At 44.8% G+C, this 144,179-nt stretch overlaps 1 pseudogene; it reads right to left on the reverse strand.

The window, feature by feature from the left end:
- Window positions 1–11,009: 11,009 nt before the first annotated feature.
- Window positions 11,010–104,154, reverse strand: LOC119946746 (annotated as a pseudogene).
- Window positions 104,155–144,179: the final 40,025 nt, after the last annotated feature.

A 144,179-nucleotide genomic window follows, 5' to 3' on the forward strand; every position in this document is an offset into this window, starting at 1 on the left:
TAGAGTACATTCAGTTAGCTTGGCTGAATCTTACCTTACCTCACTGATCTCCTACTGCATCACGGCCGACACACTTAGCTCCTCTATCACCAGTGTGCTTACTGCCCTGATCTTGTCTATCTATCCACCCGTGTCCTCCCTTTGGCTGGGACTCTCCCCACGACAAATGCTCCAGACCACTACTCTCCCCACTTTCAAAGCCTTTTTAAGATCACATTTCCTCCAAGAGGTCTGCCCTAATTAAGCCTCCTTTATCCAACTCCATTTCCCTTTCACATTTGGAGCCAAATCTTTTGGACATTTGATATTCACTCCACCCTCAGCCCTGCAACATTTAGGAATACATGCATAAATTATGTATTTATATTAATGTTTGTCTCCTCCTCTTCTAGACTATAAACCTTTTGAGAGAAAGGTGTATGCCTACCAACTCTATTGTATTGTACTCTTCTAAATACTTACAACAGTGTTTTGCAAACTATAAGCTCTCAATAAATACCATGATTGATTAATGGACTCTGGAAGCGTAGGTAGAGGATAATAATAATGATGGTATTTGTTAAGCACTTACTATGTGCCAAGCACTGTTCTAAATGCTGAGGTAGATACAAATTTATCAGGTTGTCCCACATGGGGCTCACGGTCTTACTACCCATTTTACAGATGAGGTAACCGAGGTACAGAGAAGCTAAGTGGCTTGCCCAAAGCCACACAGCTAATAAGTGGCAGAGCCGGGATTAGAACCCACGACCTCTTACTCCCAAGCCTCTGCTCTTTCCACTAAGCCATGCTGCTCCTCAGGATCAGGTGGAGGGTATAGATTGTGATACGTGACAGCAGACCTTCTCTTTAAATACGGTAAGGAATGATAGGAAAATCCAAGAAAGGGAAGGAGGAGAGAGCACCTGGAGATGAACAGGACAGGTTTTATAGAGATCAAGGTTTCAATTTTATCTGTAAATAACATGGCATGTCACTGGGGCAAGAGATAGGGAAAGGAGGGGATGGAGGACTTTGAGGAAGGAGTTAAATTTCTGAAACAGCTGGTGTGGGCAATGGGTAAGGGAGTCATTCATTCATTCAATTGTATTTATTGAGTGCTTACTGGGTGCAGGGTGCTGTACTAAATGCTTGGGAGAGTCACTAAAGATGGGCAAGAATTGTTGTCTGGAAGAGGAGAGAGCAGAATTAAAGCAGGGGAGGATAATTTTGAGATGACTGAGGTCAGACCTCATTCTGCCAACAACTCCCTGCAGCTTGTGCACAGGAGCAGAGGAAGTGTACTGATGTGATCCAGGGATGCAGGTTAAGAGATAATGGAGGGACAGGGATCGAGAGAGATGAATTCAGTGGAGAGGATGGTATTAAGGATTTATATGTGTTCCTTCTTGACGTTGTTGAAACCTGGTTCTCCCCCACAGTGCCCTCCCTTCTCTCCCAATATAGGGGACTCATACACTACCCTCCCTTCTCTCCCACTATAGGGGACTCATTCCCACTCCCCAGTGTTCCCTGAGTAAAGAGGAGGAGTTGACTTTTTCTTGTCACCCAATGCTGCTTTTGCACAGAAACATATCATTTGGGCAAATCCAGCCCGACATGGAGAAGGCCTCAGTGCTGGATTATGAAGGGTGTCCTTTTACTTCAGGGGCAAGGTACTGCAGTTTGTGGTCATTGCTGTCTCCATGGGCTGCTATATTTGGGCAGTCTTCTGGCTTCATACCACTCCAAATCAGAAACAGGGACTGCTTGAATCCTTCCCTTAATATTGCTGGATTGTGATTGTGATAGTAACACAATGAATAGTGTGTTTTGGCGTGTAGTTGGTCTAGACTGTAGAATCCTTATATCTGCTGGTACTGTGTATTCACAGAGGCAACACAAATGGCCCAGGCTCACCTTTTGTGGTTCATTCAAATTTTTTCAGGAAAGAGTCTCTTGATCATTAACCAATCTAGTCAAAATAAATGGAAGTAAGGATCTGAAGATGGCAAGTAAGGAGATTTTTCTATGCTTTATATTCAGTACAGTGTCAGTCTTTCCTAAAACCTCTTTTAAATAGTTTTTGCATGACTTTAGCATGTTTTATTTTTTACAATGTTTTTCACTGTTTTCCCTTTAGCTGGCCAATTGATGGTTTAGGGATTATGCCTTGAAGCAGGTTTGTTGCAATTTAATAAAAAAATTGGGGAGAGCCTATAGTTTTTCATTTAAAAAGAGCAAACTCAATTGACCAAAAAAAATCATACTTTTTGTCAGGACAGTCAGTGTTCCAATAACACAGAGTTTATTTTATTTGATTTTTTAAAGGTATTTGTTAAGCCCTTAGGAAGTGCCAGGCACTGACTGATCTACGTGCCGGGGTACATATAAACTTATCAGAAGATTAAACACAACATTAATCCCCATTTTACAAATGAGGTAAGTGCGGCACAGGGAAGTTAAGTGACTTGGCCAAGATCCCACAGCAGACAAGTGGCAGAGTCAGAATTAGAACCCAGGTCTTTCTGAATCCCAGGCCCAACCTCTTTCCACTTGGCCGTGCTGCTTCTATTCATTCATTCAATCATATTTATTGAGCGCTTACTGTGTGCAGAGCACTGTACTAAGCGCTTGGGAAGTACAAGTTGGCAACATATAGAGACGGTCCCTACCCAACAACAGGCTCATAGTCTAGAAGGGGGAGACAGACAACAAATCAAAACATGTGGACAGATGTCAAGTCATCAGAATAAACAGAAGTAAAGCTAGATGCACATCATTAACAAAATAAATGGAATAGTAAATATATACAAGTAAAATAAATAGAGTAATAAATCTGTACAAATATATATATATATATATATATATATATATATATATATACAGGTGCCCTGGGGAGGGGAAGGAGGTAGGGTGGGGTGGGATGGGATGGGGAGGAGGAGAGGAAAAAGGGGGCTCAGTTTAGGAAGGCATCCTGAAAGAGGTGAGCTCTCCGTAGGGCTTTGAAGGGAGGAAGAGAGCTGGCTTGGCCGATGTGTGGAGGGAGGGCATTCCAGGTCAGGGAGAGGACATGGGCCAGGGGTCGACGGCAGGACAGGTGAGAACGAGGTACAGTGAGGAGGTTAGTGGCAGGAGAGCAGACGGTGTGGGCTGGGCTGTAGAAAGGGAGAAGGGAGGTGAGGTAGTAGGGATCGAGGTGATGGAAAGCCTTGAAGCCGAGAGTGAGGAGTTTTTGCTTGATGCGTAGGTTGACTGGTAGCCACTGGAGATTTTTGAGGAGGGGACTAACATGCCCAGAGCGTTTCTGCACAAAGATGATCTGGGTGTCAGTGTGAAGTACAGACTGAAGTGGGGAGAGACAGGAGGATGGGATATCAGAGAGGAGGCTAGTGTAGTAATCCAGTCGGGATAGGATGAGAGAAGCGTGGCTCAGTGGAAAGAGCATGGGCTTAAGAGTCAGAGATCATGGGTTTGAATTCCGGCTCCACCACATGTCTGCTGTGTGACCTTGGGCAAGTCACTTCACATCTCTGAGCCTCAGTTACCTCATCTGGAAGATGGGGATTAAGACTGTGGAATCGTGGTTAGAACCCACAACCTCTGAATCCCAAGCCCGGGGTCTTTCCACTGAGCCACATTGCTTCTCTGCTTCTCTTAATTATGCTTTGAAGGTGAGGAGAACGATGGTCTGCAGGGGGAGAGAGTTCCAGGCTAGGAGAGCTTGTGGAAAAGGAGTCAGCAACTAGACAGATTCATTCATTCAATCCTATTTATTGAGCACTTACTGTGTGCAGAGCACTGTAACAATAATAACAATGTTGGTATTTGTTAAGTGCTTACTATGTGCAAAGCACTGTTCTAAGCGCTGGGGTAGATACGAGGTAATCAGGTTGTCCCACGAGGGGCTCACAGTCTTCATCCCCATTTTAAAGATGAGGGAACTGAGACCCAGAGAAGTGAAGTGACTTTCCCAACATCACACAGCTGACAAGTGGCAGAGCCGGGATTTGAACCCACGACCTCTGACTCCAAAGCCCGTGCTCTTTCCACTGAGCCACGCTGCTTCCCAGAAAGCACTTGGAATGTACAAATCGGCAACATATAGAGAGGGTCCCTACCCACCAACAGGCTCACGGTCTAGAAGCGGGAGACAGAAAACAAAACAAAACAAGTAGACAGGTGTCAATACCATCAGAATAGATAAATAGAATTCTAGTTATATACACATGAGTTGAGATGTATACAGCGATATCCACATGACAGATCCACTGGAGTGGGTGGATTAGGCTGTAGTAGATCAGTGAGGAAAGGTAGGAGGGGGTGAGCTGATTGAAGGATTTAAAGCCAATGGTAAGGAGTTTCTGTTTGATCCAGAGGTGGGTGGACAACCACTGGATATTCTTGAGGATTGGAGAGACATAGACTGAAACATTTTTTTTTAAAAATCATCTGGACAGCAGAATGAAGTATGGACTGGAGTGAGGAGAAAAAGGAAGCAGGGAGGTCAGCAAGGAGGCCGATAGACTAGACAAGTTGGGATAGAATAATTGGCTTGGATCAGCAAAGTAGCAGGTTGGATTGAGAGGAAAAGTTGGATTTTAGCAATGTTATGAAGGTAGAACATGGCAGATTGAGTATGTGGGTTGAATGAGAGAGCTAAATCGAGGAAAATGTCAAGGTCACTGGTTTGTGAGATATGGAGGACAGTAGTATTGTAGTATTGTCCACAGCGATGGGAAAGAGAATAAGCAGTTGCTTTGAAAACGCTAAATATACACAATATATACAAAAATTGTTAAGTGTTGGTCGAACATCCAGATAGAGATGTCCTGAAGGTTGGTAGATATGTGAGATTGCAGGGAAGAAGAGAAATTAGGGCTGGAGATGTAGATTAGGGAATCATTTGCATAGAGATGGAAATCGAAGCCTTGGGAGTGAATGAGTTCTCCAACGGAGTGGGTGTAGATGGAGAACAGAAGGGGACCCAGAGTTGGCTCAACCTTCACATCTCTAAAATCAGTCTTTCCCTCTCCCTCTGAACTGACCACATTGATCCAAGCACTTTACCCTATCCCACCGTGTTGACATCCTTGCTTCAGCCTCCAGTCTCCTTGCTGAACTCCCACAACTAGCTGTCAGTTTATAGGGGATTGCCTACTACAATCCAGCCTACACAATTCGCTCCTCTCATGCCTCAATGTACCTCAATCTCTACTATCGCTACTAGTATTGCTACTAGAGAAGCAGCGTGGCTTAATGGAAAGAGCATGGGCTTGAGAGTAAGAGGACTTGGGTTCTAATCCTGGTTCTGCCACTTGCCTGCTATGGGACCTTGGGCAACTTAACTTCTCTGAGCTTCAGTTCCCTCATCTGTAAAATGGGTATTAAAAGTGTGAGTCCCACGAGGAACAACCTGATTACCCTGTATCCATTCCAGCACTTAGGACGGTGCTTGACACACAGTAAGTGCTTAACGAATACCACAGTTATTAGTATTATCTCACCAACAACAACTTTCTCATGTTCTGCCTCTGATTCCACATGGTCACCCTCTTCATAGCCAACAGATTATCATTCTCCCCTCAAAGTCTTATTAAAATTACATCTACTCCAAGGGACCTACCCCGACTAAACCCTTATTTCCCTACTCTCTCTCTCATCTGAGTTACCCTTAGGTTTACCCATCCTCAGCTCCACATCACTTTCTTTTAAGGGTATTTGTCTAGTGCTTACCATATCCCAGGCAATGCACTAAGTTCTGGGGTAGATACAAGATAATCTGGTTTGGAAAAAGTCCATGTCCCTCATGGAGCTCCACCGTCCTAGATGAGGTTTCTGAATCACAGAGAAGTTAAGGGGCTTGCCGAGATCACCGAGCAGACATGTGGTAGAGCTGGGATTAGAACTCAGGTCCTCTGACTCCCAGGTCTATGCTCTTTCCAATAGGCCATCCTTCTTTTTGTGTGTACATGTACATTTTTTCTTTTTTTCTTCATAGTTTTTATTAATCCCTTACTTTGTGCGTCACTATACTCAGTACTTGGATGGATAAAAGTTAATCAGGTTGGAAATGGTCCCTGTCCCAGACAGAGCGCACAGTCTTAATCCCCATTTTACAGATGAGGTAACTGAGGTACGGGGAAGTTAAGTGATTTGCCCCAGGTCACACAGCAGACATCTGGCAGAACCTGGATTAGAACCCAGGTTCCTTCTGACTCCCAGGCTCCTATCCACCAGGCCATGCTGCTTCTGCCTTGTACAAGCCCATAATTTATTTTAAAGCCATTGTATATAGTTGTACAGATTTATTACTCTATTTATTTTACTTGTACATATTTATTATTCTATTTGTTTTGTTAATGGTGTTCATATAGCTATGACTCCATTTGTTCTGACGATTTTGACACCAGTCTACAGGTTTGGTTTTGTTGTCTGTCTCTCTTTCTAGACTGTGAGCCCATTGTTGGGTAAGGACCATCTTTATATGTTGCCGACTTGTACTTCCCAAGCACTTAGTACAGTGCTCTGCACACAGTAAATGCTGAATAAATACAATTGAATGAATGAATGAAATTCTCTAAATTGAAAATGTGTTGTTGTCTGGGAACCTGTCAGCCAGTTGTTATGCTGTTTTGTCCCAAGAGCTCATTAAAGTGTTCTGTACACAGTAAACACTCAATAAACAAGATTGACAACATGACAATACTTACAACTTTATTCATTCATTCATTCATTCAGTTATGTTTATTGAGTGATTACTATGTGCAGAATACTGTACAAAGTGCTTAGGAGAGTACAGTACAGAAGGAAACAGAAACATTCCTGCCCATAATGAGCTCACAGTCTGGTTTGGGGGAGGCAGACATTAATATAAATTAAAAAATTACAGATGTACATAAGTGCTGTGGGGCTGAGAGGGGGGATGAACAAAGGGAGCAAGACAGGGCATCATAGAAGGGAGCAGGAGAAGAGGAAAGTGGGGTTTACTCAAATGGAAGCCCTCCTGGAGGAGATGTCCTTTCAGTAAGGCTTAGAAGGCAGGGAGAGTAATTGTTGGATTGGAGACCAGAAGCAGGACATGGATGAGGGGTTGGCAGTCAGAAAGATGAGACTGAGGCACAGTGAAAAGGTTAGCATTAGAGGAGCAAATTGTGCAGGCTCAATTGCATTAGGAGAGTAGTGAGGTGAGGTAGGAAGGGGCAAGGAGATTGAGTACTTTAAAATATTGATGAGGAGTTTTTGTTTGATGAGGAGGTGGTTGGGCAACCATGCTTGAGAAGTGAGGAAACATGTCCTGAATATTTATGTAGAAAACTGATGTAGGCAGCAGAGTGAAGTTTGGAATGGAGGGACCGTCTCTATATGTTGCTGACTTGTACTTTCCAAGCACTTAGTACAGTGCTCTGAACACAGTAAGTGCTCAATTAATACTATTGAATGAACGAACGAACGAATGAATGAATGAATGAATGAATGAATGAATGAATGAATGAATGAATGAATGAATGAATGAGTGATGAGAGACAGGAGATTGGGAGGTCAGCAAGGGAAACGATGCAGAAATCCATGTGGGATAGGATGAGTGATTGTATTAACGTGGTAGTAGCTTGGATGGAGAGGAAAGGGGGGACTTTTAGCAATGTAGTGAAGGTGGAACTGAGGATTATGTGATGGAATGAATATGCGAGTTGAATGAGAGAGACGAGTCAAGAATAATGCCACGGGCAAAGCCAAGGATAATGTCAAGGATATCTGAGCTCCTTATCTTCCCTCCCAATCCCTGTCCTCTCCCTGACTTTCCATCATTGCAGACAGCACTACCATCCTTCCTGTCTCACAAGCCCGCAATCTTGGTGTCATCCTCGACTCCTCTCTCTCATTCACCCCACACATCCAGTGCATCACCAAAACCTGCCGGTCTCACCTCCACAATATTACCAAGATCCACCCTTTCCTCTCCATCCAAACCACTACCTTGCTGGTTCAATCTCTCATCCTATCCCGACTGGATTACTGCATCAGCCTTCTTTCTGATCTCCCTTCCTCCTGTCTCTTCCCACTGCAGTCTGTACATCACTCTGCTGCCCAGATTACCTTTCTAAAGAAACTCTCTGGATATATCACTCCCCTCCTCAAAAATCTCCAGTGATTGCCTATTAACCTTAGAATCAAGCAAAAACTTCTCACTCTCGACTTCAAAGCTCTCCATCACCTCGTCCCCTCCTACCTCACCTCTCTCTTTCTCCAGCCCAGCCCACACACTCCACTCCTCTGCTGCTAACCTCCTCACTGTGCCTCATTCTCGCCTGTCCCGCTCTCGACCCCTGGCCCACATCCTACCCCTGGCCTGGAATGCCCGCCCTCTTCACATCAGCAAAACTAGCTCTCTTCCCCTTTTTAAAGACCTACTGAGAGCTCACCTCCCCCAGGAGGCCTTCCAAGACTGAGCCCCCCACCTTGTCCTATGCTCTTTCTCCCCTCGTCTTTTCCCCTACTCCCTCCCTCTGCTCTACCCCCTTCCACTCCCCACAACATTTTGTACATATTTATTACTCTATTTTATTAATGGTGTGTACATAGCTATACTTCTATTGATTCTGATGGTATTGACACCAGTCTACTTGTTTCGTTTCGTTTTGTTGTCTGTCTCCCCCTTCTAGACTCTGTGCCCATTGTTGGGTAGGGACTGTCTCTATATGTTGCCGATTTGTACTTCCCAAGTGCTTAGCAAAGTGTTCTCCATACAGTAAGTGCTCAATAAATATGATTGAATGAATGACTGAACACCAAGCTTACAGGTTAGTGAGAATTTACCATTGTATAATGATGAAATTAACACTGTGATGATATAGAAATTGACAAATGACAATGACAGATTTCATTTTCCATTACAAGCGACTCAGAATGATAAAGGGCTTTAAAAGAGTTCAAGCAGCCAAGGTTTCCTGCTCTTTGCCTATTTGTGGATTGAAAGCTGAAAACTGAAGAACAGAAATCAAATGAATATTTTTTTTCAAGGTGAGTCTGATCTGATCTTTTCAGTCACATAGTTTGCAAGCAATTGCTTATTTGGCAAAAGCTTGTATTTCAGTTTAAATTCTAATAAAATGGGGAAAAGTTCAATCCATGGAACAATTAGCCTTAAGATGCTTAGAAAGAGGAGGTAGAAGAATTTCATTTTGGATTCCAAATGTAATCAGTATGCAATTCTCAGGAAGCAATAATTTTTTTTTAATATTCTATAGATTTTTTTTATGTAGGGTATGTTTTTGTACTTCTCTGGACTCGACTGTAAGTTTCTTGTGCATAGAGAACGTCTGTTACATTGTTATATGATACCCTCCCAATAATAATAATAATAATAATAATGGCATTTATTAAGTGCTTACTATGTGCAAAGCACTGTTCTAAGTGCTGGGGAGGTTACAAGGTGATCAGGTTGTCCCACGGGGGGCTCACAGTCTTCATCCCCATTTTACAGAATAGGTAACTGAGGCACAGAGAAGTTAAGTGACGTGCCCTAGGTCACACAGCTGACAATTGGTGGAGCCAGGATTTGAACCCACCACCTCTGACTCCAAAGCCTGTGCTCTTTCCACTGAGCCACGCTGCTTCCCAAGTGCTTAGTATAATGCTGAGCACACAGAATGTGCTCAATAAATACATTTGATTGATTGATCTTTGTGTACACCCACCAAACACTAAATGTGTGGAGTCATTTTAGCCAGTTCCCCTCCAGTCTTAGGCAGAATAAATTTGTTCTGAGAATACCATCACTACCCAAACCACAAAATTCACAACCACATATGCCAGTTTCACTAATGCAATAGCCTACTTGCCAGCCTACCTCTATCCCTCCAGTTTTCTCCCCTCTCTAATCCATAATTCACTTTGCTACCTGGAATAATAATAATGATAATAATAATAATAATAATAATAATAATAATAATAATAATAATAATAATAGCATTTATTAAGTGCATACTATGTGCAAAGCACTGTCCTAAGCACTGGGGAGGTTACAAGGTGATCAGGTTGTCCCGTGGGGGGCTCACAGTCTTAAACCCCATTTTACAGCTGAGGGAACTGAGGCCCAGAGAAGTTAAGTGACTTCCCCAAAGTCACACAGCTGACAAGTGGTGGAGCTGGGATTTGAACCCATGACTTCTGGCTCCAAAGCCCATGCTCTTTCCACTGAGCCATGCTGCTTCTCTGGATATCTTTCTAACATTAGAAAAACATTAACAAACTTCATGCATTTCCCTTCTCCTCAAAAACTTTCACTGGTTACCCATCCCTGCCTGTATCAAGCAGAAACGCTTGTCCACTGGATACAATGAATTAAATCAGCTCTCTCCCTTCTACCTATCTACTTTACCCATTTTTTCTTTAGATACAAGTAAATTGGGTTGGACACAGTCTCTGCCCCACCTGGGGCTCACAGTTTTAATTCCCATTTTACAGATAAGGAAACTGAAGCAAAGAGATGTGAAGTGACTTGCCCAAGATGGCCCAGCAGACAAGTGGTGGAGTCTGTGCTGTACTCCGAACTGATTGAAAGCTTCTTGAGCGATGAGATCTCCTACTAACTGTTGTACTTCTCAAGTGCTCGTTACACATTTATCCCACAGTAGATAAGACCCCTTGAGCTATATATTCCAGAGCAACCAACCTAAGATCTTGATGGACCTCAGCCAGAAGGTTGACAAAATCAAATTTCTTGCAAAAATAATTCTCTGGATGACAGTAAAGCTGGCTTCCAGGGACACACTATTATCAGGATTGGTTAACAGATTTCTTCCAAATTCTACATTTTCTGGAATAAGCTTCTTATCTGAAAATGCAATTTTTACAATTAATTAGTTCTAAAAGTAGGACCAAATATTTAATTTTGTGCAATAGGGAGTACATTTTCATTTTGCTCAGTATCTATGACCAAATTCCCTTGACTAATTAGTAGGAACTACAGGCTCAACATATTGGAACTTGTGTCTGTTTACAATATTTACAAGTATTGAGCTGCCTTCTATGGCAGTGCAGTGTTCCAGGAAAAGCAAACTTGAAAGGAACTTTTTGGAATTTGGTTCAGTATTTTGGGAAATTTTATTTTTAATTTTAGAGACAACCCACTTTTACATTGAGGTGTCATATTGCTACTGTATCCAGATAGCTCTGCAACTTTCGGATGGTCATCTCATCCAGAGAAAAAAGATCAAAGTAGAAAGTTGAGTTGGTCACATTAAAATGGCCAGTTTCTTCAATTAGATTAACAATCTGAAAAGACAAAGGAGGAGACATAAATAAAAGGATGCAAATCCATTAAGACAGCAAGTTTATGAGGAAATAGCTTTTGGTTGGAATTTCCATAAAACTGGGAGCTTTAAGATATGTGAGAGGTTGTTTGTTGGCTAGGGCTGTCTCTCCTTATTTGAAGGACACTGAGGGAATGAGGCTGAAGCATGCCAAAGACTGTTTTTGTAAGTGGGGAGAATTTGGAAATTGATCCTTTGAAGAGCTCCCTTGTCAAATTAATTTAAATTTAAATTTTAATTACTGAATTTCTAAATTTCATTTTGTTTCTGGAAATTTATTCCTATTTCCTATATCCCTGTCCTACTTCATTTACATGGTGAACACTTGGTGGGACAGGAATGCATCTTTATTATTAAATTTCTGTCTATCCTGTGCTTAGAACAGTGCTAGCACAGGGTAAATGCTTAATAAGTACAACAAAAGTAATGTACCCAAACAGCCCTGAATTCACACAAATGAAGTACTGTAACAGAACAAATGAAAAAAAAATGACATAAAGAATTGTCAAGTTTAATACTAATTCTGCAACAGTCAGAATGTGAACAGTGTTGGAAGTAAACTGGAATTGAGCTGGAACTCAGCTGCAGTAAAAGAAAAAGTCCTGGAATGGCCATTGGGTTGTGAAAATTGCTGCAGTCAAACATAATCTTTTAGCCTGCAGAACATCAATCTCAACACCAATCTTTTTTTCTAATGGTATTAATGAAGTGCTTACTATGTGCCAGGCATTGTACTAAGTGCAAGGGTAGATACAAGATAATAAAGTCGGACACAGTCTATTAGAATAGCAGCATGGCTTAGTGGTTAGAGCATGGGCCTGGGAATCAGAAAGCCTTGGGTTCTAATACTGGCTCAGCCACGTATCTGCTGTGTGACGTTGATCAAGTCCCAACTTCTCTGGGTTTCAGTCACCTCATCTGTAAAATGGGGGTTAAGACTACAAGCCCCAGGTGGGACAGGGACACTGTCCAACCCAATTTTCTTCTATCCACCCAGTTCTTAGAATAGTGCCTGGCACAGAGTAAGCGCTTAACAAATGCCGCAGTTATTACTACTGTTACTACACGGGACTCAAGGCTTTATAGTGAAAAGTAGAATTTTCTCCTTTAAAGGGAAATAACAAAATTTACAACGAATCACACTCATCTCTAATCCTCCATTTAACAAGCACCTTAAATAAATTAATGAATTTAAAAAGATCATTCACCTGCTGAAGTATGTTGTGTTCCCGAAGTGCCATCAATCTCTTCTGAAGTTCCACCAATCAATCAATCAATCAATCAATCGTATTTATTGAGCGCTTACTATGTGCAGAGCACTGTACTAAGCGCTTGGGAAGTACAAATTGGCAACACATAGAGACAGTCCCTACCCAACAGTGGGCTCACAGTCTAAAAGGGGGAGACAGAGAACAGAACCAAACATATCAACAAAATGAAATAAATGGGATAGAAATGTACAAGTAAGATAAATAAATAAATAAATAAATAAATAGAGTAATAAATATGTACAACCATATATACATATATACAGGTGCTGTGGGGAAGGGAAGGAGGTAAGATGGGGGGATGGAGAGGGGGACGAGGGGGAGAGGAAGGAAGGGGTTCAGTCTGGGAAGGCCTCCTGGAGGAGGTGAGCTTTCAGCAGGGCCTTGAAGGGAGGAAGACAGCTAGCTTGGCGGAGGGGCAGAGGGAGGGCATTCCAGGCCCGGCGGATGACGTGGGCCGGGGGTCGACGGCGGGAGAGGCGACAACGAGGTACAGTGAGGAGATTAGCGGCGGAGGAGCGGAGGTTGCGGGCTGGGCAGTAGAAGGAGAGAAGGGAGGTGAGGTAGGAGGGGGCAAGGTGATGGAGAGCCTTGAAGCCCAGGGTGAGGAGTTTCTGCCTGATGCGCAGATTGATTGGTAGCCACTGGAGATTTTTGAGGAGGGGAGTAATATGCCCAGAGCGTTTCTGGACAAAGATAATCCGGGCAGCAGCATGAAGTATGGATGTTCATACTTCATACACCAGTTCATTAGTGTAAGCCTGAGTAACTGATTAATGATTGTAAGATATGAAAAAAGATCTAATACAGTTTGCTTAATCCAAGCACTGTTTTTAAATGTGGTTAAATACATTTAGGAATAATTTTCATACTGTTGCCACATTTGTGGAGAGGGAAATTCTCTTGGTAATCTTTGTAGTCTTGGTAGATTGGTAGTCTTCCAATCATATTCATTTGCTTCTACAGAAATGCTCCCTTTCTACGGAAATGCTCTCTTTGTACTGAAACGCTCTTCTTTCTAGAGAAATGCTCTTTTTTCTACGGAAACACTCTGGGCATGTCACTCCCCTCCTCAAAAATCTCCAGTGGTTGCCTATCAAACTTCGAATCAAGCAAAAACTCCTCACTCTTGGCTTCAAGGCTCTGCATCACCTTGCCCCCTCCTACCTTATCTCCCTTCTCTCCTTCTACAGCCCAGCCCACGCACTCCGCTCCTCTGCCACTAAACTCCTCACTGGGCCTCGTTCTTGCCTGTCCCACCGTCGACCCCTGGCCCACGTCTTACCTCTGGCCTGGAATGCCCTTCCTCCGCCCATCAGCCAAATTGGCTGTCTTCCTCCCTTCAAAGCCCTAGCAAAGAGCTCATCTCCTCCAGGAGGCCTTCCCAGTCTGAGCCCACCCTTTCCCTCTGCTCCTCCTCCCATCACCCCATCACCCCAACTTCCTCCCCTGCCCTACCCTTTCCCCTCCCCACAGCACTTGTGTATATTTGTACATATTTATTACTCTATTTTATTAATGCTGTGTATATAGCTATAATTCTATTTATTCTGATGGTATTATCACCTGTCTACTTGTTTTTCTTTTATTGTCTGTCTCCCCCCTTCTAGACCGTTAGCCCAATGTTGGTTAGGGATTGTCTCTATAGGTTGCCGATTTGTACTTACCAAGCACTTAGTACAGTGCTCTGCACACAGTAAACACTCAATAAATATGACTGAATGAATGAGTTTGCTTCCTTTAACTGCCTGAGGTGCTTACTATTTTGGGAACCATTTAGCCCCATCCCATTATTTCCCAAAGTGAGATTTCCCAAAGAGACAGACTGAGGATTTACATTCTAAATGGTAGGAATAATGAGAAATATTCAGTTGGATAGAGCTGAAATAATCATTCAACCAAGGGTTTTTATTGAGTGCTGACTGTGTGCAAAGCACTGTACTAACAAGGTACTTGGGAGAGCTCAATACAAGAGACTCGGTGGCATAAATCCTACCCAGAAGGAGTTTACAATGTAGTCGGAGAGACAGACATTAAAATATATAATAATAATTATTGTTAAGCATTTACCATGTGCCAAGCATTGTTCTAAGTGCGGGGGGTCATACAAAGATAATCAGTTTGGACCCAGTCCCTCTCCCACACTCTTAATCACCATTTTACAGGCGAGGTAACTGTTAATCCCCATTTTACAGACAAGGTAACTGAGACCCAGAGAAGTTAAGTGACTTGCCCAAGGTCAAAAAGCAGAACCGGGATTAGAACTCCAGTCTTTCTGACTGCCAAGCCCATGCTCTATCCACTGAGCAAGGCTGCTTCTCACTAAGCCATGAATTTCAGACAGGGGAAGTGAACTGAGTATAGCATATGGACATAACTGCTGTGAGGCTGGAGATGCATCTTAAGGGTACAGACCCAAGATGCAGAGGGGAGGATGAATAGGGTGGGGAAATGAGGGGTCCATCAGAGAAGTCCTTTGGGAGATGTAATTTTATTCTGTCAGATAATAAAGGATAGAGGTCCAGGCCAGGGAAAGAAAATGGGGAAGAGATCAGAGGCAGGATAGAGAAGACTGACAGTCAAGGGTATCATACAATATATAAAGGACAACATAATCAGCAATAGTATAAAAATGTACTGATAGAATTCTTTTAGAATCAAATTCCAAACTTAAACAGAAACTATCTCCAGAGGACTGTCTGGACACAGTCAAAATGGTCAAGTTAAGGAAAGTTAAGAGACGACTAGAGTGAGGAGAGACAGGAGGTGGGGAGGCCAGAAAGGAAGATTATGCAGTTAATCAAACTGGGACATTACAAGTGCTTGGATTAGGGCAGTGAGTTCTGTTACAAGGTGAACTTAGAAACGTTGTGAAGGAACAACAGGCAGGATTACACCCTCCTTCTCCCTGGAACACCTCCCTTCACATTTTATTTTTTAGTTTTTGGTATTTTAATAGTTCTTGCTAAGCGCTTACTATGTGCCAGACACTGTACTAAGTGTTGGGGGTGGACACAGGATAATAAGAATGGCTCCTATCCCTGTCCTATATTGGACTCTCAGTTGAAGGAAAAACAGGAATGTTCAACTCCCATTTTAGATTTTAAGGGCTGGAGGAGTAGATTTGGGAATCATCAATGTAGCTGTACTTGTATGGTAGTTGAAGCCATGGCAGTGAATGAGTTCACCAAGGGAGTGGGAAGGGGACCAGAACTGAGACTTAAGGAATCCCCACAGTTAGATGGTGGGTGGTAGGAGAGGAGCCTGAGAAAGAGACTAAGAAGGAACTGACAGAGAGACAAGAGAAGAACCAGAAGAGAAGAGTGTCCTAGAAGACAAGATTGGATAATGTTTCCAGAAGTAGGGGGTGGTTAACAGCGGTTGAAGGCAGTTGAGAGGTTGAGAAGGATTATGACGTTGGGCAAAAAGGAAATCATTTATAACCACTGAGAGAGTGGTTTCAGTGGAATGAAGGGGGCACAAGCCAGACTGAAGGAGGTCAAGGAGAGAATTGGAGGAGTGGAAGAGGAGGCAGTGGATATAGACAACTTGCTCAAGATGTTTGGAAAGGATGGTAGGAAGGAAAGCAGTGGGAAAGAAGCCACTGAATAGTGAACAGGTGAAGATTACTTACTATCACTATTATGGTATTTGTTAAGCACTTGCTAGGTGCCAAGCACTGTTCTAAGCACTGGGTAGATAGAGGGTAATCAGGTTGCCCCATATGGGGGCTCACAGTTTTAATCCCCATTTTACAAATGAGGTAACTGAGGCACAGAGAAGTTAAATGACTTGCCCAAGGTCATACAGCAGACCTTGAGAGCCGAGATTAGAACCCATGTCCTCTGACTCCCAAACCCGTGCACTTTCCACTAAACAATGCTGCTTATGAAGATGGCAGTCAGGGAGGGAAGAAGGGAGGAGAAAGCACTTTGGTAAGGTGCAAAGGGATGGAGTTGGTGGCAAGGGAAATGGGATGGATTTTGAGAGAAGGCAGGCTTCAGAGCTCTCCATCACCTTGCCCCCTCCTGCTTCACCTCCCTTATCTCCTTCTACAGCCCAGCCCGCAACCTCTGCTTCTCTGCCGCTAACCTCCTCACTGTGCCTCATTCTCGCCTGTCCACCATCGACCCCTGGCCCATATCCTACCTCTGGCCTGGAATGCCCTCCCTCCTCACATCTGCCAAACTGGCTCTCTTCCCCTCTTCAAAGCCCTACTGAGAGTTCACCTCCTCCGGGAGGCCTTCCCAGAGTGGGCCCCCCTTTTTCTCTGCTCCTCCTCCCCTCCCCCATCACCCCTACTCCCTCCCTCTGCTCTACCCCTTTTCCCCGCTACAGCACTTGTGTATATTTGTACATATTTATTACTCTATTTTATTAATATGCATATTAATATAGATAGATAGATAGATAGATAGATAGACAGACAGACAGACAGACAGACAGACAGACAGACAGACAGACAGACAGACAGATAGACAGATAGATAGATAGATAAGATAGATAGATAGATAGATAGATAGATAGATAGATAGATAGATAGATAGATAGATAGATAGATAGATAGATAGATAGATAGATAGATAGATAGATAGATAGATAGATAGATAGATAGATAGATAGATAGATAGATAGATAGATAGATAGATAGATAGATAGATAGATAGATAGATAGATAGATAGATAGATAGATAGATAGATAGATAGATAGATAGATAGATAGATAGATAGATAGATATAGATAGATGGTACTGATGCCTGTCTACTTGTTTTCTTTTGATGTCTGTGTCCCCCTCCTAGACTGTGAGCCCGTTGTTGGGTAGGGATTGTCTCTATCTGTTGCCAAATTGTACTTTCCAAGCACTTAGTACAGTGCTCTGCACACAGTAAACACTCAATAAATATGATTGAATGAATTGAATGAATGAATGAATGAAATCTCCTCTTGAGATACTGCTGTTAAAAATGGGAGTGTTAAAGAATGAGTGTTTTGGAAGGCAAGGGAGGAACTGGAGATTAGCAAGGAAGCGAAGCAGCATGGCCTAGGAGATAGAGCATGGGACCGGGAGACCAAAGGACATGGGTTCTAGTCCCGGCTCTGCCACTTGTCCCCTGGGTGAACTTGGGCAAGTCACTTAATATCTCTGTGCCCCAATCCCCTCATCAGTAAAACGGGGATTAAGTTTGTGAGCCTCAGGTGGGACATGGACTGTGTCTAATGTGATTCAGTTGTATCTGTCCCAGTGTATAGAACAGTGCCTGGCATATAGTAAGAACTTAACAAATACCACCACCTCCCATGACACCCCACACCTCCCCCCCTCAAAACACACACACACTTCCCCCCCCCCCCCCCACTACTTAAAAGACTTTAGGAAGATCACATCTGGTCTTCTGGTGGGTTCAATTTCTCGATAAAATATGTGGCCAGGTTATTAAGTACAAGAGATGGGTGAGACAGGAGGGCAGGGGGTTTGAAGAGGAAGTTAAATATCTGAAACACCTGGTGAGGGGAATGGGCATGGTAGTCAATAAAGATGGAGCAATAATGTTGGGATAAGGAGAGGACAGAGTTACAACAGGTAAGGGGGTTTATCTGGATTTCCACCAAAAGCGCTCTATAGCTCATGCACAGGAGTGAAGGAGGCAGAGATAGGGGTGATCCAGGTCTATGGATTGGTGGTATGAGAACTGCAAAGGGATAGGGGAGCTAGTGAATTGAGTTCGGTAGAGAGGGTAGTGATGAGGGAATAAATTTGATTGTAGAGGGAAGTTTACACGATTCTCACAAGCAGTCTCTTTTATGGGTTCCTCCTCTGCCTCCCAGCCCCTTACTGTCGGAGTCCCTCAAGACTCAGTTCTGGCCCCCCTTTTCTTCTCCAGCTACACCCACTCCCTTGAAGAACTCATGCACTTCCATGACATCAACTACCATTTCTATATAAATCTACACCTCCAGCCTTATTCTCTCTCTCTCTCTCTCTCTCTCTTTCTCTCTCTCTCTCTCTCTTTACCTCCCTCCCTCCCTTCCCCTCCCTCCCTCCCCCATTCATTCATTCATTCATTCATTCATTCATTCATTCATTCACTCATTCATTCATTCATTCACTCATTCATTCATTCATTCATTCATTCATTCAATCACTTTTACTGACTGCTCACTATGTGCAGAGCACTGTACTAAGTGCTTGGAAAGTTCAATACAGCAGTAAAAAGAGACAATCCCTGCCCACATTTCGTTTACAGTCTAGACGGAGGGAGACAGACATCAAAACAAGTACCCAGGCATCAATATAAGTAAATAGAATTATAGATATATAACTATATAAATAAGTGCTATGGGGCGGAGGGGAAAGCAAAGGGAGCGGGTTGCAGGAAATCTGAGGAGGCCTTTTGGAGGAGGTGCACCTTCAGTAGGGCTCTAAAGAGGGGAAGAGTGATTGTTTGGTGGATTTGAGGAGAGAGGGCATTCCAGGCCAGAGATAGGACATGCGTCAGAGGTCGGCAGCAAGACAGGTGAGATTGAGGCACAGTGAAAAAGTTAGCACCAGAGGAGTGAAGTGTGCAAACTCGGATGTAGAAGGAGAGAAGGGAGGTGAGGTAAGAAGGGGCAAGCTGATGGAGAGCTCTATCTCTCTCCTTCTCCTCTCTGCAGTCTCTCATTTCCTACTGCCTTCAAGATATCTCTACTTGTATGTCCTCCAGTCACCTCAGATTTAACATGTCAAAAACAGAAATCCTATCTTCCCACACAAACTCTGTCTTGAGTTTCCCATCACTGTAGATGGTAATGCCATCCTTCCTTTCACAAGCCTGAAACCTTGGTTTTATCCTTGACTTCTGTTTCTCATTCAACTCGCTTAATCAGTCTGCCACTAGATCTTGTTGGTTCAACATTCAAAACATTCACAACTGCCCCTCCTCGGTCCTTCACCATTCTGGCCCCCTCTTCAACTTTACTATCCTTCCCAGCAGTATTTCCAGAGGAGATCTGCTGCCTCCTCTCAATGCCATGCCCTTCACACGCAGCTCTCTTCCTCCCTCCAAAGCCCTACTGAGAGCTCTCCTCTTCCAGGAGGCCTTCCTAGACTGAGTTCCCCCTTATTCCTCTGCTCCTCCTCCCCTTCCCATTGCCCCCCACTCCCTCCCTCTGCCCTATATTTGTACATATTTATTATTCTATTTTATTAATGATGTATATATATATAGCTATAATTCTGTTTATCTATTTTTATGATATTGACACCTGTCTACTTGTCCTGCTTTGTTATCTGTCTGTCTCCCCTTTCTAGACTGTGAGCCCATTGGTGGGTAGGGACTGTCTCTATCTGTTGCTGACTTGTACTTTCCAAACCCTTAGTACAGTGCTCTGCTCACAGTAAGTGCTCAATAAATATGATTGAATGAATGAATGAATGAATGAATGTCAGGCTCCATTCCTTCGCACCTTATACTCTCGCCCCCTCTCTCCTTCCCTTCCTCCCTAACAACCATCTTCAACCGTTCACTCTCCAATGGCTTCTTCCCCTCTGCCTTCAAACAAGCACACATCTCCCCTATTCTAAAACTCCTTCCCTTGACCCCAGTTATTACCCCCTCTCCCTCCTACCATACCTCTCCAAACTCCTTGAGTGAGTCGTCTACACTTGCTGTCTCAAATTCCTCTCCTCCAATTCTCTCCTGGACCTCATCCAATCTGGCTGTGTTCCCTGCATTCCATAGAAACTGCCCTTTCAAAGGTTACCAATGATCTCCTTCTTGCCAAATCCAACAGATTCTACTCCATCCTAATCCTCTTCAACCTCTCGGCTGCCTTCTGCACTGTGACCACCCCCTTCTCCTGGAAAGCCAATGCTTTCAACCTTGGCTACACTGACTGTCCTCTCCTGGTTGTCCTATCTCTCTGACTGTTCATTCTCAGTCTCCTTCATGGGCTTCTTCTCTGCCTCCCACCCTCTAATTGTGGGGGTCCCTCGAGGTTCAGTTCTCTGCCTCTTTCTATTCTCCATCTACACTCTTTCCCTTGGAGAATTCAATTGCTCTCATGGCTTCAACTACCGTCACTATGCAGGTGTTACTCAAACCTACATCTTCCCACTGATCTCTCTCACTCTCTCCAGGCTCGCATCTCCTCCTTCCTTCAAGACATCTTTACTTGGATGTCCTCCTGTCACCTCAAACTTAACATGTTCAAAATACAGAGCCTTATCTTCCCACCCAAACCCTGTCCTCTCCTTGACTTTCCTATCGCTTTAGATAGTACCACTATCCATCCTGTCTCACAAGCCCGTAACCCTGGCATTACCTTTGACTACTCTCTCTCATTCTACCCTCATATTCAATCCGTCACAAAATCCTCTCGGTCCCACCTGCACAATATCGCTAAAATCTGCCCTTTCCTCTCCATCCGAACTGCAACCATGTTACTATAATCACTCAAGCTATTTCCCCTGGATTACTGCATCAGCCTCCTTGCTGACCTTGCTGATTGATTGAATGAATGAATGAATGAATGGATGGATGGATGAATGAATGAATGAATGAATGATCTCCCAACTTCCTGCCTCTCCCCACTCCAGTCCATACTTCATTCTGCTGCCTGGATCATCTTTCTACAGAAATGTTCAGGACATGTCACCCCACTCTTCAGAAATCTGCAGTGGTTGCCTTTCCACTTCCGTATAAAACAAAAACTCCTCATCGTTGGCTTGAAAGAACTCCATCTCCTTGCCCCCTCCTACCTCTACTCACTTCTACAACCCAGCCTGCATATTTCACTCCTCTGGGTGCTAACCTTCTCACTGTGCCTCAATCTTATCTGTCTCACTGCTGACCCCTGGCCCACCTCCTGCCTGGAATGCCCACTCTCCTCAATCCAATAGACAATTACTCTACCCGACTTCAAAGCCTTACTGAAGGCATATCTCCTCCAAGAGGCCTTCCCTCACTAAGTCCCACTTCTTCTCATCTCCCACTCCCATCTATATCCCAATGATTCATTTTCTTAGCTCTTCTCCCCCACTTCCCAGCCCCATAGCACTTGAGTATATATCTGAAATTTTATTCATTTGTATCGATGTCTGTTTATTTGTACTGACATCTGTCTCCCACACTCTAGAATGTGAGCTAGTCATGTGTCAGGGACTGTCACTGTTTATTGTTGTATTGTACCTTCCCAAGCCCTTAATAAATACAAATGAGTGAATGAACGAATGAATTAATAAACATGCCTAAAATCTGCCCTTTCCTTTCCAACCATACAACTACACATTAATTCAAGCACTTTTCCCTCAATTATTGTTTCAGTCTCCTTGCTGACCTCGCTTCCTACCCTTTCCCCAGACTTCAGTCCATTCTTCACTCTGCTGCCTGATTCATTATTCCACAAAAATGTTCAATCCAGGTCCCCACTCCTCAAGAGTCTCCAGTGGATGCCAATCCGCCTCTGCCTTGAACAGACACTCCTTATCATTGCCTTTAAAATACTCAATTACCTTGCCGTCTTCTACCTCACCTTGCTGCTCTCCTAATACTACAACCCAGTAGTAGTAGTACTACTCCTCCTCACACTCACACTTCACTCCTCTAATGGTAACTTAGTCCCTGTACCTCAATCTCATCTAACTCACTGATAATCTCTTGCCCATGTTCTCCCTCTGGCCTGGAACACCTTCCCTCCTCAAATCCAACAAACTAATGACTCTCTCTTTAAAGCCTTATTGAAGGCACATCTCCTCCAAGAAGCTTTCGCTAGCTAAGCCCTTATTTCCTCTTCTCCTGCTCCCTTCTGCATCACCCTGATTTATTCCCTTTATTCACTGCCGCTGACTAGCCCCAGAGCATTTATCTATTTATCTGTAATTTTCTGTTTTATATTAACATCTGTCTACTCTAGACTGCAAGCTCGTTATGAGCATTTCCTTCCTTCATTCATTCAATCATATTTATTGAGCACTTACTGTGTGTAGAGCACTCTTCTAAGCACTCGGGAAGTGCAGGTCGGCAACATACAGAGACAGTCCCTGCCCAGCAGTGGGCTCACAGTCTAGAAGGGGGAGACAGACAACAAGAAAAAACATGTAGACAGGTGTCAAATCCGTCAGAATAAATAGAATTACAGCTATGTGCACATCATTAATAAAATAGAGTAGTAAATATGTGCATGTAAAATAAATAGAGTAATAAATGTGTACAAGTGCAGTGGGGAGGCGAAGGAGGTAGGGTAGGGGGGCGATGGAGAGGAGGAGAGGAAAAAGGGGGCTCAGTCTGGGAAGGCCCCCTGGAGGAAGCGAGCTCTCAGTAGGGCTTTGAAGGGAGGAAGAAAACTAGTTTGGTGGATGTGAGGAGGGAAGGCATTTCAGTTCAGGGGAAGGACGTGGGCCAGGGGTTGACGGCGGGACAGGCGAGAACAAGGCCATGTGAGGAGGTTAGCAGCAGAACAGTGGAGTGTGTGGGCTGGGCTGGAGAAGGAGAGAAGGGAGGTGAGGTAGGAGGGCACGAGGTGATGGAGAGCCTTGAAGCCAAGAGTGAGGAGTTTTTGCTCAAGATCACTTGAGCATGCAATGTATCTACCAACTCTGCCATTCATTCATTCATTCAACTGTATTTATTGAGCGCTTACTATGTGCAGAGTACTGTACTAAGCGCTTGGGAAGTACAAGTTGGTGACATATAGAGACGGTCCCTACCCAACCATGGGCTCACAATCTAGAAGGGGGAGACAGACAACAAAACAAAGCATGAGAACAGATGTCAAATCGTCAGAATAAATAGAATTAAAGCTCAATGCACATCATTAACAAAATATATAGAATAGTAAATCTGTACAAGTAAAATACATAGAGTAAATAGAGTAATAAATCTGTACATACATATAAACAGGTGCTGTGGGGAGGGGAAGGAGGTAGGGCGGAGGGATGGGGAGGAGGAGAGGAAAAAGGGGGCTCAGTCTGGGATTTAATACTCTCATTCATTCATTCATTCAATCATATTTATTGATTGCTTACTGTGTGCAGACCACTGTACTAAGCGCTTGGGAAGTACAAGCTGGCAACATACAGAGATGGTCCCTACCCAACAGCGGGCTCAGTACTCTCCCAAGCGCTTAGTACAGTGTTCTGCATAGAGTAAGCAGTGAATAAATATGGTTAACTGATTGATGGTACTAAACATTCTTTGTGTTAAGGTTAGAAGAAAGGGCTACAAGGACGAGATGGTAAAGGGTGTACGGGGTGGAGGTGGAATGTTTGAAAGCAGTGCTGTAGCTTGAGTAGGTAAGCTCTTTCCCCTTTGCTGATGACATGGTGAGGGGGAAGGTTGGAGAAGGTGAGAGAATGGTAGGGGCGACTGTAATCTGGGGTCAGCCAGTCTCATAAATTCCCAATGATGTAGTAGCTTTCTCTTCAACAGCACAAACCTAAAGCCAACCCTCCTCACCTTGTCATATGTTCCATTCTTTCAGATTTTTTCAGGTATACTGCATGGTTCTGGACTCTTCCTCTTAAATCCCTGGAAGAATTACAGAACACTTTGTTTATGACAAGAATAAAACCGATATAGAGGCGAGAAGCAGCGTGGCTCGGTGGAAAAAGCCCAGGCTTTGGAATCAGAGGTCATGGGTTCAAATCCTTGCTCTGCCAACTGTCAGCTGTGTGACTTTGGGCAAGTCACTTAACTTCTAAGTGCTTTGCACACAGTAAGCACTTAACAAATGCCATCGTTATTATTCTGGGTGCCTCAGTTACCTCATCTGTAAAATGGGGATTTAAACTGTGAACCCCCCTGTGGGACAACCTGATCACCTTGTAACCTCCCCAGTGCTTAGAACAGTGCTTTGCACATAGTAAGCCCTTAACAAATACCATTATTATTATTATTATTATGGTGGGGTGGGGGAACATGCCTCAAATTTCTGTTACTGGGAAGCAGCATAGCTTAGAGGAAAGAGCATGGGCCTAGGAATCAGAGGACCTGAATTCCAATCCCAGTTCTGTCACTTGCCTGTTGTGTGATCTTTGGCACTTCTCTGTGTCCTAGTTTCCTCATCTGTAAAACAGGGATTAACTGCCTATTAATCTTCTCCTTAAATTGTGAGCCAAAGAAATTCAATTGTTGTGTCATATGGGTGACACTGGAACTATGTTTGACCTGATTATCTTGTATCTACAGTCAGTCAGTCAATTGTATCTACTGAGTGTTTATTGTATGCAGAGCACTGGGCTAAGCACTTGGGAGAGTACAATATAACAAACATATTCCCTACTCACAATGAGCTTACAGTCTAGATGGGAATCCAGACATTAATATAAGTGAATAAAATTACACATATGTACAGATGTGCTGTGGGGCTGGGATGGGGGGATGAATAAAGGGAGCAAGTCAAGGCAATGTGGAACAGAGCAGGAAAAAACAAAAGTTGGGCTTAGTGAGGGAAAACCTTCTGGAGGAGATTTGCCTTCAATAAGCTTCAGAAGAACGGGAGAATAACTGTCTACAAGAAAACTCAGTATAGGGCTTGACACCTAGGAAGTGCTTAACAAATACCGCAAAGACCACAAGTGATTAGTACAGTGCTTTGCACACAGTAAATGCTCAATAAATACCACTGAATGAATGAATGAATGAACCACAATTATAATTCTTATTGTTAATATACTCCTGCACTCTTTTGCTACCTTAAACTACAAAACCATTTATGAAGGTTTTTCTATGCAAAGAAGAAGTGATTTTATTGGTAACACAGTCAGCAAATACTTTGCTAGCAGGAAGCAGTTTAGCAGTGGGAATGTCTTCTTGATCTGGCAGACAAACACCTAAACTATTTTCACTGTCACTGAAACTTAACCTGAAAGGCAAAGATACAGCATTAGTGCCCGATAACTAGAGTCATGACCTTTTCTGGTATGGGGTGCTTTTTTTCATGTCAAATTTGAGGTATCCAGTTGTGGGTAACCACTGAGAAAATGTTTCACAAACTTGCACCCTTTTTTGTGGAAATACAGAATTGCAGATTTTCTGCTTCTTGCTATTTTAATTCATTCATTCATTCACTCAATCGTATTTATTGAGTGCTTACTGTGTGCAGAGCACTGTACTAAGCGCTTGGGAAACACAAGTCGGCAACAGATAGAGACGGTCCCTACCCAGCAATAGGCTCACAGGCTAGAAGGGGGAGACAGACAACAAAACAAAACGTAGACATCTGACTGCAGAATCGAGAATAGGGAATGCAAGAGTGTGAATGGCTCAGTGAAAAGCCCCTTCACTACTACATAATCAATCAATCAATTAATGAAATTTAATGAGCACAAATTGTGTGTACAGTCCCACACTAACTACTTAGGAGAATACAATATCACTAATCTCAAGGAGTTTATAATCTACAGGGGTGAATATATTTAAATAAATTACAGATAGGGCAGCAAAGTAGACTGGGCTGTGGGGAGGGGTGGATACTGAAGTACCTAGAAGGTACAGACCCAAGTGCAGAGGTAATGCCAAAGGGAGGGCAAATAGGGTGAGGAAATAAGTATCATACTCTCCCAAGTACTTTGTACTGTGCTCTGCATACAGTAGCTCTCAATAAATACCATTGATGATAATGATGATGATGATGATGATGATGATGATGATGATGATGATGATGTTGATGATGAAGACCTCTTGGAAGAGAAACAATTTTAGCAGGATTTGAAGAAGGGGAGAGTGGTGGACTGTCTGATGTGAAGGGGGTGGGAGCTTCAGGTCCAAGGAGGGATATGGGCAAGGGGCTGGGGGCAGCATAAACAAAATCAAAGTACAAAGAGCAAGCTGGTTTTAGAGGAGTAAAGGGTGTGGGCTGGGTTGTCGTGGAACATACATAAGGTAAAATAGGGGGGCAAGCTGACTGACTGTCTTAAAGCCAATGGTAAGTTTCTACCATTAGAGAAGTAGTGTGTCTCAGTGGAAAGAGCACGGGCTTGGGAGTCAGAGGTCATGGGTTCTAATCCGGGCTCCGCCGCTTGTCAGCTGTGGGCAACTCACTTAACTTCTCTGAGCCTCAGTTACCTCCTCTGTAAAATGGGAATTTAGACTGTGAGCCCCACGTGCAACAACCTGATCACCGTGTTACCACCTCCCAGTGCATAGAACAGTACTTCGCAAATAGTAAGTGCTTAACAAATGCCATTATTATTATTATTATTATTATTAGTAGTAGTAGTAGTAGTAGTTGTAGTGGTGGTAGTAGTAGTAGTATTACCACCTGATGCAGAAATAGGTCAGCAACCACTGGAGGTTTTTAGGGAGTGATGCTATAAGTATTACCACAGTGGTCCCAGCATTTGTCATATTCTGCCTCAATCATTCTATCTCCTTCTTCACTGACTTCCCTACCTCTAGCCTTTTTCCTCTCTAGTCCATAATTTACTCAACTGGTACAATATATTTTTTCCAAAATACTGTTCTACAAACATCTCCCCATTCCTCAAAAATCTCCAAAAGTTGCTCAACTACAGTTGCATCAACAGAAATTCATTACCATTGGTTCTGTGGCCTTCAATCAGCTCTGTTCTTCACAGTAAACCTCTCTTCTGTCCCACTACAGCCCATACTTCACTCTAACACCAACCTACTCTACTCTGCCTTGCTCTTGGCTCTCTTGTCATTGATACCTTGCCCTGGCCTTTGGAACTCCCTCTGTTTTCATATTCACCAAACCACCTCATTACTCATTTTCAAGGCCCTACTGTAAATGCATTTATCCCAGAAAGCCTTCCCTGACTAATCTCTCACTTGCCTACTCTACTCTCCTTCCCTTCTGCATCACTTATGTATTTGGGTCCATGTCAATTAAGCACTTAGATTTTCTCTCCTTGACTCAGCCACAATGCCCTTGAGTACATACCCTTACGCTCTGCTGTTTCTCCTATCTGGGATTTATTTTAAAGGCTGATTCTCAAATAACTGGTAACCTCTTTGAAAGCAGGGGTCATGTCTAGCAACTCTCTTGCATTGTACTCTCACAAGTGCTTGGTACAATGCTACACACCTTATAAGCATTAATAAATAGCATTGATTGACTGACAATACATTCAGATATATATGAGTATATCCTCAAGGTTCATCAATCATCATCAGTGGTAATTACTGAATACTTAAAATGTGAAGAGTACTGAACTTAGTGCTTAGGAGGGTACAGTACAACAGAATTGGTAAACAACCTAGGAAGAGTGTTTGAGAGTCAGAGAAAAATGGACTAAACTGTTTGTAAAAAAAGATCTGTGGAGCAGGACTGTAGTATGAGAGCAGTGATGTGAGGTCGGAGGGGGCAAGGTAATTGAGTGCTTTAAAGCCAATGGTAAGAAGTTTCTGTTTGATTTGGAGGTGAATGGACAACCACTGGAGGTCCCTGAGGAGTGGGGAAAAGTGGACTACACATTTTTGTAGAAAAATGATTCGGGTATCAGATTGAAGTATGGACTGGAATGCAGAGAGACAGGAGGCACAGAAGTCAGCAAGAAGGATGATTCAGTAATCAAATAATTGCTTGGAATTAAGTGGTAGCAGTTTGGATGGGGAAGAAAGTGTGGATTTTAACAGTAGTGTGAAAGTAGACCAGATCGGATTTTTGATAGATTGAATATATGGGTTGAGTTAGAGAGATGAGTTGAGAACAATGCCATGGTTATATTTTGTTGGGGAAGATAGTGGTACTGACCTGGGAGTCCGAAGAATTTAGGTGCTAATCCTGGCTCCACCACGTGTCTGCTGTGTGATCCTGGGCAAATCACTTCACTTCTCTGGGACTCAGTTACCTCATCTGTAAAATGGGGGGATTAAGAAGGTGTGCTCCATATAGGACAGGGACTGCATCCAACCTGATGAACTTGTATCTACCCAGTGCTTTGAAGAGTGCTTGGCACATAGTGAGTGCTTAACAAGCACATTAATTAATTAATTAATTACAGTGAAGGGAAAGACAAAGGGAGGACAGGGTTTGGGTGGGAAAATAAGGAGTTCTGTTTTGGACATGCTAAATTTGAGTATCAGCAGGACACTCAAGTAGATCCTGAAGGAAGAATGATATGTGAGATTGCAGGGAAGGAAAGAGGTCAGGACTAGAAATTATTTGGGAATCATCAACATGGAGATGGTAGTTGAAACCATAGGAATCAGCCATAGGAAGTTGTAGGAAGTTGAGAGCTGATTTGAGTGCCTTAATAATAATAGGAATGATGGTAATTGTTAAGCGCTTACTATGTACTGAGCACTGTTCTAAGCACTGAGGTAGGTACAAGGTATTCAGGTTGTCCCACGTGGGGCTCACAGTCCTAATCCCCATTTTACAGATGAGGTAAGTGAGGCAAAAAGAAGTGAAGTGACTTGCCCAAGGACATCCAGCTGACATTCAAACCCACGACCTCTGACTCCCAAGCCTGTGCTCTTTCCACTAAGCCACGCTGCTCTTCAAGTCCCTTAAGACCAATGGTGAGGTGTTTCTGTTTGATACTCTCATATCTCCTCTGGTTTCCTTAATAAACCTCCATGCCTACCCAGGGGAAGAAGGGTCCCTGCCTTGAAAACTTTCCTTTCTACTACACTGAATTCCCTTGCCAAGTCTCCCTCTGACATTGTTTCACTACCAAATTCCAGCAGTGATTCACTCATAGAATACTTTGTAAAGTCCTGCACTCAAGTGGTTGAATACTGTTGGCAAAAATCCAGACACAGTGCTGTCCTCTGTCACTTCAATCAATTACTCAAGGATGTTTACTGATTGCTTCAATAGGTATTTATTATTATTCTTACATTATTATTAGGTATTATTATTATTACTTCCATCACCAAAACCTGCCGGTCTCACCTCCACAACATTGCCAAGATTCGCCCTTTCCTCTCCATCCAAACCGCTACCTTGGTGGTTCAATCCCTCATCCTATCCCGACTGCATTACTTCATCAGCCTCTTCTCTCATCTCCCATCCTCCTGTCTCTCCCCAGTTCAGTCTATATTTCACTCTGCTGCCTGGATGATCTTTGTACAGAAACACTTTGGGCATGTCACCCACTCCTCAAAAATCTCTAGTGGTTGCCTGTCAACCTACAAGCTCTCCTACGTCCTCTCAAGTGCTACTCCAGCCACCTGTGCTTCTGACCCCATTCCCTCTCATCTCATAAAATCTCTCGCTCCGTCCCTTCTCCCCTTCTTATCTTCCTCAACCGCTCACTCTCCACTGGTTCTTTCCCCTCTGCCTTCAAACATGCCCATGTCTCTGCCATCCTAAAAATACTCTCTCTTGACCCCACCTCACCTTCTAGTTATCGTCCCATCTCCCTCCTACCATTCCTTTCCAAACTCCTTGAACGAGGCATCTACACATGCTGCCTCGAATTTCTCAACACCAACTCTCTCCTCGACCCCCTCCAGTCTGGCTTCCGTCCCCTACATTCCACGGAAACTGCCCTCTCAAAGGTCACCAATGACCTCCTGCTTGCCAAATCCAACGGCTCATACTCTATTCTAATCCTCCTCGACCTCTCAGCTGCCTTCCACACAGTGGACCATCCCCTTCTCCTCAACACGCTATCCAACCTTGGCTTCACAGACTCCATCCTCTCCTGGTTCTCCTCATCGATCTGGTCATTCATTCTCAGCCTCTCTTGTGGGCTCCTCCTCCCCCTCCCATCCCCTTACTGTGGGGGCCCCTCAAGGTTCAGTTCTTGGTCCCCTTCTGTTCTCGATCTACACTCACTCCCTCGGTGACCTCATTTGCTCCCACGGCTTCAGCTATCATCTCTACACTGAAGACACCCAAATCTACATCTCTGCCACTGCTCTCTTCCCCTCCCTCCAGGTTTGCATCTCCTCTTGCCTTCAGGACATCTCTGTCTGGATGTCTGCCCGCCACCTAAAACTCAACATATCCAAGATTGAATTCTTTGTCTTCCCTCCCAAACCCTGCCCTCTCCCTGACTTTCCCATCTCTGTTGATGGCACTACCATCCTTCCCGTCTCACAAGTCCACAACCTTGGTGTCATCCTCGACTCCTCTCTCTTGTTCACCCCTCACATCCAAGCCATCACCAAAACCTGCCGGTCTCAGCTCCGCAACATTGCCAATATCCGCCCTTTTCCTCTCCATCCAAACCGCTACCCTGCTCATCATCATCATCATCAATCGTATTTATTGAGCGCTTACTATGTGCAGAGCACTGTACTAAGCGCTTGGGAAGTACAAATTGGCAACATATAGAGACAGTCCCTACCCAACAGTGGGCTCACAGTCTAAAAGGGGGAGACAGAGAACAAAACCAAACATACTAACAAAATAAAATAAATAGGATAGATATGTACAAGTAAAATAAATAAATAAATAAATAGAGTAATAACTATGTACAACCATATATACATATACACATATACATATACATACATACATGTTCGTTCAAGCCCTCATCCTGTCCCGTCTGGACTACTGCATCAGCCTCCTCTCCGATCTCCCATCCTCTTGTCTCTCCCCATTTCAATCCATACTTCACGCCGCTGCCTGGATTGTCTTTGTCCAGAAATGCTCTGGGCATGTTACTCCCCTCCTCAAAAATCTCCAGTGGCTACCGATCAACCTACATATCAGGCAGAAACTCCTCACCCTCGGCTTCAAGGCTCTCCATCACCTCGCCCCCTCCTACCTCACCTCCCTTCTCTCCTTCTACAGCCCAGCTGGCACCCGCCACTCCTCTGCTGCTAACCTCCTCACTGTGCCTCGTTCTCGCCTGTCCCACCATCGAACCCCGACCCACGTCATACCACTGGCCTGGAATGCCCTCCCTCACCACATCTGCCAGGCTAGCTCTCTTTCTCCCTTCAAGGCCCTACTGAGAGCTCACCTCCTCCAGGAGGCCTTCTGAGACTGAGCCTCCTCCTTCCTCTCCCCCTCCTCTCCCTCTCCATCTCCCACGCCTTACCTCCTTCCCTTCCCCACAGCACCTGTATATATGAATATTTGTTTGTACATATTTATTACTCTATTTATTTATTGAACTTGTACATATCTATTCTATTTATTTTATTTTGTTAATATGTTTGGTTTTGTTCTCTGTCTCCCCCTTCTAGACTGTGAACCCACTGTTGGATAGGGACCATCTCTGTATGTTGCCAACTTGTACTTCCCAAGCGCTTAGTACAGTGCTCTGCACACAGTAAGTGCTCAATGCATACGATTGATTGATTGATTGATTGAATCAAGCAAAAACTCCTTACTCTCAGCTTCAAGGCTCTCCATCACCTTGCCCCTTCCTACCTCACCTCTCTTCTCTCCTTCTACATCCCAGCCATGGCCCACAACCTTCCACTGGCCTGGAATGCCCTCCGTCCACACATCTGCCAAACTAGCTCTCTTCCTCCCTTCAAAGCCCTACTGAGAGCTCACCTCCTCCAGGAGGCCTTCCCAGACTGAGTCCCTTTTTTCCTCTCCTCATCCTCTACCCATCGCCCCCTGCCCTACCTCTTTCCCCTCCCCACAGCACTTGTATATATTTATTACTCTATTTATTTTACTTGTACATATTTACTACTCTATTTATTCTATTAATGATGTGCATATAGCTATAATTCTATTTATCCTGATGGTTTTGACACCTGTGTACTTGTTTTGTTTTGTTGTCTGTCTCCCCCATCTAGATTGTGATCCCGTTGTTGGGTAGGGACCGTCTCTACATGTTGCTGACTTGTACTTCCCAGTGTGCTCTGCACACAGTAAGCGCTCAATAAATACGATTGAATGAATGAATGAATTTAATGTACTGCATTAAATGCATTTAATGTTCTAATGTAATGCAGAACGGTGAACTAAGGAATTCAAATTTACCACCTCTTGCTAAAGTTTTGTTTTTTGAAAACCTCAATGATAGTACAGCTCTTAACTGACTCCCTTAATTTTTGATCCTAATGACTATTTCAGGTAAGAGACTTTGTCTTGAAAGCCATCTCAGAAAGAGGAGAATAGGGGAGTAGGAATAGGTAGATATTGAGCAGGCAAGGGGGATCCTTTTAGGGAGTCCCTATCTATAGGAGTGGACATTCCCTGGCAGAACTCATTTGTTCCCATGGGTTCAATTGCCACCTCTATGCAGAAGATTCCCAAATCTACATCATCAGCTCTGATCTCTCTCCATCTCTGCACTCTCACATTTCCTCCTGCTTTCATGACATCTCTACTTGAATGTACTGCCGACATGTCAAAAACAGAACTCCTTATCTTCCCATTCAAAACCTGTCCTCCCTTGATTGTCCCATCACTGAAGACAGCACCTTCATCCTTTCCATCTCACAAACCCATAACTTTGGGGTTATCCTTGACTCATCTCTTTCATTCAAACCACATATTCAATCTATTAGTAAAGCCTGTTGGTTCAATCTTCTTATCATGGCTCGAATCTACCCTATCCTCTCCATACAAACTAACACCACATTAATCCAAGCACTTATCCTATCCTGCCTGGATTACTCCATTACCTTTCTTGTTAACCTCCCTCCCTCCTGTCTCTTCCCACTCCAGTCCACACTTCACCCTGCTGTCCGGATCGCTTTTCTCCAAAAAATGCAGACCATGTTTCTTTACTCCTCAAAAACCTCTGAATCAAACAGAACCTCTTCCCCATTGGCTTTAAAGCAGTCAATCACTTTTCCCCCTCCTACCTCACCTTGTTACTCTTCTACTACGACCCAGCCCACATTCTTCACTTCTCGAACACTTTCTTCCCGTACCTTGATAAATTCTATCTCACCGTTGACTTCTTGCCTACATCCTGCCTCTGGCCTGGAATGCTCTCCCTCCTCATAGCCGGCAGATGATGACTCTCCCCACTCCTTCAGAGCCTCATTGAAGGCACACCTCCTCCATAAAGGTCTTCTCTGACTAAGCTCACTTTTCCTCTTCTTCAACTCCCTTCTGCATTGCCCTGACTTGCTCCCTTTATTTAACCCCCATGCCAGCCCCACAACACTTATTTACATATCTGTAATTTACTATTTATATTAATGCCTGTCTCCCCCTCTAGACTGTAAGCTCATTGTGGGCAGGGAATGTTTGTGTTATATTGTTATACTGTACTCTCCCAAGCTTTTAGCACAGTGGTCTGCACATAGTAAGAGCTCAATAAATACAACTGATTGTCTGGCTGACAGATTGACTCTCCCCACCTTCAAAGCCTTAGTGAAGGTATATATCCTCCAAGAGACCTGCCCTGCCTAAGCCCTCATTTCTTCTTCTTCCACTCTATTGTGAGATGTCCTGATTTGCTCCCTTTATTCACTCCTCCCTCAGCCTCACAGTATTTATTCATTCTTTCAATCATATTCATTGAGCACTTAGTTTGTGCAAGCACTGTACTAAGTGCTTTGGAAGTACAAATCGGCAACATATAGAGACGGTCCCTACCCAACAACGGGCTCACGGTTTAGAAGGGGGAGACAGACAACAAAACAAAACAAAATCTATGTAACCATAATTTATTTCTTCATATTAATGATGATGATTGTATCTGTTAAGAACTTACTATGTGTCAAGCACTGTTCTAAGCCCTGTGGTAGATACAAGGTAATCAAGTTGACCCATGTGGGGCTCACAATCTTAGGCCCAATTTTACAGATGAGGTAACTGAGGCACAGAGAAGTTAAGAAACTTGCCCAAAGTCACACAGCTGACAAGCAGCAGAGTCGGACTTTGAACCCACAATCTCTGACTCCCAAGCCCGTGCTGTTTCCATTAAGCCATGTTATGGGAGTATATTAATGTCTGTATCCCTCTCTAGACTAAAAGCTCATTGAATGCAAGGAATGTGACTACCAATTCTATTGTATTGTACTCTCTCAAGTGCTTAGTACAGTGATCTGCACACAGAAAATCCTCACTAAACAGCAATGATTGATTTTCCTGTGTGGTGGGCTCCTTTCTTTATCATAAAATATTTGTTATATGTCTGCTATTATGCAGTGCTAAGCGCATGCTAATTAGGTATAGCGCAGTCTGTGGCTCACATGGGACTCACAGTAAAGTAGGAAGAGTACATGTATTGACGCCCCCCCCGCCCCCCATTTTGCAATTGAGGAAACTGAAGCACAGATAAATTAAATGACTTGCCCAAGGTCACACAGAAGTGGAGTGGCAGAGTGAGGATTACAACCCAGGCACTCTGGCTTCCAGGCTCCTAGGCCACTTTTCTTCCTACAACTACTTCTACTCGCTACTTCTAAAAAATTCTTATTGCCACATTTCTCTCTTACCTTACTGATATCTTCAACTTCTTTTTTTATGGTATCTGCTAAGCAGTTATTAAGTGTCAACCACTCTTCTAAGCACTAGGGGATATATAAGTTAATCATGCCAGATACAAGACCCTGTCCCACATGGGGTTCACAGTCTAAGTAGAAGGGAGAAGAGGTACTGAATCCCCATTTTGCAGTTGAGAAAACTGAGGCACAAAGAATTGAGTTGACTTGCCCAAAGGCATTCAGCAGGAAAATGGTAGAGCTGGGATTAGAACCCATGTCCTCTGGCTCCCAGACCTGGGCTTTATTCACTATGCAACTGTGTCTCTATCCGTCTCTTATCATCTTCATAGATATACAGCCTAATTGAACCTAGCATCTATTAGATGAAGGTAGCCCCAAAGTTAGGGAAGGGTACTGTGACTGCAAACACAAACAAAGCAGTCCACACACTGCCCAGCAAGGTATTTTGAAGTCCCTAACTGTACATTTTAATGTTCAACAGTTTCTATCTAAATTTATCACCTGGAATCCTTCACAAGATTGGTTTTGACAACAGCATCTTCCCCATAAGAAGAGTCATCATCTGATCCCTCTGACTGCTGATCTTCAATCATGGAACGCAATGGTCCTAACTTTAGACAGAATGGGGAAAGAGAAGAAAGAAAACATGTATTATTTAAACTCCTGATGAGAGCCCACTTTGTTCTAGTTCTTCTCCCCAATTTCCATCCATTTTCAAACCTCATAGAGTATGGGAATCACTCAATCTTTCAATCCTATAATAATAATAACAACAACAATAACGACTATTATGATGAAGATGACAGTGGTATTTGTGAAGTACGTACTTTGTGTCAACTGTTCTAAACCCCGGGGTAGTTACAAAATTATCAAGTTGGACACAGTCCCTTGTCCCACTTGGAGATCATAATCTAAACAGGATGGAGAACTGATGTTGAATCCCCATTTTGCACATGGTGGAACTGAGGCACAGAGAAGGTATGTGACTTGCTTAAAGTTTCACAGTAGACAAGTAATAATAATAATAATTGTTGTATTTGTTGAGCAATTACTATGTGCCAGGCACTGAACTAAGCTCTGGGATGGGCATGAGTATATCAGGTTGGGTACAGTCCCTATTCCACACAGGACTCACTGTTTCAATTCCCATTTTACAGAGGAGGTAACTGAGGCCCAGAGAAGTGAAGTGGCAGACAAGAGGCGGAGCCAGGATTAGAACATATGGCCTTCTGACTCCAAGGCCAGTGCTTTATCCACTACGCTGCGCTGCTCTTCAAATGGCAAGGATGGTTTAGAACACAGGTTCCTGACTCTCAGGGCCTGGCTCCCTTCCACTATGTCAGTACATCACACTGCTTCTCATGAAGACATATTACTTCTCAGAATGTGCTTATGTCTCCACTAAACCAGGATATGAATGCCTATCTTCTTCTTATTATAAAGCTGTATATTCCATCGATTATGTGACATTTCCCCATTCATTCATTCATTCAATCACATTTATTGAGCACTTCACTGTGTGCAGAGCACTGTACTAAGCACTTGGGAAGTCAAATCAGCAACATACAGAGATGATAGCATTTCCCCAAAATTATTATCTGACCCCTGTGAACTCCTTGAAAGAAACAACTATTAAATCTGAATTAAAATAAAAAATAACTGCCTCAATTTTGGGAACAATTTTTGTAAAACCAGAACATGGATGGGGCAATTATATGAGACATAAGAAAATGAAGTCTAGTAATTATGGAATTCAAAAATATGTTCTGATTTTGGTATTCCAGGTCTGTATAAGCTTGCATTATGATAACACTTCATTTATTCAAAACCTGAAAATGTCTCTCTGTATTTTGCTTCACCACGTTTCTGAAACCATGTAACCATGTTTCTTAAATGCAGACACAATACAGATTCTTAATATCATATAGCTATATAAAATCCAGACCAAAGAAATGTACTATTTCCAGCTTCTGAACTGCTACCTTCTGTTAATGAGGAATTATTCCTTCCTTTAGAACACAGATCATTCATTGAATCATATTTATTGAGAGCTCACCATGAACAGAGCACTGTACTAAGTGCTTGGGAGAGTATAGTACAATAATAATGTGGGGCTGTGGGGGTTTCAGCTGCAGCAGCTGCAGCACACCCCAGTCTCTCTCTTCACCAAGCAACAGAGGGAATCCAACAGGAACCATACAACTTTCCCATCAGAGGCTCCGGGGCCCTCATTCATTCATTCATTCATTCATTCAATCATATTTATTGAGCACTTACTGTGTGCAGAGCACTGTACTAAGTGCTTGGGAAGCACAAGTTGGCTCTCAGCGTTCCCTTTGGCTGGATTACCTTGCTGCCTCCCTGGGGACCTCCACCAACTCTTCTACTTATCACTGAGGAACCTCCAACCCAACCTGCCTTGCACCACCAAGGCAGGAAAGAGGAAGACAGATGCAGTAGGCAACTTCCACAAAACAGTGTGGCCTAATGAGAAGAGTCCAGGCACTGGAGTCAGAAGGAGAGAAGCAGCATGGCTCAGTGGAAAGAGCATGGGTTTTGGAGTCAGAGGTCATGGGTTCAAATCCCAGCTCCGCCACTTGTCAGCTGTGTGACTTTTGGCTAGTCACTTCACTTCCCTGGGCTTCAGTTACCTCATCTTTAAAATGGGGATTAAGACTGTGAGCACCCTGTGGGACAACCTGATCGCCTTGTAACCTCCCCAGCACAGTGCTTTGCACAGAGTAAGCGCTTAAAAAATAAATGCCATCATTATTAGTATTAATCCTGGCTCTTCTGCCTGCCTGCTGCATGACCCTTGGCAAATCACTCCACCTCTTTGTGTCTCAGTTCCCTCACTGTCTCTATCATACAAGTTGTCAAACACAAAGTAGTCTTCCCTGCAGTTAAGTGCACTAGATATACTAGTTGCCATACAGCTCTTGACAAGACTGTCGGGAATCTGGTTCCAAGCCTGATCAACTCAGACACACAGTTCCAGAGAAGGGTTTCTTCATCTTCCCTTTTAGGGTCAATTCATGAGTTTGAATCTAATTTTCATAAAAACAGCAAATGTTACTCAAATGGCTTACTGTTGCAGACATCTAATGCTTGAAGGACTGAATTAAAACACCACGGATAATGATGGCATCTATTTTAGAGCCACCATCTCTTGGTTACCCTTCAACAAGCCGTCCTCAAAAACAGTTGATGCTACAAGTGATCTTCTCTATAAATAGCCTTCAAGTTATCTTCCTCAACTTGGTGCTTAGCCAATTTAGTTAATACTGAATTAAATCCCTTAATCCTGCACCTTTTCTCTTGCACCCTCAAATGAATTCCATGCGGAAATTCACTTAGAGGAAGTATCTTCTGTCTGAATACCAGGTATTTGGGTAAAGTTTACTCTATTTGTAATTATAAGCATGGTTGTATACTGCAGTTTTTCTGCTCCTGTTCTTTTAATTAAGTATGCTAAATGAAACTTGTCTTTGGACTGTAGTATTCTGTGGCAGATTGAAAAATAGAGGATCATGTTCTGATTTGTAGCAGTAGGAATTGATATTCTTGTCAGCTTCTTCTGGCCAATTGATGTTCTCTTCTGAAGGCTAAGATTATTCACTACAAAAATGGATTTATCCTGACTCTATTGACTTAAAAATCTACTTCAGTGATGTTCCTTTTCTGGCAATGCATTTTGAATATTTTAGCCGATATCCACTGTTTCTAAATTAAATTATATACTCAAAAACAATTGTCAATTGCAGGATAGTTTTTATTTTTTGGAACATGAAAACTTGTCCTGTTGTTTTTATATCATTAAGAATGAGTATACAGTGCAAGAGAGTTGATAGAAACTTTCCCTGTCCATGACTAGCTAGCTTACAATCTAGAGAGAGACAGCGCTTAGAACAGTGCTTTGCACAGAGTAAGCACTCAACAAATGCCATTATTATTATTATTATATTAATATAAAGTATGAATATGGACATGGGGTAAATATCAACCAATCAACAGTATGGTGAATACCAATCAGTAAACAGTATTCACTGACTGATTAATTAGCCATATAGGCCACACTGCCACTCTCCCCACCTTCAAAGCCTTGATGAGGTTCCATCTCCTCCAAAACCTTCCCTTATTTTCCCTTTCTTTTCCCCAATTCCCCTTCCTTCTGGGTAGCACTGTCTATGCATTTAGACAGGAAACCCGTGGGCACTTGATATTCACTCACCTCAGCCCCACAGTACTTATGTACTTACCTGTAAATTATTTATTTATATTAATTCATTCAATCGTACTTATAGAAGCGCTTACTGTGTGCAGAGCACTGTACTAAGCGCTTGGGAAGTACAAGTCGGCAACATATAGAGACGGTCCCTACCCAACAACGGGCTCACGGTCTAGAAGGGGGAGACAGACAACAAAACAAAACATGTAGACAGGTGTCATATCCATCAGAATAAAAGTAGCTGTCAAGGTGTTGCAGGACATGGGTATGGTCACAGATGTGCAAGGCAAAGAGTCAAGCATAGGTGAAGACTCATCTGAGAAAGCAGAGCATAAATCTGTTGTAATTCTTCCTTCATCTGAGAAAACCATGGTCATTTCCTCTCCTAACTTCCCCTTGGACAATCAGGCCTTTGAGGTGAGGTGCCAGCTTGAGCTCTCAAAAAAAAAAAAAAAAAAAAAAGATTTATGCCTGTGTGGTATTATATTTAAAAAGTGAATTGGTAAAAGTGGACTGGCACTTAATTTCAGACTTCTCAAGGACAGAATAGCACTTCGTGTAAGTGGGTGCTAAGTACAATTGTTGTAAAATTCACACAATTTAGTCTTAGTTCTAAATTCTACGCAGAAGCCACCCAGTGCCCTAACTGAATAGATGTTCAGTATCCATTTGGTGCCCCCGTTCAGTTTGTGTCTAGTTTAGTACTGTTCATAAAGTGGGCACTAAAAGCACACAGTGTATCAGTTTGCCCAGTGTCCCTTCCATTCAGCATTTTGTAAATACTGTGTTCTCATTTTGGTAATTCTACACACCGAGGGGTTCAAAGCTGCAAACAAAGTAGAGTGTTCACTACAGAGTTGATGCCTAGCATAATCCTTTGCTTTCAGAAGAAACTCTTTATATGGTTCTAAAGCAGCCAGAATATACTGAAAATAGGAAAGTCTACACCCTGTAGGCACTCAGTATGGTGCTATGGTGTATGTAGATAAAATTCATTCTGTTTGGTGTTCTGCAAATACCCTGAGAAGCAGCATGGCCTATTGGATAGAGCATGAGCCTGGGAGACAGAAGGACCTAGGTTCTAATCCTGGCTCTGCCACTTGTCTGCGGGTGACCTTGGGCAAGTCACTTAACTTCTATGTATCTCAGTAACCTCATCTGTAAATTGGGGATTAATATTATGAGCCCCATGTGGAACTTGGACGGGTGTCCAATCTGATTATCTTTTATCTACCCCAGCACTTGGTACAAACCCTGGCACATAATAAGCTCTTAAGAAATACCATAACAAAAGCAAAGTACAAACATGTCTCCTAAAAACTGTTGGCTTGAAAACAGTTTTGCAACCATCTTTTCCATAAACCACCCCAAGTTAAGTCAATTAGAGAAGCAGCCTGGCTCAGTGGAAAGAGCATGGGCTTTGGAGTCAGAGGTCATGGGTTCAAATCCCAGCTCTGCCAAATGTCAGCTGTGTGACTTCGGGCAAGTCACTTCACTTCTCCGGGCCTCAGTTACCTCATCTGTAAAATGGGGATTAAGACTGTGAGCCCCCTGTGGGACAACCTGATCACCTTGTAACCTCCCCAGTGGTTAGAACAGTGCTTTGCACATAGTAAGCGCTTAATAAATGCCATTATCATTATTATTATTATTGTTATTATCTCCAGAGCTGGCCAGTTACCTACTGACTTTGCTCTTGAATACTGGTCAAAAGAATGCCCAAGGAAAGGATTCTTTTGCCCCTGGAGTTGCCCATTCTCTCTCATCTCTCTCATTCTGTCTTGAAGCCTGGTTCCCATGAATCATTCAAGTTTGTTTGTCTTTCTTGTCCCTGGAACAGGCTAATATCCCCCAGTTTTGTTCTCCTTTTGTTGCCGACTTGTACTTCCCAAGCGCTTAGTACAGTGCTCTGCACACAGTAAGCGCTCAATAAATACGATTGATTGATTGATTGATTGATTGATTGAGTAGGGATTGTCTCTATTTGCTGCTGAATTGTACTTTCTAAGTGCTTAGTACAGTGCTTTGCACACAGTAAGCGCTCAATAAATATTATTGAATGAATTATGGCTATATGCACATCATTAATAAAATAGAGTAGTAAATATGCAAGTAAAATAGAGTATTAAATATGTACAAATATATAAAAGTTCTGTGGGGAGGGGAAGGAGGTAGGGCCAGGGGGGCGATGGGGAGGGAAGGAGGAGAGGAAAAAGGGGGCTCAGTCAGGGAAGGCCTCCTGGAGGAGGTGAGCTCTCAGTAGGGCTTTGAAGGGAGGAAGAGAGCTAGTTTGGCAGATGTGTGGAGAGAGGGCATTCCAGGCCAGGAGAAGGACGTGGACCAGGGGTTGACGGTGGGACAGGTGAGAACAAGTCACAGTGAGGAGGTTAGTGGCAGAGGAGCGGAGGGTGCGGGCTGGGCTGTAGAAGGAGAGAAGGGAGGTGAGGTAGGAGGGGGCAAGGTGATGGAGAGCCTTGAAGCCAAGAGGGAGGAGTTTTTGCTTGATTTGAAGGTTGACAGGCAATCACTGGAGATTTTTGAGGAGGGGAGTGACATGCCCACAGTGTTTCTGCACACAGATAATCCAGGCAGCAGAGTGAAGTATAGACTGAAGCAGGGAGAGACAGGAAGATGGGAGATCAAAGAGGAGGCTGTTGCAGTAATCCAGTCAGGATAGGATGAGAGATTGAACGGCAAGGTAGTGGTTTGGATGGAGAGGAAAGGGCAGATCTTGGTGATGTTGTGGAGGTGAGACCGGCAGGTTTTGGTGATGGATTGGATGTGTGAGGTGAATGAGAGAGTGGAGTCAAGGATGACACTAAGGTTGCAGGCTTGTGAGAAAGGAAGGATGGTAGTGCCATCTACAGTGATGGGAAAGTCAGGGAGAGGACAGGGTTTGGGAGGGAAGATAAGGAACTCAGTCTTGGACACGTTGAGTTTTAGATTGAACGGCAAGGTAGTGGAAAACTCCTCGACCTCTCAGCTGCCTTTGACACTGTGGACCATCCCCTTCTCAACACGTTATCCAACTTTGCCTTCACGGACTCCATTCTCTCCTGGTTCTCCTCTTATCTCTCTGGTCATACATTTTCAGTCTCCTTCGCAGGCTCCTCTTCCCCCTCCCATCCCCTCCCATCCCCTAACCATAGGGGTCACTTAAGATTCAGTTCTTGGTCCCCTTCTATCCTCCACCTTGGTGAACTCATTTGCTCCCACGGCTTCAACTACTATCTGTGTGGGGATGATACTTTCATTCATTCTTTCAATCGTATTTACTGAGCACTTACTGTGTGCAGAGCACTGTACGAAGCACTTGGGAAGTACAAGTTGGCACCATATAGAGATGGCCCTTACCCAACAACAGGCTCACAGTCTAGAAGGGGGAGACAGACAACAAAACAAAACACGCGGACAAGTGTCAAGTCAACAGATTAAATAGAAGTAAAGCTAGATGCACATCATAAACAAAATAAATAGATGTTGCCAAATTGTACTTCCCAAGCGCTTTGTACAGTACTCTGCATACAGTTAGCGCTCAATAAATACGATTGAGTGAATGAATGAATGAATGAGTGGGGGCGATGGGTGTACTTCAGATCCCACTCATTCACAACTTATGAGACTATAAGTTATAGTTGGCAACTATTGAATGAATTATAGCTATATGCACGTCATTAATAAAATAGAATAGGAAATAGGTACAAGTTAAATAGATAGAGTAATAAATCTGTACAAACATATATACAGGTGCTGTGGGGAGGGGAAGGAGGTAGCGTGGGGGGGATGGGGAGGTGGAGAGGAAGGAGGGGACTCAGTCTGGGAAGGCCTCCTGGAGGAGGTGAGCTCTCAGTAGGGTTTCGAAGGGAGGAAGAGAGCTAGCTTGGCAGATGTGTGGAGGGAGGACATTCCAGGCCAGGGGGAGGACGTGGGCCAGACAGCGACGGTGGGACAGACAAGAACGAGGCACGGTGAGGAGGTTAGTGGCAGAGGAGCGGAGGGTATGGGCTGGGCTGTAGAAGGAAAGAAGGGAGGTGAGGTAGGAGGGTGCGAGGTGATGGAAAGCCTTGAAGCTGAGAGTGAGGAGTTTTTGCCTGATGTGTAGGTTGATGGGTAGCCACTGGAGATTTTTGAGGAGGGGAGTTACATGCCCAAAGCGTGTCTGTACAAAGATGATCCGGGCAGCAGTGTGAAGTATAGACTGAAGTGGGGAGAAACAGGAGGATGGGAGATCAGAGAGGAGGCTGATGCAGTAATCCAGTCGGGATAGGATGAGAGATTGAACCATCAGGGTTGCGGTTTGGATGGAGAGGAAAGGGCGGATCTTGGCGATGTTGCGGAGGTGAGACCAGCAGGTTATGGTGACGGATTGGATGTGAGGGGTGAACGAGAGAGCGGAGTCCAGGATGACACCAAGGTTGTGGGCTTGTGAGATGGGAAGGATGGTAGTGCCATCTACAGTGATGGGAAATTCAGGGAGAGAGCAGGGCTTGGGAGGGAAGATAAGGAATTCAGTCTTGGACATATCGAGTTTTAGATGGCAGGCAGACATCCAGATGGAGTTGTCCTGAAGACAGGAGGACACATGAGCCTGAAGGGAGGGAGAGAGAGCAGGGGCAGAGATGTAGATTTGGGTGTCATCAGCGTAGAGATGATAGTTGAAGCTGTGGGAGCGAACGAGTTCACCAAGGGAGTGAGTGTAGATAGAGAACGGAAGGGGACCAAGAACTGACCCTTGAGGAAACCCTATATTAAGGGGATGGGAGGGGGAGGAGGAGCCCGCAAAGGAGATTGAGAATGAATGGCCGGAGAGATAAGAGGAGAACCAGGAGAGGACGGAGTCTGTGAAGCCAAGGTTGGATAGCATGTTGAGGAGAAGGGGGTGGTCCACAGTGTGGCAGGCAGGTGAGAGGGCGAGGAGGATTAGGATAGAGTAGGAGCCGTTGGATTTGGCAGGCAGGAAGTCACTCGTGACCTTTGAGAGGGCGTTTTGGTGGAATATAGGGGATGGAAGCCAGATTGGAGGGCGTCGAGGAGAGAGTTGGCATTGAGGAATTCGAGGCAGCGGGTGTAGCCGACTCGTTCAAGCAGTTTGGAAAGGAATGGTAGGAGGGAGATAAGGCAATAACTAGAAGCGTAGGTGGCATCAAGAGAGGGTTTTTTTTAGGATGGGGAGACGTGGGCATGTTTGAAGGCAGAGGGGAAGGAACCAGTAGAGAGTGAGCAGTTGAAGATGGAAGTTAAGGAGGGGAGGAGGGAAGAGGTGAGAGATTTCATAAGATGAGAGGGAATGGGGTCAGAAGCACAGGTGGCTGGAGTAGCACTTGAGAGGAGGGAGGAGATCTCATCTGAGGATACTGCTGGGAAGGATGGGAGAGTAGCAGAGAGGGTTGAGAGCAGGGGGCTTGGAGAAGGGGGAGGAGTGACTTCGAGGAGCTCAGACCTGATGGAGTTAATTTTACTGATGAAGTAGGAGGCCAGATCGTTGGGGGTGAAGGAAGGAGGAGGGGGAGGAACAGGGGGCCTGAGAAGGGAGTTAAATGTTAAAAATCTTGTTAGTTTAAATTAATTAACTTCAAATTAATTAACTTAAGTTGATTTAAATTTAATTTAGACACCCAAATCTACATCTCCTCCCCTGTTCTCTCTCCCTCCCTCCAGGTTCACATCTCCTCCAGCCTTCAAGACACCTCTTCTTGGATGTTCTCCCACCTCTTCAAACTCTACATGTCCAAGACACCCAAATCTACATCTTTGCCCCTGCTCTCTCTCCCTCCCTCCAGGCTCATGTCTCCTCCTGCCTTCAGGACATCTCCACCTGGATGTCTGCCTGCCATCTAAAACTCATTATTCCAAGACTGAACTCCTTATCTTCCTTCCCAAACCCTGTCCTCTCCCTGACTTTCCCATCACTACACGGCACTACCATCCTTCCCGTCTCACAAGCCCACGACCGTGGTGTCATCCTCGACTCCGCTCTCTTGTTCACCCCTCACATCCAATCTGTCACCAAAATCTGCCGGTCTCAACTCCACAACATCGCCAAGAACCGCCCTTTCCCTTCCATCCAAACTGCTACCTTGCTGGTCCAATCTCTCATCTTATCCCGACTGGATTACTGCATCAGCCTCCTCTCTGATCGCCCATCCTCCTGTTTCTCCCCACTTCATTCTACACTTCACGCTGCTGCCTGGATCATCTTGGTGCAGAAACGCTCTGGGCATGTTACTGCCCTCCTCAAAAATCTCCAGTGGCTGCCTGTCAACCTAGGAATCAAGCAAAAACTCCTCATTCTCGGCTTCAAGGCTCTCCATCACCTCGCCCCCTCCTACCTCACCTCCCTTCTCTCCTTCTACAGCCCAGCCTGCACCCTCTGCTCCTCTGCCGCTAACCCCCTCACTGTACCTCATTCTTACCTGTTCCACCGTCGACCCGTGGCCCACGTCCTCCTCCTGGCCTGGAATGTCCTCCGTCCACACATCCACCAAGCTAGCTCTCTTTCTTCCTTCAGAGCCCTATTGAGAGCTCACCTCCTCCAAGAGGCCTTCCCAGACTGAGCCCCCATTTTCCTCTCCTCTTCCCTGTTCCCTCTGCCCTACCTCCTTCCCCTCCCCGCAACACCTGTATATATGTTTGTGCCGATTTATTACTCTATTTTACTTGTACATATTTACTCCTATTTATTTTGTTAATGACATGCATTTAGCTTAAATTCTATTTGTTCTGATGACTTGACACCTGTCCACATGTTTTGTTTTGTTGTCTGTCTCCCCCTTCTAGACTGTGAGCCCGCTGTTGGGTAGGGACCGTCTCTATATGTTGACAACTTGTACTTCCCAAGCGCTTAGTACAGTGCTCTGCACACAGTAAGCGCTCAATAAATACGATTGAATGAATGAATGAATGAATGAAAGACAGAGCTCCTTATCTTCTCTCCCAAGGCTGCTCTTCTCCCGAACTTTCCTGTCACTGTATACTGCATAACCATCGTTCCTGTTTTACAAGCCCGCAAACTTGGTGTCTTCTTTGACTACTCTCTCATTCAACCTAAATACACAATCCATCACCAAGTCCTGGCAATCTCACCTTCACAACATCACCAAGATCCGCCCTTTACTTTCCATCTAATCTGCTACCACTTTAGTACATTCACTCAACCTATCTCGTCTGGATTACTGCATCAGCCTCCTTTCTTAATCCCAACCTCCTGCTTTTCCCCACTTCAGTCCATACTTCACTCCACTGCCTGATTACCTTTTTACAGAAACCTGCAGGGCACGTCAACTCCCTCCTCAAAAATCTCCAGTGGTTGTTTATCAAGCTAGGTATTCAACAAAAACTCTTCAACATTGGCTTTAAAGCTCTCTTTCACCTTGCCCTCTCCTACCTCACCTCCCTTATCTCCTTCTACATCCCAGCCCTCACACTATGCTCCTCTAGTGCTAACCTTGTTACTATGCCTCGATCTTGCCAGTCTCGCGGCTGATCCCTGGCCCATGACCTACCTCTGACCTGGAATGCCCTCCCTCCTCAAATCTGCCAGACAATCACTCTTCCCCGCTTCAAAGCCCTGATGAAGGTGGGCCTCCTGCAAGAGACCTTCCCGGACTAACCCCCACTTTTCCTCAGCTCCCACTCCCTTCCCTCCCTCGACTCGCTCCCTTTGCTCTTCCGCCATCTCTCCACCCCACAGCACTTACGTACATATGTATATATCTATAATTCTATTTATTTATATTTGTACCTGTTTACTTCTATTGATATTTTTCTCCACCCCCTCTAGACTGTGAGCCCATTGTGGGCAGGGATTGTCTCTCTTTATTGCTGAATTGTACATTCCAAGCACTTAGTACAGTGCTGTGCACACAGTAAGCTCTCAATAAATATGAATGAATGAATGAATGAATGAATGAATGAATGAATGAACAAGCCCATAACTTTGGCATTATCCTTGACTTCTCTGTCTTGTTCCGCATACATATTCATTTTATCACTAAATCCTGTCAGTTCTACTTTCACAACATCATCAAAATCTGCCCCTTCCTCTCCATCCAAACTGCTACCAAACATAACTCTCACCCCGTCCCTCCCTAATAACCACCTTCAGCCATTCAGTCTCCAATGGCTTTGTCCTCACTGCCTTCAGACATGCCCATGTCTCCCCTAAATAACCCTCCCTTGACCCCACGCTCCCCCCAGTTATTGCCCCATCTCCTTCCTACCCTTCCTCTTCAAACTTCTTGAGCAAGTCGTCTACACTTACTGTCTCAAATTACTCTCCTCCAATTCTCTCCTGAATCCCTTCCAACCTGGCTTCTGTCCCCCTCACTCCACAGAAACCTCCCTCTCAAAGGTACCAATGCTCTCTTTCTTGCCAAATCTAATAGCTTTCATTCATTCATTCAGTTGTATTTACTGATTGCACACTGTGTGCAGAGCACTTTACTAAGCACTTGGAAAGTACAATTCAGCAACAAAGAGAGACAATCCCTGCCCACAAACATGCTCACAGTCTAGAAGGGGGGAGACAGGCATCAAAACAAGTAAACAGGCATCAACAACATCAATATAAATAAATAGAATTATAGATATATATAGATATGTATATATGTGTATATATATATACATCAAACTAGTAAACAGGCATTAATATAAATAAGTGAAGTGTGGACTGAAGTGGGAAAGACAGGAGGTTTTGGAGATCAAAAAGGATGCTGATGCAGGAATCCAGTCGGGATACGATAAGTGATTGTCCTAATGTGGTAGCAGTTTGGATGGAGAAGAAAGGGCAGATCTTGGCGATGTTGTGAAGGTGAGACCGGCAGGTATGGGTGACAGATTGGATATATGGGGTGAATGAGAGAGTGGAATCATGGATGACACCGAGGTTACATTTCGTTAGATGGGAAGAATGGTTCCCACCTTCACAACATCGCTAAAATCCATGCCTTTATCTCCATCTGCTGCCACATTAATACAATCACTTATTCTATCACTCCTGGATTACTGCATCAGCCTGCTTGTTGACCTCCCAACTTCCTGACTTTTCCATTCCAAGCCATACTTCACTCAGCTTCCTGGATCATCTTTCTACAGAAATGATCAAGACAGGTCACCCCCTCCTCAAAATTCTTCATTGTTTACCTCTACACCTCCATATCAAACAAAAACTCCTCACCATTGACTTTAAAGCTCTCCATCACCTTGCCCACTCCAACCTCACCTCGCTTCTCTACTAGTACAACCCAAGCCACATAATTCACTCTTCTGGTGCTAACCTTCTCACTGTGCCTTGATGTCACTTATCTTGCCACTTACCCCTGGCCCACATTCTGCCCTGAACTGGAACACCCTCCTTCTTCAAATCCTACAAACAATTACTCTCCTCCACCTCAAAGCCTACTTTGAAGGCACATCTCCTCCAAGTGGCCCTCCCAGACAAAGCCCCACTTTTCCTCATCTCCCATTCCCATCTGCGTAACCCTAACTTGCTCCCTTTACTCTCCCTCCCCACCTCAGCCCCACAGCAATTACACACACACACACACACACACACACACACACATATATATAGCTGTACTTTTATTTATTTTTTTTGATATCTGTCTCCCCGCCTCTACACTTCAATCTTGTTGTGGACAGGGATTGTTACTGCTTGTTGTTGTATTGTATTGTTCTTTTCCATATGCTTAGTACAGTGTTCTGCAAACAGTAATTGCTTAATAAATATGATTTCATGAATTAATTAATGCAAGCACTTATCTTAGCTCACCTTGATTACTGTATCAGTTTCCTTGCTTACTTCTATGTCTTCTGTCTCTCCCTACACCAATCCATATTCCATTTTGCTACCTTAATCACTTTCCTTCAAAAACATTCAGACCATGTTTCCCCACTCCTCAAGAAACTCTAGTGGTTGCTCATCCATCTTTGCAGCAAACAAAAACTCCTCACCATTGGTTTTAAAACACCAAATCACCTTGCTCCCTCCTACCTCATCTTGCTACTCGACTAATACAACCAAGCTCATGTATTACGTGCTAATGCTAACCTTCTCACTCTCATATATCTAACCGCCAACCTCTCGCCCACATCCGACCTCTGTTCTGGAATGCCGTCCCCCCTCATTCATTCATTCATTCACTCATTCATTTAGTCGTATTTATTGAGCATCTACTGTGTGCAGATCACAGTACTAAGTGGTTGGGAAGTACAAGTTGGCAACATATAGAGATGGTCCCTACCCAACAGCGGGCTCACAGTCTAGAAGGGGGAGACAGACAACAGAACAAAACATATTAACAAAATAAAATAAATAGAATAAATATGTATAAGTAAAATAAATAAATAGAGTAATAAATATGGACAAACATATATACGTATATACAGGTGCTGTGGGGAGGGGAAGGCGGTAGGGTGGGGGAGGGGGAGAAGGGGGAGAGGAAGGAGGGGGCTCAGTCTGGGAAGGCCTTCCAGACAGATAATGGCTCTTCCCCACTTCAAAACATTATTGAAGGCACACCTCCTCCATGAAGCCTTCCCTGACTAAGATATCCTCACCTCTTCTCCCACTTCCTTCTGTGCCACTCTTATTTGCTCCTTCATTCATCCTCCCTCTCATCCCCACAGCACATATATATTTATCTGTAATCTATCTATCTATCTATCTATCTATCTATCTATCTATCTATCTATCTATCTATCTATCTATCTATCTATCTATCTATCTATCTATCTATCTATCTATCTATCTATCTATCTATCTATCTATCTATCTATCTATCTATCTATCTATCTATCTATCTATCTATCTATCTATCTATCTATCTATCATCTATCTATCTATCTATCTATCTATCTATCTATCTATCTATCTATATCTATCTATCTATCTATCTATCTATCTATCTATCTATCTATCTATCTATCTATCTATCATCTATCTATCATCAATCAATCAATCAATCAATCTATCTATCTATCTATCTATCTATCTATCTATCTATCATCTATCTATCTATCTATCTATCTATCATCTATCTATCTATCTATCTATCATCTATCTATCTATCTATCTATCTATCTATCTATCTATCTATCTATCTATCTATCTATCTATCTATCTATCTGTCTATCTAATTTATCTATCTAATCTCCCACTCTAGACTGTGAGCTCTTTGTGGGCGGGAATGTGTCTGTTTGTTGTAATATTGTACTCTTCCAAGCACTTGGTACAGTGCTTTGCACACAGCAAGCACTCCATAAATATGACTGAATGAATGAATGAAGTGCACTGGGTGAGCTGTAGTAGGAAGTGGGTTGGAAAACTTCTGATATCCTTAAGGAGTGGGGAGCCATGAAACGAAATGATTTTTCAGAAAAATGATCTGGACAGAGTTAAGTCATGCCTGAAATGGGGAGAGATAGGAGGGTGGAAGGTCATAGAGAAAGCTCCTTGCTGACCTCCCAGCCTCCTTTCTCTCCTCACTCTAGTCAGTACTATGCTCTGCTGCCTGGATAATTTTCTACAAAAACATTCAGGATGTGTCACCCCACTCCTAAAACAACTCCAGTGGTTGCCCATCCACCGCTGCATCAAACAAAAACTCCTCACCATTGGCTTTAAATTGACTGATTTAAAGGACTCCAACACCTTGCCCCCTCATTCATTCATTCATTCAATCATATTTACTGAGCACTTACTGTGTGCAGAGCACTGTACTAAGCGCTTGGAAAGTACAAGTTGGCAACATATAGAGACGGTCCCTACCCAACAGCAGGCTCACAGTCTAGAAGGGGGAGACAGACAACAAAACAAAACCTATTAACAAAATAAAATCAAGAGAATAGTAAATATGTACAAGTAAAATAAATAGAGTAATAAATATGTACAACCATATATACAAGTACTGTGGGGAGGGGAAGGAGGTAGGGTGGAAGGGATGGGGAGAGGAGCAGGAGAGCAAGGAGGGGGCTCAGTCTGAGAAGGCCTCCTGGAGGAGGTGAGCTCTCAGTAGGGCTTTGAAGGGAGGAAGAGAGCTAGCTTGGCAGATGTGCAGAGGGAGGGCATTCCAGGCCAGAGGGAGGACGTGGGCCAGGGGTCGACGGTGGGACAGGAGAGAACGAGGCACAGTGAGGAGGTTAGCAGCAGAGGAGCGGGGGTGCGGGCTGGGCTGTAGAAGGAAAGAAGGGAGGTGAGGTAGGAGTGGGCGAGGTGATGGAGAGCCTTGAGGCCGAGAATGAGGAGTTTTTGCCTGATGCATAAGTTGATTGGTAGCCACTGGAGATTTTTGAGGAGGGGAGTAACATGCCCAGACCGTTTCTGCACAAAGATGATCTGGGCAGCAGCGTAAAGTATAGATTGAAGTGAGGAGAGACAGCAGAATGGGATATAAGAGAGGAGGTTGATGCAATAATCCAGTCGGGATAGGATGACAGATTGAACCAGCAAGGTAGTGGTTTGGATGGAGAGGAAAGGGCAGATCTTGGCGATGTTGCGGAGGTGAGACCGGCAGGTTCTGGTGACGGATTGGATGTGAGGGGTGCACGAGAGAGCGGAGTCGAGGATGACACCAAGGTTGCGGGCTTGTGAGAAGGGAAGGATGGTAGTGCTGTCTACAGTGATGGGAAAGTCAGAGGGAGGGCAGGGCTTGGAAGGGAAGATAAGGAGTTCAGTCTTGGATATATTGAGTTTTAGATGGCAGGCAGACATCCAGATGGAGATGTCTTGAAGGCAGGAGGAGATGCGGGCCTGAAGGGAGGGAGAGAGAGCAGGGGCAGAGATGTAGATTTGGGTGTCATCAGCATATAGATGATAGTTGAAGCCATGGGAGCGAATGTGTTCACCAAGGGAGTGAGCGTAGATAGAGAACAGAAGGGGACCAAGAACTGACCTTTGAGGAACCCCTACAGTAAGGGGATGGGAGGGGGAGGAGGAGCCCTCAAAAGAGACTGAGAATGAATGGCCAGAGAGATAAGAGGAGAACCAAGAGAGGACAGAGTCTGTGAAGCCAAGATTGGATAGCATGTTGAGGAGAAGGGAGTGGTCCACAGTGTGGAAGGTAGCTGAGTGGTCGAGGAGTATTAGGATAGAGTAGGAGTCGTTCGTTGGATTTGGCAAGGAGGAGGTCATTGGTGACCTTTGAGAGGGCAGTTTCAGTGGAATGTACGGGACGGAAGCCAGACAGGAGGGGGTCGAGGAGAAAGTTGGCATTGAGGAATTCGAGGCAGTGGGTATAGACGACTTGTTCAAGGAGTTTGGAAAGGAATGGTAGGAGGAAGATAGGGCGATAACTAGAAGGGGAGGTGGGGTCAAGAGAGGTTTTTTTTAGGATGGGGGAGACGTGGGCATGTTTGAAGGCAGAGGGGAAGGAACCAGTGGAGAGTGAGCAGTTGAAGATGGAAGTTAAGGAAGGGAGGAGGGATGGGGCGAGAGATTTCATAAAATGAGAGGGAATGGGGTCAGAAACACATGTGGCCAGAGTAGCACTTGAGAGGAGAGAGGAGATCTCATCTGAAGATACTGCTGGGAAGGATGGGAGAGCAGCAGAGAGGGCTGAGAGCCGGGGGGTTGCAGAAGGGGGAGGAGTGACTTTGAGGAGCTCAGACCTGATGAAGTTAATTTTACTAATGAAGTATTAGGCCAGATCACTGGGGGTGAGGGAAACAGGATGGGGAGGAACAGGGGGCCTGAGAAGGGAGTTAAATGTATGGCAGAGCTGACGGGAATGAGGGGCATGGGTGTCAATAAGGGAGGAGAATTAGTTTTGTCTGGCAAAGGAGAGGGAGGAGTTAAGGCAGGAAAAGATAAACTTGAAGTGAACGAGGTTGGCTTGGTGTTTAGACTTTCGCCAGCAGTGTGTAGCAGCTTGAGCATAAGAGCAGAGGAGACAGACAGTGGCAGTGATCCAGGGCTGTGGGTTAGTAGTACAAGAGCAGCGAAGGGAAAGGGGAGTGAGTGAGTCAAGCTGAGTAGACAGGGTAGAGTTGAGAGCAGTAATCTGATCGTCAAGATTGGGTAGAGAGGAAAGGGCGGCGAGGTGGCGTGTGAGGCACTCAGAAAGATGGACGGGATTGAGAGAGTGGAGGTCTCTTTGAGGTAGTAGTATAGATTTACAGGGGAGAGGAGTGTGAGTGAGGAGGCAGTTGAGAAGGCTATGATCAGAGAGAGGGATTTCAGAGTTGGTGAGGGTGGAGATAGTGCAGCAGTAGGAGATGATGAGGTCGAGGGTGTGGCCAAGTTGGTGAGTGGGCGAGATGGGGTGGAGCAGGAGGTTGGCAGCGTCAAGGAGAGATAGAAGGCGGGTGGCAGAGGAGTCACCAGGGATATCCATATGGATGTTGAAGTCTCCGAGGATCAGAGTGGGCATGGAAAAGGAGAGAATGAAGGTGAGGAAGGGGTCAAAATCATTAAAGAAGTTGGAGGTGGGGCGGGGGGGGCGGTAGATGATGGCTACAAGAATCTGGAGGGGGTGGTAGAGGTGAATAATGTGGGCTTCAAAGGAAGGGAAGGAAAGGGAAGGGGGAGGAGGGATGGTGAGAAAGCGACATTGGGGGGGCGAGAAGGAAACCGACACCTCCTCCTTTTGCGGTGAGTCTGGGGGAGTGGGAGAAGAAGAGGCCTCCACTGGAGAGAGCAGCAGAAGAGACTGTGTCGTCCGGAGACAGCCATGTTTCAGTTAGGGCGAGGAGGAGTAGAGAGCTGGAAAGGAATAGGTCCAGGTTGAAAGGGAGTTTACCTATAATGGAGCGGGGTTCTAGAGGCCACACCTGGCAGCAGCTGTGGAGTCAGGGGAGGGAGGGGGAAGAGTGCAAGGGCTGGGGAGGGTTTGGATTGGGGTGAGTTGTTGGGGGCCTGGGTGGGGAGAGTGGGAAGAAGGGCGGCAATGAGAAAGGAGAACTGGGATGGGGTGGGGATGGGGAGGAGGGGAGGGAGAGGGCTGGGAGGGAGGAGTTTAGGGTTGGCGCTGGTACAGAGGGATCCTGAGTAGGGGGTGAGGGGGAGAGGTGACGGGGGAGGGGGGAAGGGAGGGAAAAAGTTGGGTGGGAGAGGGGAAGGGGAAGGTGAGGAATGGGAATGGCAGTTGGGAGCAGGGGAATTGATAGTTCATGGTGAGGTCAGCAAGGTAAAGGACAGCACAGCGGGAGGTTAACAATTGAAATGCAGAAGCAATAACACAGTAGCAGTGATATAAGTAGGTGATGGCATCACAGAGGGTAGTTAACAATTAACATGCTATGGCAATAATAAAATAGGCAGATGATGATGCCCTTCTACCTCACCTTGCTTCTCTCCTACAACCCAACTCACACACTTTGCTCCTTATGTGCTAACCTTCTCCCTGTGATTTGATCTCACCTATCTCACCACTGAACCCTCGCCCAAGTGCTGCCTCTGGCGTGGAATGCCCTCCTTCCTCAAACCCAACAAACAATTATTCTCCCCTGGTTCAAAGCTTTAGTGAAGTCCCATCTCCTCCAAGAGGCCTTCCTAGACTAAGCCCCACTTTTCCTCATCTTCCACTCCCTTCTGTATCACCGTGAATTGTTCCCCTTGTTCTTCCCCACTCTCAGCGCTACAGCACTGTGTACATATCTGTAATTTTATTTATTTGTATTCTTGTTTTGTCTCCCAACTTCCAGACTGTAAGATCGTTGTGGTCAGGGGAGTATGTCTGCTTATTATTGTACTATGCTATTGTACAATAGTTTAGTTCAGTGTTCTGAACACAGCAACTATTCAGTAAATACCACTGAATGTATAAATGAATAAATGAATGGGATAAGTGCTTGGATTAGTGTAGTAGCAGTTTAGATGGAGACGAAAGGGAAGATTTTAGAAATATTGAAACATAGAAATGACAAGATCTGGTGGCACATTGACTATGTCTAGATTATAGTCCTTGTGGGTAGAGAATGGGTTGACCAACTCTGCTATACTGTACTTGCCCAAGCACTTAGAAAAGTGCTCTGCACACAGTAAGCACCGTATTAATCATATGTAGCTGGGGAACGTGACTGTTTAATATTGCACTGGACTCTCCCATGTGCTTTGTACAGTGCTTTGCACACAGTAAGCACTTAATAAATGTGACTGACTGAATGAATAGTAAGCACTTGATAAATACCACAATTATTATTATAATTATTACTCTGCACATTGTAAGTGCTCAGTAAATATGATTGATTGATAAATTCATTCATTCACATTTATTGAGCACTTACTGTGTGCACAGCACCATACTAAGCATTTGGAAAATACAATTCGGCAACAGATGGAGACAGATGGAGATGGAGACAGTCCCTACTCAATCCCTACTATGTGACAGGCACTGTGCTAAGGTCTGGGGTAGATATAAGATAATCAGATTGGACACAGTCCTGGCCCCACTTAGCGGGTCTCAGTCTTAATCCCCATTTGAAAGATGAGGGAATTGAGGCCCAGAGAATTTAAGTTGCTTGTCCAAGGTCACATAGTAGATGTGGCAGATCTGGGATTAAAACCCAGGTCCTTCTGACTCCAGGCCCTTGGTCTACCCACTAGGTACTAAGCACTTGGGATAATACAATGTAATAGAGTTAGTAGATAAATTCCCTGCCTAAAATGAGTTTACAATCTAGAATCTACTGAGATGTGGGTTGAACTTGAGAGATGAGATAATGCTTAGGTTAGGGACTTTTGAGATAGCAAGGATGAAGATGCTGTTGTCTATAGTGATGGAAAACATAGGGGAAGGGTGGGAAGTTGTGGAGTTCTGCTTCTGATCTATTAAATTTAAGGTGTCAACAGGAGATCGAGGTAGAGATGTCCTGAAGGCAGGAGGAAAAATGTGAGACTGCAGAGAAGGATTGCTCTAATTCTAGCAATGCAGGTGGGTGTGGTCTCAAGTAGGCTAATTCAAGAAAGAAATCCAGAACAGAATCCTATAAGAAGCAGCACTGGCCCTTGAAAAATGTCCTGGACTTATTGCCACTGGTAAATGAGTACCATGCTTTCACTACTTCAAATCACCTAAGTAATTAGCCTTGCTGTCAGATTTTTATATCTTTTTGAACTTGGAAAAATTAATAAAATTTCTGGGAAAGTACAATGCAACTTGGAATCATCCATGATTTAAAGCATCATGGCTACTACACTGATCCCAGCTCCGCCAACTGTCAGCTGTGTGACTTTGGGCAAGTCACTTCACTTCTCTGGGCCTCAGTTACCTCATCTGTAAAATGGGGATTAAGACTGTGAGCCTCCCGTGGGACAACCTGATCACTTTATAACCTCCCCAGCGCTTAGAACAGTGCTTTGCACATAGTAAGCACTTAATAAATGCCATTATTATTATTATATCCACGCCTTATCCTAGTCTGGCTTGATTAACCTCCTTGCTAGACTTCTGCTCCTCTTCTGCTTCCTACTGTCCTGAACTCTCTCCTTCTCTGTAGTCTCACATTTCCTTCTGCCTTTAGGACTTGGGTCTCCTTCAGTCACCTCGAACTGATCGTCTAAAACAGAACTTCTTATCTTCCCCCTCAAACCCTGTCCTCCCCAGTGACTTGCCCATCTCTGTAGATCCTACCTGTCTCACAGTCCGTTTACCTTGGTGTTCTCCATGACTACTCTCGGTCCACATATTCAATCCATCACTAAATCCTGTCAGTTCCACCTTCACATCATCATAAAAATCCACTCTTTCCACTCCATCCAAACTCCTATCATGTTAATCCAGTCAGTAATCCTATTTCTAGACTGCGAGCCCGTTGTTGGGTAGGGACCATCTCTATATGTTGCTGACTTGTACTTCCCAAACACTTAGTACAGCGTTCTGCACGGGGTAAGTGCTCAATAAATATGATTGAATGAATGAATGAATGAATGAATGAATGAATTCCACCTGATGTATCAGCCTTCTTGCTGACCTCCCTGCCTTCTGTTTGTCCCCACTACACTCCATAGTTTACTCTGCTGCACAATCAATAGTCTACAAAAATGTTTGGGCCATATTTCTCCTCCCCTCAAGACTCTCCAGTGGCTGCCCTTCAAACTCCACATCAAACAGAAAGTTCTCACCATTGACTTTAAAGCACTCACCTTACGCCCTCCTACTTCACCTCACTACTCTCCTAATTCAACCCAGCCCACACACTTCATTCCTCTAATGCTAGCCTTCTCACTATATCTTGATCTTTTCTATCTCACTGTCAACCTCTTGCCCATGTCCTGTCTCTGGCCTGGGACGCCTTCCCTCCTTATATCCAACAGGCAATTACTCTCTTCTGCCTCAAAAGCTTTACTGAAGGCACATCTCCTTTAACAGGCCTTCCTCAACTAACCCCTATTTTCCTCCTCGCCCTCACTCGCCCTCACTCTCCTGCATCATCCTGACTTACTTCCTTTATTCATTCCCCTTCTCTGCCCCACAGCACATATGTATATATCTGTAATTTATTTGTTTATATTTATGTCTGCCTCCCCCTCTAGACTGAAAGCTCAGTGTGGGCAGCGAATATGTCTGTTGTACTGTTACACTGTACTCTCTCCAGTGCTGAACATAGTACCCTGCACACAGTAAGCCCTCAAATCAATACAATTGATCGACTTGCTGACTGACTAGCTGATCGCCCTGATGCCTGTCTCTCCCCAATGCAGATTTTACTTCACTCTGCTGCCTGGGTAATTTTTCTAAAAAAAATAAGTGTTCAATCCATGTTTTGTCACTCTTCAAGAACTTGCAGTGGAAGAAATTCCTTACCATCGGCTTTAACGCAATGAGTCAGCTCGCCACCTCCTATCTCACCTCACTGATCTATTACAGCTCAGCCTGTGCACTTTGCTCCTATAATTCCATTTCACTCACTGTTCCTCAATCTCATCCTTCTTTCTGCTGACCCATTGTCCATATCCTCCCCTCTGACCTGGAACTCCTTCCGCCTCCATATATGTCAGACCTCCACCTTACCCATCTTCAAAGTAAGGTTAATTTCATTTCTCCTTCACTAGGTCTTCCCAGACTATCCTCTCACTCTACCATATTGTCTATGCATTTGCCAATGTAACTCGTAGGCATTTTATTACTTACCTCAGCTCCTTAGCACAGATCCTGACGCTCCATGTTTCCAATACCTGTAATTTAGTTTAATGTCTTTCTCCTAATAGGCTGTAAACGCCATATGGACATGGATCATGTTTACCCACTTAGTTGTATTATACTCTCCCAAGTTGTACTGTACTCTCCCAAGTTGTATTGTACTCTCCCAAGGTTCAGTCTGGTTTCCCTTCTATTTTTCATATACACTCACTCCCTTGGAGAACTCATTCACTCCCATGGCTTCAACTACCACCTCTCTGCAGATGATACCCAAATCTACATCTCCCCTAGTCTTTCTCCCTCTTTCCAGCCTTGCATCACCTCCTGCCTTCAAGACATCTCTGCTTGGTTGTCCTCCCATCACCTCAAGCTTCACATGTCCAAAATTTAACTCCTTAATCTTCCCAACCATACCCTCTTCTCTTCCCGACTTTCCTATCACTGTAAATGGCAGCACTATCCTTCCAGTCCCAAAAACCCGTAACCTTGGAGTTATCCTTGACTCCTTTCTCTTATTCAAGCCACATATTCAATCGGTCATTAAATCCTATCACTCCAACCTTTACTATGTTGCTAAAATCCGCCCTTTCCTCTCCATCCAAACAGCTACCACATTAATACAATCACTTATCCTACCCTGCCTAGGTTACTGTATCAGCCTCCTTGCTGACCTCCCAGCCTCCTGCCTCTCCGGTCTATACTTCACTACGCAGCCCAGATCATTTTTCTATAAGAGAAGGCAGAGTCTTAAGTCCCATTTTAACCCTGGGGGCGGGGCCAGGCAGGGCCGGGCATCCCCTCACCTCAGCGCCCTTCGCCCTCCTCATTCATTCATTCACTCAATCGTATTTATTGAGCACTTATGGTGTGCAGAGCACTGTACTAAGCGCTTGGGAAGTACAAGTTGGCAACATATAAAGACGGTACCTACCCAATAGCGGGCTCACAGTCCAGAAGACTAGACTAGATTCCTCACCCACCCCTCTGTGGGAAGCAGCCCAGGCTTTGGAGTCAGAGGTCGTGGGTTCGAATCCCGACTCCATCCCTTCTCAGCTGGGTGACTTTGGGCAAACCACTTCACTTCTCTGGGCCTCAGTTCCCTCAGCTGTCAAATGGAGATGAAGATTGTGAGCCCCACATGGCGCAACCTGATCACCCTCTATCCCCCCCCTCCACAGTGCTTAGAACAGTGCTTGGCATATAGTAAGCGCTTAACAAATACCATCATCATTATTATTATTATTATTTGGGCAAGCCACTTCACTTCTCTGGGCCTCAGTTCCTTCAGCTGTCAAATGGGGATTAAAATTGTGAGCCCCACATGGGGCAACCTGATCACCTTGTATCCCCCCAGTGCTTAGAACAGTGCTTTGCACATAGTAAGCACTTAACAAACACAATCATTATTATTTTTATTATTATTATTCTTATTCGACCCCCAAACTTCAACCTGGATTCAATCCCAGCTCCGCCACTCATCTAGGCAAGCAGCATGGCTTAGTAGAGAGAACCCAGGCCTGGGAGTCAGAGGTCATGGGTTCAAATCCCTGCTCCGCCAATTGTCAGCTGTGTGACTTGGGCCAAGCCACTTCACTTCTCTGGGCCTCCGTTCCCTCAGCTGTCAAATGGGGATGAAGATTGTGAGCCCCACATGGGGCAACCTGATCATCTTGTATCTCCTCAGGGCTTAGAACAGTGCTTGGCACATAGTAAGCCCTTAACAAATACTATCATTATTATTATTATTATTTGGGCAAGCCATTTCACTTCTCTGGGCCTCAGTTCCCTCAGCTGTCAAATGGGGATTAGGACTGTAAGCCCCACATGGGGCAACCTGATCACATTGTATCCCCCCCAGCGCTTAGAACAGTGCTTTCCACATAGTTAGTGCTTAACAAATACCATCATTATTATCTTTATTATTATTATTATTCGACCCCCAAACTTCAACCTGGATTCAATCCCAGCTCCGCCACTCATCTAAGGGAGCAGTGTGGCTTAGTGGAAATAGCCCGGGCTTGGGAGTCAGACGTCATGGGTTCCAATCCCTGCTCCACCAATAGTCAGCTGTGTGACTTTGGGCAAGCCACTTCACTTCTCTGGGCCTCAATTCCCTCAGCTGTCAAATGGGGATGAAGATTGTGAGCCCCACATGGGGCAACCTGATCACCTTGTATCCCCCCCAGTGCTTAGAACAGTGTTTGGCACGTAGTAAGTGCTTAATAAATACCATTATTATTATTATTATTATTATTATTATTATTATTATTATTATTATTTGGACAAGACACTTCACTTCTCTGGGCCTCAGTTCCCTCAGCTGTCAAATGGGGATGAAGACTGTGAGCCCCATGTGGGACACCCTGATGACCTTGTACTACAACAGCAGAGTGTCTCAATGGAAAGAGCCCGGGCTTGAGAGTCAGAGGTTGTGGGTTCAAATCCTTACTCCGCCACTTGTCAGCTGGGTGACTTTGGGCAAGTCACTTCACTTCTCTGGGCCTCAGTTCCCTCAGCTGTCAAATGGGGATAAAGACTGTGAGCTCCATGTGGGACACCCTGATGACCTTGTGCTACCACAGCAGAGTGGCTCAGTGGAAAGACCCCGAGCTTGGGAGTCAGAGGTCGTGGGTTTGAACCCTTACTCCACCACCTGTCAGCTGGGTGACTTTGGGCAAGCCACTTCACTTCTCTGGGCCTCAGATATCTCATCTGGAAAATGGGGATGAAGACTGTGAGCCCCACGTGGGACAACCTGATCACCTTGCATCCCCCCAGCGCTTAAAACACTGCTTGGCACATAGTAAGCATTTAACAAATGCCATCATTACTATTTTCATTACTATTATTATTCAACCCCCAAACTTCAACCTGGATTCATTCAATCCCAGCTCCGCCACTCATCTAGGGAAGCAGTGTGGCTTAGTGGAAAGAGCCCAGGCTTGGGAGTCAGAGGTCATGGGTTCAAATGCCCTCCCTCCCCACATCCGTCAAGCTAGCTCTCTTCCTCCCTTCAAGGCCCTACTGAGAGCTCACCTCCTCCAGGAGGCCTTTCCAGACTGAGCCCCCTCCTTCCTCTCCCCCTCCTCCCCCTCTCTATCCCCACCGTCTTACCTCCTTCCCTTCCCCACAGCGCCTGTATATATGTATATATGTTTGTACATATTTGTTACTCTATTTATTTATTTATTTATTTTACTTGTACATATCTATTCTATTTATTTTATTTTGTTAATATGTTTGGTTTTGTTCTCTGTCTCCCCCTTCTAGCCTGTGAGCCCACTGTTGGGTAGGGACTGTTTCTATACGTTGCCAACTTGTACTTCCCAAGTGTTTAGTATAGTGCTGTGCACACAGTAAGCGCTCCATAAATACGATTGATTGATTGATTGATTGATTGATTGATTGATTGATTGATTCAAATACCGGCTCTGCCAATTGTCAGCTGTGTGACTTCGGGCAAGTCACTTCACTTCTCTGGGCATCAGTTCCCTCAGCTGTTAAATGGGCATGAAGACTGTGAGCTCCATGTGGGACACCCTGATGACCTGTGCTATCACAGCAGAGTGGCTCAGTGGAAAGAGCCCAGGCTTGGGAGTCAGAGGTCATGGGTTCAAATCCCTGCTCCGCCCCTTGTCAGCTGTGTGACTTTGGGCAAGTAACTTCACTTCTCTGGGCCTCAGTTCCCCCAGCTGTCAAATGGGGATGAAGACTGTGAGCCCCACGTGGGGCAACCTGCTCGCCTTGTATCCCCCCCAGCACTTAGAACAGTGCTTTACACATAGTAAGCACTTAACAAATGCCATTATTATTATTATTATTATTATTATTATTATTATTATTATTATTATATAAGGTAACTCAGGCATATGCTTCTTCTCTTCTTTTTGTTACATTTTTTCATGCTGCTTCTCTCCACATCAAACAGAAACTCATAACAGGGTTCAATCACTTTGTCTCCTCCTTCCTTACCACCCTGATTTCCTCGCTGATATATTCCGGCCCATATGCTTCACTACTCTAATGACAATCTATTCACTGCATCTAGATCTAGTCTATCTTGTCAATGTACTCTCATCCATGTCCCACTCTGGCTTAGGAAGCCCTCCCTCTTCATTTCTGACTGATGATCACTCTCCCCCACTTCCAAAGTCATATTGAAAGCAATCTCCTCCAAAAGGCCTTCCCTGACTGAACGCTCAGTTCTTCTTCTCCCACCCCTTCTGCATCATTCTTGCTCTTGGATTTTGGGGTTTTTTTTTCAGCCCTCCCTCAGTCCCACAATACATGTGTTCATATCCGTAATTCATTTATTTATATTAACATCTGTCTACCCCTCTAGATTCTATGTTAATAATGGGCACAGAACAAATTTACCAACTCTGTTTTGCTGTACTCTCCCAAATGCTAAATACAGTTCTCTGCACATAGTAAAGGGCTAATAAATATGGGATTGATTGGTTGACTGATTGATTTTCTTCATAATATTCCACTTAGGTGTTGGCATTGGTAGCTACATTTGTTATATTCTTTAGAAATACTTGTTTGCAGAGAAATGTTTTTTAATACAACAATGTATCAGAAACAGCCAAACATCTTTGCTTTCCACGTTCTACATGAACAAATGGATTTACAAATTTTTCTATAAACTATAGCATTTCAAAAAACTTAGGGAGTATTTATATTTAATGCTTTAATTTTGTTCATTATCCTATTTTAGGCAAAACAAATGAAGACACTAAACTATGTTACAATAACCTTCCTCATCAGAACTTAATGGAATACTCACTAAGAGAAGTAGGGTGACCTCATGGATAGAGCATGGGCCTGGGAATCAGATTCTAAGGACAGCTCTGCTGTAGGGAGGGGAAGGATGTAGGGTGGGGGGATGAGGAGGGGGAGAGGAGGGATGGGGCTCAGTCTGGGAGGGCCTCTTGGAGGAGCTGAGCTCTCAGTAGGGCTTTGAAGGGAGCCCAAGCGCTTAGTTCAATGCTCTGCACACAGTAAGTGCTCAATAAATGCGATTGAATGAATGAATGAATTTCCGGACCAGGGATGGGACCGGCTCGGGGGCTGGGCCAGTGGCTCTGCCTAGCACGAGCCACCCTGTCCTCCCGGCTCCCCCGTCCGGACGGGTCTGGGTGGGCTCACGTGGTCGGCCAGCTGCTTCACCATGCCGTTCCACGCCCCCTGGTCGTTCTGGGCCCCGTATTTCCCGTCGGACACCAGCTTGACCTCGTAAGTGAAGCCCAGGATATTGGCCAGCTCCTTCAACAGGTCCAGGCAGTAGCCCTCAAAACGGTCGTTCCCATACAGGGGCTTGTCCGACTTCTTGTACATGACATAGGGGTCTTCCTGTAGGCGACAGGGTCTTCCTGCAGGGGACAGGTACATCAATGCCCCCGCCCTGCATGAGCCACGCAACCCCCTTCCCCAGCATGGCACACACAAATCCTTCTCCCCCACTGCACCCACTCCTGAGCTGGACATGGAGCCCCTGCTGGGGCTCTTCTTCTAGACTGCGAGCCCACTGTTGGGTAGGGACCGTCTCTATGTGTTGCCAATTTGGACTTCCCAAGCACTTAGTACAGTGCTCTGCACACAGTAAGTGCTCAATAAATACGATTGATTGATTGGGGCCAGAAATTGAGACCCGCTCCTCTGAGCACCAAACCTTGGCCCATGGGACAGAGTGCCAGCATTACTGGGAGTCAGGAGACCCGGCCTCTAGTGCCAGCTCCGTCACTGGTCCGCCGGGTGACCTCAGGCAAGTCACTTACCCTCTCCGGGCTTCCGTTTCCTCAACGGTAAAACGGGGGGCATCGCCCCGTTCTCCGTCACCACACCGGGAAGTGGGAAATGGCAGCAGCTTCGAGGGGCATCCGTTGCTATGTTCCCCAAATCTCTCGGGCCCCGGCGGACGGGGTCCCCAGTGGGAGGAGGGCCATACCAGGACGGTGGTGATGATGAGAGTGCGGTTGGCCAGGAAGTCGGTGATGTTGGTGGTCTGGTCCTTGTTGTTGGCCGTCATGTTCAGGCCCCGGCAGGAGTTCCAGATCCCAATCTGCACAGGCCAGAGCCAGTCAGTGGGGAGTTGGGGGGAAAGTCCTTCCCAGACTGAGCCCCCTTTTTCCTCTCCTCCTCCCCATCTTCTAGACTGTGAGCCCGCTGTTGGGTAGGGACCATCTCTATATGTTGCCAACTTGTACTTCCCAAGTGCTTAGTACAGTGCTCTGCACACGGTAAGTGTTCAATAAATACGATTGAATGAGTGAATGAATGAATGTCACTTGTTTGCTGTGTGAAGTTGGGTAAGTCACTTACCTCTCTATGCATCAGGTACGTTATTTGTAAAATGGGCATTAAGACTGTAAGCCACATGTGAGACCTAGATTGGGTCCAACCTAAATACCTTAAATCTACCCCAGAGCTTGGTACAGCAGTTGGCCCATAATAAGCGCTTAAAAATACCATTTAAAAAAAGAAATGAAATGTACTGGACAAAATAGGGAATAGGGTACCCATGTTTGTAATTTTACAGTTCCACTAAAAGAAAATGAAAAATGTGTTCATCAGGGTAACAGAGTAATAATCAATTTTGGGTTTCACACACACTTCAGGGCTAATTGCTTTCTGAAGGGAACAGCAAAGGTTAGAGGAGTGGTGAGGTTCTGAAATCCAATAATTTTTTCATTAAATTCTATCAGAACACAAACAGGAAAGAAGATTCACCAATCCCTAGATGTCTGCAGATGAACAATTATAGCTCTATGATCAATATGAAAGATTTCATATAACAGTTTCATAATAACAGGTATCAATAATGATATTGATCAACAAATATTAAAAACTTTAAAATTATAACCATACTATTAGAATTAAGTAATTGCATTTTGGCTTTCTTATAACAGCAGAATGACAGAAGGGGAACAGAGCAGAAAATTAATTCTTCAATTCTACCCAGTAAGGATAAGGCCAAAATGAAGGCCTCTTCCAAAAATTCACAGGAATTTTTAGAAACAATACTTCTTCCAACACACCTTCACTGTACTTCTGTGATGGCTGAAAGTCCAAATCTGAACTGTAGTCCCAAGGTGTAGCTGGGGTTGAAAGGACTGGATTTGAGAGACTTTTCTCCACATGAAAGGGAAAGATAAAAGGGAAAATAAAACCTTAATATTTCAACTGAAGGAAGAATGAAAAAATATAAAATATTGTTCAGTAGCTCCCAAAAATAGAATCTCTTTACCATCGGCCTTAAAGTACTCAATCAGCTCATGCCTTCCAACTCACTTTACTGAACTCCCACTACAGCTAAGCCTGAATATTCCACTCTGCTCGCACCAGTTTACTCACTGGGCTCTGGTCTATTTCTCTCCCATCCCCTTTCCCAAGTCCTCCCTGTAGCCTTGAAACTCCCTTCCCTTCCAGACAGGCTAGACTACCACACTCCTCACCTTCAAAGCATTATTATGGTTCCATCTATGGGAAACAGCATGGCCTAGTGGATAAAGCCCAGCTCTTAAGGTCTGGAATTCTAATCCCGCTCTGCCACTTGTCTGCTGTGTGACCGTGGGCAAGTCACTTAAGTTCTCTGAGCCTCAGTTACCTCATATGTAAAACGGGGATTAGGACTGTGGGCCCTAGATGGGATTACCTTGTGTCTACCTCAGTGCTTAGTACAGAGCCAAGTAAGAATTTAACAAATACCTTTGAAAAAAAACCTAAAACAACATAAAATCTCTCCAAGAGGCCTTCACCAACTAACCCTCCTTTTTGCCATCTCCCTCTGTCTTCTGTGTCATCTATGCACTTGGAATTGGTGACCTTAATATTTTTAAGTGTCAAGCAAAACTTCACCTTGTGCCAACAATTCAAAAGACCTTACAGCATTTGCCTCTGTTAACGTGGATGACATAAAATAGAGGTTTTGAAAGAAGACAAGAGTAGAATGAGTGAAAACTATTGAAATGCTTAGCACATCAATTCCTGTATTTAATAGCACATTAATGTTTAGCATGGTGCATCTGACACCAAATGGTATCTTACTCTTTAGCCTTTCATCCCTTTAGAGAATTCTTATTGTACTGATGACTGGGTCAAGTTGCTTATGCATTTCAGCATGAGGGATTTAAAATAGACCTGAAGAACTTCTTGTTAGGCCACTGAAATGTGAGAATAAGTTACCAGAGGAGATTACTAAAGATCACAAAAATGGTGACAGTGGAGACTCCCCTTTTGAATTATGTGAACTTTAGTCTTAAGACTTGGATTGAGAACCTGTGAGAAAGAATTGATATAGTGTTAGTGATTTGCACAGTACTACTTGCAGTCTCTCACCCCTGCCAGTTGCATCATTGCCATCATTATTATTAGTTGGCTTGGGCACAGAGTACAACAAATCCCCATGTTTTGTTTTGTTGTCTGTCTCCCCCTTCTAGACTGTGAGCCCGTTGTTGGGTAGGGACCATCTCTATATGTTGCCAACTTGTACTTCCCAAGCGCTTAGTACAGTGCTCTGCACACAGTAAGCACTCAATAGATATGATTGAATGAATGAATTTGTAAAGGAAGCAGTGTAGCTTAGTAGAAAGAGCGTGGGGCTGGGAGTCAGAGGACTTAGGTTTTAATCCTGGTTCTGCCACTTGTCTGCCATGTGACCTTGGGCAAATCACTTAACTTCTCTGTGGCTCAGCTCCTCATCCATATAATAAGGATGTCCTATGTTGAACAGGAACTGTGTCCAACCTGATTAGCTTGTAACTGCTCCAGGACTTAGTACAGTGTCTGGCACAATAAACACCAGCAATAAACATCATAAAAAACTAAAACAAAATAAAATTTTGGGAAGGAGTTTGGGAGATTTGAAAAGAAGAAGACTGTAAATGAGGATTGCCTCCCAACATCTAGCTGGAGAGGTCAGTCAATCAATCAATCAATCAATCAATCAATCAATCAATCAATCAATCAATCGTATTTATTGAGCACTTACTGTGTGCAGAGCACTGTACTAAGCACTTGGGAAGTACAAGTTGGCAACATATAGAGACGGTCCCTACCCAACAGTGGGCTCACAGTCTAGAAGGGAGAGACAGAGAACAAAACAAAACATATTAACAAAATAAAATAAATAGAATAGATAAGAACAAGTAAAATAAATAAATAAATAAATAAATAAATAAATAAATAAATAAATAAATAGAGTAATAAATACGTACAAACATATATACATACATACAGGTGCTGTGGGGAAGGGAAGGTGGTAAGGAGGGGGGATAGAGAGGGGGAGGAGGGGGAGAGGAAGGTGGGGGCTCAGTCTGGGAAGGCCTCCTGGAAGGGTCCCTCAGGGTTCAGTTCCAGGTCTCCCTCAAGAACTCATTTATCCCTATGGCTTCAAATAAACTTCTATGAAAACGATTCCCAAATCTACATATCAATCTCAGAGCTCTCTCCCTCTTAGCAGACTCGCCTTTTCTCTTGCCTTTTGGACATTTTTACTTGGATAACATGTCCAAAACAGAACTCCTTATCTCCCCACACAAACTGTCCTCCCACTGTCTTTCCAGCAGAGGCAGCAGAGATGTCCTGAAGGCAGGAAGAAATCCTAGGCTGGAGAGGTGAAAGATCAGGGCCGGCAATGAAAATTGGGTATCTTCTGCAAAGAGATGATAATAGAAGCTATATGGGAGTGAATGAGTTCTCCGAGGAGAAGGGTATGAATGGAGAATAGAAGGAACACAAAACTGAATTTTGAGGGTCCCCACTGACTGAGGGTTTCCACTGAGGGCTAAACAGATTGAGAAGGTGCAGTCAGAGAGGCAGAAGGAAAACTAGGACAGGACCAGTGTCACTAAAGCCTTACAACTGGCTTTAAAGCATTCAATCAGCTTGCTCCCGACCATGAGGATTTGGTCTCTCATTCACCCCACACATCCAATCCGTCACCAAAACCTGCTGGTCCCACCTCCACAACATCACCAAGATCCACCCTTTTCCTCTCCATCCAAACCGCTACCTTGCTGGTTCAATCTCTCATCCTATCCCTCCTGGATTACTGCATCAGCCTCCTCTCTGATCTCCCATCCTCCTGTTTCTCCCCACTTCAGTCTATACTTCACTCTGCTGCCGAGATCATCTCTGTGTAGAAATGCTCTGGGCATGTTAATTCCCTCCTCAAAAATCTCCAGTGGCTGCCTGTCAACCTACAAATCAAGCAAAAACTCCTCACTCTTGGCTTCAAGGTTCTCCATCACCTTGCCCCCTCCTACCTCACCTCCCTTCTCTCCTTCTACAGCCCAGCCTGCACCCTCCACTCCTCTGCTGCTAACCTCCTCACTGGGCCTTGCTCTCAGCCATTCTGTCATCGATCCCCGGCCCACGTCCTTCCCCTGGCCTGGAATGCCTTCTCTCCACACAACCTCCAAGCTAGCTCTCTTCCTCCCTTCAAAGCCCTACTGAGAGCTCACCTCCTCCACGAGGCCTTCCCAGACGGAGCCCCTTTTTTCCTCTCCTCCTCCCCACCCCCGCCCGCCCTACCTCCTTCCCCTCCCCACAGCACTTGTATGTATTTGTACAGATTTATTACTCTACTTATTTAACTCGTACATATTTACTATTCTATTTATTTTGTTAATGATGTGCATGTAGCTATAATTCTATTTGTTCTGACGATTTTGACACCTGCTTACATGTTTTGTTTTGTTGTCTGTCTCCCCCTTCTAGACTGTGAGCCCGTTGTTGCATAGGGACCGTACCTATGTGCTGCTGATGTACTTCCCAAGCACTTAGGACTGTGCTCTGCACACAGTAAGTGCTCAATAAATATGATTGAATGAATTAATGAATGAATATTTAGTCTCAGACTAAATATGTGGGCTGAATGAGACAGATGGGAAAGGCAGCAGGAGGACACGGTTTTGGAGGGAAGATAGGAGTTCGGTTTTGAACATGCTACATGTGAGCTGTCAGTAAGACATTCAAGTAAAGATGCCCTGAAGGCAGAAGGAAATGAGAGACTGCAGAGGAGAGAAGTCAGGGCAGGAGACGTAGATCTGGGAACATGTGCATAGTGATAATAGCTGAAGTCATGGGAATGAATGAGTTCTATAAGTGACTGGGAGTAGATGGATATTGAAGGGGACCCAGTCCTGAGCCTGAAGGGACTCCCAACACTAGGGGATGGGAGGCAAAGGAGAAGCTCGGAAATGATACAGAGAAGGAGAAACCAGAGAGATAGGAGAAGAAAGAGATGTAGTGAAGGCAAGGTTGGATAACATTCTCAGGAGAGGGGGGAGGTCGAGAGTGTTGAAGGCAGCTGAAAGGTTGAGGAGGATCAAGATGGAGTAGAGTCCATTGCATCTGACAAGAAGGAGATCACTGACGTTGTTTGAGAGGATAGTTTCTATGAAGTGAAGGGGAAGAAGCTAGATTGAAGGGGGTTAAGGAGAGAATTGGAGAGGAGAAAGTGGACTGGGATGACGGCACTACCATCCTTCCCATCTCACAAGCGCGCAACCTTGGTGTCATCCTCGACTGTGCTCTCTCGTGCACCCCGCACATCCAATCCGTCACCAAAAGCTGCCGGTCTCAACTCCGCAACATTGCCAAGATCCGCCCTTTCCTCTCCATCCAAACCGCTACCCTGGTCGATCAAGCTCTCATCCTATCCCGTCTGGACTACTGTATCAGCCTCCTCTCCAATCTCCCATCCTCCTGTCTCTCCCCACTTCAATCCATACTTCACGCTGCTGCCCGGATTGTCTTTGTCCAGAAATGCCCTGGGCATGTTACTCCCCTCCTCAAAAATCTCCAGTGGCTACCAATCAACCTACGCATCACGCAGAAACTCCTCACCCTCGGCTTCAAGGCTCTCCATCACCACGCCCCCTCCTACCTCACCTCCCTTATCTCCTTCTACAGCCCAGCCAGCACCCTCCGCTCCTCTGCCGCTAATCTCCTCAACGTGCCTCATTCTTGCCTGTCCCGCCATCAACCCCCAGCCCACATTATCCCCCTGGCCTGGAATGCCCTCCCTCTCCACATCTGCCAAGCTAGCTCTCTTCCTCCCTTCAAGACCCTACTGAAAGCTCACCTCCTCCAGGAGACCTTCCCAGACTGAGCCCCCTCCTTCCTCTCCCCCTCTCCCCCCTCTCCATCCCCCTCACCTTACCTCTTTCCCTTCCCCATAGCACCTGCATATATGTATATATGTTTGTACGTATTTATTACTCTATTTATTTATTTATTTTACTTGTTCATATGTATTCTATTTATTTTATTTTAATATGTTTTGTTTTGTTCTCCGTCTCCCTCTTCTAGACTGTGAGCCCACTGTTGGGTTGGGGACCTTCTCTATATGTTGCCAACTTGTACTTCTCAAGTGTTTTGTACAGTGCTCCATAAATACAACGGAATGATTTATGGAGGAAGTGGTTGTAGAAGTTGGAGAAAGAAGGGGGTAAATGGAAGATCCATGGGGTCAAGGGAGGGGTTTTTAAGGACAGGAGAGACATTAGCATTGTTTAACAACAGTGGGGAAAAAGCCACTGGAGAGTGAACAATTGAAGATCATGATCAGGGAGAGAAGAAGAGAGAGGGCAAGCACTTTGACAAGGTGCAAAGGATGGGGTTGACGTACAGAAGGTGGGGGTGGATTTTGAGAGGAGACAATATATTTCCTCTTCAGATACTGCAGGAAAAGATAGGAAAGTTGGAATAAGACTGTTCCCTTATATTGAAATAGCCACGCTAGGATCTGTGGGGAAACTTTTATAAAAAATTACACTTGATGGGCTGAAGTAACAGTATTTAATGAGAATATATCTGAAATTATACTGCGTTTAAGATAGTACTACTGTATTAAGATAGCAAATTAAGGATGGCCATCTTACCCGCAGAAATGGAAAAGGAACGTGGTATTTTGAGTTTTAACTCTCCCACTTTCAAAGTCTTATTAAAATCATATTTCCTCCAAGAAGGTCTCCCAAGTCCCTCTTGGACTTGGATCTGCACTCTTTAGTTACCCTACCATCAGCTCCACAGCACTTATGACATATCTGTAATTTATGCTCGTTGTTGGGTAGGGATCGTCTCTATATGTTGCCGACTTGTACTACCCAAGCGCTTAGTACAGTGCTCCGCATACAGTAAGTGCTCAATAAATAGGACTGAATGAATGAATATCTGTCTTGCTCTCCTGGGTCTAAAGTCCACTTGCAGGCAAGGAATGTGTCTACCAATTTTGTTCTATTATATCCTCCCAAGGGCTTAGTAGAACACTTGGCAAATGGGAAGCATTCAACTAATTAACTAATTGATTGAGAATGTTAAACAGCAGCAAGAAGCACTGTGCACAGTGGAAAGATCTCAGGCCTTGGAGTTAGAAGGACTTGGGTTCTATTTCCTGCTCCTCCACGTTGATTAAGATTAAGATTGTGGGGATTAAAATTGTGAGGCCTATATGGGACAGGGACTCTATCCAACCTAATTAGCTTGTTTCTACCCCAACACTTAGTACAGTGCCTGACACACTGTAAGCACTTATCAAATACCGTACAGAACTACGATACTACATGCTACTGCAGTAGAAGAAACATTTTATTAACTTCCATTAAAATAACTGCCTCTGCCTAATGTTTTCCATATGAAAAATTATGCTACATTTAAGATAGTACTACTGTATTAAGATAGCAAATTAAGGATGGCAATCTTACCTGCAGAAATGGAAAAGGAACTTGGTATTTTGAGTTTTAACAAGAATTTTTTTCCGGCTGGCTCCTCTCCTCTTCCCATTTGATTGTATCCTTTTCTATCCTTCCCCAAAATTTCAGGAAGAACTGACATATCTAGTCACTCAAATTCTTTGCGAGTGGCTAGAATTTAATAGTCATATGTACATGGAGAGAAAAAAAACCTTACCTCTAACTTGAAAGGTAACTCATCTTCAGAATTGAATTCTTCTCGTTCCATTGGTTTTTTTACTCTCTTTAGCTTCATTTTTATATTTTCCTTTCTCCACTTTTGTATTCAACTTTTTGTTATCTAACTTATTCTCTGGACATAAACTAGAAGTAATACGGAGAGAGATCCCTTGGTCATTCTTTTTCTCTTTGGAACGACTATTTTGCTTTCTGGAAGTAGGCTCTGATGATTCCATCTGGAAAGGTCTTTTATTGAAATACTTGGGGTCTGATGGTAGTCCACTTTTTGGATACCGGTTCTCAAATAGGATCTCCTTGACAGTCAGTTTTGACTCCCTAAAAGCCAGTTTAGGAGGCACCTTCTCCTCCTTGAGCAGATTCCTCTCAATGTGTTTGCTGGACAAGTCCTTTGAAGGCTTTTGTTGCTGTTCAAGGTCTCTGGAGAAGCTTTACTTTCAGAGTGCTTCTTAGACCTTGCCTGATGCTCTTTTGTTATTTTCAGTGGGTTTGGGGCTTTACTTGCTTTCTTTTTTTGCATCCTAAAATTAGGAAGAGGAAAGCAAAATCCAATTATAGCATGATCCTTCCTCAATTAATAAGTAATACTTATAAATTAAAATTCAGTAAATCAACTTCTCTTAAAACATGAAATGAAAGCAAAGAATGAAAGGTTTTAATGAAACTAGCCAATTGAACCATTGTTGACTTCAGACCAGTTTTTCCTCAACACTGAGTTATCATTACTTAAGTATTATGAGTGGATTGGAAAGAATTGGCATCCATTAAAATTAATTAGTGATTTTATCCTTTGGTATCAAATTTGAAAAAAAAAATCTCAATTTTCTCACTTTCTTCTTGAGCTTTCCAATGCAAATGACACCATCTCCATGTAGATGATTTCCAAATCATCTTCAGCCCTGACCCTCTCTCCTTCCCTGCAATCTCACATTTCCTCCTGCCATCAAGATATGGATGTCCTGCCAACACCTCAAATTAAACATGTCCAGAACTGAACTCCTATTTTCCCACTCAAACCCTGAGCCCACTATTGGGTAGGGACAGTCTCTATATGTTGCCAACTTGCACTACATGTCCAAGACTGAACTCCTTGTCTTCCCTCCCAAACCCTGCCCTCTGCCTGACTTTCCCATCTCTGTTGACAGCACTACCATCCTTCCCGTCTCACAAGCCCGCAACCTTGGTGTCATCCTCGACTCCGCTCTCTCATTCACCCCTCACATCCAATCCATCACCAAAACCTGCCAGTCTCACCTCTGCAACATCACCAAGATCCGCCCTTTCCTCTCCATCCAAACAGCTACCATGCTCGTGATTTCCCATCCTCCTGTCTCTCCCCACTTCAATCTGTACTTCACACTGCTACGCGGATCGTCTTTGTGCAGAAATGCTCTGGGCATGTTACTCCCCTCCTCAAAAATCTCCAGTGGCTACCAATCAATCTGTGCATCAGGCAGAAACTCCTCACCCAGGGCTTCAAGGCTCTCCATCACCTAACTCCCTCCTACCTCACCTCCCTCCTCTCCTTCTACAGCCCACCCCACACCCTCCGCTCCTCTGCCACTAATCTCCTCACCGTACCTCATTCTCGCCTGTCCCGCCATCGACCCCCGGCCCACGACATGCCCCGGGCCTGGAATGCTCTCCCTCTGCCCATCCGCCAAGCTAGCTCTCTTCCTCCCTTCAAGGCCCTACTGAGAGCTCACCTCCTCCAGGAGGCCTTCCCAGACTGAGCACCTTCCTTTCTCTCCCCCTCATTCCCCTTCACCCCCCCATCTTACCTCCTTCCCTTCCCCACAGCACCTGTATATACGTATATATGTTTGTACATATTTGTTACTCTATTTATTTATTTATTTTACTTGTACATATCTGTTCTATTTATTTTATTTTGTTAGTTTGTTTGCTTTTGTTCTCTGTCTCCCCCTTTTAAACTGTGAGCCCACTGTTGGGTAGGGACTGTCTCTATATGTTGCCAACTTGTACTTCCCAAGTGCTTAGTACAGTGCTCTGCACACAGTAAGCGCTCAATAAATACGATTGATGATGATGATGATGATTGTACTTCCCAAGCGCTTAGTACAGTGCTCTGCACACAGTAAGCGCTCAATAAATACGATTGATGATGATGATGGAAAGTACAGTTCAGCAACAGACAGAGAAAATCCCTACCCAACACAGGCTCATAGTCTAGAAGGGGGAGACAGCCAACAAAACCAAACAAGTAGGCAGGGATCAATACCATCAAAATGGATGGAAAAAATTATAGATATATATTCCTTCAATTGTATTTATTGAGCACTTACTGTGTGCAGAGCACTGTACTAAGCGCTTGGGAAGTTCAAATCAGCAACATTTGAGACAGCCCCTACTCAACAAAGGGCTCACAGACTAGAAGGGGGAAGACAGACAACAAAACAAAACAAGTAGGCAGGTGTCAATACCACCAGAATAAGTAGAATTATAGGTACACACACATCACTAATAAAATAAATAGAGTGATAAATAGGTACAAATATGCACAAGTGCCTTGGGGAGAGAAAGAGGGTAGGGCAGAGTGAGTGAGGGGGGTGATGGGAAGGGGAGAAGTAGAGGAAAAGGAGGAGTTCAGTCTGGGAAGGACTCCTGGAGGAGGCGAGCTCTCAGTAGTGCTTTGAAGAGAGGAAGAGAGCTAGTTTGGCAGATATGAAGAGGGAGGCCATTCCAGGCCAGAGGTAGGATGTGGGCCAGGGGCCGATGGCCGGCCAGGCGAGAATGAGGTACTGTGAGGAGGTTAGTGGCAGAAGAGCAGAGGCTGCGGGCTGGGCTGTAGAAGGAGAGAAGGGAGGTGAGGTAGGAGGGGGTGAGGTAATGGAGAGCTTTGAAGCTGAGAGAGAGGAATTTTTGCTTGATATGAAGGTTGATAAGGCAACCACTGGAGATTTTTGAGGAGGGGAGAGACATGCCCAGAGCTCTTCTGCAGAAAGACAATATGGGCAGCAGAGTGAAGTACAGACTGAAGCGGGGAGAGACAGGAGGATTGGAGATGAGAAAGGAGTTCTGATGCAGTAATGCATTTGGGATAGGATAAACCAGCAAGTAGTGGTTGGGATGGAGAGGAAAGGGCAGATCTTGGCGATATTGTGGAGGTGAGACCAGAAGGTTCTGGTGACATATTGGATGTGTTGGGTGAATGAGAGAGTAGAGTTAAGGATGACAACAAGGTTGCAGGCTTGTGGGAAGGGAAGGATGGTAGTGGTATCCACAGTGATGGGGAAGTCAGGAAGAGGACAAGGTTTGGGAGGGAAGGTAAGGAGCTCAGTCTTCTACAGGTTGAGTTTTAGATGGCAGGCAGACATCCAGATGGAGATGTTCTGAAGGCAGGAGGAGAAAGGAGTGTGGAAGGAGGAAGAGAGGACAGGGGTGGAGATGTGGATTTGGGTGTCATCAGCCTAGAGATGATAGCTCAAGCCAAGGGAGTGAATGAGTGCACTAAGGGATATATACACATCATTAGTGAAATAAATAGAGTAATAAATATGTACAAATATACACAAGTGCTTTGGGGAGGGAAAGGGGGTAGTGTAGAGGGAGGGAGGAGGGGTGATGGGGAGGGGAGGAGGATCAGAGGAAATGGGGGGCTTAGTCTGGGAAGGCCTCCTGCAGAAGGTGACCTCTCAGTAAGGCTTTGAAAAGGGGAAGAGAGCTAGTTTGGCGGATGTGAGGAGGGAGGGCATTCCAGGCCAGATGTAGGATGTGGGCCAGGGGTCGACGGCAGGACAGGCGAGAACAAGGCACAGTGAGGAGGTTAGCAGCAGATGAGTGGAGTGTGCTGGCTGGGCTGTAGAAGGTGAGAAGAGAGGTGAGGTAGGAATACTTCCCTCTTCTTATCCAACAGACAATTACTCTCCTCCGCTGTCATCTGTCTTCCCCTTCTAGACTGTGAGCCCGTTTTTGGGTAGGGACCATCTTTATAGGTTGCCAACTTGTACTTCCCAAGCACTTAGTACAGTGCTCTGCACACAGTAAGCACTCAATAAATATGATTGAATGAATGGATCTCCTCCAAGAGGCCTTCCCACTTGGAAATGAATGAATGAATGAATGAATGAATGAATGAATGAATGAATGAATGAATGAACGAATGAACGAATGAACGAATGAACGGATGGACGGATGGATGGATGGATGGATGGATGGATGGATGGATGGATGGATGGATGGATGGATGGATGGATGGATGAATGAATGAATGAATAAATGCTTAGTCAAGGTGGGATAGATTATGTGCCTGAATCACCATAGTAACAATTTGGCTGGAGAGGAAAGGGCTTATTTTAGCAATGTTGTGGCAATACAATTGACGGCATTCGGTGACCCAATATGTGGATGACATGAAAGATGAGTCAAGGACAACATCAAGTTCATGGGTTTTTGAGGTAGTGAAGATAGAGGTGTTGTTAACAGTGATGGCAAAGACAGGTGGGGGACAGTGTTTGAGTGGAAAGATAAGGAGTTCAGGTTTGAACATGTCTAATTTGAGGTGTTAGCAGGATATCCAAGTAGATATCTCCTGAAGGCAGTAGGAACTGTGAGATTGCAGGGAAGGAGAGATTTCAGGGCTGGAGATGTAGGTTTGGGAATCATAACCCATTTTAAGTTGGGATTCTGCTGGGAAAGATGGAAGGGTGAAAGAATGTCCATTAATCTGTTTTATTCTGGACTGTGTAGTTTTAAACTGTTCAGTCCCATCTAGTAACATGGTACTACACGTTTTTCTAACCTTTATAATTACTTTCAGCTACCTAGTCTAATGACTTCTTGTAACATTAAAGTCCTCCCACACCAACTTTATTCTACATCAGTTGAGATGAGAAGGTCAGGATCCCATGCAGAAACACTTATTTATCTGACTTCAACAAAAAGGGAACTGAAAAATGCAATTGTCAGATTGCAGATCACTTTCGCAAGCATGATGTCACACGTATTTTAGGGTCTGGATTTTTAAATCGTTTTTACTGACCAATCTAGTGAACACAAAATTGTTTTTTACAAAATCTCATAAATGAATATGTAGGGGGATTTACTGAATTTTAAAGGGCTCTGTTTCTAAACCAACTTCATACAACAACCAGTTAGAAAGTGGTATTCATTAACAGTGAAAATTACACAATAGACTACCAGCAGACAAATACAGATTTAGACAATCAATGACCAAATTTCTATAAAGAAAGTTAGAAAAGTAGACAGAAAAGTAAAGGAAACCCGATGGTATATTCCTAAATGTTAGTCCTCATATTTTTGCAAGTTTTTTGTTGCCACTATTTGTCAGAATTCCTAACAGAATTGATCATTAGCCTAATCAATCAATTAATAGTGGTTTTTTGTGGGCTTACTGTGATCATTCATTCATTCATTCAGTCGTATTTATTGAGCACTTACTGTGCCCAGCACTGTACAAAGCACTTGGGAGAGCACAATACAACAATAAACAGCCTTAAACAATACACAGACAGGTTGCCCTGATCTTTGGGAAACCACTTGTCCTAGCCCCCCCTTTATTACTATTATTAGCCTCCTTGCTGGCCTTCTCACTTCCTGTTTGTCCCCACTCCAATCCATACTTTACTCTGTTGCAATGAAATGCAACCCTCTCACCTATTCACTCTTTTTTTATGGTATTTGTTCTAGCACTGTCTATGTGGCAAATACTGTTCTAAGCACTGGGGTAGATACAAGGTAATCAGACTGGTTAGAGTCCCTGCCTCTCATGGGGCGCATAGTCTAAGGCGGAAAGAGAACAGGTACTGAGTTCCTATGTTGCAGTTTGCAGTTGAGGAAAATGAGGCACAGAGAAATTATGTGACTTGCCCAAAATTACACAGCAGAATACTGTACTAAGAGTACCAAGTAGTACAGCAGGCATTAGAACCCAGGCCCTCTGGCTCCCAGGTTTATGTTTTATCCACTAGGCCACAGTGCTTCCCACTACTGCAGTCAGTCAGTCAGGCAGGCAGCCAGCCAGCCAGTCATATTTACTGAGTGCTTACTATATGCAGAGCACTGTGCTAATCACTTGGGAGTGTATTCATTCAATTGTATTTATTGGGCAGTTACTGTGTGCAGAGCACTATACTAAGCGATTACAATATAACAATGTAACAGACTCATTTCCTTTCCACTGCCCCAGTAAGGAACATGACTAGAAGACAAGAAGAGGAGAAAAAATGCAGAACTATAATCATTCCTTTATGCACGTTTTCAATCTTGAAGCAGCAAGACTAAGGTTCTTCAATTGCTCACATTCCTCTATAAAACATTACATTTTAACTACCTCTTCTTCTCTCCCCTGTTTCCCAGTTGTTTAGCAAAGGGAAGACGCCCACTAGGTCTCTAAAATTATCTTCTGTACTTGCACTTCTGACCCTTTCCATTCATCTTCTAAAAATATTCCTTCCTTCCCCCCTTTTCAACCTTTCTGTATCTGCTGGCTCCCTCCCCTATGCTTTCAAATATGTCCACATCTCAACATTCTAAAAAAGTCTCCAACTCCCTGCTCCCATTCTTGTTTAAAATTCTGGAATGGGTCTTATAAAACAACTGCCTTCATGTCCTCTCCATCAACTTTCTTCTTTTCCAAGTTGTACTTGGTCTTAATCTTCCTGGAATCCTAAGCTTCCTTTGACATTGAAACACTATTAAGACTTTTATTTATGCATTATTTACCCAAATCTCCTCCTTCCCCTCTGACCCTGATCCTCTGATTCACTCTGCTGCCTGGATCATTTTTCTACAAAACATTCAGACCAAGAAACTCCAGAGTTGGCCCATCCAACTCCACATCAAACAAAAACTCCTTACCATTGGCTTTAAAGCATCCTAACTCCTTGCCCCCCTCACATCACCTTGCCACTCTTCTACTGCAACCCAAACCACACACTTCGTTCCTCTAACGCTAACCTTCTCACTGTACCTCGATTTCGTCTATCTTGCTGCCAACCTCTTGCCTACATCCTACCACTGGCCTGGAATGTCCTCCTTCCTCATAGCAGACAGATAATTGGTCTTCCCAACTTTAAAGCCTTATTGAAGGCACAGCCCACCCAAGAAGCCTTCCCTAAGACCTCCTCTCCTCTTTTCTCATTCCCTTCTGTGTTGCACTGACTTGCTCCCCTCATTCATCCTCCTCCCATCCCCACAGCAAATATGGTATTAAATCTGTTATTCATTGATACATACAGACAGACAGACATGATGATGATGGTATTTAGATAGACGTGCATATCCATATATCCATATGCACGTCTATCTAAATACCATCATCATCATGTCTGTCTGTCTGTCTGTATCAATAAATTAAATATATATACTACTGTGTGTCTCCCCCTCTAGAATGTGAGCTCATTATGGGAAGGGACTGTGTCTGTTTATTGTTATATTGTGTTCTCCCAAGCACTTAGTACAGTGCTTTGCAAACAGTAAGTGCTCAATAAATATAACTGAAAGAAAAAATGACTCCCCACAGCACTTATGTACAAATCTGTAATTTCCTTATTTATATTATGTCTGTCTCCTCGACTCTAGATGGTAAGCTCATTGAGGGAAGAAAATGTATCTGTTTATTGTTATATTGTACTCTCCCAAGTGCTTAGTACAGTGCTCTGCACACAGTAAGTGCTCAATAAATAGGATTGATTGAATGAATTAATCAATTAATCCATGAGCCACCACATTTCATTTTCATTTATTTGGCTGACTGTGGGATTCTCTTATGCTGTGGTAATTCTCTTGGAGAGTTTATTTGCTCATTTGGCCTCAGTCACTACATCTATGCAGATGACTCCCAAATCTTACACTCCAGCTCCACTTCTCATCAATTCCATATCTCTGTTCTCTCCAGGACTTCTTGCATCTCAAACTGCACATGTCTAAAACCAGACTTCTTATCATCCTTCTCAATCACAACCCCTGATTTGCCCATCTGTGTTCTGTTCTTTTCCAGAAATCCAAAACCCTGGAGCCAGCTTCAACTCACAATCACATTTAAACTATTGTTCAATTCCTTATTATTATTTCTGCATAAATTTCTTGGGTTTGCCCTAGCTGCTCCCCACATAATTCCTATCACCTTGATCCAAGCTCTAGTCATAGTGTAGTTGAGAAGCAGTGAGGCCTAGTGGATAGAGGATGGGCCTAGGAGTCAGAGTCAATATCTGCTGTATGACCTCGGGCAAGTCACTTAATTTTTCTATGCCTCAGTTACCTTATTGTAAAACGGGGATTCAAGTTGGGAGTCCATATGGGATACAAGCTATGTAAAAACCACATTACCATGCATCTACCCATTTATAGTACCTGGAAAAAAATGACCACTTACAACAAATACCATTAATTTTTTTAAAAAGCCTCACTGGTCTCTGGTTTCCTCCTTTCATCTTTTTCCCACTCTAATCTGCTGTTGCATGAAGAACTTTTTGGAGCATTTTTCATTCATTCATTCGATCATTTATTGAGTGCTTACTGTGTGCAGAGCACTGTACTAAGTGCTTGATAGAGTATAGTATAACAATAAACCAACATATTTCCTGCCCACAGTGAGCTTACAGTCTGGAGGGGGAGACAAACTTTAATATAAATAAATAAATTAGAGATGAAATAATAATGATGATGGTATTGTTAAGCCCTTGCCATGTGCCAAGCATTGTTCTATGTACATAATAGTTGTGGGGCTGGGAGGGGGGATGAATAAAGGGAGTATGTCTGGGTGGCACAGAAGGGAGTGGAAGAAGAGGAAAGGAAGGCTTAGACAGAGAAGGCTTCTTAGAGGAGATATGCTGACAGTTAGGCTTTGAAGTGGGGGAAAGGAATTATCTGTTGGATTTGAGGAGGGAGGGAGTTCCACCCTAATCCTCCTTGGCCTCTCAGCTGCCTTTGACACTGTGGAGCCCCCTTCTCCTAGAGAGGTTATCCAACCTTGGCTTCACTGACTCTGTCCTCTCCTGATTTTCCTCTTACTTCTCTGGCCGTACACTCTCAGTTTCCTTTTGTGGGCTCCCCTCTCCCTTCCATCCCATAACTGTATGGGTTCAATTCTCTGTCCCCTCCTATTCTCCATCTACCCTCATTCCCTTTGAGAACTTATTTTCTCCCGTGGCTTCAAATACCATCTCTAAGCAGATGATACTCAAATGTACATCTCCCCCCATCTTTCTCACTCTTACCAGGCTCACATCCCCTCCTGTATTCAAGACATCTCTACTTGGATGTCTTCCTGTCACCTCAAACTTAGCGTTCAAAACAGAGTTCCATATCTTTCCTCCCAAACCCTGTCGTCTCCAGGAATTTCCCATCACCAAAGATAGCACCATTCATATATCGTATTTATTGAGCACTTACTGTGTGCAGATCACTGTACTAAGCACTTGGGAAGTACAAGTTGGCAACATTTAGAGACGGTCCCTACCCAACAGTGGGCTCTTAGCCTAGAAAGTGGGCTCACCAGCATCCTTCTCATCTCTCAAGCCTGTAACCTTGGCATTATCCTTGACTCCACTCTCTCATTCAATGCAAATATCCAATCCATCACAAACTCCTGTCGATCTCACCTTCAGAACATCGCTAAAGTCCAACTTTTCCTCTCCATCCAAACCGCTACCATGTTAATACAATCACTCATCCTACCCCACCTCGATTACTTCATCAACCTTCTTTCTGATCTCCCAACCTCCTGCTTCTCCCCACTTCAGTCTACACTTCACTCTGCTGCCTGGATTATCTTTCTACAGAAATGTTCAGGGCTTCTCATGCACCTCCTCAAAAATTTCCAGTGGTTGCCTAACCACCTCATATCAAACAAAAATTCTTCATAATTGGCTTTAAAGCTCTTCACCACCATGCCCTCTCCTACTTCACCTTGCTTCTCTCCTTCTACAACGCAGCTCACACACTTCACTTATATGGTGTTAACCTTCTCACTGTGCCTCAATCTCACCTGTCTCGCCTCTGACCCCTGACCCACATCCTACCCCTGACCTGGACCACTGTCCCGCCTCGAATCTGCCAGACAATTACTGTCCCCCACTTCAAAGCCTTACTGAAGACACATCTCTTCCAAGCGGCCTTCCCAAACTAAACCCCATTTTTCTTCATTTTCCACTCCCTTACGTGTCACCACAACTTGCTCTTCCTTCCCTCCCTGACCCACATCACTTATGCATATATGTAATTTTATTTATTTATACTGATGTCTGTTCACCGTATTGATGTCTGTCTCCCTGCCTCTAGACTGTGTGCTCATTGTGGTCACTGACTGTCTCTCATTATTGCTGTATTGTACTTTCTCAAGTGCTTAGTACAGTGTTCTGCAAACAATAAGCACTCAATAAGTGCAACTGAACGAACGAACGAACGAACGAACGAACGAACGAACGAATGAATGAATGAATGAATGAATGAATGAATGAATGAATGAATGAATGAATGAATGAATGAATGAATGAATGAAAAGTTACAGGCCAGAGGCAGGACATGGGCCAGGAGTTGGTGATGAGACAGATGAGATTGAGGTACAGTGAGAAGGTTAGCATTTAGAGGAGTGACATGTGCAGACTCGATTGTAGTAGGAGAGTACTGAGCTGAGGTAGGAGGGGGCAAGAATATTGAGTGCTTTGAAGCCAATGGTGAGAAGTTTTTGTCTAATGGAGAGGTTGATGGGCAATCACTGGAGATTCTTGGGGAGTGGGGAAGGATGTCCTGAATATTTTTTATGAAAAATGATCCAGGCAGCAGAGTGAAAGATGGACTGGAGTGGGGAGAGACAGGAAGCTGCGGGGGTCAGTAAGGAGGCTGATACAATAATCAATGTGGAATAGGATAAGTGATTGTATTAACATGGTTGTAGTTTGGATTGAGATGAAAAGGAAGATTTTAGCGTTGTTGTGAAGGTGGAACTGACAGGATTAAATGATGGATTGACTATGTGGGCTGAATGACAGAAAGGAGTCAAGAGTAACGCCAAGGTTGAGGGCTTCTGAGACAAGAAGGAAGTTATTGCCATCTGCAGTGATGGGAAAGTCAAAGGGCGTATAGGATTTGGATGGGAAGATAAGGTGTTCTGATTTGGACATGTCAAGTTTGAGATGATGGGAGAACAACCATGTACAGATGTCTTGAAGGCCAGAGGTGATGCAAGGCTGGAGAGAGGGAGAGAGAAAGGAGGAGATACAGATTTGGGTATCATCTACATAGAGGTGGTAGTTGAAGCCAGGGCAGCAAATGGATTGTACAAGGGAGTGGGTGTAAATGGAGGAATAAGGGATCCAAATTGAAGCTTGAGGGACTCTCACAGTTAGGGGTGGGAGGCAAAGGAAGAGCCCGTGAAAGAGATTGAGAATGAGCAGCCAGAGAGATAGGAGGAGAACCAAGTGAGGAACCAACCAACCAACCAACCAACCAACCAACCAACCAACCAACCAACCAACCAACCAACCAACCAACCAACCAACCAACCAACCAACCAACCAACCAACCAACCACCAACTAACCAACCAACCAACCAACCAACCAACCAACCAACCAACCAACCAACCAACCAACCAACCAACCAACCAGCCAGCCAGCCAACCAACCAACCATTTATTCATTCATTCATATTTATTGAGTGCTTACTATGTGCAGAGTACGTAACAAGTACTTGGTAAAGTACATTACAGTAATAAAGGGAGACAGTCCCTTCCCACAATAAGTTCACAGTCTGGTGGAGGAAAGCGATATCAACACAAATAACAGACATTAATATAAATAAGTAAAATTATAGACATATGCATAAGTGCTGTGGGGTAGGAAGAGTGGGGAAGAGCAAAAGGAGCAAGTCATGGTAACAAAGAAAGGAGTGAGAGATGAGGAAAAATGTGGCTTAGTCTGGGAAGGCCTCTTGGAGAAGATGTGCCTTCAGTAAGCCTTTGAAGCAGGGGACAGAAATTGTCTGGTGGATTTGAGGAGGGAGGGCAGTTCAGGCCAGAGGTAGGACATGGCCAGGGATTGGCGCCAGACAGGTGAGATCGAGGCACAGTGAGGAGGTTAGCACCATAGGAGTGAAGCATACAGGCTGGCTTGTAGGAGAGAGGCAAGGGGAGGTAGGAGGGGGTGAGGTGAAGTGCTTTAAAGCAAATGGTGAGGAATATTTGCTTGATATGGAGGTGGACACGCAACCACTGGAGATTTTTAAGGAGGGGACCGGTGACATGTCTGACATGTCCTGAATGTTTCTGTAGGAAGATAATCCGGGCAGTGGAGTGATGTATGGACTGGAGTAAGGAGAGGCAGGAGATTGGGAGGTCAGAGAGGAGGCTGATGCAGTAATCCAGCTGGGATAGGGTGAGTGATTTTATTAATGAGGTTGCAGTTTGGATGGAGAGGAAAGGGCAGATTTTAGTGATGTTGTGAAGGTGAGACCAACAGTCTTTGGTGACAGCTTGGATATGTGGGGTGAATGAGAGAGGAGTCAAAGATGACACCAAGATTGTGGGTTTGTGAGACGGAAAGGATGGTGGTTCGTCTACAGTGATGGGAAAGTACTGGAGAGGACAGGGTTTGGGAGGGAAGATAAGGAGCTCTGTCTTGGACATGTTGAGTTTGAGGTGATAGGAGGACATCCAAGTACAGATGTCTTGAAGGCAGGAGGAAATGCGAACCTGGAAAGAGAGTGAGAGATTAGGGGAGTAGATGTAGATTTGGGTGTTATCTGCATGAGAGACGGTAGTTGAAGCCGGGGGAGCGAATGAGTTCTTAAGGAAATGAGTGTAGATGGAGAATAGAAGCAGACCAGGAACTGAACCTTGAGGGATCCCCACAGTTGGGGATGGGAGGGAGAGGAGGAGCCCGTGAAGAAGACTGAGAATGAATGGCCAGAGAGATAAGAGGAGAACCAGGAGAGGACAGAGTCAATGAAGCCAGGGTTGGATAATATCTCCACGAGAAGGGGATGGTCCACAGTGTCAAAGGCAGCTGAGAGGTTGAGGAGGATTGGGACTGAGAGGGAGCCATTGGATTTGGCAAGAAGATCATTGGTGACCTTTGAGAAGATAGTGTCAGTGTTCAAGCTGCAGACATTCATGGCTTTACCTAGACAAAATACCACAACAGTTTCAAAGAAAATAGTAGAGATGCTAAATGGAAACAATGTATAATCAACATCTAATCTAGTCTGATCACTTAGAGAAACACTGATGAGGAAAAGAAACACACTGGCACATCAAACACCTAGCATAAATCTAACTTCATCAGATGAAATGGTGCATGCCAAAAGTTGAAATGCTGCAGATGAGAGCTGGCAGCAAGGCCTGCAATAATTTTTGAAGGGTTTTGAGCAGTCTTTAAACTAAAATCCAGTGATGTTAATCCCTGACCCCAAAAGCTGACAAATCATAATTGCTGACTGATCAGAAGGCAGGATTATGTAGTTGGACTGAACACACCAAGAAAATTCTTACAATCATCGGCAAAATAGCAGTCTAAGTGATCTGGAGCTGATCTTCTAGACTGTGAGCTCGTTGTTGGGTTGGGACCGTCTCTATATGTTTCTGACTTGTACTTTCCAAGCGCTTAGTACGGTGCTCTGCACACAGTGAGTACTCACTAAATACGACCGTTTGAATGAATGGAGAAATTTTCTACAATTATCCACGCTGCATCTCTGCCAACCAGATTCAAAGTGCTAAAACCTACAAATTGAGAATCCGAGAAGCAACTGTTCTATTGATAAATATGATTAGTGCCAGGTCAAGTTCACCAGAAATCTTTCATATCTATGAAAGAGGACTGCCATAGGAGGTCAAAGACACCTTTATGAGACTGGGTAAACTTGTCTCATAAAATAAATATCTTTTTCTTCTTTTTCAGCTGGGAAGGTTTTAGCCAAATTGATGTTGAATAACCAACTGAATACTATTTGGAACTCAAGGTGGTTTGGATTCGGTTATGGTACTATTGATATTATCTTGGCAGGAGAAATGCCTAGCGCTAAACAAAGGCCTTTAATGAACTGGGGGTTTCAGGAGTTTTGTTTTCTTGGTTTTAATGCTATTCATTAAGCTCTTACTATAAGCCTGGCACTGTGCTCAGTGCAGGGGTAGATAATAGTCAGGTTTGACATAGTCCATGTCCCACGGGTAGCTCACAGTATTAATCCTATTTTATTCATTCATTCAATCATATTTATTGAGTGCTTACTGTGTGCAGAGCACTGTACTAAGCGCTTGGGAAGTACTAGTCGATCTCTCGCTCCATCCCTTCTCCCCTCCTTAACTTCCATCTTCAATCGCTCACTCTCCACTGGTTCCTTCCCCTCTGCCTTCAAACATGCCCACGTCTCTCCCATCCTAAAAAAACCCTCTCTTGACCCCACCTCACTTTCTAGTTATCGCCCCATATCCCTCCTGCCATTTCTTTCCAAACTCCGTGAACGAGTTGTCTACACGCGCTGCCTCGAATTCCTCAACACCTACTCTCTCTTCGACCCCCTCCAGTCTGGCTTCCATCCCCTACATTCCACAGAAATTGCCCTCTCAAAGGTCACCAATGACCTCCTGCTTGCCAAATCCAACGGCTCATACTCTGTCGTAATCCTCCTCGACCTCTCAGCTGCCTTTGACACTATGGACCACCCCCTTCTCCTCAACACACTATCCAACCTTGGCTTCACAGACTCCGTCCTCTCCTGGTTCTCCTCTTATCTCTCTGGTCGTTCATTCTCAGTCTCTTTTGCAGGCTCCTCCTCCCCTTCCCATCCCATTACTGTGGGGGTTCCCCAAGGTTCAGTGCTTGGTCCCCTTCTGTTCTCGATCTACACTCACTCCCTTGGTAACCTCATTCGCTCCCACGGCTCCAACTATCATCTCTACGCTGATGACACCCAGATCTACATCTCTGCCCCTGCTCTCTCCCCCTCTCTCCAGGTTCGCATCTCCTCCTGCCTTCAGGACATCTCCATCTGGATGTCTGCCCGCCACCTAAAACTCAACATGTCCAAGACTGAACTCCTTGTCTTCCCTCCCAAACCCTGCGCTCTCCCTGACTTTCCCATCTCTGTTCACAGCACTACCATCCTTCCCGTCTCACAAGCCCACAACCTTGGTGTCATCCTCGACTCTGCTCTCTCAACAACAGGCTCACAGTCTAGAAGTGGGAAACAATAATATTAATAATAATAATGATGGCATATATTAAGCGCTTACTATGTGCAAAGCACTGTTCTAAGAGCTGGGGAGGTTACAAGATGATCAGGTTGTCCCACGGGGGGCTCACAATCTTAATCCCCATTTTACAGATGAGGTAACTGAGGCACAGAGAGTTAAGTGACTTGCCCAAAGTCACACTTCTGACAGTTGGCAGAGCCGGGATTCAAACCCATGAACTCTTTGCACTGAGCCACGCTGCTTCAATGTAGGATTGGCGTTAAAGCACCAATCACCTTGTCCCCTTCTATCCTACCTCGTTGAATTACTACTACAACCCAGCATGCTCACTTCATTCCTATTTATTTATTTATTTATTTTACTTGTACATATCTATTCTATTTATTTTATTTTGTTAGTAGGTTTGGTTTTGTTCTCTGCCTCCCCCTTTTAGACTGTGAGCCCACTGTTGGGTAGGGACTGTCTCTATATGTTGCCAATTTGTACTTCCCAAGCGCTTAGTACAGTGCTCTGCACATAGTAAGCGCTCAATAAATACGATTGATGATGATGATTCACCCCTCACATCCAAGCCGTCAGCAAAACCTGCCAGTCTCAGCTCCGCAACATTGCCAAGATCCGCCCTTTCCTCTCCATCCATACCGCTACCCTGCTCGTTCAAGCTCTCATCCTATCCCGTCTGGACTACTGCACCAGCGTTCTCTCTGATCTCCCATCCTCGTGTCTCTCCCCACTTCAATCCATACTTCATGCTGCTGCCCGGATTGTCTTTGTCCAGAAACGCTCTGGGCATGTTACTCTACTCCTCAAAAATCCCCAGTGGCTACCAATCAATCTGTGCATCAGGCAGGAACTCCTCAACCTGGGCTTCAAGGCTCTCCATCACCTCGCCCCCTCCTACCTCACCTCCCTCCTCTCCTTCTACAGCCCACCCCGTACCCTCCACTCCTCTGCCGCTAATCTCCTCACCGTGCCTCGTTCTCACCTGTCCCGCCATCGACCCCCGGCCCACGTCATCCCCCAGGCCTGGAATGCCCTCCCTCTGCCCATCCGCCAAGCTAGCTCTCTTCCTCCCTTCAAGGCCCTACTGAGAGCTCACCTCTTCCAGGAGGCCTTCCCAGACTGAGCCCCTTCCTTCCTCTCCCCCTCGCCCCCTCTCCACCCCCTCATCTTACCTCCTTCCCTTCCCCACAGCACCGGTATATATGTATATATGGTTGTACATATTTAATACTCTATTCATTTATGTATTTATTTTACTTGTACATATCTATTCTATGTATTTTATTTTGTTATTATGTTTGGTTTTGTTCTCTGTCTCCCCCTTTTAGACTGTGAGCCCACTGTTGGGTAGGGACCCTCTCTGTATGTTGCCAACTTGTACTTCCCAAGCGCTTAGTACAGTGCTCTGCACACAGTAAGCGCTCAATGAATATGCTTGATTGATTGATTGATTGATTGATTGATTGATTAACATGTGGAGACGGTCCCTACCCAACAACAGGCTCACAGTCTAGAAGGGGGAGATAGAAAACAAAACAGAACATGTAGATAGGTGTCAAAATGGTCAGAACAAATTGTATTAAACTATATGCACACCATTAACAAAATAAGTAGTAAATATGTCCAAGTAATATGTAGAGTAATAAATCTGTATAAATGTATATACAGGTGCTGTGGGGAGGGGAAGGAGGTAGGGTGGGGGGGATGGGGAGGAGGAGAGGAAAAGGGGGCTCAGTCTGGGAAGGCCTCCTGGAGGAGGTGAGCTCTCAGGAGGACTTTGAAGGGAGGAAGAGAGCTAGCTTGGTGAATGTGGGGAGGGAGGGCATTTCAGGATGTAGGCCTGGGGTCGGCAGCGGGACAGGCAAGAATGAGGAACAGAGGGTGCAGGCTAGGCTGTAGATGGAGAGAAGGGAGGTGAGGTAGCAGGGGGCAAGGTGTTGGAGAGCCTGGAAGCTGAGGGTGAGGAGTTTTTTGCCTTCTTCGTAGGTTGACAGGCAGCCACTGGAGATTTTTGAGGAGGGGGGTAACGTGCCCAGAGCTTTTCTGCACAAAGATAATCCGGGCAGCAGAGTGAAGTATAGACTGAAGTGGGGAGAGACAGGAGGATGGGAGATCAGAGAGGAGGCTGATGCAATAATCCAGTCGGGAGAGGATGAGAGATTGCACCAGCAGGTAGCAGTTTGGGTGGAGAGGAAAGGGCAAATCTTGGCAATTTTGCGGAGGTGAGACCGGCAGGTATTTTACAGATAATTAGTTGAGGCACAGAGCAGCGAAGTGACTTGCCCATGGTCACACTGCAGACTAGTGACAGAGCAGGGATTAGAACCCAAGTCTTTCTGACTCCCAGGCCTGAATTCTAACCACTAGATCATGCTGCTTCTGCTATTGATTAGATTTCTTATTCCCTTTTCTTTCCCTCAATCTCATCCTCCAACCTCTTCCCTCTTATTCTTAATCCCACATCACTTATTTATGCCACCATCTACAACTAAATTTAGCAAAATTTTTGCAATATAAAATCAGGGGAGCTATCGGAGCTATCTTCTACCACCGTTCTGGTCCCAGCTTCACAAATCTTAATTCGATACTTTTTCTGCCTTTCACCTCCCTACTACTCTAATATTTGGTGACTTCAATAACCATGTTGATGACCTCACCCTTCCTCTCTTCAACCTCTACTGCATCCTACTCATTCAATCACTCAATCAATTTATACAGTGTGGAGCACCGTACTAAGCACCTGGTCCTCTGCTGCCTTCAATACTGTCAATCACCCCCTTCACTTTGGAACATTATTCAATCAATCAATCAATCAATTATATTTATTAAGCGCTTACTCTGTTTAGAGCACCCTACTAAGCACCTGAGAGAATACAATATAATTGTTACATTCATTCATTCATACAATCGTATTTATTGAGGGCTTACTGTGTGCAGAGCACTGCACTAAGCGCTTGGGAAGTACAAGTCGGCAACAAACAGAGACGGTCCCCACCCAACAGTGGGCTCACAGTCTAGAAGGGGGACATGGAGAACAAAACAAAACGTATTAACAAAATAAAATAAATAGAATAAATATGCATAAATAAAATAAATCAATAGAGTAATAAATTTGCACAAACATATACACATATATGCAGGTGCTGTGGGGAGGGGAAGGAGGTAAGGTGGGGGGATGGGGAGAGGAGGGAGGGAAAGAGGAAGGAGGGGGCTCAGTCTGGGAAGGCCTCCTGGAGGAGGTGAACTCTCAGTAGGGCCTTGAAGGGAGGAAGAGAGCTAGCTTGGCGGATGTGCGGAGGGAGGGCATTCCAGGCCAGGGGGATGATGTGGGCCGGGGGTTGATGGCGGGACAGGCGAGAACGAGGCATGGTGACGAGATTAGCGGCAGAGGAATGGAGGGTGCGGGCTGGGCTGTAGAAGGAAAGGAGGGAGGTGAGGTAGGAGGGGGCGAGGTGATGGACAGCCTTGAAGCTGAGGGTGAGGAGTTTTTACATTGTTGATATTGTTGCTGTATTGTACTCTCCCAAGTGCTTAGCACAGTGCTTTGCACATAGTGAGCGCTCAATAAACATAATTGAATAAAGAATGAAGAGTTGGTAGGCAAATTTCCTGCCCACGTCGAGTTTACCGGCTAGAAGGCCAAATTTTCTTCAACTGTGACTTCACTAACACTGTCCATTTCTGGTTCTCCTGTCTCCCTAACCGGTCATTCTCAGTCTCTTTCGTGAGCTTCTCATTCCTTCTCTCCCTCCCTCCCTCCCCCACTTCCTTTCGTTCCTCCATCCCTTCCTCCCTCCCACCCTCCCTTCCTTCCTTCATTCATTCAATCGTATTTTTGGAGTGCTCACTCTTTGCAGTACACCCTGCTAAGCACTTGGAAAGTACAATTCGGCAACAGAGACAATCCCTACCCAACAACGGGCTCACAGTCTAGAAGGGGGCCACAGACAACAAAACCAAACAAAACAAGTAGAAAGGCATCAATACCATCAAAATAGATAAATAGATTTATAGGTATATACACATCATTAATAAAATAAATAGAATAATAAATATGTACAAATATAAACAAGGGCTGTGGGGCAGGGAAGGGGGTAGAGCAGAGGGAGGGAGTAGGGGCAATGGGGAGGGGAGGAGGAGCAGTGGAAAAGGGGGCTCAGTCTGGGAAGACCTCCTGCACGAGGTGAGCTCTCCAGTAGGGCTTTGAAGGGGAAAGTGAGGGGAAAGTGGTGGAAGTGAGGAGGGAGGGCATTCCAGGCTAGTGGTAGGATGTAGGCCAGGGGTCAACGGCGAGACAGGTGAGAACAAAGCACAGTAAGGAGGTTAGTGGCAGGGGAGCAGAATGTGCGGGCTGGGCTGTAGAAGGAGAGAAGGGAACTGAGGTAGGAGGGGGTAAGGTGATGGAGAGCTCTGAAGCCAGTAGTGAAGAGTTTTCGCTCCATGCAAAGGTTGATAGGCAACCACTGGAGATTATTGAGGAGGGGGTGAAAAGCCCAGAACGTTTCTGTAGAAAGATAATCTGTACAGCAGAGTGAAGTATAGACCAAAGCAGGGAGAGACAGAAGGTTGGGAGATCAGAAAGGCTACTGATGCAGTACGAGTCAGGATAGGATGAGAGACTGTACCAACAAGGTAGCAGTTCGAATGGAGAGGAAAGGGCAGATCTTGGCAATATTGTGAAGATGAGACTGGAAGGTTTTGGTAACGGATTGGCTGTGTGGGGTTAATGGGAGAGTGGAATCAAGGATGATACCAAGGTTGCGGGCTTGTGAGACAGGAAGAATGGCAATGCCATCCACAGTGACGGAAAGTCTCCTCTGCCTCCCACTCCCTAACTGTGGGGTTCCCTCAAGGCCTTAATTCCAGCTTCACCATTTAATCCTGGCTCTGACACCTGTTCAGTGGATAACCTTAGGGAAGTTACTTAACTTCTCTGGGCCTCAGGTACATCATCTGTAAAGTGGGGATTAAGACTGGGAGCTCCATATGGACATTGAACGGTGTCTGACTTGATTAATCTGTATGTATCCCAGTACTTAGTATATAGCCTGGCACATAGTTAAGTGCTTAACAAATATCATTTAAAATAAAAAAAGACATAGTTCTGGGCCCCCTTTTATTCTCCACCCACAACCACTCACTTGGTGAACTCATTTGCTCCCATGGTCTCAACTACCATCATTATTCAGGGGATTTCCAAATTTTCTTTTGTAACCCTGACCTCTCTCTTTCTCTGCAGATCCACTTTTCCTCCAGCCTTCAAGACATCTCTACTTGGATATCTCACCAAAACCTCATACTAAACATATTCAAAACAGAACTCCGCAACTTTCTACCCAACCCTGTCCTACCACTCTTTCCCATTGTTGTAGACAATGTCACTATCCTCCCAATCTCACAAACCTTGACTAGTTTCTTCCGTGCAACCCAAAATTCAATCTATCAATTTTTCACTTTCTACCTTCACATGGCTAACATCTGCCCTTTCCTCCCCATTCAAACTGCTGCTATACTGATCCAAGAACTTAGCATAACCCACCTCGATTACTGCATCTTTTATTATGGTATTTGGTATTTTTATGGTGTTTGTAAAAGTTTATTATGTGCCTGGCACTGTGCTAAGCACTGAGGTAGATATGAGATAATCAGATTGGACACAGTCAGTGGGTCACATGGGACTCACTGTCTTGACCCCCATTTTACAGATGAGGGAATTGAGGCATGGAGAAGTTAAGTGACTTGCCCAAGGTCATGCTGAAGACAAGTGGTGGTGCCAGAACTAGAACCCAGGTCATTCTAACTCTCACGCCTGTGCACTAGCCACTAGGCCACATGGCAGCTGCCCCTATCTCAGTCAATTAATCATATTTACTGAGCACCTACTACAGGTAGATACTGTAGTAAGTGCTTGGGAAAGTACAATATTAAAGGGTTGGTAGACATGTGCCCTGCCCACAACAAATTTACAGTATCTTGTCTCTCGTCACTTCAGTCCATACTTCACTCTGCTTCCTGCATCATTTTTCTACAAAAAACATTCAGTCCGTGGTTCCCCATGCCTCAAGAACCATCCTCCTCTACATCAAACAGAAACTCCATATCATCAACTTAAAGCGCTCAATCATCTTGCCCCCTCTTATTTTGCCTGCCTTAATTCCTATTAAACTCCAGCACCCTGCCCCGATAATATTCAACAGACAATTACTCTCCTTCCCTACAAAGCCTTATTGAAGGCATATCTCCTTCAGGAAGCCTTCCCTGACTAAGCCATCTTTTCCTTTTCTTCCACTCCCTTCAATGTTGCCCTGAATTGCTTCCTTTATCATCCCCCATCCCATTCCCACAGCACTTACATATGTATTTGTAATTTTATTCACATATATTAATGTCTGTCTCCCACTGTAGACTGTAAGCTCACTGTGGGCAGGGAGTGTGTCTGTTACATTGTTATACTGTACTCTCCTGAGTGCTTAGTACAGTGCTGAGCACACAGTAAGTGCTTAATAAATATGAGTGACTGATTCCACACTTCATTTCTCTAGCCCCAGCTTACTCACTGTGACTCAATCTCATCTATCTCACTGCTAACCCCTTCCCCACATCCTCCATCTAGCCTGGAACTTCCTCTCCTTTCATATCTGACAGACTACCACTCTCCCCATGTTTAAAGGCTTATTAAAATCACATCTTCTCGGGGACCTTCCTTAATTAAACTCTCTTTTTCCAGTTTCCCTTCCCTTCTGCATCACCCTTGCTGTTGGATCTGTGTCCTTTAAGCACTTGATATTAACACCATCCTCAGCCCTACAGCACTTACATATGTATCCATAATTTATTTATTTGTCTTAATGCCTTTCTCCCGTTTGACTGCAAACTCTTCGTGGGCAAGGGTCGTGTCTCCCAATTCTGTTGAACAGTGATCTGCTCAGAATAGGCATTCAATAACTACCATTAATTGATTGATTCTAACACATTTACCCACATAATTGTGTCACTTTTTGGCATAATAATAATACTCATAATGATGATGGTATTTGTTACGCGCTTACTACGGGTCAAGCCCTGTTCTAAGTGCTAGAGTAAATACAAGGTAGTCAGGTTGTCCCACATGGGCTCACGGTCTTAATCCCCATTTTTAAAATGAGGTAACTGAGGCACAGAGAAGTTAAATGACTTGCCCAAGGCCACACAGCAGACAAGTGGTGGAACTGGGATTAGAACCCACGTCCTCTGATTCCCAAGCCCATGCTCTTGCCACTGGGCCATGCTGCTTGCAACCTGAAAACAGGTGAAGGGCTACTACTATACTACTACTATTACTACTACTACTACTACTACTACTACTACTACTACTACTACTACTACTACTACTACGACTACTACGACTACTACTACTACGACTACGACTACTACTACTACTATGACTATGACTACGACTATGACTACGACTACTACTACTACTACTACTACTACTACTACTACTACTACTACTACTACTACTACTACTACTACTACTACTACTACTACTACTTCTGGTATTTGTTAAGCACTTACTATGTGCCAGGCGCTGTACTAAGCGCTGGGGTGGATACAAGCAAATCAGATTGGATACAGTCCTTCTCCCAACTGAGGCAGAAATGACATCACTGGACTAAAACTAACAGGGAAATCCATTAATTCAATTGTACCTGTTGAGCACTTACCGTGTGCAGAGCACTGAACTAAGCGCTTGACATGAATTAACAACTCTATTTTCTAAATAGAGAATAAAAGGGAAAAAGGGGAAAAAGACCCCCCACAATTAGAACTTGAGAATGTGCTAAAAAAAAAACCTGCATGAAAGGGGCTTTCAGGTCTTTGGAATTAGTCCCTTCTAAACAAGCATAATTAATAATATATTTTCACAATATTCATTTGGCCCATTTGCTCAATGTTGGTTGCATCAAGCCTCACAAACCTTTGAAATTCATGGTGCTTATTCTTCTTGGGATCAGAAAAGGAAGAGAATGATACTGTAGGTAAAAAAAAGTAGTCAGGACTGGGCCTTGATACACTTTCTGCTCCTTCTGGCATTTCCAACACCTAATAATAAAGGAGACAAAGGTATCATAAATGAGTGATGAGAACTGAGAGATGAGAGCTTAAATTGATAAATCTGCCTTTTTTAGTGTTTAAAACTTCAGAGATTTTCTGGGTTTTTTAAAAATATAAAAGTATTTTTATTGTTGCCTTATCAATCAATCAATCAATCAATCATATTTATTGAGCGCTTACTATGTGCAGAGCACTGTACTAAGCGCTTGGGAAGTACAAATTGGCAACATATAGAGACAGTCCCTACCCAACATTGGGCTCACAGTCTAAAAGGGGGAGACAGAGGACAAAACCAAACATACTAACAAAATAAAATAAATAGAATAGATATGTACAAGTAAAATAAATAAATAAATAAATAAATAGAATAATAAATATGTACAAACATATATACATATATACAGGTGCTGTGGGGAAGGGAAGGAGGTAAGATGGGGGGGATGGAGAGGGGGACGAGGGGGAGAGGAAGGAAGGTGCTCAGTCTGGGAAGGCCTCCTGGAGGAGGTGAGCTCTCAGCAGGGCCTTGAAGGGAGGAAGAGAGCTAGCTTGGCGGATGGGCAGAGGGAGGGCATTCCAGGCCCGGGGGATGACGTGGGCCGGGGGTCGATGGCGGGACAGGCGAGAACGAGGTACGGTGAGGAGATTAGCGGCGGAGGAGCGGAGGGTGCGGGCTGGGCTGTAGAAGGAGAGAAGGGAGGTGCGGTAGGAGGGGGCGAGGTGATGGACAGCCTTGAAGCCCAGGGTGAGGAGTTTCTGCCTGATGCGCAGATTGATTGGTAGCCACTGGAGATTTTTGAGGAGGGGTGATTAATAATTTCTAGACTGTGAGCCCGTGGTTGAGTAGGGACCATCTCTATATGTTGCCGACTTGTACTTCCCAAGCACTTAGTACAGTGCTCTGCACACAGTAAGTGCTCAATAAATACAACTGAATGAATGAATTGAATGAATGAATAATGCCCCCTGGATTCCTAATACAAACAATTATCCAGAATGAAAAGTTGTGGGATGAAACTGAAGAGTGTCCTTAGGATATAAACAAGGTAATCAATCTGATTATTATTATCAAGTGCCGTTGAGTCGTTTTCTCCAGAATATCCTCTCTTCTACCTTAATCTGTAACCTTTCTAATGGTTCTTCTGATATCTTTGTTTTGGACTCTATTCGTCTAGCCGCTGGTCTGCCTCTTCCACGTTTTCCTTGGACTTTTCCAAGCACTAGTGTCTTCTCCAGAGAATTACTCCTCCTGATTAGGTGCCCAAATTACGCTAATCTAAATCAAATCATTTGGCCTTCCAAAAACCACTTTGGCTTAATTAGCTCCAAAATCCATTTGTTTGCTTTTTGGGCAATCCAGGGTATTTGCAAAAGCCTCTCCAACACCACACTGGGAAGCAGCTTGGCTTAGTGGAAAGAGCCTGGGCTTGGGAGTCAGAGGTCGTCGGTTCTAATCCCAGCTCCACCACTTGTCAGCTGTGACCTTGGGCAAGTCACTTAACTTCTCTGTGCTTCAGTTACCTCATCTGTCAAATGGGAATGAAGACTGTGAGCCCCACGTGGGACAACCTGATTACCTTGCACCTACCCCAGCGCTTTGCACAGTGCTTAGCACATAGTAAGTGCTTAACAAATACCAACATTGTTATTATTATTATTTCAAAAGGATCGATGCTCTTTTTATCCTGTTTTTTCACTGTCCAGCTTTCAGATCCATACATTGGCACTGGAAAGACCAAAGATTTGGCAATTCATATTTTTGTGGCAATTGTTACATCGGCACATCATGACTTTTTCCAGGGTCTTCACAGCAAGTCCTTGTATTGTATTTGTCCCTAAAGACTTTTCCATTCACAATGACATAATCAAATTTACCTGTTTATGATCTTTTAAGTTTCCCTCCTCATATTTGAACACAGAAAAACAGACAACAGCAACATTAGACAAATGAGCACACACCTATATTTGCACATACATATGAAAATATATTTGCACAGACAAATATACATACATATATACACCTTCATATTTACCACTCATTAATTCATTCAATCACATTTATTGAGCACTTGGAAAGCACTTAGTTTTCCATGTATTATTCATTCAATTGTACTTGTCAGCTGTGTGATTTTGGGCAAGTCACTTCACTTCTCTGGGCCTCAGTTACCTCATCTGTAAAATGGGGATTAAAACTGTGAGCCACCCGTGGGGCAACCTGATCACCTTGTAACCTCCCCAGCACTTAGAACAGTGCTTTGCACATAGTAAGCGCTTAATAAATGCCAGTATTATTATTTATTGAGTGCTTACGGTGTGCAGAGCACTGTACTAAGTGCTTGTATTAGTATTTTTATGTTGCTGATTTGTGCTTCCCAAGCACTTAGTACAGTGTTCTGCACACAGTAAGTGCTCAATAAATATGACTGAATGAATGAATGGATGAAAGTGCAAATCGGCAACATATAGAGACAGTCCCTACCCAACAACAGGCTCACAATCTAGAAGAGGGAGATAGACAACAAAACAAAACACGTAGACAGGAGTCAATACCATCAGAATAAATAGAATTGTAGCTATACATACATCATTCCACAACATCCTCAAAATACACTGTAGTGAAGGTTTACTTTACTAGCAATATCTTGAGGAAGATTTACCTTTATTCACACTGCCAAATTTATACTGCCGAATATGAAGAATATCTGCGCTAAATCTATCCCTATCCCCATATTCTGTTGTACTGTACTGTCACAAGTTGTTAGTAGTGCTCTGCACATAGTAAGCACTCAGTAAATACCAACTGATTGAATTATTGATCTTCTTTACCAAAATCTAAGGATATTGATAAACAAGTGAAACTGCATGGTGTAATTCAATTTCTGACTCAGCAGAACATCTTTCTATGATAATAGTATTTGTAAACCCCATTCCTCCAACAGTACTCTTTAAGTAGGATCATTGAAATTCTACTCTCCCAGGTAATGCTTTGCAATCCCAAGTATTTCAATCAATGGTATTTAGCCCTTACTCCGGGTAGAGATAGGTATTTAGTCCTTGAGAAATTTTAATACAATACAACAGAGTTGGTAGGCACAATTCTTGCAAAGAGCTAAGAGTCTAAAGAGGGATATAGATTCATTCATTCATTCATTCAATTGTATTTATTGAGCCCTTACCGTGTGCAGAGCACTGTACTAAGCGCTTGGGAAGTACAAGTTGGCAACATATGGAAACGCTCCTTACCCAATAGCTTAAGCTAAGTTACACACAGTGGAAATGGAAGCACATAGGGATATGTGTGTAAGTGCACTGGGGCTCATGGTTGACTAGGAGGTGATTTAAGGTCACAGATATAAATGTGTAGATGACCCAGAAGGATGGGTTAATAGAGGAAATGAAGAGGAGATGAGATGTTGATAAGGCTTTGAAAGTGGGGAGCTTGACTATCTGTTGGATGTGAAGGGGGAGAGAGCTCTAGGCCATGGGGAGAATCATCATCATTATCATTACCATAATCATCATTATCCTTATCATAATCACAGATATTCACTGAGTGCTTACTACGTGCAGCGCAACGTACTATGCACTGGGAAGAGTGCAGTGTAACAGGGTAAGCCTACACATTCCCTAACGACAGGGAGCCTACCGTCTAGAGGGGGAGACAGACATTAATGTAGATAAATAATTTATAATTTATAGATGTGTTCATAAGTCCTATGGGATAAATAGCAAATTTATAAAAGTCACAGATTCAAATACATAGATGACACAGAAAGGAGACTTGGGTGGATTTCTCTCAAAACTTACCCACTCCACCTGCGCATCTAACTACATTTCTTCATACCTTATCAAAATACTTGCCTCTTCCTCCTCCCTTCGTAACTGCCATCTTCAACTGTTGGCTATCTAAGGGGCTCCTTCCCACAGCTTTCAAACATGTCAATAACTCCCCTATCCTAAAAGGCCCTCCCTGGACTTGCTCCCTTGATCCTCCTTAGAGAAGCAGTGTGATTCAGTGGAAAGAGCCTGGGCTCGGGAGTCTGAAGTCATTGGTTCTAATTCTGGCCCCACCACATGTCTGCTGTGTGATCTTGGGCAAGTCACTTAACTTCTCTGTTAAGTTAACTTAACTTCTTCTCTCTAACCACGCCCCTTCCCCACTCCGGCCCCGCCGCACGGCCTCTGGCGCCCGGGAGGCGCAACGACACCGGGTGCACGGCCGCCGCGCGCCCCCTGTCGTCTTCGAGGCGCAAGGACACCCGGTGCAGCACCGTCGCGCGCCCCCTGTCGTCTTCGAGGCGCAAGGGCACCGGGTGCAGCCCCGCCGCGCGCCCCCTGCCGCCCCGGAGGCGCAACGACACCGGGTGCAGCCCCGCCGCGCGCCCTCTGCTGCCCGGGAGGCGCAAGGACACCGGTTCAGATCCACCGCGCGCCCTCTGCCGCCCGGGAGGCGCAAGGACACCGGGTGCAGCGCCCCTGCGCGCCTCCGTGCGCCTCCTGCCGCCCGGGAGGCGCAAGGACACATGGTGCAGCCCCGCCGCGCGCCCTCTACCGCTCAGGAAGTGCAAAGACACCGGGTGCAGCTCCGCCGCGCGCCCTCTGCTGCCCGGGAGGCGCAAGGACACAGGGTGCAGCCCCACCGCGCGCCCTCTACCACCCGGGAAGTGCAAAGACAGCGGGTGCAGCCCCGCCGCGCGCCCCCTGCCGCCCGGGAGGCGCAAGGACACGGGGTGCAGCCTCGCCGCGCGCCCTCTGCCGCCCGGGAGGCGGAACGACAGCGGATGTAGTCCCGCCGCGCGCCCCCTGCCGCCCGGGAGGCGCAAGGACACGGGGTGCAGCCCCGCCGCGCGCCCCCTGCCGCTCGGGAGGCGCAAGGACACCGGGTGCAGCCCCGCCGCGCGCCCTCTACCGACCAGGAAGTGCAAAGACACCGGGCGCAGCCCCGCCGCGCGCCCTCTGTTGCCCAGGAAGTGCAAAGACACCGGGGTGCAGCCCCGCCGCACGCCCTCTGCCGCCCAGGAAGTGCAAAGACACTCCTCCAGGAGGCCTTCCCAGACTGAGCCCCCTCCTTCCTCTCCCCCTCGTCCCCCTCTCCATGGCCCCCGTCTTACCTCCTTCCCTTCCCCACAGCACCTGTATATATGTAGATATGTTTGTACAGATTTATTACTCTATTCATTTATTTTACTTGTACATATCTATTCTATTTATTTCATTTTGTTACTATGTTTGGTTTTGTTCTCTGTCTCCCCCTTCTAGACTGTGAGCCCACTGTTGGGTAGGGACTGTCTCTATATGTTGCCAACTTGTACTTTCCAAGCGCTTAGTACAGTGCTCTGCACACAGTAAGCACTCAATAAATACGATTGATTGATTGATTGATTGATTGATTGATTCTCTGAGCCTCACTTACCTCATCTGCAAAATGAGGATTAAGACTGTGAGCTCCACATGGGAAACCTGATCACCTTGTATCCCCCCAGTGCTTAGAACAGTGCTTCACACATAGTAAGTGCTTAACAAATGCCATCATCATTATTATTGTTATTATTATTATCTGGTTTACATCCCTTTCAGTCCACAGAAACTGCACTCTCAAAGGTCATAAAGGATCTGCTTTTTGACAAATCCAATGGCCTCTACTCGGTCCTAATCCTCCACAACCTATCAGTTGCCTTCAATACTACTGACCATCCCCTTCTCCTGGAAATGGTATCCAACCTCCGTTTCACTGCCATTGTCCTCTCCTGGTTCTTCTCCTATCCCTCAGGCCCTCATTCTCAGTCTCGTTCGTGGGCTCCTGCTCTACCTTCCACCTTCCAACTAGCTCAGTTCAGTTCTGTGACCACTTCTATTCTCCATCTCCATCCACTTCCTTGGAGAACTCATTTGCTCACATGGCTTCAACTGTCTTTGTCAGGTGATACCCAAATCCACTTCTCCAGCCTGATCTCTCTCTCTCTCTCTCTCTCTCTCTCTCTCTCTCTCTCTCTCTCTCTCTCTCTCTCTCTCTCTCTCTCTCTCTCTCTCTCTCTCTGCAGTTTTGCATTTCCTCTGCCTTCAAGACATCTCAACTTGGATGCCCTCCCATCTTCTCAATATGTTCTAAAACAGAACTTATCTTTCCACCCAAAACCTATCCTTTCCATGACCTCCCTATCACTGTAGATGGCACCACCAACCACCATCCTTCCTATCTCACAAGCCCGAAACCTTGGCATTTTACTTGACTCCTCATTGTCAATCACCCCACGTACTCAATCCATCACCAAATCCTGTCCATCCAAACTGCTACCACTTTAACCTACTCACTTATCCTACCCCGCCTTGAATACTTTATCAGCCACCTTAATGATCTCCCAGACTCTTGTCTTTTCCAGTCCTTACTTCTCTCTGCTGCTTGGATCATTTTTCTATAAAAACATTCAGGCCATGTTTCCCATCCCTCAAGAACCTCCAGTGGTTGCCCATCCACCTCCACATCAAACAGAAACTTCTCAACATTGGTTTGAAATCACTCAACATTGTCCCCTTCTACTTTACCTTGCTACTCTCCTACTACAACCCATCCTGCACACTTCACTCCTCCGTGATAACCTTCTCAGTGTACCTTGAACTTGCCTATGTCACCACCAACATGCCCACACCCTGCCTCTGGCCTCAATCCTCATATCTGACAGGCAATTACTCTCCCCATATTTCAAAGCCCAAGTGAAGGCAGTTCTCCTCCAAGAGGCCTTCTGGAATTAAAACCTTCTTTTCTTCTTCTTTAAGTCCCTTCTGCATCACCCTGACTTTCTCCCTTTATTCATCCCATCCTTCAGTTCCCACGGTACTTATGTACATATCTGTAATTTTTTTTATTTATATTACTGCCTGCCTCCCCATCTAGACTGTAAGCTCTGTTTGGGCAGGGAACATGTCTGTATACTGTTGTATTGTAGCCTCCCAAGCTCTTAGTACAGTGCTCTGCACAAGGTAAGTGGTCATTCAACATGAATTACTGACTGACTGACTGACTAAAAGGAAGCTGGAGAAAAGAGGACTTAGTCGGGGAAGGGCTCTTAGAAGAGAAGGCTCTTGGCATTATCTTTGAGTCCTCTCTCTTGTTTCATCCATATATTCAAGCCATTACTAAATCCTGTGAGTTCTACCTTCACAACATCACCAAAATCTGCCCTTTCCCTTCCCTCCATACTGCTACCACATTAATGCAAGCACTTATCCTACCCTGACTTGAATATTTATATCAACCTCCTTGCTAACTTCCCGGCCTCCTGTTTCTCCCCAGTCCAGTCCATACTCCATTTTGCTACCCGAATCATTTTCCTTCAAAGACGTTCACACCATGTGTTCCACTTCTCAAGAAACTACAGTGGTTGCCTATCCACCTCTGCATCAAGCAAAAACTCCTCTCCATTGGTTTTAATCTCCTACTACAACTCAGTGCACAAGCTTTGTTCCTCTAATGCTAATCTCCTCACTGTACCTCAGTCTCACCTATCTCACCGCCAACCTCTCGCCCTCATCTTACCTCTGGCCTGGAACACCTTCCCTCCTCATATCAGACAGATAATTGCTTTCCCCCACTTCAAAACCTCATTGAAGGTACATCTCCTCCAAGAAGCCTTCCATGACTAAGCCCTCCTCTCCTCTTCTTCCACTCTCTTCTGTGCTGCTGTTACTTGCTCCTTCATTCATCCTCTCACCCAACTCCATAGCACGTTTACATATATCTGTACATAAGTTGTTTATTTATTTATGGATGGATGGATGTGTTTATTTATTTATATTAATGACTGTCTCCCCCTTTAGACTGTGAGCTTGCTGTGAGCAGGAATAGGTCTGTTTGTTGTTATAGAGTACTTTCCCAAGCACTTAGTACAGTGTTTAACACACAGTAAGAGCTCAATAAATATGATTGATTGAATGAATGAAAGATGTGACTAAAATAAGGCTTTGAATATGGGGAGCATGGTGGTCTGCCATATATGGAGTGGGAGGGAGTTCCAGGATATGGGAAGGATGTGAGGGGTTGGTATTAGGATAGATGAGATCAGGGCACAGTAAGTAAGCAGGTGCTAGAGGAGCAAAGTGGGAAGGGTGGTATGCAAAAGAAGATCACTGAGGTAAGGAAGGAGCTGGTGAGCGGACTAAATGCTTTAAAGCCAATGATTAGGAGTTTCTGTTTGAGGTGGAGGTGTGCCTCCCAAGAGATTACTGCTATGCTCTACATACTCAACACTCAATAAGCACTGATGAATGACCAAGTGATTTACTGGAATTAAATAAATCTAGACTATAAGCTCATATGAGTAGGGAATATGTCTTAATTCTACTGTATTGTACTCTCCCATGCATTTAGTACAGTTCTCTTTACATGGTAAGTACTCAATGAATATGATTGATTGATTGATAAAGTACTAGTAACTACTGAAACTGCTTAAGTGAAGAAATAAGCACATCTTAAAACTTTAAGCACTCACCCCTCCAGCTTTAAGAAGCATGTAGCAGAATTCTTTGGTAGGATTGCAGAATGTTAGTTTCTCACAACGAAGATGATTCACAGGTGGGTTTCCCTCTAGATTCAGGAATAAGGCATATGTAAAACAAACTTTCTTCGGCTCCTCCTATAAACAAACATAAGTAATTTTAGGTACAAATTACGGACATCAGAGAGATTAAATACGTGTAGAATTTTCTGAATATCAGTCTGCTTCCATTAGTTTTACAGATATGATCTTCTGAGGTCATTTTTTCTTTTCCTTCTCCCTTCCTGGTTTGCTCTTTCTACCTGTTCATTCGCTCTCATTCTCTCTTCTTTTTGTCTTCTTTTTTTAAGTAATGTTTCACTCTTTCCTCTTATCCTTCTTGCTCCTTCATTACTATTAATTGATGTCTCATTAATTTTATTAAAAATCAAATAACATCAATGTTTACTTTACCAATATTGCTTTATATTATTAATATTTTATTAGTAATATAAAATAGACACAGTGGTCGAGTGGAAAGGGTACAGGACTGGAAATTAGAAGACCTTACTTCTCCACATTTGCGACTAATCTCCAATGTGACCTGAGGCAAGGTCACTTAATCCCTTTGCTAGATTTCCCAGAATATAAAACAGTGAGAAATGCCTTTTCTTCCCATTTTTTATTCATTAATTTTCATTCAATCGAATCTATTGAGTACTTACTGTGTGCAGAACACTGTACTAAGCGCCTGAGAAGTACAAGTCAGCAACATATAGAGACGGTCCCTACCCAACAATGGGCTCACTGTCTAGAAGGAGGAGACAGGCAACAAAACAAAACATGTAGACAGGTGTCAAAATCATCAGAACAAAGAGAATTAAAGCTATATGCACATCTTTATCAAAATAAATAGAACAGTAAATATGTACAAGTAAAATAAATAGAGTAATAAATCTGTACAGAATATATACACAAGAGCTGTGGGGAGGGGTAGGAGGTAGGGCAGAGGGGATGGGGAGGAGGAGAGGGAAATGGGGGCTCAGACTGGGAAGGCCTCCTGGAGGAGGTGAACTCTCAGTAGGGCTCTGAAGGGAGGAAGAGAGCTAGCTTGGTGGATGTGTGCAGGGAGGGCATTCCAGGCCAGGGGAAGGATGTGGGCCAGGGGTTGATGGTGGGACAGGTGAGAACGAGGTACAGTGAGGAGGTTAGCGGCAGAGCAGCAGAGGGTGCGGGCTGGGCTATAGAAGGAGAGAAGGGAGTGGGGTAGGAGGGGACAAGGTGACATAGAGCTTTGAAGCCAACACTGAGGAGTTTTTGCATCATGTGAATGTTGATAGGCAACCACTGGAGATTTCTGAGGAGGGGAGTGACATGCCCAGAGCATTTCTGCACAAAGGTAATCTGGGCAGCAGAGTGAAGTATAGACTGAAGTGGGGAGAGACAGGAGGATGAGAGATCAGAGAGGAGGCAGATGCAGTAATCTAGTTGGGATAGGATGAGAGACTGAACCAGCAAGGTAGCAGTTTGGATGGAAAGGAAAGGGCAGATCTTGCCGATGTTGTGGAGGTGAGACCGGTAGGTTTTGGTGATGGATTGGATGTGTGGGGTGAACGAGAGAGCAGAGTCGAAGATGACACCAAGATTGTGGGCTTGTGAGATGGGAGGGATGGTAGTGCCATCTACAGTGACTGGGAAAGTCAGGGAGAGGGCAGGGTTTGGGAGGGAAGATAAGGAGTTCAGTCTTGGACATATTGAGTTTTAGATTCATTCATTCATTCATTCATTCAATTGTATTTATTGAGCGCTTACTGTGTGCAGAGCACTGTACTAAGCGCTAGGGAAGTACAAGTTGACAACATATTGAGACGGTTCCTACCCAAGCAGCGGGCTCAGGCAGACATCCAGATGGAGATGTCCTGAAGGCATGAGGAGACACAAGCCTGGAGGAAGGGAGAGAGAGCAGGGGCAGAGATGTAGATTTGGGTGTCATCAGCATAGAGATGATACTTGAAGCTGTAGGAGCAAATGAGTTCACCAAGGGAGTGGGTGTAGGTAGAGAACAGATTTGAGGAACCCCTACGGTAAGGGGATGGGAGGGGGAGGAGGAGCCTGCAAAGGAGACTGAGAATGAATGGCCAGAGAGATAAGAGGAGAACCAGGAGAGGATGGAGTCTGTGAAGCCAAGGTTGGATAGCGTGTTGAGGAGAAGGGGGTGGTCCACAGTGTCAAAGGCAGCTGAGAGGTCGAGGAGGATTAGGATAGAGTAGGAGCCTTTGGATTTGGCAAGAAGGAGATTGGTGACCTTTGAGAGGGCAGTTTCGGTGGAGTTTAGGGGATGGAAGCCAGATTGGAGGGAGGCGAGGAGAGAGCTGGCGTTGAGGAATTTGAGGCAGTGGGTGTAGACGATTCATTCGAGGACTTTGGAAAGGAAGGGTAGGAGGGAGATAGGGCAATAACTAGAAGGGGAGGTGGGGTCAAGAGAGGGTTTTTTTAGGATGGGGGAGATTTGAGCGTGTTTGAAGGCAGAGGGGAAGGAGTCAGTGGAGAGTGAGCAGGTGAAGATGGAAGTTAAAGAGGGGAGGAGGGAAGGGGTGAGAGAATTCATAAGATGAGAGGGAATGGGGTCTGAAGCACAGGTGGGTGGTGTAGCACTTGAGAGGAGGGGAGCCCCTTGTGGTTCACTAACCATATCTAATCAACATCATCATCATCATCAATTGTATTTATTGAGCGCTTACTGTGTGCAGAGCACTGTACTAAGCACTTAATCCATTTACCTTGCATTTACTCCAGTACTCCAGGATTTAGCCTGGTGATTTGGTACAGAAAAGCATTTAATAATACTACACTACTAATAATAATCATCATAATAAATGTTATTATTACATTTAAACCTTTGGTCTCCAACACAGTTGAGTAATATGATGATCTAATGTCTACATTTTTGATGAACTTAACCCTGCCAAAGATAGATTGATTCACTCATTGATTCACTCATTCATTCATTTATTCAATCATATTTATTGAGCATTTCATTCATTCATTTATTCAATCATATTTATTAACTGCTTACTATGTGCAGGGCACTGTACTAAGCACTTGGGAAAATACAGTTCAGCGATAAAGTGTGACAATCCCTGCCCACAGTGAGCTCACAGATCTAAACGGGTGGGGAGATAGACGTCTTACAAAGAAATACAATTACAGGAATATATACATAAGTGATATTGGATTGGGAATGTGGGGGAAGAGCAAAGGGAGCAAGTCAGGGCAATGCAGAAGGAAGTGGGAGATGAGGAAAAGTGGAACTTAGTCTGGGAAGGCTTCTTGGAAGAGAAGTGCCTTCAGTAAGCCTTTGAAGCTGGGGAGAGTAATTGTCTGGCAGATTTGAGGGGGGAGGGCATTCCAGGTCAGAGGCAGGATGTGGGTCAGGGGTCAATGGCTAGACAGGCAATATTGAGACACAGCAGAAAGGTTAGCACTAGCTAGAGGAGTGAAATAAGTGGGCTGGGTTGTAGAATGAGAGAAGTGAGGTGAGGTAGGAGAGGGTGAGCACTATTCTAAGCGCTGGGGTAAATACAAGGTAATCAGGTTGTCCCATGTGGGACTCACGGTCTTAATCCCCATTTTACAGATGAGGTCACTGAGACACAGAGAAGTGAAGTGACTTGCCCAAAGTCACCCAGCTGATAAGTGGCAGAGTGAGGATTAGAACCCATGACCTCTGACTCCCAAGCCCGAGCTCTTTCCATTAAGCCATGCCTGCTTCTGTGAAGAGTTTTCAGTTTGATATGCAGGTGGATAGGCAACCGCTGGAGATTTTTGAGGAGACAGGGGTCACATGTCCTGGATGTTTCTGTAGAAAGATGATCCCGGCAGCAGAGTGAAGTATGGACTGGAGTGGGGAAAGGCAGGAGGCTGGTGCAGTAATCTAGGTGGGATAGAATGCATGACTGTAATAATGTGGTAGCAGTTTGGATGGAGACGAAAGTGCGGATTTTAGTAATGTTGTGAAGGTGAGACCAACAGGATTTGGTGATGGATTGAATATGTGGGTTGAATTCATTCATTCATTCATTCAATCATATTTATTGAGCACTTACTGTGTGCAGAGCACTGTACTAAGTGCTTGGGAAATACAAGTTGGCAACACACAGTGATGGTCCCCACCCAACAGCTGTGTGTGGGGGGGGGTTATTAATAAAATAAATAGAATAAATATGTACAAATAAAATAAATAAATAAATAGAGTAATAAATATGTACAATCATATATACATATATACAGGTGCTGTGGGGAGGGGAAGGAGGTAAGGCAGGAGGGATGAGGAGTGGAAGAAGGGGGCTCAGTCTGGGAAGGCCTCCTGAAGGAGGTGAGCTCTCAGTAGGGCTTTGAAGGGAGGAAGAGAGCTAGCTTGGTGGATGTGCGGAGGGAGGGCAATTCCAGGCCAGGGGGATGACGTGGGCCGGGGGTCGATGGCAGGGACAGGTGAGAACGAGGGACGGTGAGGAGATTAGTGGCAGAGGAGCAGAGGGTGTGGGCTGGGCTGTAGAAGGAGAGAAGGGAGGTGAGGTAGGAGGGGGCGAGGCGATGGAGAGCCTTGAAGCCGAGGGTGTGGAGTTTTTGTTGAATGAGAGAGAGGAGTCAAGGGTAATGCCAACATTACAGGCTTGTATGTCAGAAAGGATGGTAGTGCCATTTATAGTGATGGGAAAGTCAGGGAGAACAGGATTTGGGTGGAAAGATAAAGAAATCTGTTTTGGACAAGTTAAGTTTGAGATGACAAGAGGACATCCAAGTAGAGATGTTTACAGTGTGCAAAGCACCGTACTAAGCAATTGAGAGAGTATCATTTAACAGCAAACACACTCACTGATGCCCACAATGAGTCACAGTCTAGAAGGGGAGACAGATATTAATATAAATAAATAAATAGATAGATAGATAAAATAAATAAATAAATAAATTGCAGAAAAGTACAGATATATTCATATGTGCTGTGGGCTTCCGAGGGAGGATGAATAAAGGAATAAATAAACATGGCACAGAAGGGAGTGGGAGAAGAGAAGAGGAGGGCTTGGTCAGGGAAGGCTCCTTGTAGGAGATGTGCCTTCAATAATATTTTAAAGTGGGGGAGAGCAATTATGTGTAGGATAAATAGGATGGATAACAGCTGGCAGCTAGAAAACATTCCCAGAGTTTTGGAATCCCATATTTTGCATAATTATTGTAGAGCTAAGAAGTAATCCTTAAGTTGAATAAAAAGTAAGTGGTCAGGGCAGGGAAGGAACTATAAGCAGCCATTCCACAACAGGGCTATGGGGCTTACATACTAGATACGTTGTTTTCCTAGGATTCAGAGCACCCTGAGTCTGGGCCCAGACTGAATCAATCAATCAATTAATCCATCAGCCAATCATATTTATTGAATACTTAAAGTATGTAGAGCACTGTACTAAGGATTTAGAAGAGGACAATATAATGGAGTTGGGAGTTAGTAAACAATGTACGCCGACCACAGTGATCATAAGCAAACCATTAAAACGGACATGAGCAGCATGGAATGGAATACTGCCAATACATTTTAATCCTAGGTAATGCACTGTCCAATGAAAGACGAGGCAAGGAAGTCAAAATAAAATCAAGAAAGCTAGTGTGCCCTTTTGGAAGCTCAGAGGCAGATATGGTGAGAAAACACAAGGTATATGGACAACTGTAGTTTTCAACTTTCTTTTTTTGCTTGAACTTACCGGAGATGCCAAATTCAACTCCTATTGCAATCTCCTCAATCAGTCAATGGTATTTACTGGTATTTCCTGTATTTGCTACCTATGTTCAATTCTTCAAAATGATGTGATAAGTGAAAAGGTTCTAATCCCAGCTCCTCCACTTGTCAGCTGTGTGACTTTGGGCAAGTCACTTAACTTCTCTGTGCCTCGGTTCCCTCATCTGTAAAATGGGGATTAAGATTGTGAGCGCCACTTGGGCGACCTCATCACCTTGTATCCCCCCAGCGCTAAGAACGGTGCTTTACACATAGTAAGTGTTTAACAAATACCATTATTATTATAAGTAAAGACCACAAACAACAAAGTCTTCTAATACTACTAAATGACGAGTATCAAAATAATGCTCACCGTGTCATATTTCCTACTTGGCATGATGCAGTGGAGTGTAAATTCCTAGACTGCATATTCCTTTACAGTCAGTGATTGTGTCTACCAATTCTTTTGTATTGTACTCTCTCAAGTGCTTAGTGCACTGCTCAGCACAAAATAAACTTCTAAGTTCCTTGTGGGCAGTAATAGTGTCTATTATTATTATTATTATCAAGTAACATCAAGTCATTTTAGATTCATAGGGACTCATGCACACAGTAAATAGTAAATGCAATAAATATGAATTAATGAATTAATAAATTTGGGGCTACTGATGATAAAGGAGTGGAATAGGTAACCAACCACTGGAAGCAGCATGATCTGAGAAGCGGTGTGGTTTAGTGGATAAGATGAGCCTGGGAATCAGAAGGACCTACATTTTAATCCCAGCTTTGCCATTTTTCTGTTGTGTGACCTTCGGCAAGTCACTTCACTTCTCTTTGCCTCAGTTACCTTTCTGTAAAATGGGAATTAAACCCCATAAAGGACATGGGGTAGCACCTGTCTACTTGTTTTGGGATTTTTTGTTTTGTTTTGCTTTTTCTGTCTGTCTCCGCCCTTCTAGACATTGTTGGGTAGGGACCAACTCTATATATTGTACTGATTTGTACTTCCCAAGCACTTAGTACAGTGCTCTGCACACAGTAAGCGTTCAATAAACACGATTGAATGAATGAATGAATGGATATATTTTCTCCAGAACATCCTGTCTTCAATCATAATCTGTAATCTAACAGATCATATCTACTAACTCTATTACACTGAATTTTTTCAAGTGTTTAGTAAGGGGCTTTGCAAAAAGTAAGTATTCAATTAATGCTATAGACTGATTGCTTCCTTCATTAATTGTCAGTCTCAACTTCTCTATTAAGAAATGAGAAAAGGTACACAGAAAATGTACAAATCATTTCAAGGAAACGATGCAAACCTCAAATGATATGACAGATCAATGAACAGGAGAAAGTTTCAAAGATGGGTCAGGGAACTGTAGAAATAGAAAGTGGAGTAACTATCTTTAGAGGCTTTGGGAACATTGTGAAGTTAAAAAGAAGAAAACAAATTAGTCACGTTGAATTCTAAAAAAAGGAACAATTTTAGGTGTTGAGGAGTGTGGTGATATGGACTAAGCCTTCCCCCCCGCCCCACCACCAAAAAAAAGATCCAGATGGATGAGTAATATTTGAACTGGAGTAGGGAGAGAGAGAGGCAGAGGTTAGTATGGAAGCTGATACTGTAATCAGGAGGGAAAGTGCTCCTGGAAAAGCAATGATTTTAGTAGAAGTGTGAAGATGGGGAGAGTGCTAGGCTACCAGATATATACGGAGGGAGTTCCAGGAAGGACAGAGGGTGTGAGCACCTGGTCAATGGCAGGTAAGGAGAAACTGAGGAACAGTGGTAAATTGGTGTTACAGAAATAAAGTGTGCACACCAGATTGCAGGCGAGAGAAGTGAAGGTAAGTCATTCATTCATTCATTCATTCATTCATGTTTATTGAGCACTTACTGTGTGCAGAGCACTGCACTAAGTGCTTATGAGTATACAATAGAATAATACACAGACACATTCCCTGACCACAGTGAGCATACAGTCTAGAGGGGGACACAGACATTAATATAAATAAATAAATTACAGATATGTACATAAGTGCTGTAGGGCTGGGTGGGGGAAAGCAGGTCATCAGTGACCTCCTTCTTGCCAAATCTAATGGCTCCTACTCTATCCTAATCCTCCTCGACCTCTCAGCTGCCTTTGACACTGCCAGCCAACCCCTTCTCCTCAATACATTATCCAACCTTGGCTTCACAGACTCCATCCTCTCCTGGTCCTCCTCTTATCTCTCTGGGAGGTGACTCCCAAATCTACATCTCCTCCCCTGTTCTCTCTCCCTCCCTCCAGGCTCGTATCTCCTCCTACCTTCAGGACATCTCCACTTGGATGTCCTCCTGCCACCTAAAACTCAATCTGTCCAAAACTGTGCTCCTTATCTTCCCTCCCAAACCCTGACCTCTCCCTGACTTTCCCGTCATTGTGGATGGCACTACCATCCTTCCCGTCTCACAAGCCCACAATCTTGGTGTCACCCTTGCCTCTGCTCTCTCATTCACCCCACACATCCAATCCGTCACCCAAACCTGCCGGTCTCACCTTCACAACATCACCAAGATCCGCCCTTTCCTCTCCATCCAAACAACTACCTCGTTGGTACAATCTGTCATCCTATCCCGACTGGATTTCTGCATCAGCAACTTTTCTGATCTTCCATCCTTCTCTGTCTCCCCGCTTCAGTTTATACTTCACTCTGCTGCCTAGATTATCTTTCTATAGAAATGCTCTGGGCATGGGGAATGCTCTGGGGAAGCAGAGTGGCTCAGTGGAAAGAGCCTGGGCTTGGGAGTCAGAGGTCATGGGTTCTAATCCCGACTCCACCACTTGTCAGCTATGTGACTTTGGGCAAAGTCACTCAACTTCTCTGGGCCTCAGTTACCTCATCGGCAAAATGGGGATTTTAAAACTGTGAGCTCCACATGGGACAACCTGATCACCTTGTATCCTCCCCAGCACTAAGAACAGTGCCTTGCACATAATAAGTGCTTAACAAACGCCATTATTATTATTATTATTATTATTAGTATTATTATTAGTAGTAGTATGTCACTCCCCTCCTCAAAAATCTCCAGTGGTTGCCTATAAACTTCCATATTAAAGCAAAACTCCTCACAATTGGTTTCCAAGCTCTCCATCGCCTTGCCCCCTCCTACCTCAGCTCCCTTCTCTCCTGCTCCAGCCCAGCCCGCACACTCCACTCCTCCGCTGCCACTAACCTCCTCACTGTGCCTCATTCTCACCTGTCCCACCGTCGACCCCTGGCCCACATTCTACCAATGACCTGGAATGCCCTCCCTCTTCATGTCCACCAAACTAGCTCTCTTCCCCTTTCCAAAACCCTACTGAGAGCTCACCTCCTTCAGGAGGCCTTCCCAGACTGAGCCCCCTTTTCCTCTGCTCCTCCTCACCTCCCCATCGCCCCTACTCCCTCCCTCTGCTCTACACCCTCCCCGACCACAGCACTTGTGTATATTTGTAAATATTTATTACTGTATTTACTTTATTAATGATGTGTATATATCTACAATTCTTTTTATTTATTTTGATGCTACTGATGCCTGTCTACTTGTTTTGTTGTCTGTCTCCCCTTTCTAGACTTTGAGCCCGTTGTTGGGTAGGGATTGTCTCTATCTGTTGCTGAATTGTACTTTCCAAGCAGTTAGTACAATGCTCTGCACACAGTAAGTGCTCAATAAATACGACTGAATGAATGAATGAATTAAGTAATGAAAAAAGAGAGCAAGTCAGGGTGACACAGAAGGGAGTAGCAGAATAGGAAAGAAGGACTTAGAGAGGTCTCTTGGAGGAGATGTACCTTCAATATGGCTCTGAAGTGGGGGTCAGTAATTGTTATGTTGCATTTGAGGAGTGAGAACTAGGCCAGGGGCTGGATGTGGGTGAAAGGTCAGTGGAGAGATAGATGAGACTGAAGAACAGTGAGAAAGTTGGCATTAGACTATAAACTTGTTGTGGGCAGCGAATGTATCGGGTATTGTATTGTTCTCTCCCACACAATAAGCACTCAATAAATATGACTGAATGAATGAATTAGAGGAGCAAAGTGTGCAGGCTGGGTTGTAGCAGCAGAGCAGTGGGGTGAGGTAGAAGGGGGACAAGGGGATTGAGTGCTTCAAAGCCAATGGTTAGGAGTTTTTGTTTGCTATGTAGGTGGATGAGCAACCTCTTGGAGGTTCTTGAGGAAGTTAAAAGGAGAGAGCGGATTGAGTGCCTTGAATCAGATAGTGAAGAGTTTCTGCTTGGTGTGAAGCTAGATGAGCAAACACTGGACATATTTGAGGAGTGGAGAGATGTGTGCAGAACATTTGTTTTGACAGATGATATGGACAGCAAAATGAAGAATGACTGGACAGAGCATAATATAGAGACAAGGAAGTCAGCAAGGGGGATGATACAGTAATGATGGGCTTGAACCAGTGTGGTACTAGTTTGGATAGAGGAAAGGGCAAATTCTTGAGACACTGTAGAGATAAAACTGACAGCTATAAAATGGGAATTTAATGACTGTTCTCCCTCTCTAGACTGTGATTCCCAAGTGATACAGGGAGTTGGTATGCGTTAATTAATTAATTAATTCAATTGTAATTATTAATAATGCTTACTATTCATTCATTCATTCAATCCTACTTACTTAGTGCTCACTATTTGCAGAGAGAGTACTGTACTAAGCGCTTGGAAACTACAATAAAGAGAAACAATCCCAGTCCACACCAGGCTTACAGTCTAGAGGGGGGAGACAGGCACCAAAACAAGTAAACAGGCATCAGTATAAATAATATAATTACAGATACATACATATACACATAAGTGCTGTGGGGCGGGGAGATGGGGGGAAGAATGAAGGGAGTGAGTTGAGGTGAGGCAGAAAGGAGGGAGAGCTGAGATAAAGGGGACTTAGTCTGGGAAGGCCTCTTGGAGGAGGTGCTCCTTCAGAATGGCTTTGAAAGGGGGAAGAGTGATTGTTTGGTGGATTTGAGGAGGGAGCGTGTTCCAGACAGAGGTAGGACATGGGCCAGAGGTCGGCGGTGAGACAGGCAAGACAGAGGCACAGTGAGAAGATTAGCACCAGAGAAGCAGAGTGTGTGGGCTGGGATTTAGAGGGAGAGAGAGGGGACAAGGTGATGGAGAGCTTTAAAGCCAATAGTGAGGCGTTTTTGTTTGATATGGAGGTGCATAGGCAACCACTGGAGATTTTGGAGGAGAGGGATGACATGCCCTGAAAGTTTCTGTAGAAAGATAAACTGGGCAGCAAAGTGAAGTACGGACTGAAGTGGGGAGAGGAAGGAGGTTGGGAGGTCAGAAAGGAGGCTGATGTAGTAGTCCAGTCAGGACAGGATGAGTGACTGTATTAACATAGCAGAGATCTGAATGGAAAGAAAAGGGTGGATCTTGGCAACGTTGTGAAGGTGAAACTGGTAAGATTTGATGATGTATTGGATATGTGGGGTGAATGAGAGAGCAGAGTCAAGGATCAATCAATCAATCAATCGCATTTATTGAGCACTTACTGTGTGCAGAGCACTGTACTAAGCGCTTGGGAAGTACAAGCTGGCAACATATAGAGACAGTCCCTACCCAACAGTGGGCTCACAGTCTAGAAGGGGGAGACAGAGAACAAAACCAAAGATACAAACAAAATAAAATAAATAGAATAGATAGGTACAAGTAAAATAAATAAATAAATAAATAGATAGAGTAATAAATATGTACAAACATATATACATATATACAGGTGCTGTGGGGGAGGGAAGGAGGTAAGATGGGGGGGATGGAGAGGGGAACGAGGGGGAGAGGAAGGAAGGGGCTCAGTCTGGGATGGCCTCCTGGAGGAGATGAGCTCTCAGTAGGGCCTTGAAGGGAGGAAGAGAGCTAGCTTGGCGGATGGGCAGAGGGAGGGCATTCCAGGCCCGGGGGAGGATGTGGGCCGGGGGTCGATGGCAGGACAGGTGAGAGCGAGGCACGGTGAGGAGATTAGCGGCAGAGGAGTGGAGGGTGAGGGCTGGGCTGTAGAAGGAGAGAAGGGAGGTGAGGTAGGAGGGGGCGAGGTGATGGAGAGCCTTGAAGCCGAGGGTGAGGAGTTTCTGACTGATGACACCAAGATTGTGGGCTAGTGCGACGGGAAGTATGGTGGTGCCATCTACAGTGACAGGAAAGTTTGGGAGAGGACAGGGTTTCGGAGGGGAGATAGGAGCTCTGTCCTTGGGTTTTAAGTAGCTGGAGGGCATCCAAGTAGAGATGTCCTGAAGGCAGGAGGAGATGTGAGCCTGGAGGGAGGAAGAGAGAACAGGGGCGTAGATGTGGATTTGGATGTTATCTGCATAGAAATGAGACCTGAAGCCATGGGAGCGAATGAGTTCTTCAAGGGGGTGAATGCAGATGGAGAACAGAAGGAGACCAAGAACTGACCCTTGAGGCACTCCTACAGTTAGGGGATGGGAGGGGGAGGGGGAGCCCGCGAAGGAGACTGAGAATGAACTGAGAGAGATAAGAGGAGAACAAGGGAAGGACAGAGTCCGTGAAGCCAAGGTTGGATAGTGTATTAAGGATAAAAGGATGGCCCACAGTGTCAAAGGCATCTGAGAGGTCGCAGAGGATTAGGATGCAGTAGGAGGCATTGGATTTGGCAAGGAGGAGGACATTGGTGACCTATGAGAGGGCAGTTTCAATGGAGTGAAAGGGGTGGAAGCCAGATTGGAAGGGGTCCAGGACAGAATTGGAGGAGAGTAATTCAAGGCAGCTAGTATAGATGATTCACTCTGGGAGTTTGGAAAGGAAGGGTAGGAGGGAAATGGGGAGATAACTGGAAGGGGCTGTGGGGTCAAGGGAAGGATTTTTTTAGGATGGGGGAGACAAAGGCATGTTTGAAGTCAGTGAGGAAGAAGCCACCGGAGAGTGAGTGGTTGAAGATGGTAGTTTAGGAAGGGAGAAGGGAAGGCAGTGTGGCTCAATGGAAAGAGACCGGGCTTGGGAGTCAGAGGTCATGGGTTCAAATTGTCAATTATCAGCTGTGTGGCTTTGGGCAAGTCACTTCACTTCTCTGTGTCTGTTACCTCATCTGGAAAATGGGGATGAAGACTGTGAGCCCCACATGGGACAACCTGATTACCTTGTATCCCCTCCCCCCCAGCACTTAGAACAGTGCTTTGCACATAGTAAGTGCTTAATAAATGCCATCATTATTATTATTATTAAGGGGCAAGAGTTTTTATAAGGTGAGAAGGAATGGGGTCCATTGTGCATGTGCAGGGGGTGGCACTTGAGAGCAGGCAGGAGATCTCCTTTGAAGATACTGCTGAGAAGGATGGGATAGTTGAAAAGGGGGCTGAGAGGAGTGGGGGTGGAGGAGGGGGATGGGTGATTTGGGGTAGCTCACATCTGATGTGGTTAATTTTCTTAATGAAGTAGATGGCCAGATCGTTGCGGGTGAGGGATGAGGGAGTTGGGGGGACAGCGAGCCTGAGAAGGGAGTTGAATAACTGGAACAACTAGCGAGCGTGTTGGGCATGGGTGCCAATAAGGGAAGAGAAATCGTTTTTTCAGGCAGAGGAGAGGGCAGAGTTAAGGCAAGAAGGGACAAACTTGAAGTGGACAAGGTTGGCCTGTTTAGATTTCTGCCAGCAGCGTTCAGCGGCTCAAGCATGGAGCTAAGGAGGCAGACACTGCAGATGATCTGCAGGCATTTACTGTGTACAGAGCACTGCACTAAGTGCTTGGGAGAGCACAATACAACAAGGAACACATTTCTTATGCTTGGGAGAGCACAGTACTACAATTAACAGACACATTCCCTGCCCACAACAAGCCTACAGTCTAAAGGAATAAACTTTATCTACTCCAGGACTTACAACAGTGTTTGACATATAGAAGGGCTTAACAAATGCAATAATAACAATCGCAATCATCATCATCATCATCATAATTATACCAACAACAACTAAGGTATGCCCTACCAACAATGTACACCTAAAATACTGAACTGGTTTGTAGACACAGCACATGCATATGGTGAAATCAGGATTAAAACACAGGTCTTCTAACTCCCAGACCCAGGCTTTTTCTACTAGGCCATGCTGCTTCTAGCTATTTATGATATGATATATCTGTTTCCTCCCAACCTAATCCTGTTCTTCCTGTGAATTTCCCATCACTGTATGCAGCCCAACATCCTCCCTGTCTCACAAGCCCATAACCTTGGCATTATCCTCGATTCATCTCTCTCTTTTGACACACATATTCAATGTGTAACCAACTCTCACACGCTTAACCTTCAGGAAATCACTCAATCAATAAATCATTGAATCAATCATCAATTATATTTATTAAGTGATTACTGTGTGCACAGCACTATTCAATGTGACAAAATTGGTAGAATGTTTCCTGCCCACTTTCCAAAATCCACAGACCACAATCAGGGAAGCAGTACAGCATAGTGGATAGAGCACAGGCCTGGGAGTCAAAAGGTTCTGAGTTCTAATAACGGAGCTGCCACTTGTCTGCTGTGTGACCTTAAGCAAGTCATTTCATTTCTCTGTAAAATGGGGATTGAGATTGTGAGCCCCACACGTGACACCGAGTGTGTCCAGCCCATTTTGCTTGTATCCACCCCGGCGTTTAGTACAGTGCCTGGCACACAGTAAGTGTTTAACAAATACCATTATTATTACTATCATTATTATTATTGTTGTTATTATTATTAATCCATCCTTTCTTCTACATCCAAACTTACACTCCGTTGATCCAAGCAGCACCTAGCCTAACCTTGACTATTGCATCAATCTCCCCACTGACATCCTGCCTCCTATTTCTCCTTGCCCCAGTCCTTACTTCATTTTGCTGCCCGGACCATTTTTCTAAACAAGTTCAGTCCTTTTTCTTCAGTCCTTAAGAACCTTCCGGGGTTGTCCATCCACCTCCATATCAAACAGAAAAGCTTTAAGACAAACCCTGAATTTCATTATTTCATTATTTCTAATTTCTAAACAATTTTTAATCCCCCAACTCTTTAAATTTATCCTTTCCTGCCTTAACTCTGCCCTCTCCTCTGCCAGGCAAAACTATTTTTCCTCTCTTATTGACACCCATGCCCATCACCCCCATCAGCTGTTCAGGACATTTAACTCCCTCCTCAGGTCCCCTGTACCTCCCCATCCTCCATCCCTCATCCCCAACAATCTTGCCTACCATGTCATTAGTAAAATTAACACCATCAGGTCTGAGCTCCCCAAAATCACCCCTCCCCCTTCTCCATCCCCCCCGGCTCTCAAGCCTCCCCACTACTCTCCCATCCTTCCCAGTAGTATCTTCAGATGAGATCTCCCTCCTCTCAAGTGCTACTCCATCCACCTGTGCTTCGGACCCCATTCCCTCTCATCTTACGAAAACTCTTGCCCCTTCCCTCCTCCCCTCCTTAACTTCCACCTTCAACCACTCACTCTCCACTGGTTCCTTCCCCTCTGCCTTCAAACATGCTCACGTCTCCCCCATTCTAAAAAACACCCTCTCTTGACCCCACTGCCCCTTCTAGTTATCACCCTATCTTCCTCCTACCCTTCCTTTCCAAACTCCTAGAATGAGTCATCTACACTCACTGCCTCAAATTCCTCAACTCCAACTCTCTCCTAGACCCCCTCCAATCTGGCTTCCGTCCCCTACACTCCACAGAAACTTCCCTCTCAAAGGTCACCAATGATCTTCTTCTTGCCAAACCAATGGCTCCTACTCTAACCTAATCCTCCTCGACCTCTCAGCTGCCTTCGACACTGTGGACCACCCCCTTCTCCTCAACATGCTAACCAACCTTGGCTTCACAGACTCCAACCTCTCCTGGTTCTCGTCTTATCTCTCCAGGTATTCATTCTCAGTCTCCTTCGTGGGCTCCTCCTCCCACTCCCATCCCCTTACCGTAGGGGTTCCTCAAAGGTCAGTTCTTGGTCCTCTTCTGTTCTCTATCTATGCTCACTCCCTCATCCACCAAACTAGTTCTCTTCCTCCCTTCAAAGCCCTACTGAGAGCTCACCTCCTCCAGGAGGCCTTCCCAGACTGAGCCCCTTTTTCCTTTCCTCCTCCCCTCCCCATCGCCACCTCTCCCTCTGCCCTACCTCCTTCCCCTCTCCACAGCACTTGTATATATTTGTACATATTTATTACTCTATTTATTTTACTTGTACAGTTTACTACTCTATTTTATTAATGATATTCTATTCATTTTATTTTAATATGTTTTGTTTTGTTCTCTGTCTGCCCCTTCTAGACTGTGAGCCCGCTGTTGGGTAGGGACCGTCTCTATATGTTGCCGACTTGTATAGTGCTCTGCACACAGTAAGCACTCAATAAATACGACTGAATCATTGAATGAAACCCCAGTCTCTGGCTACAATCTCTACATTTACCTTCTGTCCCATACATCTACCAGGAAATTGTCCTATCCCTCCACAGATGGCTCCCATCTCTTGATGTGCTTCACCTATCTCAGGTCATCATGGTCCATTTCAACTCCTTTCATTCTAATGATGCACAGGTCCACAACCCCAAACTCCTACCTCTTATGACCTCATCAGTTTTACTCCTCTATCTTTTGATTCACTAACCTGCAGCCCCTGGATCATCTATACAACATACTTCCTTGCCTCCTGAGCTCCACCTGCAGAGAGCAGCTGGTGGAAATCCAGACTACGGGCTAACCTCATCCATCACAAAATTCACCCTCAGTTGAGGGTGTGGATTTGTGCATCAAGATAAGGGGTGGTTGGCAGGGAATATCTACAAGTTAGTACCTTGAAGATACTGTGGGAAGGACTTCCATTCGTGCAGGAAAAAATTAGGAGAAAGGAAAAGGAAAGGAAAAGGGGAAAGAGGGAGAGGAGGATGAGTTGAGTATACCACATAGACACATTTCACCTGAGACAGACTTAGAGAAGACCTACACTCATACCCACCCATCCACTCCAATACTCACATCCTCATATCCAAATCATATGCCTATGTCTCCCCTGTTGTAAAAAACCCTCCCTTGATCCCCCACGGCTCCCTCCTACCATTCCTCTCCAAACTCCTTGAGGAGTAGGCTGAGTAGGCTGAGTTGGATTAGGTCTTGTTTTAGGCTTAGAGTCAGGGCTAGGGTTAGGGGTAGCATTGGGCTTAAAGTCAGGGTTAGGTTATAGGTTAAATTTCATGTTAGGGTTAGGTTTAGTGTTAATGTTCAGGTCAATGTAAGGATAGGGTTCCTGTAAGTGTTAAATGTAGTTCTAGATGTAGGGCTAAAGCTAAGGTTAAGTTAAGGTTAGACTTAGGGTTAGGTTAAGGTATGACCTAGGGTTAAGATTAGGGCCGTGCTTCAATTTGGGGTTAGAAGTAGGGATAGTGTTAAAGGCTCAATTAGGTCTGGGGCTAGAGATAGCATTAGGATAAAATTATGGCCAAGTTTAACATTACGGTTTGGGTTAGGGTTATTGTTAGTGCTAGGGCCTGAGCTAGGGCTAGTTTTTTGTGTTAGGGTTAGGGTTAGGGTTAGTGCTAAGGCTATAGTTAGGGTTATGGATAGGGATAGGGTTTGGTTTAGGGCTAGGGTTAGAGCTAAGGTTAGGGTTAAGACTTGAGCTAGAGTTAGGGTTTGATTAAAGTTACTGCTGGATTTACTGCTAGATCTATGGTTAATGTTAGGGTTAGAATTAGTGTCAGACCCAGGGACAGAATAAGAAATAAGTATGGTGTAGGTTTAGGGATTGAAGTCAGGTTAGAGTTAGTGCTAGGGTGAGGTTTAGGATTGAGATTAGGGTTAGAACCAGGTTTAGGGTTAGTGTTCTAATTAGAGCTGGAGTTAGGCTTACAGTTAGGCTTAGTTTTTAAGTTAGGATAAGATTTAGGTATAGGATTAAAGTTACCTTTAAGGTTTGGGTTTTGGTTTGGGCGAGTTGGGTTAGTGTTTTGGTTTGGGTAAATTGGTTAGGGTTGAGGCTAGGGCTAGAGCCAGGGTTAGGTTTAAAGTTAGGTTTAGGATTAGGTTTAGAGTTAGGTTTATGGTTAGGTTAGGGTTGGGGTTAAGGTTAGGGTTGGGTTTTAGGCTAGTGCTCCAGTTAGTTTTTGAGTTAGGGTTAGGATTTGGGGTTAGAGTTAGGAGTAATTTTAGGGTTGAGCTAGAGCCAGGGTTAGTGTTAGAGTTAGAATTAGGATTAGTGTTAGGGTTAGGTTTAATGTTAGATTTTGGGTTAAGGCTAAAGTTGGAGTTAGGTTTAGGATTATGGTAAGGGGTAGGGCTAGTGTTAAGGATATGATTACGTTTATGGAAAGATTTAATGATAAGAATAATAGTGGTATTTGTTAAGCACTTACTATGTGCAAATCACTGTTCTAAGCTCTAGATAATAATTATGGTATTTGTTAAGTGCTTACTATGTGCCAAGCACTGTTCTAAGCACTGGGTAATCAGGTTCTTAGGGTTATGTTTAATGTTAAATTTTGGGCTAAGGCTAAAGTTGTAGTTAGGTTTAAGATTAGGGTAAGGGCTAGGGCTAGTGTTAAGTTTTCGGTTAGGTTTATGGTAAGATTTTATTATAGTAATAATAATAATAGTGATAGTAATAATATTTGTTAAGTGCTTACTAAGGTGCAGAGCACTGTTCTAAACACTGGATAATAATTATGGTATTTGTTTATGTGCCATGCACTTTTCTAAATGCTGGGATAGATACAAGGTAATCAGGTTGTCTCACATGGGGCTCACATTTTAATCCACATTTTCCAGATGAGGTAACTGAGTCACAGAGAAGTTAAGTGACCTGCCCAAAGACACAGCTGACAAGTGGCAGAGTCAGGATTAGAACTCCAAACCTCATGCTGTTTTCACTAAGCCACACATGAAGATTTCATTATTCATTCATTCAATCGTATTTATTGAGCGCTTACTGTGTGCAGAGCACTGTACTAAGCGCTTGGGAAGTACAAGTTGGCAACACATAGAGACGGTCCCTACCCAACAACGGGCTCACACTCTAGAAGGGGGAGACAAACAACTAAGCATGTGGACAGGTGTCAAGTCGTCAGACAAATAATTAAAGCTATATGCACATCATTAAAAAAATAAATAGAATAGTAAATATGTAGAAGTAAAATAGAGTAATAAATCTGTACAAATATAGATACAAGTACTGTGGGGAGGGGAAGGAGGAGAGGAAAAAGGGGGCTCAGTCTGGGATCCATCTAAAATCTAAACACCTGGACAATTCCCAACTGGATCAAGAGCCTTTGGACATCTGAGTAGCCTACAGTTATTGTCCTCTCCCTTCCAGGGAGAGGTCGTACAAGTGCCAACTTGGACTTCCCAAGCACTTAGTCCAGTGCTCTGCACACAGTAAGCGCTCAATAAATATGATTGAATGAATGAATGAAAGTCTGATTGCCAGGTTTCACTTTAAGTGGCTGGGCAGAAAACCTGTTCTATTACAGTCCAGCCTCTGGTCTTGGGCAAGAAACACCTATTCTTCCTGTCCTCACAGCTCCTCAGGGATGGAGGGGGGGCACCCTATTTCTCAGTCAATCAATCAATCGTATTTATTGAGCGCTTACAGTGTGCAGAGCACTGTAGTAAGCGCTTGGGAAGTACAATTTGGCAACATATAGACGAGCAACCAGCAGCTCAGCCCCACAAAGGTAGTCCTGATCTACCCTTATACGTCCTCCCACCAGCCCTACAGCTTTCTACACATCTATAATTTACTTATATTAATGTCTGTCTCCCCCTCTAGACTGTAAACTCACTGTGGCAGGGTGTGTGCCTGTTTATTGGTACACTGTACTCCCACAAGCTCTTTCTACAGTGTTCTGCCTAGAGTAAGCGCTCAATTAATAGGACTGACTGATCTGGAGGAATTAGCTCCCACTCTGAGCCCTTCCCCACCCTCCTGTGAATAAGAGGGGGTTTAGGATTAGAGGTAGAGTTAGGGTTAGGTATGGCCAAGGTTAGCACAACCTGGCTTATGGGGAAAAGGGAGCCAGAGGTCTTAGGTTCTAATCCCAACTCCATCACTTGTCAGCTGTGTGACGTTGAGCAAGTCGCTTAACTTCTCCGTGCCTAAATTACTTCATCTGTAAAATGGGGATTAAAACTGTGAGCCCCGTGTGGGACAACCTGATTACCTATATCTACCCCAGTGCTTGGCACATAGTAAGTGCTTCACAAATGCCATCATTATTACTATTAGGGCAATTTGTTGTCCTGGAAGTTACAGAATGAGCAAAATTCTTGGGACTGAAGGTTCCCCCCCCCACACCCACACCCCACAGACTCACAGTCATGATCCCACAGGCTTGAAGATTTAGGGTTATTGTTAGGGTTAGAATTTAGGGTGGAGTTAGTTTTAGGGTTAGTGTTTGTGTTAGGCCTGGATTAGGTTTAAGGTTAAGATTAAGATTCGGGTAAAGATTAGGATTAGGATTAGTGATAGGGCTAAGGTTAGGGTTAAGGCATGGGTTGGCGTTACAGTAAGGTTTAGGGTCATGATTAGGGTTAGGGGTATTGCTATCATTTGGGATAGGGCTATGGTAAGAGTAAAGTCTAGGGTAGGGTTAGGTTTAGGGTTAGTGTTTGGGTAGCTGTAAGGCTAGGGCTCCTGGAAGGATTGGATTAAGATTAGGTGCAGGTATAGGTCTAGAGCTAGGGTTAAGGTTAAGGTTAGAGTTAGTTTTAGAGTTAGGGTAAGGGTTAGGGTTTGGATTAAGGCTATGGTTAAATTTGTGGTTAGGATTGGGGTTGGAAGAAGGGTTAGTGCAAATAGCTATTACTAAAACTAAGGTTAGGGTTAAGGTTAATGCTAGGACTATGGTTAGGGATAAGACCTAGGTTGTGGCTTGTGTTAGGAATAGCATTAGGGCTATATTTAAGTTTAAAGATAGGGGTAGCATTAGGGATGGATTAGCATTTAGGCTAGGGTTAGGATTAAAGTTTGGGTTACTGTTTGGGTCAGAGTTCGAGTTAACACTCTGGCTAGCTTTAGGTTGAGCGTTAGTATGAGGCTTTGGGCTAGAGTTAAAGTTAGGATTAGAGTTAGAGTGAGGATTAAGGTTACATCTAGGCCTAGAGCTAGGGTTAGGGGAAGAGAAAGTGCTAGGGCTAAAGTTAATGTTGGGAATAGTACTGAGATAAGGGTTACATTTAGAGTTAGAGTTAGGTTTTGGATAAGGGTTAGGTTTGGGTTTAGGATTATGGTGGGTGTTATGGTCAGATTTATGGTTCGGGTTAGAGTTAAGATTAGGTTTAGCTATACAGCTAGGGCTAGGGTTAGGATTAGGGTTAGTGTTAGGTACAGGATTAGGATTAGGGTTAGAATTAGGGCTAAGGTTAGGGATAGCATGAAGGCTAAGGTTAGGGTTAAATTGAATGTTAGGGTCAGGTTTGGGGTTAGGATTGGCACTAGTGTTAAGGGATGGGGTTAAATTTGGGGTTAGGGTTAGGGTTAGATTAAGAGTTAGGTCTAGGGCTAGTCCTAGGGTTAGGGTCAGGGTTATGGCTAGGTTTTGAGTTAAGGGTAGGTTTAGGGTTATGGCTAGGGCTAGGGCTTGGATTACTGTTAGAGGTTGGGATAGGACTAGGTTAGAGCAAAGGGTAGGGCTAGGTTTAGTGCTAAAATTAGGGTTAGGGCTCGGACTAGGGTGGGCGTGAGGGTTAGGGTGGGGGTTAAGGTTAGGGTAAGGTTAGCAAAAAGGCTAGGGTTAGGGCTATGGATAGGGTTGGGTTAGCAATAGGGTTGTGATTAGGTTGAGGGGTTGGGTTAAGTTTGGTTTTAGGGTTGGGGTTAGGGTTAGGGTGAGGGTTAACCCTCTCTTGAGTCCACCTTGCTTTCTAGTTATCGCCCTATATCCCTCTTACCATTCATTGATTCATTCATTCAATCGTATTTATTGAGCACTTACTGTGTGCAGACCACTGTACTAAGCGCTTGGGAAATACAAGTACCATTCCTTTCCAAACTCCTTGAAAGAGTCATCTACACGCGCTTCCTCGAATTCCTCAACGCCAACTCTCTCCTCGACCCCCTCCAATCTGTTTCCGTCCCCTACATTCCACCAAAACTGCCTTCTCAAAGGTCACCAATAACCTCCTGCTGGCCAGATCCAACGGCTCCTACTCTATCCTAATCCTCCTCGACCTCTCAGCTGCTTTCGACACTCTGGACCACCCCCTTCTCCTAACACACTATACAACCTTGACTTTACAGACTCTGTCCTCTCCTGGTTCTCTTCGTATCTCTCTGGCCGTTCATTCTCAGTCTCTTTTGCGGGCTCCTCCTCCCTCTCCCGTCCCCTTATTGTAGGGGTTCCTCAAGGGTCAGTTCTTGGTCCCCTTCTGTTCTCTATCTACACTCAGTCCCTTGGTGAACTCATTCGCTCTTACGGCTTCAACTACCATCTCTACATTGATGACACCCAAATCTACATCTCTGCCACTGCTCTCTCTCCCTCCCTTCAGGCTCGTGTCTCCTCCTGCCTTCAAGACATTACCATCTGGATGTCTGCCCGCCATCTAAAACTCAGTTTGTCCAAGATTGAACTCCTTATCTTCCCTCCCAAACCCTGCCCTCTCCCTGACTTTCCTATTACTGTTGACGGTACTACCATCCTTCCCATCTCACAAGCCCACAACCTTGATGTCATCCTCTACTCCGCTCTCTCGCTCACCCCTCACATCGAATCCATCACCAAAACCTGCAAAACCTCTGCAACATCGCCAAGATCCGCCCTTTCCTCTCCATCCAAACCACTACCCTGCTGGTTCAATCTCTCATCCTATCCCGACAGGATTACTGCATCAGCCTCCTCTCTCCTCTCCCATCCTCCTGTCTCTCCCTATTTCAACCTATACTTCACGCTGCTGTCCGGATCATCTTTGTACAGAAACGCTCTGGGTATGTTACTCCCCTCCTCAAAAATCTCCAATGGCTACCAATCAACCTATGCATCAGGCAGAAACAGCTCACTCTCGGCTTCAAGGCTCTCCATCACCTCGTCCCCTCCTTCCTCACCTCCTTTCTTTCCTTCTGCAGCCCAGCCCACACCATCTGCTCCTCGGCCACTAACCTCCTCACGGTGCCTCATTCTCTCCTGTTCCGCCGTCGACCCAAGGCCCAAGTCCTCCCCCTGGCCTGGAATGCCCTATCTCTGCACATCTGCCAAGTTAGCTCTCTTCCTCCCTTCAAAGCCCTGCTGAGAGCTGACCTCCTCCAGGAGAGCTGTCCCAGACTGAGCCCTCTCCTTCCTCTCCCCCTTCCCATCCGCGCACCCTACCTCCTTCCCCTCCCCACAACACCTGTATATATGTTTGTACATATTTATTACTCTATTTATTTTGCTTGTACATAGTTACTATTCAATTTATTTTATTTTGTTAATATGCTTTGTTTTGTTGTCTATCTCCCCCTTCTAGACTGTGAGCCTGCTGTTCGGGTAGGGACGGTCTCTATATGTTGCCAACTTGTACTACTCAAGTGCTTTGTATAGTGCGCTGCACACACTAGGCACTCAATAAGTACGACTGAATGAATGAATGAGTAAATGAGAACCCTAATTCTTACCCTAATCCTAACCCTAACCCTATCCCTGACTCTAGCTCTAACCCTAGCCCCCACTCCAAATCTAATCCTAAACCTACCTCTAAATTTAGCCCTATCTATATCCCTAAGTCTAACTCTAACACTAATTTTAATATAATAATAATAATAATAATAATGGTATTCATTAAGTGCTTACTATGTGCCAGGAACTGTTCTAAGTGCTGGGGTAGATACAAGGTCAGCAAGTTGTTCTAAGCGCTGGAGTAGATACAGTGTAATCAGGTTGTCCCTCAAGGGGTTTGGAGTCTCAATCTCCATTTTAAAGATGAGGTAACAGAGGCACAGAAAAGTGAAGTGACTTGCTCAAGGTCTCACAGCAGATGAGTGGCAAAGCCGGGATTAGAACCCACGACCTTTGACTCCCAAGCCCGGGATCTTTTCACTGAGCCAGGCTGCTTCTCAATCCTAATCATAATCCTAGCTTTACTCCTAACCCTAATCCTAAATCTAAACATAACCCCATACCCTAACCCTAGCTCTAACCCTATCCATAATGCTAAACCTAGTCCTAATTGTAAACCAAAATTTAACCTTAGTCCTAGGCCCACCCTAGCCCTAAACCTAACTGTAAACCTCTTATACTGCAAATCCTGATGTTTAACTGCAAAGATAACCCAAGCCCTTGGCCTAGCCCTAGCCATTACAGTAACACTAACTCTAAGCCTAACCCTAACTGTAATTCTATCCCTAAACCTAAACTTAGCCCTAGGGCTAAACAGAACCTTAAACCGGACCCTAACTCAAATTCTCAACTTAACACAAACCCTAGCCTTCACCCTTAACCGTAGCACTAACCCTAGCCTAGTCCTAACCCTAATCCTAGGCCTAGCCCTAAATCTAAATTTAAATCCATCCCTAATTTCTTTTGTAAATTTAGCCCTGAGTCTAGCAGTAGTCCTATCACTAACCCTAATCCTAACCTTAACCCAATTAACCCTGCCCCTGTTACCCTAAACCTAAACCTAGCCCTATTCCTAACTCTAGTCCTTGCCCTTACCCAAAACATAACCCTACTACCTAATCCCAAACCAAACCCTAACTCTAACCCTAACCCTAGCCTTAGTGCTGATCCTAACCATAACCCTAAAGCTAACCTTAAACATAAACCTAAATCTAAGCCTAACACCAGCTCTAGCCCTAGCCCTATCTCTAACTCTAACCCTAATACTAACGCTAACAGGGTTCTCAGATTTCACCCTAACCATCACCCTAAACCTAATCCTGACAGTAACCCTAGACATAATTCTCCAGGGCTTGTGGAAGAGAGTCTGTAGGCCTGTGTGAGTGGGCTCTGCCAACCCCCAAAACTGATGATTTCCCTTTAAATTTATCAAGATAACACAATGAACAAATCCTGTAGCTAGCCTTATCCCGGAACCTAATCCTAACCCTAACCCCAACCCTAACACTAACCCTACTCCCAGAAGTGTATCTAGGGGCCTATGTGAGTGGAAAGTTTCAGCCCAAGAATGTTGCTTACCCTGTAATTATTCCAGGGCAACAAATTGCTTTAACTCTAACCTTGGTCCTAAACCTAACCTCAAATCTACCACTATCCTTAACCTTAATCCTAACCCTAAACCTAAAACTAACCTCTTGGGTTCCTGGGCCTCTTGGGGCTCCAGGGCTGTCGAAGCTGATCAATCAATCAATCAATCAATCAATCAATCGTATTTATTGAGCGCTTACTGTGTGCAGAGCACTGTACCAAGCGCTTGGGAAGTACAAGCTGACACCATATAGAGACAGTCCCTACCCAACAGTGGGCTCACAGTTTAGAAGGGGGATACAGAGAACAAAAGCAAACATACTAACAAAATAAAATAGAATAGATAGGTACATGTAAAACAAATGAATAGAGTAATAAATATGTGCAAACATATATACAGGTGCTATGGGGAAGAGAAGGTGGTAAGATGCGGGGGATGGAGAGGGGGATGAGGGGGAGAGGAAGGAAGGGGCTCAGTCTGGGAAGGCCTCCTGGAGGAGATGAGCTCTCAGTAGGGCCTTGAAGGGAGGAAGAGAGCTAGCTTGGTGGATGGGCAGAGGGAGGGCATTCCAGGCCCGGGGAGGGACGTGGGCTGGGGGTCGATGGAGGGACAGGAAGGCTGAGTAGGTGCGAATGAGGTGGTGGTTAATGTAATTTGGTGATAACAAGGGTCTTTTTCCCGGGGCGGGGGCGGGGGGAGTCTGTGGCGTCTATGGCGGACCGGACCGGGAAGGGGGGTTGGGGGGCACTCTAAGAAGGTCGTTTAAGTGGGTGGGGATGGAAGCAGGGGGCGTCTATGGCGGCGCTCGGAGGAGAGGAGCCTTCCGGGAGCAGCAGGGGTCACGCGGTGTGATGGCGGGCGGGCGGGCCTCTCGGGAACGGAGTCTGGGAATCTATCGGGGCGCTCTGAGGAGAGGATCATTCCTGGAGCAGCGGGGGCCACGCGGTGTGATGGCGGGGGGGGGGGCGGGCCAGAAAGGGTAGACAGAGGGGGGACCAGGGCCAGGAGGCAGAGAAGTACCTAGGCCGGGAGACAGGAGGACCAGGGCCGGGTGTAGAGGGGATCTAGGCCGGGATAGAGACACACCCAAGTGACTAGAGGTAGAAGAAATGAAGGCCGGGAGGCCCTCGGGGAACAGGGCAGGTTGCAGAGAGGAACTATGTCCGGGTGGCAGAGGGGGACCAGGGCAGGGTGTTGGGTGTGTACCAGGGCCAGGAGGCAGAGGGGTACGTGGACCGGGAGACAGGGGGACCAGCCACGTCTCTCAAGGCTCTGGGTCAGTGATGAATCATGACCTGGGAATACAGAGAGGAGGGCACTGGGTCTCCTGGGTTTGGGGGCTCTGGGCTCTGGGCATCCTTGGGCTCTGGGGCTTAGTGGCCTTCTGGGGATTCAGGAATCCTGTAACTTGGGGGCTCTTTGGCCTTGGGGTTCCTGAGTATTTGGGACTCTGGGGCCTTGGGGATCTTAGGGTCCGGGGCTCTAGGTCTCTGGGACCTTGAGGGTCTTATGGCTCTCATGATCTGGGACCCCTGGGCCTTTGAGGCTCTGGTGCCCTGGAGTCTACAGGCTCCTGCAGCTCTGGGGCACTGCAGCTCTCAGACTCCTAGGGCTATTGCACTCCGGAACTCCTAAGACTATGGTGCTGTGGGGGCTTGGCCTCCTGGGACTCTGTGACTCTGGACTCCGGGGTTCCAGGGCTCCTGGGGCTTGAGGGCCCGTTGCCCTTGGGATTACTGGGGATCTCTGGTTCCTGGAGCTCAGGGGCTACTGAGGTTCTTGGGTCTCCAGGGCTCCTGGGCCTCTTGGGGTTCTTAGGACTCCAGGGCTCCTGGGGCTCGGGAGATACGGAGCTCTGGGGCTCTGGGTTCTGGGACTCCTGGAGCTCTGTTGTCCTGGGGATCTGGAATTCTGTGGCCTTGGGGCTTCTGGGTCTCTGGGGCTCCTGGGGCTCAGGGCCTCTGAGGCATTGGGTTTCCTGATGGTCTGGGTCTGCGGGGGCTCATGGGCCTCTGGGGCTCCTGGAAGTCTGGTGCTCTGGGCTCTGGGAATCCAGGGGCTCTGGTGTCCTGGGGATCTAGATCTTAGAGTCTCCTATGGCTCTGGGACTCCTGGGCCTCTGGAAGATTGTGGTTTTAGGTCTTTTGTGACTCCGGGAGCTCGGAGGCTCTGGGTCCTTGGGGCTCCTAAGAGTCTGAGGTTGCTGCGGCTCTGGGAATTTGGGGCCTTAGGGCTCATAGGCTTCTCGGGACTCCAGGGCTCCGGTAACTCGGGGGATATGTTGCTGTGGGGCTTTGAGGCTCCTGGAACACTAGGACCTGGGACTCCAGGGCTTCTGGGGCTCTAGGGGTCCTCAGGCTCTGGGGTTCCTGAGGCCCCGGGTCTCCAGGGTCTTTTGGTCTCCGTGGCTCTCGGGCTTCTGGGGTCTGGGGCACAGGGGCTGTGGAGCTTTGAAGCTCTTGGGACTCGATCTCTAAACTGTGGGGTTTCTGAGGCTTTGGGGCTCTGGACTCTGAGTGTCTAAGTTCTGGTGCTCCTGAGGCTCTGATGCTCTTGAGTATTCGAGGCTGCTGGGTTTCTGGGGATCTGGGGCCTTGGGACACCTGTTTTCGGGGGAGCTGTACACAGCATTTCCTGAGCTAGGAGGCTTGTGATCTCTGGGGCTCCTGAGGCTTTACATCCCAAGGGCTTAGTACAGTGTTCTCCACACAATAAGAGCTCAATAAGTAGGATTGAATGAATGAATGAATGTAGGGTTCCTGAGACTGATGCTCCTGGGGTTCTTGAGTCCTGCATTTCAGGTGCTCTGGGGCCTCGGATCTCTTAGAGCTCTGTGGATCTGGGGTCCTGGAGTTCATTCATCCATTCATTCAATCGTATTTATTGATCGCTTACTATGTGCAGAGCACTGTACTAAGCGCTTGGGAAGTACAAGTTGGCAACATATAGAGACGGTCCCTACCCAACAACTGGCTCACAGTCTAGTAGGGGGAGGCAGACAACAAAACAAAACATGTGGACAGGTGTCAAGACGTTAGAACAAATAGAATTAAAACAAAATGCACATCATTAACAAAATAAATAGAATAGCAAATATGTACAAGTAAAATAAGAAGAGTAATGGATCTGTGCAAACATATATACAGGTGCTCAGGGGAGGGGAAGGAGGTAGGGTGGGGGATGAGGAGGAGGAGGGGAAAAAGGGAAGGCCTCTAGGAGGAGGTGAGCTTTCAGTAGGGATTTGAAGGGAGGAAGATTTTTTTTTACTATTAGATACTATTCTATAAGATAATGTGTTTATGCAATAATAGAATGTCTTCAAATTTCTAGTTTATTTTCTCACCAAGGGAAAACTGCTTGCTTCTAGACTGTGAGCCCATTGTTGGGTAGAGACCATTTCTATATGTTACCGACTTGCACTTCCCAAGCGCTTAGTACAGTGCTCTGCACACGGTAAGCGCTCAATAAATATAATTGAATGAATGAATGAAAGGAAGAGAGCTAGCTTGGTAGATGTGCAGAAGGAGAGCATTCCAGGCCAGGGGGAGGACGTGGGCTGTGGGTTGACGATGGGACAGGTGAGAAAGAGGTACAGTGAGAAGGTTAATAGTGGAGGAGTGGAGGGTGCAGACTAGGCTTTAGAAGGAGAGAAGGAAAGAGGGGGCGAGGAGATGGAAAACCTTGAAGCCGAGAGTGAGGAGTTTTTGCTTGTTGCATAGGTTGACAGGCAGCCACTGGGGATTTTTAGGGAGGTGAATAACATGTCCAGATAGTTTCTGCACAGAGATGATCCGGGATGCAGCGTGAATTCTAGACAGAAGTGGGGAGAGACAGGATGAGAGATCAGAGTGGAGGCTGATGCAGTAATCCAGTCGGAATAAGATGAGAGATTGAACCAACAAGGTAGTGGTTTGGATGTAGAGGAAGGTGTGTATCTTGGCGTTGTTGCAGAAGTGAGACTGGCAGATTCTGGTGATGGATTGGATGTGAGGGGTGAAGGAGAGAGCGGAGTAGAGGATGACACCAAAGTTGCTGACTTGTGAGATGGAAAGGATAATAGTGCCGTCTACAGTGTTAGGAAAGTCAGGGAGGGGGCAGGGTTTGGGAGGGAAGATAAGGAGTTCAGTCTAGGATATACTGAGTTTTAGATGGCGGGCAGACAACCAGATGGTGATGTCTTGAGGGCAGGAGGAGAAACGAGCCAGAAAGGAGGGAAAGGGAGCAGGGACAGAGATGTAGATTTGGATGTCGTCAGCGTAGAGATGATAGTTGAAGCCGTGGGCATGAATGAGTCCACCAAGTAGTGAGTGTAGATAGAGAACAGAAGGGGACCAAGAACTGACCCTTGAAAAACCCCTACGGTAAGGGGATGGGAGAGGGAGGAGGAGCCTGCAGAGGAGAATGAGAATGAATGGCCGGAGAGATAAAAGGAGAACCAGAAGAGGACGGAGTCCGTGAAACCAAGGTTTGGATAGCGTGTTGAGCTGAATGGGGTGGTCCAGAGTGTCGAAGGCAGATGGGAGGTCGAGGAGCATTAGGATAGAGTAGGAGCCATTGGATTTAGCAAGAAAGAAGTCATTGGTGACCATTGAGAGGGCGGTTTCGGTGGAGTGTGAGTGGCGGAAGCCAGATTGGAGGGGGTCAAGGAGAGAGTTGGCGTTGAGGAATTCGAAGCAGTGAGTGTAGACGACTCGTTCCAAGAGTTTGGAAAGGAATGGCAGGAGGAAGATTGGGCGATAACTAGAAGGGGAGGTGGGGTCAAGAGTGGGGTTTTTTTTTAAGGATGGGGGAGATGTGGGCATGTTTGAAGACAGAGGGGAAGGAACCAGTGGAGAATGAGCTGTGGAAGATGGAAGTTAAGGAGGGAAGGAAGGAAGGGGAGAGAGATTTCATAAGATGAGACGGAATGGAGTCTGAAGCACAGGTGAGTTATTGAAAGGAAGGAGGAGATCTCATCTGAAGATACTGCTGGGAAGGATAGGATAGTAACAGAGAGGGTCGAGCGTGCGGGGGCGGGGTTTGGAGAAGGGGGAGGAGTGACCTTGGGGAGCTCAGACTTGATGGTGTTAATTTTACTACTACAGTAGGAGGCCAGATCGTTGAGGGATGAGGAGGGGGAGAAACTGGGGGCCTAAGAAGGAAGTTAAATGTACATAAGAGCTAAAGGGAATGAGGGGCATTGGCGTCAATTAGGGAGGAGAAATAGTTTTACCTGGCAAAGGAGAGGGCAGAATTAAGACAGGAAAGGATATACTTGAAGTGAACAAGTTTGGCTTGGTGTTTAGACTTTCACCAGCAGTCTTCAACAGCTTGAGCACAGGAGAGAAGGAGGCAGAAAGTGACACTGAACCAAGGCTGTGGGTTATTGGTACGAGAGCGGTGAAGGGAGAGGGAAACAAGCGAGTTGAGTTGAGTAGAGAGGGTAGAGTTGAGAGCAGTAAGCTGGTCATCAAGATTGGGTAGAGAGGAAAAGGAGGCGAGGTGGGCTGTGATGCGCTGAGAAGGATGGATAGGGTCGAGAGAGCAGAGGTCTCTGTGAGGTAGTAATATAGATTTACAGGGAAGAGGAGTGTGAGTGAGGAGTCAGGTGAGTAGGTTATGATCAGTGAGAGAGATTTCAGAGTTCGTGAAGGTGGAGACAGTGCAGCGGTAGGAGATGATGAGGTCGAGGTTGTGATCAAGTTGGTAAGTGGACCAGGGTGGGTGGAGCAGGAGGTTGGCAGTGTCAAGAAGAGATAGAAGGCGGGTGGCAGAGGAGTCACCAGGGGCATCCATGTGGATATTGAAGTCTCCAAGCATCGGAGTGGGCATGGAAAAGGAAAGAGGGAAGGTGGAAAAGGGGTCAAAATCCTTAAGGAAGTTGGAGGTGGGGTCTTGGGGGCGTTAGATGATGGCTACAAGAATCTGGAAGGGGTGGTAGAGTGCTTAAGTAGTTACCATTAAAAGAAACTAAATTACATTTTACTCAAATTATGTCATACCCATTTGGTTGATACATAAAAAATGAAATTGGCACTTTTATCGTTTCCAAACGGCTTTCATATCAACTATAGTACAGAATCCAAGAGAAAAAGTTTATTATCCCAATTTCACAGATAAGCAAGAAAAAGGCCAGAGTAATTAAGTGACGTCCAAATTCACTTCGAAAACGGATGACAGAGCTGGGATAGGAACCAGATCTGGTAATTTCCAGATGACTTTTCACATGCTGCACCCACCCTATGTGAGACGATGACTATTTTTTTCTGTTTTGAGCAGAAAATCTTTCAAAAATTATATGGGGATGGAAAGAGCAGCGGATGGTGATTTAAGTAGGTGCTGCAACTTTACTGAAAGTAAATGTAATAAAATGCATTAAAAGTATTCAGCTCTTTCCCCTCCAAAGCTAAATGAGCCCAATTCTCTTCGGGAAGAGTCTCTGATCTAGTAGCCCAAGAGCCATGCGTGTTATCCCATTGTTTCTCAGTTATCGTCAAATCCCCCTCTCAGGGTCGCACCTGGGGAGTTTCCAGTACTCTACCAGTCTAGACTACAGAAGGAAGGGTCAAGCAGAGACCTACCCATTCCATTCCTCGCTTGTGCAGTGGCTAATGAGTGGAAGGCAATCTGCTACAAGTTGAAACTGTGCTGGGTAGCAGCAGTATGGGAGAGAGTCGAGGGTGGAGACTCGGTTGTACTTTATGGAAAGAAACAATGGTAAACCCCTTCTGTATTTTTACCTAGAAAGCTCTATGGATACACTACCAAACGGTTGCAGATGGAGGTGGGGCATTTCGTGTCCATGGAGTCGCTTGGGGTCGGAGACGACTCGTTGGCATAAGACAAGACATCATCAAATCATCACATACAATTTATTACTTCCTTTGTGCCCATGGCAAATGCTGATAGGTAATGAACATAGTTATGAATGCATACCCCAACGACTCTTTTCCTACTGTTCAAACACCATGTTTCTGCACCGGTGCAGAGATATGGAAATCTATAATGTTATGATAGTCCAATTTAATTATTATTATCATGCCCAGGGCACTGTTCCACCCAATGATCTTTCATTATGTTTTTCCAGTTAACCCACTATTACTCCCTCCGTATAGATTATCCTGCCCTGTTTGCACTACCCTTATCATGGTAGTATGTGATCGGTGCTTACTATAGCTAAATGCCCTCCTTAATGCCATGGATTAATAGTTAGAGCATGGGTGTGGGAGTCAGAAAGACCTGGCTTCTAGTACTGGCTCTGCCTCTTGTCTGCTATGTGACAATGGGCAAGTCAATTCACTTCTCTGTGCCGCAGTCACCTCATCTGTAAAATCAAAGTTAGGATTGAGTGCCCATGTGGGACATGTACTGTGTCCACCCTGATTACCTTGCATTTAACCCAATGCTTAGAATAGTACCTGGCACATAGTAAACACTTAAATACCATAGAAAAATCAGATCAGACATGGTCCCTGCCCCGACAGGACTCACAGTCTGAGGGTGTGTACAAGGACAAAGGTATAAATGCTACTACGGCTTTCTCTCTGTCCCTCTCCACCTCAGCCAAGCAAAGCAACCAGTAACTGCTTCCTCCTCTCCTGCCACTAAAGGCTCCCGATCCCGACACGGTCTGTGTATGCCAGGCAGCTGGCATTTAAGCCGCTGCTGTGAGACAGCCCCAGTGCTTCCCCAGGAACCAACGCCAGCTCTCCTCCATACCATCAAGGAGGCTCCATCCCGTCCTGCCTTCTACCTGCCTGACAAGAAAGAGAAAAGAACCCATAAAACCTCGGAAAGACTGGTGGCTGCTGTGACGGTCTCTGTGACTGGTCCTTGGAATTTGCGCGACAGGAAGCCTGAAATTACACTCCTCTAGACAAACATCCTACTGATTTTTCTTTTTATTTGGTGTAGTTGTCCTTTTTATTTTATGCTGTCCTAAGTGTTTTGTTTCATTACTCCTGATGTGTTTACAGTCCCCTCTCCTCTACTTATATTCTTAGATTGTGAGCCTCTTAAGGGACAGGGTCCATAACTAACTCTCACGTATACATTCTTTCCCAGTGCTTAGTACAGTGTTCAACACATTGTTAGCACTTAATTAATACTATCACTGCTCCTACTACTTCAACTAAAGGCAGAGTGAGCACGGGTATTTAATTCTGAAGATGGGGTGGCTGCCTTCTTTGGGAATTTGTGGACAGCTATCATCCTTTTAATAAGCCATACTTCTGTCCCCTCTGACATCACACTGAGAGGCATGAGGTTATCTTCTTATCACCTGGAGTCAGGTGGCATGGAGTATCTTTGATTTGTATTGACTGATCCAACCCACATCATACATTGCTCTGCACACAGCAGGTGTTCAACAAATGTGTAAGATGGTGATGATAAAATTAGCATCCTGTCATCCTTAGACCTGGGTCTGTCTAAATGCTGCAATGCTTTAGTCAACATCAAGAATATAAAGTGCTTTGAATAGTGTTCTGCACACTATAAGCACTCAATAAATGCAATTGAATGAATGAACACTAAAGGAACTTATAAGAAAAATACTCTGCTCTCCCAGGTTTGCTACTGTCATGTGACTTTGGAAATTACAATTCTTCCAAATCACTAATTCATTTCATTCATTCAGTCGTATTTATTGAGTGCTTACTGTGTGCAGAGCACTGTACTAAGCCCTTGGGAGAGTACAATATAACAATAGACAGACACATTCCCTGTCTACAATGTGATCTAATCATAAGAATTTAGGACAGTTCTGTTCCATCATGCACGTTACCTCACGGTGCCTGGGACAAGGTTGGTTTGAGAAAGGGAGGAGAGGGCTTGGATCTAGACCTCAAAACATGACTCTCCAATCAATCATATTTATGAGAAGCAGCATGGAGTAGTGGATAGAGCATGACCCTGGGAGTCAGAAGGTCATGGGTTCTGATCCCAGCTCCGCCACTTGCCTGCTGTGTGGCCTTGGGCAAGTCACTTCAGTCATTTTTCTTCTCTTCACCTCAGTTACCTCATCTGTAAAATGGGGATTGAGACTGTGAGCCTCACACGGATCTGGGTCCAATCCAATTTGCTTGTATCCACCCTAGCACTTAGTACAGTGCCTGGCATATATTAAGCACTTAAGAAATACCACAATAATCATTATTGTTATTATTATTGAGCACTTCCTGCATGCAGAGCACTGTAGTAAGCTCTTGGAAGAATACCATACTACAGAGTTCAGAGTTGTTAGACACATTCCCTGTACACAAGGAGCTTACATTCTAGAGCAATTTCTTCTTACCCCAGTAGTATCCTACTCAGGTAGACTTTGTGCCATTTGCAAACACATTGTAATATCTGATCAGCCTCATAGACCTGCTCTACACATCAGTAATCCATTCCAAGCCATTTGTTTTCATCCTCCTCTTCACTGTCATATTCTATCTCTAGGAAACTCTATATACCTCCCGATATCTTCCTAGAAGATTTGTCCTTGTCATTTCAGAATATGATTACATTACCTAGATAAACTAGATTGGGCCACTCCAAAATCATGCTCTTTTAGTTTATTAGAAAATACTCATCTCTGACAAAAGAGAGCGTTGACATAGTTAGTGATTTATGGAGAGTGTTTTCTTGTCGGTTATAAGAGTTGTGTCAACTTTTAGAAAAGTTCAGTGCTGTACAACTTCAACTAAGTATTTAGTACTTATGCCTATTTCTCCACCTGTAAGATGACAATTAGGATGGTGCTTTGCAAAAAGTGATTTCCAAGACAGTGTCATTCTAGTGACTAAGTATGTTTTGCAGTAATGGAAAATTGCTTATCCTCCAACATTATACATTAGATTTACGCTCCTTGAAAGCAGGGACAGGATCTCTAATTTTCTCTGTATTTTTCCAACTCCTAGGTTACTGTTTGTTCTTCAAGAAAATGGTCTGAAGAATCAATTCTTCTTCATTGATTTTAGAACACTGATTTTAGACTCTTGGCATTCAAATTCAATTGTGATTTGTTCATTCCTTCCTTCATTCATTCATACTTATTGAGCACTTACAGTGTGCAGTGCACTGCATTAAGCACTTGGAAAGTACAATTCAGCAACAGAGACAATCGTTGCCCACAGTCTCACAGTCAAGATGGGTGGGGACAGATATCCAAAACAAGTAGGCAGACATCAATAGCATCAATGTAAATAGATAAAATGGTAGATATAAACACATCAAAATATGCAAATAGGCATTAGTATAAATAGAATGATAGATATGTATATATATATCATATGTCTATGATATACTCACACGTGTGCTGTTGGACGGGGAGGGTAGTAGAGCAATGGGAGTGATTTGGGGTGATGGGAAGTGGAGGGAGAGCTGAGAAAACGAGGGCTTCAGGAGGTGAGCCTGCAGTAGGATTTTGAAGGGGGGAAGTGTGATTGTTCGGTGGATTTGAGGAGGGAGGTCATTCCAGGCCAAAGATAAGACGAGGGTCAGGGTTCGACGGTGGCACGGGATAGAATGAGGCACAGCGAGAAGGTTAGCACCAAAGCAGCAAAGGGATGTAGGTGAGAAAGTGGAAAGGAGATGGAGAGCTTTGACGCCAATGTTGAGGAGTTTTTGATATATTTTTTCCCCAAGAAAACTGATTCCATTCATGTAGAGTCTGGAAAGAGGCCGAATGTCTAGCATAAAATGCTAACTTAGAGCTTTTTTTATTACACATACAACCACCTCATGACTATTCCCTCGAGACTGTGAGTTTGTTGTGGGCAGGGAATGTGTTTACCAACCCTAATATTTTTGTACCCTGCTCTCCCAAACATTTAGTACAGTGTAATAGACGCTCAATAAATACCAATGATCCGTGACAGGTCCATGCAATAATAATGATAGTTGTGACTTCAGTTAATCACTTAAAAATCAATGAAGCGGCATGGCCTAGTGGGCAGAGCACGGGCCTGGAAGTTAGAAGAACCTGAGTTCTAATCCTGACTCATCCACTTGTCTCCTGTATGAGATTGGGTAAACCACTTCACTTCTATGTGCCTCAGTTACCTCAGCTGTAAAATGGGGATTAAGACTCTGAGCCCCTTGTGGAACATGGACTTTGTCCAACCTGATTAGCATGTAACTACAGTGCCTGGAACGTAGGAAGCATTTAGTAAATACCTTTCCAAAAAAAAGAAAAAGAACGTAATTGTGCCAACCACTGTGGTACATTGGGGTACATTCTACATTCAGATCAGACACAGTCCCTATCCCACATGAGGCTCACGATTTAAATGGAAGTCTACGAGAAGTTAAGTGATTTGTCCAAGGTCACGCAGCAGCCAAATAGCACAGCTGAAGTTAGAACCCAGGTCCACTCACTCCCAGTCCTGTGCTCTTTCCACCAGACACACTTCTTCTCATCTTTGCCTCATGTTGTTGACTGGTCCCTGACGCAAAGCGACACCATGGACACATCTCTCACAGAACGCCCCACTCTCCATCTGCAATCGTTCTGGTAATGAATCTATAAAGTTTTCTTGGTAAAAATTCAGAAGTCATTTACCATCGCTGCCTTCTGCGAAGTAACCTCGAGTCTCTGCCCTCAACTCTCTCCCATGCTGCTGCTGCCCAGCGCAGGTGAGTTTTGAATTGTAGCAGGTTGCCTTCCACTCTCTACCCACTGGCCAAGCTGGGAATCGAAAGGATATTCTCTGCTTGATTCTCCCTCCCTTAGTCGAGACTGGTAAAGTCCTGGAAACTCTCCAGTGGTGTCCCTCATCTTTAGCTGATAGGAAATAGAAATAAGAATAATTCCTTATCAGCACTCTCACTTTTGATCACTGTGTTGTTATTAGGAAAGGTGTGGATCACCTAGGGTGTAAATACAACTTATCTCTAGGAAGTAAGTGCAAAGCTCATCTGAATGATCTGTCATCTGCTTGCAAGAGCTCCGGGGGAACTAGGAAATCAAATTCCTTCGTTGAAATTCTAGAGTTGTGTAACTGCCCCTATTTGGCATAATGCTCATTCTGGTAGAGCAATTTACTTTCCCTGACAGTGCTAGTAAAATCAACATCTAGGACTAAAGTAACACGCTGGGTGGGACCCAATCCTAACACTTTGGGATGGCACCAAAGAACTAATCTCTCACTCGGAAATTCAAGTGAAGCTTTGTTTGGGAATTATAAATGTGGGTAAAAAGAGATTACTAATGACCTCATATTGCTGGACCAAGCTGTTATTTTTCGGGAAGCTACCAAGGGGATACCTGCTCAATCAATCAATTAGTGGTATTTGTTGAAGGGTCAGTGACTCCAGAACACTGTACTCAGAACTTGGGATAGTACATTAGAAACAAAGTTTATATTCTGTCATAATGATAATTGGGATATTCCTTAAGTACTTACTGTGTGACATGAACTGAACTAAGCCCTAGTGTACATACAAGATAATCAGGTCCCACAAATGGGGCTCACAGTCTATATAGGAGGGAAGAACAGGGACTGAATCCCCATTTTGCAGACAAGTGAACTGAGGCACAGAGAAGTGAAGTGATTTATCCAAGGTCATATAGCAGCAGGTGGCAGAGTTGGGATTTGAACACGGGTCCTTTGTCTCCTAGGCCCGGGCTCCTTCCACTAGGACATGCTGCTTCTGTACAATCAAGGAGTCTACAATCAAATGGGGTAACCAGACAAAATCATTTACTAATTGTAGGAGGAAAAATGAGAATATAATAGTAATAATATAAATAAATCAGGATGAGTACTTATAGACTATAAACTCCATGTAGACAGTTATGTCTACCAGGTCTAATGGACTGCATTTCCCAAACAGCTTTGGAAAGCATTGCTCTGCACGCAGTAAGTGCTCTCCTCCCTCCTCTCAAGTGCTACCTGTGCTTCAGACCCCATTCCCTGTCATTTTATGAAACATCTTGCCCCTTCCCTCCTTTCCACCTTAATTCCGATCTTCAACCGCTCACTCTCCATTAGTTCCTTCCCCTCTGTCTTAAAACATGACCACGTATCCTCCATCCTAAAAAAAAATCTTGACCCCACTGCCCATTCTACTTATCGCCCTATCTCCTTCCAACCCTTCCTTTCCAAACTCCTAGAACGAGTCATCTACACTCGCTGCCTCGAATATCTTAACTCCAACTCTCTCCTGGACCCTTTCCATCCTGGCTTCCTTCCCCTATACTCCACCTAAACTGCCCTCTCAAAGGTCACTAATGACCTCCTTCTTGCCTAATCCAATGGTTCCTAGTCCATCCTAATCCTCTTCCACCTCACAGTTGCTTTCTACACTGTGGACCATTCCCTTCTCGTCAACACGCTATCCAACCTTGGCTTCACAGACTCTGTCCCCTAGTGGTTCTCCTCATCTCTTAGACCGGTCATTCTCAGTCTACTTCGTGGGCTCCTCCTCCACCTCCCATCCCCTTACTGTAGGGGTTCCTCAAGGGTCAGTTTTTGGTCCCCTTCTGTTCTCTATCTATCCTCACTCCATTGGTGAACTCATTTGATACCAAGGCTTCAACTATCATCTTTATGCTGATGACACCCAAGTCTACATCTCCACCCCTGCTCTCTCTCCCTCCCTCCAGTCTCGTATCTTCTGCCTTCAGGACATCTCCATCTGGATGTCTGCCCGCCATCTAAAACTCAATATGTCGAAGACGAAACTACTTATCTGCCCTCCCAAACCTTGCCCTCTTCCTGACTTTCCCATCACTGTAGAAGGCACTACCATCCTTCCCGTCCCACAAGACCGCAACCTTGGTGTCACCCTAGACTCCGCTCTCTCCTTCACCCCCCACATCCAGTCCGTCACCAAAACCTGCCGGCCTCACCTTCATAACATCACCAAGATCCGCCATTTCCTCTCCATCCAAACAGCTGCCTTGCTGGTCCAATTTTTATTCCATCCCGATTGGATTACTGCATCAGCCTCCTCGCTGATCTCCCATTCTCCTTTCTTTCCAGGCTTCAGTCTACACTTCACTATGCTGCCCATATTATCTTTGTACAGAAATGCTCTGGGTATCTCACTCTCCTCTTCAAAAATCTTCAGTGGCTGCCTGTCAACCAACGAATCAAACAAAAACTTCTCACTCTCGGCTTCAAGGCTCTCCATCACCTCTCCTCATCCTACCTCACCTCCTTTCTCTCCTTCTACAGCCCAGCCTGCACCCTCTGCTCCTCTGCCGCTGACCTCCTCACTGTGCCTCATTCTTGCCTGTCCCACTGTCGACCCCCAGTCCACGTCCTTCCCCTGGCCTGGAATGCCCTCCCTCCAAACATCTGCTAAGCTAGCTCTCTTCCTCCCTTCAAAGCCCTACTGAGAGCTCACCTCCTCCAGGAGGCCTTCCCAGGCTAAGCCCCCTTTTAACTCTCTTCCTCCCTTCCCCATCGTGCTCCCCACCCTATCTCTTTCCCCTCCTCACAGCACTTGTATAGATGTGTATATATTTACTACTCTATTTATTTTACTTGTACATATTTGCTACTCTATTTTATTAATGATGTGCATATAGCTATAATTCTATTTATTCAGATGGTTTTGAGACCGGTGTATATGTTTTGTTTTGTTTTGTTTTGTTGTCTGTCTCCCAACTTCTAGACTGTAAGTCCATTCTTGGGTAGGGACAGTCTCTATTTATTGCCGACTTGTCCTTCCCAAGCACTTAGTACAGTGCTCTGCATACAGTAAGTGATCAATAAATATGACTGAATGAATGAATTAATTAATACATTCATTAATAGCACTTATTGTTCAGAATAAGTAATTGAATGTAGAAGTGGAACAAAAAATGGAAGTGTTGAAGTTAGGTATAAATACATCAGGATTAAGTTTGGCTACTGAGTTGATGAAAAATGAATCAGTGGTATTTCTTGAGTACTTACTACGTGAGGAACTCTGAACTAAGCGCTCAGGAAAAGCCGCAGTGTTTAGAGAATTAACAAAGAACACTTCCTGAGTATGGTGAAATTGTAGGCGCTCTCTACATATCAAGTTCTTAATCCAGTGCCCTGCACTGTAAGTGGTCTACTCTTTTTATTTATTTATTACTCTATTTATATATTTATACTCTATTTATTTACTACTCTATGTATTTATTTTACTTGTACATATGTATTCTATTTATTTTATTTTGTTAATATGTTTTGTTTTGTTCTCTGTCTTCCCCTTCTAGACTGTGAGCACACTGTTGGGTAGGGACCGTCTCTATATGTTGCCAACTTGTACTTCGCAAGCGCTTAGTACAGTGCTCTGCACACAGTAAGCGCTCAATAAATACAATTGAATGAATGAATGAATGGTCAATAAATGCCATTGATTGATTGATTGGCAATAAGAAGCAGCGTGGTCTAGTGGTTAAAGCATGGGTTTGGGAGTCAGAGGACATAGGTTTAATCCTGGATCCTCTACTTGCTTGCTGTGTGACCTTGGGCAATTCATTTAACTTCAGACTGCCTCAGTTTCCTCCTCTGTAAAATGGGGTTGAAGAATGTGAGCTCC

The sequence above is a fragment of the Tachyglossus aculeatus genome, chromosome Y3 (genome assembly GCF_015852505.1).
Source record: "Tachyglossus aculeatus isolate mTacAcu1 chromosome Y3, mTacAcu1.pri, whole genome shotgun sequence".
In the NCBI taxonomy this organism is placed as follows: domain Eukaryota; kingdom Metazoa; phylum Chordata; class Mammalia; order Monotremata; family Tachyglossidae; genus Tachyglossus; species Tachyglossus aculeatus.